This window comes from Tachypleus tridentatus, chromosome 10 (assembly GCF_004210375.1).
Source record: "Tachypleus tridentatus isolate NWPU-2018 chromosome 10, ASM421037v1, whole genome shotgun sequence".
In the NCBI taxonomy this organism is placed as follows: Eukaryota; Metazoa; Arthropoda; class Merostomata; order Xiphosura; family Limulidae; genus Tachypleus; species Tachypleus tridentatus.
Window position 1 is genome coordinate 17,801,066 of NC_134834.1, and position 144,179 is coordinate 17,945,244.

The 144,179-nt window shown below is 35.6% G+C and overlaps 2 protein-coding genes across 2 annotated transcripts in view; one reads left to right on the forward strand and one right to left on the reverse strand.

Annotated features, from left to right (window-relative positions):
* Positions 1-30,331: 30,331 nt before the first annotated feature.
* Positions 30,332-95,796, reverse strand: LOC143228817 (locomotion-related protein Hikaru genki-like). The gene is made up of 9 exons (XM_076460187.1): positions 95,386-95,796; positions 58,965-59,171; positions 52,189-52,446; positions 49,668-49,827; positions 46,511-46,659; positions 39,182-39,358; positions 36,342-36,518; positions 33,188-33,358; positions 30,332-31,183 (listed from the first exon to the last, which is right to left on the reverse strand). Exons 1-9 carry the CDS (start codon positions 95,480-95,482, stop codon positions 30,987-30,989), a joined length of 1,593 nt encoding a protein of 530 aa, XP_076316302.1. The 5' UTR covers positions 95,483-95,796; the 3' UTR covers positions 30,332-30,986.
* A 45,664-nt stretch (positions 95,797-141,460) lies between these two features.
* LOC143228818 (uncharacterized) overlaps positions 141,461-144,179 on the forward strand; it is a 3,106-nt gene continuing 387 nt past the window's right edge. Inside the window, exons 1-2 of the mRNA XM_076460188.1 lie at positions 141,461-141,617; positions 143,154-144,179. The exon at positions 143,154-144,179 is cut by the window's right edge and continues 387 nt beyond it. Coding sequence (XP_076316303.1) covers positions 143,382-144,179 — 798 coding nt within the window. The 5' untranslated portion in view covers positions 141,461-141,617; positions 143,154-143,381. The remainder of the gene's footprint in view (positions 141,618-143,153) is intronic.

A 144,179-nucleotide genomic window follows, 5' to 3' on the forward strand; every position in this document is an offset into this window, starting at 1 on the left:
ATCTGGTTACATGTATTGTGTATCCATGTGCTATCTTTATTCTAAGATAACTATCTGGTTACATGTATTGTGTACACATGTGCTATCTTTTGTCTAAGATAACTATCTGGTTACATGTATTGTGTATTGTGTACACATGTGCAATCTTTCTTCTAAGATAACTATCTGGTTACATGTATTGTGTACACATGTGCTATCTTTATTCTAAGATAACTATCTGGTTACATGTATTGTGTACACATGTGCTATCTTTATTCTAAGATAACTATCTGGTTACATGTATTGTGTACACATGTGCTATCTTTTGTCTAAGATAACTGTCTGGTTACATGTATTGTGTATTGTGTACACATGTGCAATCTTTATTCTAAGATAACTATCTGGTTACATGTATTGTGTACACATGTGCTATCTTTATTCTAAGATAACTATCTGGTTACATGTATTGTGTACACATGTATTATCTTTTGTCTAAGATAACTGTCTGGTAACATGTATTGTGTACACATGTGCTATCTTTTGTCTAAGATAACTGTCTGGTTACATGTATTGTGTATTGTGTACACATGTGCTATCTTTATTCTAAGATAACTATCTGGTTACATGTATTGTGTACACATGTGCTATCTTTATTCTAAGATAACTATCTGGTTACATGTATTGTGTACACATGTGCTATCTTTCTTCTAAGATAACTATCTGGTTACATGTATTGTGTACACATGTGCTATCTTTTATCTAAGATAACTGTCTGGTTACATGTATTGTGTATTGTGTACACATGTGCAATCTTTCTTCTAAGATAACTATCTGGTTACATGTATTGTGTACACATGTGCTATCTTTATTCTAAGATAACTATCTGGTTACATGTATTGTGTACACATGTGCTATCTTTTGTCTAAGATAACTATCTGGTTACATGTATTGTGTACACATGTGCTATCTTTCTTCTAAGATAACTATCTGGTTACATGTATTGTGTACACATGTGCTATCTTTCTTCTAAGATAACTATCTGGTTACATGTATTGTGTACACATGTGCTATCTTTATTCTAAGATAACTATCTGGTTACATGTATTGTGTACACATGTGCTATCTTTATTCTAAGATAACTATCTGGTTACATGTATTGTGTACACATGTGCTATCTTTATTCTAAGATAACTATCTGGTTACATGTATTGTGTACACATGTGCTATCTTTTGTCTAAGATAACTGTCTGGTTACATGTATTGTGTATTGTGTACACATGTGCAATCTTTATTCTAAGATAACTATCTGGTTACATGTATTGTGTACACATGTGCTATCTTTTCCCTAAGATAACTATCTGGTTACATGTATTGTGTACACATGTGCTATCTTTATTCTAAGATAACTATCTGGTTACATGTATTGTGTACACATGTGCTATCTTTCCCTAAGATAACTATCTGGTTACATGTATTGTGTACACATGTGCTATCTTTATTCTAAGATAACTATCTGGTTACATGTATTGTGTACACATGTGCTATCTTTATTCTAAGATAACTATCTGGTTACATGTATTGTGTACACATGTGCTATCTTTATTCTAAGATAACTATCTGGTTACATGTATTGTGTACACATGTGCTATCTTTTTCTAAGATAACTATCTGGTTACATGTATTGTGTACACATGTGCTATCTTTCTTCTAAGATAACTATCTGGTTACATGTATTGTGTACCCATGTGCTATCTTTATTCTAAGATAACTATCTGGTTACATGTATTGTGTACACATGTGCTATCTTTTGTCTAAGATAACTGTCTGGTTACATGTATTGTGTATTGTGTACACATGTGCTATCTTTATTCTAAGATAACTATCTGGTTACATGTATTGTGTACACATGTGCTATCTTTTTTCTAAGATAACTATCTGGTTACATGTATTGTGTACACATGTGCAATCTTTCTTCTAAGATAACTATCTGGTTACATGTATTGTGTACACATGTGCTATCTTTTGTCTAAGATAACTGTCTGGTTACATGTATTGTGTATTGTGTACACATGTGCAATCTTTATTCTAAGATAACTATCTGGTTACATGTATTGTGTACACATGTATTATCTTTTGTCTAAGATAACTGTCTGGTAACATGTATTGTGTACACATGTGCTATCTTTTGTCTAAGATAACTGTCTGGTTACATGTATTGTGTATTGTGTACACATGTGCTATCTTTATTCTAAGATAACTATCTGGTTACATGTATTGTGTACACATGTGCTATCTTTATTCTAAGATAACTATCTGGTTACATGTATTGTGTACACATGTGCTATCTTTCTTCTAAGATAACTATCTGGTTACATGTATTGTGTACACATGTGCTATCTTTTTGTCTAAGATAACTATCTGGTTACATGTATTGTGTACACATGTGCAATCTTTCTTCTAAGATAACTATCTGGTTACATGTATTGTGTACACATGTGCTATCTTTTTTCTAAGATAACTATCTGGTTACATGTATTGTGTATTGTGTACACATGTGCTATCTTTATTCTAAGATAACTATCTGGTTACATGTATTGTGTACACATGTGCTATCTTTATTCTAAGATAACTATCTGGTTACATGTATTGTGTACACATGTGCTATCTTTTGTCTAAGATAACTGTCTGGTTACATGTATTGTGTATTGTGTACACATGTGCTATCTTTATTCTAAGATAACTATCTGGTTACATGTATTGTGTACACATGTGCTATCTTTATTCTAAGATAACTATCTGGTTACATGTATTGTGTACACATGTGCTATCTTTCTTCTAAGATAACTATCTGGTTACATGTATTGTGTACACATGTGCTATCTTTCTTCTAAGATAACTATCTGGTTACATGTATTGTGTACACATGTGCTATCTTTATTCTAAGATAACTATCTGGTTACATGTATTGTGTACACATGTGCTATCTTTATTCTAAGATAACTATCTGGTTACATGTATTGTGTACACATGTGCTATCTTTATTCTAAGATAACTATCTGGTTACATGTATTGTGTACACATGTGCTATCTTTTTCCCTAAGATAACTATCTGGTTACATGTATTGTGTACACATGTGCTATCTTTATTCTAAGATAACTATCTGGTTACATGTATTGTGTACACATGTGCTATCTTTTCCCTAAGATAACTATCTGGTTACATGTATTGTGTACACATGTGCTATCTTTATTCTAAGATAACTATCTGGTTACATGTATTGTGTACACATGTGCTATCTTTATTCTAAGATAACTATCTGGTTACATGTATTGTGTACACATGTGCTATCTTTTGTCTAAGATAACTGTCTGGTTACATGTATTGTGTATTGTGTACACATGTGCAATCTTTCTTCTAAGATAACTATCTGGTTACATGTATTGTGTACACATGTGCTATCTTTATTCTAAGATAACTATCTGGTTACATGTATTGTGTACACATGTGCTATCTTTTTCCTAAGATAACTATCTGGTTACATGTATTGTGTACACATGTGCTATCTTTATTCTAAGATAACTATCTGGTTACATGTATTGTGTACACATGTGCTATCTTTATTCTAAGATAACTATCTGGTTACATGTATTGTGTACACATGTGCTATCTTTATTCTAAGATAACTATCTGGTTACATGTATTGTGTACACATGTGCTATCTTTTGTCTAAGATAACTGTCTGGTTACATGTATTGTGTACACATGTGCTATCTTTCTTCTAAGATAACTATCTGGTTACATGTATTGTGTACCCATGTGCTATCTTTATTCTAAGATAACTATCTGGTTACATGTATTGTGTACACATGTGCTATCTTTTGTCTAAGATAACTGTCTGGTTACATGTATTGTGTATTGTGTACACATGTGCTATCTTTATTCTAAGATAACTATCTGGTTACATGTATTGTGTACACATGTGCTATCTTTTGTCTAAGATAACTGTCTGGTTACATGTATTGTGTACACATGTGCAATCTTTCTTCTAAGATAACTATCTGGTTACATGTATTGTGTACACATGTGCTATCTTTTGTCTAAGATAACTGTCTGGTTACATGTATTGTGTATTGTGTACACATGTGCTATCTTTATTCTAAGATAACTATCTGGTTACATGTATTGTGTACACATGTGCTATCTTTATTCTAAGATAACTATCTGGTTACATGTATTGTGTACACATGTGCTATCTTTTGTCTAAGATAACTGTCTGGTTACATGTATTGTGTATTGTGTACACATGTGCTATCTTTATTCTAAGATAACTATCTGGTTACATGTATTGTGTACACATGTGCTATCTTTATTCTAAGATAACTATCTGGTTACATGTATTGTGTACACATGTGCTATCTTTCTTCTAAGATAACTATCTGGTTACATGTATTGTGTACACATGTGCTATCTTTATTCTAAGATAACTATCTGGTTACATGTATTGTGTACACATGTGCTATCTTTATTCTAAGATAACTATCTGGTTACATGTATTGTGTACACATGTGCTATCTTTATTCTAAGATAACTATCTGGTTACATGTATTGTGTACACATGTGCTATCTTTTCCCTAAGATAACTATCTGGTTACATGTATTGTGTACACATGTGCTATCTTTATTCTAAGATAACTATCTGGTTACATGTATTGTGTACACATGTGCTATCTTTTCCCTAAGATAACTATCTGGTTACATGTATTGTGTACACATGTGCTATCTTTATTCTAAGATAACTATCTGGTTACATGTATTGTGTACACATGTGCTATCTTTTGTCTAAGATAACTATCTGGTTACATGTATTGTGTATTGTGTACACATGTGCAATCTTTCTTCTAAGATAACTATCTGGTTACATGTATTGTGTACACATGTGCTATCTTTATTCTAAGATAACTATCTGGTTACATGTATTGTGTACACATGTGCTATCTTTTCCCTAAGATAACTATCTGGTTACATGTATTGTGTACACATGTGCTATCTTTATTCTAAGATAACTATCTGGTTACATGTATTGTGTACACATGTGCTATCTTTATTCTAAGATAACTATCTGGTTACATGTATTGTGTACACATGTGCTATCTTTATTCTAAGATAACTATCTGGTTACATGTATTGTGTACACATGTGCTATCTTTTGTCTAAGATAACTGTCTGGTTACATGTATTGTGTACACATGTGCTATCTTTCTTCTAAGATAACTATCTGGTTACATGTATTGTGTACCCATGTGCTATCTTTATTCTAAGATAACTATCTGGTTACATGTATTGTGTACACATGTACTATCTTTCTTCTAAGATAACTATCTGGTTACATGTATTGTGTACACATGTGCTATCTTTATTCTAAGATAACTATCTGGTTACATGTATTGTGTACACATGTGCTATCTTTATTCTAAGATAACTATCTGGTTACATGTATTGTGTACACATGTGCTATCTTTTCCCTAAGATAACTATCTGGTTACATGTATTGTGTACACATGTGCTATCTTTATTCTAAGATAACTATCTGGTTACATGTATTGTGTACACATGTGCTGTCTTTTCCCTAAGATAACTATCTGGTTACATGTATTGTGTACCCATGTGCTGTCTTTTCCCTAAGATAACTATCTGGTTACATGTATTGTGTACACATGTGCTATCTTTTCCCTAAGATAACTATCTGGTTACATGTATTGTGTACACATGTGCTATCTTTATTGTAAGATGCCTGAAATCTTCTACTGTTATGTTTGATTATCTTCACACAGTAACGTTATCGTAATAGAGCAGATTGATTATCTGTGTTGCTCCACTACACTGGCAATCTGAGAAGGCAAAACCGTCTCGTGACATTGGTTTTAAGATAACACGTTAGGACCTTTGTTAGGAAAAAGGTGACAACATTACATCTGTGTTCCCCAATAGAAGATCCTCAATTTGACGAGAGATTAAAAAGATCATAATATCATCTATTCGGAGAATGACTGTGCTACCTTAAACATTGGTTTCGAAAGTTTGTAGTTTTGATTTAAATTGGCGATTTTGAGCTTCATTAATATCTGTACATACTGATTTTACATTCACTTCGACTTGGTGTTCGGCTTTGATTTGAAATTTGGTAAAATACTTCCGAAATTATCCCATAAACAGTTTTTAAACAATGTGTTTGTGTTTTCTTAAAGCAAAGCCACATCGGGCTAACTGCTGAGCCCACCGAGGGGAATCGAACCCCTGATTTTAGCGTTGTAAATCCGTATACATATCGCTCTGCTAGCGGGAAGGGGGGTAAACAAATCACATACTTTTCTCAACTTGTACTCCGAACACCAGGGGTATCCGGACGACATGACGTTACTTCCTGTTCTTCTTCCATACTTCCGCTTAAAACACAAGTACACAAAACGATAACACGAGTTGAAAATTTGCTCAAGAATCTGCTCTGCGTAATCGTGAGCACATCACAAAACTAATAATTTCGTTCTGAATATTCTATAAATTTATTAACCCCTTGCATACGGTGCATGAATAAGGACTATACAGAGACATATGTGTTGAAACTGGAACTTAGCTCACTAGCAGATTACTTGTTATTTTGCTTTCCTTGTATTATACATAGTGGTTTCATTTAGCACTTGGTTTAAATTCTAACGTCTTACTTTAAAACAAACAGTAATGCAAATAGTTCACATCACCTTCGGAACGTTTTCATTAACACTAAGTATGAGGAATTCTTTTACTTTCGGCTTCTATGACATGTAGACTACACGACGAGGTCAGAGGTTATTAGATTCAAGCTGAGCTGTCCTTAACTCAGAAACTTCTGACGAGGACGAGGGCAAGTTGTCAACAACACCAATCGCCTACGCGACTATTCTTAATCATATAGCAGAATTATTTGTTATAGAATCGCACTCAAACCTTGGACCTTCCGATACGCATCCTGACATGTTAAGTGTTTTGTCATTCCCGGTTCACAATGCAGTGCAAATTGACCGACTTTTGTACATTTCTCGTGAGTGCTGTAAATGTAACAGTTATTCTTGGCATTATATTTTATACTGATGTTTTGATTAAATGGGAAAATAACCTGTTAGTGAAGAGAGACCTGTCAATACACTGTCGTTCGTGTATTAACGATTTTTGTACATTTCTCGTGAGTGCTGTAAATGTAACAGTTATTCTTGGCATTATATTTTATACTGATGTTTTGATTAAATGGGAAAAAACCTGTTAGTGAAGAGAGACCCGTTAATACACTGTAATTCGTTCTGTTGGTTGTGGGCTTTGGACATTTTAAACTGAATTGGTCTAGAAATGCCCCACGGAAATGTGGCTTTCTTTTCTGCCCCAAAATTAATTGGCTTTTTTTTTTATTGTTTTGAATTAAGCACCAAGCTACACAATGGGCTATCTGTCCTCTACACACCATGGGTATCGAAACCCGATTTCTAGTGGTATAAGCCCACAGACGTGCCGATGTGCCACTTGGGGGCATATATTGGCATATAAGTATAACACGGTAAGTTGCGCTGTATCATATATACATAGTCTATCTGTTTTACATTTAATGACGAAAGAAAAATGGTAGAACAGAACAGATGTTAATTTCTTTCCAACAAATCTGTTTTATTTAGATATTTATGAAACAACTGAAAAATAAGTGATTTTTGTTTTTCGTATGGTCGATTCCTATCTAAGTAAATACGTTCAGTAAACACGTCTTATTTGCCAAGCAGTAAGATAATCCTTTGTACCATGTCGTCATGAGCGTTATCGAAGCGTGGTTTAACAAATCGTTTACGAAAGGTCACTATTGCTTATTTGCAGTTTGATTCGAAAGATGCCAGTCTAACGTAATTCTACGTTCGAGAAATACTTAACGTGTTTCCCGGAAAGCAGCCATAATTTCTAAGCCTAAATTTCTATAAGTATACATACACATAGTCAGGTGTCGAGCTTAGTTTAATTAAGGGAAAAATTTAATTAACTTGCAAATTACAAACACGTACTAGAAATATCATGACATTAATGAAATTTATAATGATAACTTAAGCCTGCCGTCAGGGGGCTATTTTGACCTGTTTTATGCCCTTATTATTTTCCCGCTAATTTTGCATTCCCGCTTTAATAACTTTCTCTCAGTTAAGCCTAATTTTCTCTTTGTAAAATACAAGCCTTCTACGAAGTTAGTTTAATGAACATTACAAAAGCAGTTATTTAAATATATATTTTAATACAAGATAATGTATAGGTGGCTACTTAGAAGCTGGAAAACGTAATTGCGAAACTTCTCAAATAGTTTGCATAATTAATTAGTTGTTGCACATTTTTTTAACTAATGAACTATTTACACAGAAGTTGTGTAATGCGTATGTTGTTCTTGTATTGTTCTTGGAACGTAATTGTCTTGTAATTAGATCTAACGATAAGGTAGAAGATAAATCTAATGTCACTCAGGAACTACAGAAATTAATATATTTCCGTTTTAAAGAATTTGAACAATCGTGAAAGTACAAATTATTTAATTTGTTTGTTTTCAGTAGTTTTTGGGAAACAGTCATTGTGAAAAAGTGATTTTTAATGTAAATTTTAGATTAAATTACAGTCATTACAAAAATAATACAAAATGAAATTTAGTGAAAGACATCTAAAAACTATCAAATTGTTTATAGCGAAAAGTAAAGCAGCTAGTCAGCAGTACCCGCTGCCTATATTACTACACTTAACCCGTAAGCCTAAGTACGATTGACTGTCACATTTATAACGATCTTACAGCTGCAAGTGCAGAGAAAATTCAGTATCGTATCGCGGCTCTAACCTTGAATCTTTCTATACGTAGTCTATTGCGCTTCTATGAAATCACTTACAGTCATTTTACTTTAAAAATTCAAACAAATAATTTATTCGTTCAGAAAATGTATGCGTTTTATGCACAACTTGAAGAGTGAAAATTTATAGTAAATTTATAGGTTCACGAAAGTAATAGAAAAAGTTAATTGAAAAAACAAAAGACAAAAAAAAAAACAATAAATAACCGAATTAGTTTACGTGCACTTACCCAAACGTATCATTTGGCATATCATTGCACTGTGATATTCATGTGGTTTCAATGCACAAAGTATTGATATGAAATAATTTACCTTGTGTACTAAAATGTTGTCGTAAGGTTGTTTTTTATCTGGTGAAAATAATTCGACGTCCAGTTCATGTGACGATGACAAATTAACTTATTTTCTCCTTCAATGTTCCTTCAAGTTTGAACACTGTGGTAAGTTGTAGGCCAAAGTAACTACACAAATCATTCTCAAACAGAAATACCTCTAGTGGCGTAAGAAAACAAAAATAAACTTGTACGATTTCACGGGTGATTGATCAAGCAACTGAGAAAATAAAAATCAATCGATTAAATCTATCTTTACTTCACTGATTCACTGTGAACTGACTAACTCAACCGTATATATAATCTAATTATTCTTCTAGATATTTCGCAAAATCTCTCATTCATTAAAAATTAACGTGATCGTAACGTGGTGCAGCTTCCATCTAACATCTAAATTACCAAAAAAAATGTAATTAGTATTTTTTGTTTTGTTTTATTATAGAACAAAGCCAACATTCAGGTTCTGTTGTGTCCGTCTTGGGACATTAAACCTCGGGTTTTAGAGTTGTAAATCCCTAAACTTACCACTGCCTTACCGAGGAATACAGCTCATATCAAATGTTTCCAGTGAACCAGCGATAAGCTTAAGAATTACAATTTCTAAAATTTGAGGTACGAGTCTCCGCAGTAGAACAAATGCAAATATTCTATCGTGTAACTTTACACTAAATAAACAATCACAACAGCTTTTAGCAAATCTTAAAAAAAATTATTCGAATCTTACTTGCAGAAAAACAACTTTATACGACTAAAAAATATTAATATTGTACGTGATCGGCACGTCTTTACAGGAAGGTTTGGTTTGTTTTGAATTTCGCAAAGCTACACGAGGGCTATCTGTGCTAGCCGTCCCTAATTTAGCAGTGTAAGACTTAGAAGGAAGGCAGATAGTCATCACCACCCACCACCAACAAATAATGGGATTGATTGTGACATTATAACACCCGAAATGGCGAACATGTTTAGTGTGATGACTACCTCGGATTACGAGTCGAGTGCCTTAACCACCTGGCCATGCCGGGGCCTTTAATGGAAGGAAGGAAATACTAAGACCAAGAGGTTTAGTCTGACGCATGAGAAATAAGGCTTAGAACGTTTCTTCGATGTTATTTGACTTCGAACAATCATTTTTAAAATGGCCGCTTCTTCCTGTTCCTTTTGAAAACAAATCTAATTTTCTACGTTGTGACACTCCTTACTAACTGCAAATTTTTAAACGAAATTTGAAAATTAAGACAAATATATAATTACAAAATAATAAGAAAGTTTAGATTTATTTTATTCTTCATTTGTTGCTGGAACTCATTTCGCTTTTCCTCTGTAGTGTTTTTCGTACGTCGTTACAGGAGCTCGTTCGTTCTAAGTGAATTATTACGACTGAGATTTTGGTCCAAACCAAGAAAGTCGGACAGAGCGAAAACAAAAGTATCTAAATTATTCCACACCTCGATGCTGATGAAAGTTGATTAACCAACTATAATCTAATCTGGCATTAACTTACCTTTTATTTTCATTTATGGTATACAGTGTGTGTGTTTTCTTGTAGGAAAGCCACTGCGGGGTATCTGCTGAGTCCATCGAAGAGAATCGAACCCCTGATTCTAGCGTTGTAAATCCGTATATTTACCGCTGTACCAGCGTGAGGACATGGTATAGAGACTTGCGCATGAAGTATATACAACCAGAGGCGTAGGAAGTGCGTGAGGGAAGGGGTCCTCTTACTTTTCAGTCTGTCCCAAAAAATGTCTCTCTGGAAAGCGGCAGAAAAGTATACAAAATATAATTTAGAACACAAGAGTTTCCAGGATCCAAAGATCTCCGCCGTAATAAGTGCGCCTGTGGTCAAATAAATCTCCGGCTTCCTTCACTCTTGTTTTGTTTTCTTAAAATTACGAGTCGATTTACCATCAGATTACGAGTCGAGCACCCTAACCACATAGGTATCATTTGTTTGTCATTAATAACAAAGCTACACAAAAGGCTATCTGTGTTTACTCACCACAGGTATCAAAACCTGGCTTTTAGGGTTACAAGTTCTCAGATTTAGGGAAACAACGTAATAAGGATCAACTTGGACTGCAATTACTTTCCAGAAAGAGTTCTGTAAGACACTGTATCCCAGCTGTCGTAAGCAAAGATCAGTATCAAAAGTAGTCCATGTACCCATAGCTATAATATATATTGTAATCAACACGGATTACAATTTTACATGAAAAAAATCTCAACACAAACGAACCGTTTTTACATATATATTTCTCTACAAGTGGGTTTTCTCGACGTCACTGATTATTTACACAATTTGTTTCATTCAACCAGATATTTATCTTGCAAAAAAGATAGCACATGGATACACAATACATGTAACCAGATAGCTATCTTAGAAAAAAGATAGCACATGGATACACAATACATGTAACCAGATAGTTATCTTAGAAGAAAGATAGCACATGGGTACACAATACATGTAACCAGATAGTTATCTTAGAATAAAGATAGCACATGGGTACACAATACATGTAATCAGATAGTTATCTTAGAAGAAAGATAGCACATGGATACACAATACATGTAATCAGATAGTTATCTTAGAAGAAAGATAGCACATGGGTACACAATACATATAATCAGATAGTTATCTTAGAAGAAAGATAGCACATGGATACACAATACATGTAACTAGATAGTTATCTTAGAATAAAGATAGCACAGGGGTACACAATACATGTAACCAGATAGTTATCTTAGAATAAAGATAGCACATGGGTACACAATACATGTAACTAGATAGTTATCTTAGAATAAAGATAGCACATGGGTACACAATACATGTAACCAGATAGTTATCTCTGAATAAAGATAGCACATGGATACACAATACATGTAATCAGATAGTTATCTTAGAAGAAAGATAGCACATGGATACACAATACATGTAACCAGATAGTTATCTTAGAAGAAAGATAGCACATGTGTACACAATACATGTAACCAGATAGTTATCTTAGAATAAAGATAGCACATGGATACACAATACATGTAACCAGATAGTTATCTTAGAATAAAGATAGCACATGGATACACAATACATGTAATCAGATAGTTATCTTAGAATAAAGATAGCACATGTGTACACAATACATGTAACCAGATAGTTATCTTAAAATAAAGATAGCACATGGATACACAATACATGTAACCAGATAGTTATCTTAGAATAAAGATAGCACATGGATACACAATACATGTAACCAGATAGTTATCTTAGAAGAAAGATAGCACATGGATACACAATACATGTAATCAGATAGTTATCTTAGAAGAAAGATAGCACATGTGTACACAATACATGTAACCAGATAGTTATCTTAGAAGAAAGATAGCACATGGGTACACAACACATGTAACCAGATAGTTATCTTAGAAGAAAGATAGCACATGTGTACACAATACATGTAACCAGATAGTTATCTTAGAATAAAGATAGCACATGGGTACACAATACATGTAACCAGATAGTTATCTCAGAATAAAGATAGCACATGGGTACACAATGCATGTAATCAGATAGTTATCTTAGAAGAAAAATAGCACATGGATACACAATACATGTAACCAGATAGTTATCTTGGAAGAAAGATAGCACATGTGTACACAATACATGTAACCAGATAGTTATCTTAAAATAAAGATAGCACATGGATACACAATACATGTAACCAGATAGTTATCTTAGAATAAAGATAGCACATGGGTACACAATACATGTAACCAGATAGTTATCTTAGAATAAAGATAGCACATGGATACACAATACATGTAACCAGATAGTTATCTTAGAATAAAGATAGCACATGGGTACACAATACATGTAATCAGATAGTTATCTTAGAAGAAAGATAGCACATGGGTACACAATACATGTAACCAGATAGTTATCTTAGGGAAAAGATAGCACATGGATACACAATACATGTAACCAGATAGTTATCTTAGAATAAAGATAGCACATGGGTACACAATACATGTAACCAGATAGTTATCTTAGGGAAAAGATAGCACATGGATACACAATACATGTAACCAGATAGTTATCTTAGAATAAAGATAGCACATGGATACACAATAGATGTAACCAGATAGTTATCTTAGAAGAAAGATAGCACATGTGTACACAATACATGTAACCAGATAGTTATCTCAGAATAAAGATAGCACATGGATACACAATACATGTAATCAGATAGTTATCTTAGAAGAAAGATAGCACATGGATACACAATACATGTAACCAGATAGTTATCTTAGAAGAAAGATAGCACATGGATACACAATACATGTAACCAGATAGTTATCTTAGAAGAAAGATAGCACATGTGTACACAATACATGTAACCAGATAGTTATCTTAGAATAAAGATAGCACATGGGTACACAATACATGTAACCAGATAGTTATCTCAGAATAAAGATAGCACATGGATACACAATACATGTAATCAGATAGTTATCTTAGAAGAAAGACAGCACATGGGTACACAATACATGTAACCAGATAGTTATCTTAGAAGAAAGATAGCACATGGATACACAATACATGTAACCAGATAGTTATCTTAGAAGAAAGATAGCACATGTGTACACAATACATGTAACCAGATAGTTATCTTAGAATAAAGATAGCACATGGGTACACAATACATGTAACCAGATAGTTATCTCAGAATAAAGATAGCACATGGGTACACAATGCATGTAATCAGATAGTTATCTTAGAAGAAAAATAGCACATGGATACACAATACATGTAACCAGATAGTTATCTTGGAAGAAAGATAGCACATGGGTACACAATACATGTAACCAGATAGTTATCTCAGAATAAAGATAGCACATGGATACACAATACATGTAATCAGATAGTTATCTTAAAATAAAGATAGCACATGGATACACAATACATGTAACCAGATAGTTATCTTAGAAGAAAGATAGCACATGGATACACAATACATGTAACCAGATAGTTATCTTAGGGAAAAGATAGCACATGGATACACAATACATGTAACCAGATAGTTATCTTAGAATAAAGATAGCACATGGGTACACAATACATGTAACCAGATAGTTATCTTAAAATAAAGATAGCACATGGATACACAATACATGTAACCAGATAGTTATCTTAGAATAAAGATAGCACATGGATACACAATAGATGTAACCAGATAGTTATCTTAGAAGAAAGATAGCACATGTGTACACAATACATGTAACCAGATAGTTATCTCAGAATAAAGATAGCACATGGATACACAATACATGTAATCAGATAGTTATCTTAGAAGAAAGATAGCACATGGATACACAATACATGTAACCAGATAGTTATCTTAGAAGAAAGATAGCACATGTGTACACAATACATGTAACCAGATAGTTATCTTAGAATAAAGATAGCACATGGGTACACAATACATGTAACCAGATAGTTATCTCAGAATAAAGATAGCACATGGATACACAATGCATGTAATCAGATAGTTATCTTAGAAGAAAAATAGCACATGGATACACAATACATGTAACCAGATAGTTATCTTGGAAGAAAGATAGCACATGGGTACACAATACATGTAACCAGATAGTTATCTCAGAATAAAGATAGCACATGGATACACAATACATGTAATCAGATAGTTATCTTAGAAGAAAGATAGCACATGTGTACACAATACATGTAACCAGATAGTTATCTTAGAATAAAGATAGCACATGGGTACACAATACATGTAACCAGATAGTTATCTCAGAATAAAGATAGCACATGGATACACAATACATGTAATCAGATAGTTATCTTAGAAGAAAGATAGCACATGGTTACACAACACATGTAACCAGATAGTTATCTTAGAATAAAGATAGCACATGGGTACACAATACATGTAACCAGATAGTTATCTTAGAAGAAAGATAGCACATGTGTACACAATACATGTAACCAGATAGTTATCTTAGAAGAAAGATAGCACATGGGTACACAATACATGTAACCAGATAGTTATCTTAAAATAAAGATAGCACATGGATACACAATACATGTAACCAGATAGTTATCTTAGAATAAAGATAGCACATGGGTACACAATACATGTAACCAGATAGTTATCTTAGAATAAAGATAGCACATGGATACACAATACATGTAACCAGATAGTTATCTTAGAATAAAGATAGCACATAGGTACACAATACATGTAATCAGATAGTTATCTTAGAAGAAAGATAGCACATGGGTACACAATACATGTAACCAGATAGTTATCTTAGAATAAAGATAGCACATGGATACACAATACATGTAACCAGATAGTTATCTTAGAAGAAAGATAGCACGTGGATACACAATACATGTAACCAGATAGTTATCTTAGGGAAAAGATAGCACATGGATACACAATACATGTAACCAGATAGTTATCTTAGAATAAAGATAGCACATGGGTACACAATACATGTAACCAGATAGTTATCTTAGGGAAAAGATAGCACATGGATACACAATACATGTAACCAGATAGTTATCTTAGAATAAAGATAGCACATGGATACACAATAGATGTAACCAGATAGTTATCTTAGAAGAAAGATAGCACATGTGTACACAATACATGTAACCAGATAGTTATCTTAGAAGAAAGATAGCACATGGGTACACAATACATGTAACCAGATAGTTATCTTAAAATAAAGATAGCACATGGATACACAATACATGTAACCAGATAGTTATCTTAGAATAAAGATAGCACATGGGTACACAATACATGTAACCAGATAGTTATCTTAGAATAAAGATAGCACATGGATACACAATACATGTAACCAGATAGTTATCTTAGAATAAAGATAGCACATGGGTACACAATACATGTAATCAGATAGTTATCTTAGAAGAAAGATAGCACATGGGTACACAATACATGTAACCAGATAGTTATCTTAAAATAAAGATAGCACATGGATACACAATACATGTAACCAGATAGTTATCTTAGAAGAAAGATAGCACATGGATACACAATACATGTAACCAGATAGTTATCTTAGGGAAAAGATAGCACATGGATACACAATACATGTAACCAGATAGTTATCTTGGAATAAAGATAGCACATGGGTACACAATACATGTAACCAGATAGTTATCTTAGGGAAAAGATAGCACATGGATACACAATACATGTAACCAGATAGTTATCTTAGAATAAAGATAGCACATGGATACACAATAGATGTAACCAGATAGTTATCTTAGAAGAAAGATAGCACATGTGTACACAATACATGTAACCAGATAGTTATCTCAGAATAAAGATAGCACATGGATACACAATACATGTAATCAGATAGTTATCTTAGAAGAAAGATAGCACATGGATACACAATACATGTAACCAGATAGTTATCTTAGAAGAAAGATAGCACATGTGTACACAATACATGTAACCAGATAGTTATCTTAGAATAAAGATAGCACATGGGTACACAATACATGTAACCAGATAGTTATCTCAGAATAAAGATAGCACATGGATACACAATGCATGTAATCAGATAGTTATCTTAGAAGAAAAATAGCACATGGATACACAATGCATGTAACCAGATAGTTATCTTAGAATAAAGATAGCACATGGGTACACAATACATGTAACCAGATAGCTATCTTAGAAGAAAGATAGCACACGTGTACACAATACATGTAATCAGATAATTATCTTAGAATAAAGATAGCACATGGATACACAATACATGTAACCAGATATTATTTTAAGTTGAAGGAGAGGGTAGAAAAGAGGCGATCTGGTTGTAAGAGATGTAGAAAATGTGTGCAACTGAGGATGAATTGGTTCATTCTCCAAGGTTCTCAAGTCGTTTGGTTCTGGTTTGTTTGTTTTTCTGGGGGGTACCATTGTAAGAATCAACACTCGGCGTAGATTCCCATTTGGTACAAGGTATTTAAAACATGACAAAAATTATAAGTTATAGACTTCAGAAAATCAATTTAAAGTGTAGGTAGAGCAGGAAGCATATGGGATCTCATTTAACTTTATTACAGTTCCACATATTTAATTAAGGTACAAGAAGGCCAAGCGTCATGTTTGTTTAAATTAGTGACTTTATGACAGAGCAATACGTATCTTACAGCAGCTTAGCTTATTACTCGACTAGTTTGATGTATAGCTGAATGGTTATGAAATGTCGCTACACAATATTATTATTACAACCTAAGTTAAGACCTGATCTGAAGTGGTTAACTGGGCTGGTGTGTCTTTGTGAGATCAGATCATTTATGTGTCTAATTATGTTTGAATTATTTACGGTTTTCAATGTTCGCTGTTTACTTTCCAAAGAGATCGAGACATTGTATTTAGCTCCATTTTATACACTAACATGATATACGACACTTGAAAAAGAACACCATATTTATGACAACGAAGTTATCTGACGTCGTCTTGAATATTAATTATCCTTATTAATGGTCTATATCTCATTTTGAAATACCGCGCGAACGACCAATGACCTAAAGATGATTTACGAAACGTTTATCTAAACCATTTTAAAGCACATCAAGCCATTCCTTATTGGCACACTAATTCCACACGTAATGATTCGAATAGATCAGTAGCGAATAAATAGGCATTTATTTAATCGGTTTCTATGTTCCTTATAGTCCTAGATTTTGTTTGTTTGTTTTGGATTTCGCGCAAAGCTACTCGAGAGCTATCTGCGCTAGCCGTCCCTAATTTAGCAGTGTAAGACTAGAGGGAAGGCAGCTAGTCATCACCACCCACCGCCAACTCTTGGGATACTCTTTTACCAACGAATAGTGGGATTGATCGTCACATTAAAATTCCCCCGCGGCTGAAAGGGAGAACATGTTTGGTGCAACGGGGATTCGAACCCGCGACCCTCAGATTACGAGTCGAACGCCTTAACCCATCTGGCCATGTCCCCACCCGATTTTAATCGCAGCTTGTTTTCATGAAATAACAGAACTTGTGACATTAATACACAACGTCAATCAGTAACAAGTCATCCGCCCTTTCTCTCAGTAGCTTAGCAGTAAGCTATAACAGTAACATTGAAAGTTAAATCCCTGCTGTTGGCACAACACCAGAACTAACCCTTGTGTATCTTTGCTTTTAATAGGGTTACTAATAGTGTGAATTGGAGCTAAATATAGTCATTTTACAATCGTGACAACTTGAGTTACGTTTTCGCTATAAGTACACGAAACTCAGCTTCGTAGGTCATTACTACAAGTCTCTGTTCGCTGGCTAAGAGGGTTTAATGTCTTAACATTTACATTACTACAAGTCTCTGTTCGCTGGCTAAGAGGGTTTGAGGTACCTAACATTTACATTAACGACTTTCAAACAAACTGTTATAAAAGTTCCAACTCGGGCATGTTATCCCTCCTGTACCCCGGTGGTGCAGCGGTAAATCTACGGATTTATAATGCTAAAATCAGGGGTTCGATTACCCTCGGTGGACTCAGCAGATAACCCGATGTGGTTTTGTAATAATAAATCAAGCTAGCACTTACTCCTCTTACTATAAAATAAATATATTCAAGAAGTAACCTGTCAATCGTTTTATTTACACAACGGTAAAAATTAAATATAAAATCCTAATTTAAATCGTAAAACACCAATTTTCTTTGTACGAATCACGTATTAAATAGACTATTTCGTACAACAACTATGTCCTTTTTATCTGGGTTTAATATGTTATAGAGCGTTAGGTAGATATTTGAATATTACATTACTGACATAGTACGTTATGAGAAGGTTTGAATGTAACCATCCTGTCACAACACGTTGTATGAAGGTTTAGATATACCCATATTAACATAGCACGTTATGAGAGAAGGTTCGAATGTAACCATCCTATTACAACACTTTGCATGAAGGTTTAGATACACCCATATTAACATAGCACGTTATGAGAGAAGGTTCGAATGTAACCATCCTATTACAACACTTTGCATGAAGGTTTAGATACACCCAAGTTAACATAGCACGTTATGAGAGAAGGTTCGAATGTAACCATCCTATTACAACACTTTGCATGAAGGTTTAGATATACCGATGTTAACATAGCACGTTATGAGAGAAGGTTCGAATGTAACCATCCTATCACAACACGTTGTATGAAGGTTTAGATATACCCGTGTTAACATAGCACGTTATGAGAGAAGGTTCGAATGTAACCATCCTATCACAACACTTTCTTTGAAGGTTTAGATATACCCATGTTAACATAGCACGTTATGAGAGAATGTTCGAATGTAACCATCCTATCAGAACACGTTGTATGAAGGTTTAGATATACCCGTGTCAACATGGCACGTTATGAGAGAAGATTCAAATGTGACCATGTTACCATAGCACGTTATGAGAGACTGTTTGTATTTAACCCCACTGCCAACCTCCATTAAAGTGTATTTTTGTGGGCACCTTATTTTTAACTTTTCATAAAATGTTTTATTTATTTCTAAGCAAATATTGTGAGCCTTTGTTTTATGTTATAAAACTATACCTATTGTTCTCAGTTCCTTTTGATAACTATATTTGAGGTTAGAAATAAACAAAGATTTATCTGGGGTCGAGAAAAACTTCTATTGACGTTGTAATTATTATAAAGATTATGTATTTAAAAAACGCCTCATAGATGGACTTCTTTTTGTATGTTATCACTTGACCTCTTTAGTAAGCAATATGTAATGACAATCAGTGGCGGCGCCAAGGGGAGGGCTTGAGCCCCCCAAATGAGCCAAGCCCTCCTCAGCCCCCCAATATTGTTACCTACATATATTCATAAAATATGGAAAACACTTCCTCTTTGAGATATACGCATATTTTCATAAACAGATTATTTCTAATTTGTAATAATGAATTATTAATCACAGTATGAGTTTCCAATGAAAACTGCATTGAAAACGCAGTTCAAAATAGCACACCTTTCTGAAATGTACCTTGGTATTTACATTATTATAATTTACCCTCTATACTTCATATTGATGGCATTTTGGGAAGCCCCTCCACAGTTTACCTCAGTCCACCCTCCCCTCCCCCCAACAAATATATCCTGGCGCCGCCACTGATGACCATTGTAAAATTGACCATCCCTGGTCTTTAGAAAATGTTCTTATTCGCAGTACACGTTACTCTGGTTACATTAGCTTTATGAATGACGCACATGTTTTAAGATGACAAATGATTCCATATGATAGACTTAACTATCTCTTCTTCCCGTATAAACAGTGATCACAGAATTGTTTGTAGATATTAAGATAAAACTTTCGTGCAAGCAGCGCCTCCTAGCAAATGTTTCTCTGTGAAACATCTCGTGCTTTAAGGAAGGATTTCATTTTTAAATCGTTTTTCAACTTATGTAAAACCTAGCACATTTTCATTCACCGCAGGTCAAACAAAATGTATACACGCGATAATTATAGGCTGGTTGTCGTAGTTTGATTGGTTATCTGATTTCAACAACCTCACCTGTGTTTTATGAGTTAAATTAAAAACAGTAATCGAGTCGTAAAAGTGAACAAAGAGAGTCAGAATATTGGAAGATTTTGTCCTTTAAAATCGTTTTTTAGAACCAAAGTAGCGGACTTTCTATAGGGAAGTGTTCATTACACTGTCAAGAACTGACTAAGTAACACTCTCGATGCAAGTGTTTAATGTAATGTGATAAACCAATTAAAGCAAAAATATCGTTACTGTGAGGACCTGTTCTGAAAGTTTAAGTAAAGAAAAATGTGGCCCTCAGCGGGACAATGATAATCCTGGTTTCGATACACGTGGTAGGCAGAGCACGGATAGCTCTATGTGTTGCTTTGTGCTTAATTAAAACAAAAACAAGAACAATGCATATAAATACATTAATAAAACTATATGTACTGCCGGGGGACTGGCATTGCCAGGTGGGTTAAAGCATTCGACTTCTAATCCGAGGGTGGCGGGTTCGAATCCCCGTCACACCAAACATGCTCGCCATTTCAGCCGTGGGGGCGTTATAATGTCACGATCAATCCCACTATTCGTTGGTAAAAGAGTAGCCCAAGAGTTGGCGGTGGGTGGTGATGATTAGCTGCCTTCCTTCTAGTCCTACACCGCAAAATTAGGGTCGGCTAGCGCAGATAGCCCTCGTGTAGGTTTGCGCGAAATTCAAACACAACCAACATCCACTGCCGATGAGACTTTTCGTACAATACGAGCGTTAATCAAACCGGTTGAAATATGACAAAACGGACATTTAAATTATGAACAACAAGTGATATATTATGTACAAGATTGAGATGTTGAAATGTAATTATTATAATTTATTTATTATAATACAAAGGTTATTTACAATTCAGGTAAGGATAAATAACAGGAATTTATTTATGTATTTTAACATTTATTATCAACCATTTTTATTTCTTCTTGAATTAAATCTGTATTGTGAGGGGTCTGTTGAACCAAACAAAGTGCTATACTCTCGAGACCAATGTTTACTGTGCTGTGAAGGACTCTCTTCGAAATTGTAACGGTTAAAACTCGCAGGTGATTTATTTACTGTTAAGAATAGATAACAGTTTGATTATTATTATTTGTCTTGTAGTAGCAGCTTTGTCTAGAGAACACTGATAATAATTACAAGTTTAGTTGCGTATCTTGATAAGAGTTGTAAGTTGTGTGTGTAGTTCAGTTGTTGTAATATTGTTCACTCTAATTTACTGGAACCTTCGGTATATTTCTCGTTAGCTTAGAGCTTTGGTTCATTATAGCGTCGCGTATTTTATAGAGAGCTCGAGGCTTCAGCAAACAGGTTATAAACATAGGTGACCAAGCGAGCACAAGTCAATTAAAGTTCAGTCAGAAAAAGTTAGAAAACGTGAAGTTAGCTGACGTGTGAGTGATAAGTCATAATAGGCAATATTTTAAATGAGTTTTACAGTTTAATACAGATAAATACTACTGTGAAAACCAACAAAAGTAAAGTGAGGTTAGACTGCGTTATTGTTAGTTTAGCTATAACAGACGAATATTTTACAGTGCGTTTCATAGTTTAATTGAAACAAGAAGAATTATTTGTTCTGTCAAAGGGTTTTCTGAAGTAACTTAACCCCCCTGTGTGGACTCTGACAAAAAGTAGACGTTATTTAAAGCTCTGGATACAATTGCGGTAACCAATGAAAGCAAAATGAGCGAATTATTCACTGACACCACTGTGATAAGAGTACAGAAAAATATTTGGCTTTTTAAATTGTGTTTAAAGTAACTGAACCAGCCAATGTTGACGAGATATTATTAAAAATAAAGACCAGCATGACGAGACGTTATTGAAAATGAAGACCAGCATGACGAGACGTTATTAAAAATAACGACCAGCATGACGAGACGTTATTAAAAATTAAGACCAGCATGACGAGACGTTATTAAAAATGAAGACCAGCATGACGATACGTTATTAAAAATTATGACCAGCATGACGAGACGTTATTAAAAATAACGACCAGCATGACGAGACGTTATTAAAAATTAAGACCAGCATGACGAGACGTTATTAAAAATATGACTAGTATAAGGAGATATTAAGAACAATGACCAATGTTCCTTCAGAAACGATTTGTCAGTTCAGTTGTTGACTATTCTATTTAAATATACGTCATTGGAGTTTATTCAACTTCATTATTTTTGACCATGTATGTGGAAGTTGTCATCCAAAGTTTAATAATGTCCCTCTTTCACACAGACTTATGTAAACAGCTGTTTTTTTTTAAATCTCCTCTCATTTATACTCCAGTATATCTGTTGTTCTTAACATTCCTCTCATAATCTGAGGGTCGCAGGTTCGAATCACCGTCGCACCAACCATGCTCACCCTTTTAGCCGTGGGAGCATTATAATATGACGGTCAATCCCACTATTCGTGGCCCGGCATGACTAAGCGTGTTAAGGCGTGCGACTCGTAACCTGAGGGTCGCGGGTTCGCATCCCGGTCGCGCCAAACATGCTCGCTCTCCCAGCCGTGGGGGCGTTATAATGTGACGGTCAATCCCACTATTCGTTGGTAAAAGAGTAGCCCAAGAGGCGGTGGTGAGTGGTGATGACTAGCTGCCTTCCCTCTGGTCTTACACTGCTAAATTAATAACGGCTAGCGAAGATAGTCCTCGAGCAGCTTTGTGCGAAATTGAGAAACAAACCAATCAGTCAGGGGGTTTAGTATTAAGATAAAAATTATGCGAAATCCCAAAGAAACCACTGTAATAAAATGTGAGAACGTCCGGACTACAACAACAAGAAGGTGTTTGTTGAAACAAAAGTTTAGTCCTACAAGCCTGCTGCAGAATTACAATACTTGAAAGACTAAACTTAGTTCTCTTGCCACGAGATATTGTCTTGGGTTTTCTGTATTGGCACATTTATTCGTTAACTTTAATTGTATAACATAATTATTTTTAATCAACTAATGCAGTAACTTATCACAGAATTGCGTGAAGTTATTGATCGCTTAATTCCTTAAGTCAACACACAAGCAGAAATGAATCAGTTACCGTTCGCCACTCCTTTAGTAGCCACAAATTATATATTCTTTTAAAGTTTACACAGTAAAGAGCAAAACAATGCGGGGCTGTTGTTGGACTATTTTTTTTTTTTATGATCTATTCAACACACGTATACTAAAATTAATTAACTAAATCACGTAAAATAAATAAGACTTAAATTTTGTTTTTCTCTCAACCACGTAAATGGCCCAAGACACGTTCATAACAGAGATTAGGGATAAAAACAAACTGTTTTCTCATCTTTTTTACATATTTTACATATATATTTTTACATATTTTACATATATATTTTTACATATTTCATTAATTTTTCGTGTACTTCAATTCAATTTCCATAAATTATAAATATCTTAGAAAAATCTATGAATCTCTTGCCTCAAATTTATACTATTAAAAAAACTTACAGATCTTGAAAAGTTAGAGTTTTTTACTGTATTAATAGTGTAAAAGGAAACGAGAAAAAAAAAGCGCGAAATTTTACTGTATAATTTAATACTTAACTGTTATCTTATATACATACAGGATGGGAGCAGATAGCCTAGCTGCTTTGGGCCATAACGTGCCAAACAACCAACATATAGGATGTTTTTTTTTCCATCTGAAAATCATGACCAAGTGTTAAGGCAGGCGTTCCGAACCTCCGTCACACCAAACATGATCGCCCTTTCGGCCTTGGGGACGTTATAATGTGACAGTCAATCCCACCATTCGTTGATAAAAGAGTAGCTTTAGAGTTGTTGGTAGGTGGTGATGACTAGCTGCCTTCCCTCTAGTGTTACACTGCTAAATTAAGGACGAATAGAGCAGATATCCCTCGTGTAGCTTTGCGCGAAATTCAAAACAAACAAACAAGAGAATACAGATTGAAAGCTTCAGTAAAACCTTACAAGTTTCTTGTTGTTGTTTTTTTAAATACATAGTCTCCTTCAGGAACAAATTTAAGAAACTTTAAACAAACGTCATAATTAAAATAATATTATTAATATAAAGGACTCCACAAATTTCATGTCCTCTTCTTGCCTTTTTCGAATGTGTTTATTCGAGTTTAACAATGTCTTTATAAACTGTACAACAGCGCCCTCTAGAGCAACTTAGCGAGATTATCATAAAACCGCCATATTCTTATAAGAAAATACTTTTTTTTTTAACTTATTTATTTTTGCAATACGATTTAAACTTGCGAGGACAAGATGAACTTTTCAATAGCCACGGCACTTGAAATTCTTTTAGGCAAAATTAAAGTAACTTAGCCCAAGAGAGTTTTTCTTCCTTTTTATTAACTCTATTTTTGTGCGTTAATAAGCAGTAATACTAAGTGTGGGACGCGCGAAAACCCGATTCGATTTTATTATTCATCGGGATTTTTCTGTTTAACATAATTGAATTAAAACAAATTAAGCTGTGACAGAAAGGGTTTGACCTCCTGAGTCCAAGACTGTAATTAGATCTCAAATCGGTCAAGATATAACGAAGTTATGAGTTAAAAGTTTCTACCTGAAAAACAACTCGAAACTATTCTGTGAGCTGTTATGCCGCAGCTAAAACAAACTAAAACAGTTTTCTATGTTGTGGTGGAACTTGGTCCTCTGTCTAAATCTGTAATATATTTTTACTTTAATGTGTATATAGATTCACGAACATCTATGTTTATAGGTCTTGTTCGTACAATGATTTTAGCATTATTCCAGCTGATAATACGATTTTTTCCGGTTACATTTTTTTATTATTTGTCTTTTTTAAAGTATAACCCCATTGGACTATCTACTTTGTCCACCGCAGGGAATCGAACTTCGCATTTTAGCGTTGTAAGGCCACTGTCCCACCGGAAGACTTCCGTTACGTGGTAGGATGTGTGTGTGTGTGTTTTTCTTATAGCAAAGCCACATCAGACTATCTGTTGAGTCCACTGGAGGGAGTTAGGCTGTATGTCAGTTTCTCCCTTAGGGAGTTAGGCTGTATCTCACTTTCTTCCTTAGAGAGTTAGGCTGTATGTCACTTTCTCCCTTAGGGAGATAGGCTGTATGTTAGTTTCTACCTTAGGGAGTTAGGCTGTATGTCACATTCTCCCTTAGGGAGCTAGGCTGTATGTTAGTTTCTACCTTAGGGAGTTAGGCTGTATGTCAGTTTCTCCCTTAAGGAGCTAGGCTGTATGTCACTTTCTCCCTTAGGGATCTAGGCTGTATGTTAGTTTCTCCCTCAGGCAGTTAGGCTGTTTGTCAGTTTCTCCCTTAATGAGTTAGGCTGTATGTCAGTTTCTCCCTTAGGGAGCTAGGCTGTATGTTAGTTTCTCTTTTATGGAGTTAGGCTGTTTGTCAGTTTCTCCCTTAGGGAGTTAGGCTGTATGTCAGTTTCTCCCTTCTGACAATAGTTTTTGCTCTTCTGTTCTTCTTTCTAATGGACGTTTTGTTTGTCAGTTATATATTCACACGGTATATGATAAATTCCTTGTTTTCTCGTATTTTGAAAGCTACATTAACCCTCACTTCTTTATAATGGGTTTCAGATCTTAGCAGAAAGTTAGACATTAATATTTGTTGCTATTTTTGTTTAGCTATTTCTCTGTTTTTAAAATTTGAGGTATAGTTTGTGAATGATTCTAACTTCACATGTCCTCGAGCTAGAGGCAATATATTCTTCCTCCGAACAGACATTGAACAGTTTTCAAATCACATTTTTAGTAACTGTAGAGTATAAAGAAATTAGTACAATACATTTGTTGACAATAAATGACGTACAGTGTGGTAACATAATCCTGATTTTTGTTTTCGATACTGATAAAAAGTCATTTAATGAAGAACCATTGTGTTCATTACAATAAAATATCTGAATATAGTAAAGAATAGTTTGGGTGAAAAGTAGGAATTCAATATATATATATACATATATACATTGGCGAATGGTAGTTAAGACTGATAGATGGTGTATCCCCACCGCAATGTAGGTCCTACTTCTGCAGTCATCTCCAAAACCTAGGATATATATTATAATGCCACATTATAACTTGTACTCTGGGGTCTTTCAATTACAGTAGCGTTTTTTGTTTAAATTATTTTTGTTTCGACTTGTTTTTTTAAATTATAACAAACTAATATAATTTGTCAGAGGTTTGGATTTGCTGTTTTTAACGAACTCTTCTCTTATAATTCTGCTTATTTAACGTCATTAAAATGTATTTATTTTCACTAAAATATACACACACACATACATACAGGTTTTCCTTTATAAGAATATTTATCTTAATTACATGGGAAACATAGATATTTTGCACACGTTCTCTCACTTTAGAATTTCCAAAGGTCATTCTGTAACTTGGCTTCTTGCCAGACTGAGAATACTTGAAATCTATGCTAATAATTTCTGAAATTTGATATCAATATGACGAATATTCTGTCTTCCAAGATCAACGAAAGTTTTACCTCTTCTCTCTTGGTACCAGAGTCGTAGATAGCTGTCTTATAACGAGTTTATTGTGTGTTGTCATTATCATTAGCCTTATGGTGACATAAACTGTAAATGGGGTCCAATCACTCAACTTCTCGGGTTACATTAACTGTCCTATGAAACACCAGGCGATGCAAGACGAGTCGATACGTGGAAGATAAATTCCAAGAAAACAAACGAAACAGTTGTATTTTACTGGCAGTCTGAAATAGTAACATATGGGGTGTCCGTCTTTCAACCCTGGTGTTCGATAAAGCCAAATCCCATTACAACGTCTTTGAGAGCTAACGAAACGAAATTCCCAATAGAGTCCGTGTAATGTGTGTATTTGTCTCTTTTGCTATAAAGAGACAACCCAGAATCCTTTTCCTTAAAACGTCGTATTCCTTCTAAAAAATCGAAATACTTCTTGTATTTCTCTCTGAATCATCGCAATAATCCATAAATTGTTGTATTTTTAGCTGAAATGTACTCTTTCTTGAAAAAAAAACAACGTATTATTAATACTTGTCTACCCTCGAAATATCGTACCATTTCCAAAACGTCAGAGTTCTACCTGGAACCGTAGTAACTCTTCTTAAAACACTGAGCGCTGATCCACTCCTTGAATCAGTGACATCTGCTCCAAACTTTGAAATAATTACTTTTGTTCTACTACTCGAAATAATGACCTCTGTTCCATCTCCTTGACCACTACATCACTACTTAAAATAATGACCGCTTCTCCACTCCTTAAAACACTAACCACTGCACGACTTCTTGAAACAATGACTACTGCTCTACTCCTTATAACATCAAAGGTCATTTTCTCAAAACTCTCTTGTTTCCATTCTGCTTTCCTTTTACCTTTCCCTCAGGTTAAAGTGACGTCATCCTGCAGGACAGATTTATTTGTTGCGATTATTTTTTTTCTGTTCTGGTAAATTTTTCCTGAAAGTACTCAATACGTAATTACTGTTGTTGTTCGCTTTCTAATATTGACCAGAAACGTACAGATGAATAACAGTTCTGGATCTTTTATTTTACTAAATTATCGTTGCTTGCTGATGAGATGTAACAGTTACTTTCAATACGACCCTTTCTCCAGCAGCATATTTTAAACGTTTAGTGATAGAAATAAAATCGTAAAGCTTAACCTATTACGTACTGTAAATAAATAAATGCATTTATAACAGTTACGGATGATAGAATATATTTATTATGTAAATCTAATCAAGATTTCGGAAGATGAGATTAAATAAACAAAGCAAAACTCTACAAGTGAACCACAGTAAAGATGCATTTTAGTCATATAAAACTACTTATCTATTATTAAGGTGTATAATTTATTTAATACGTGGAAACGTTTTCAGAGCGGAAAAAGACCCGAAGTACAACAGCGCCATTTTGTTTCTAAGTGTCTCTAGGGTAATTTTTTAATTTAATATCCATAAACGTCATTCTTCCCTGTCTTGACAGCCGTGAATACAAGTTATGTTTTAACCCATTTCTATTCTACATCTCGAAAGTTCTTTAAACTTTAAAATCTGATTATGGTTTAAAGTGATATAACGAGAAAGCGAGAAAAAGACACACGTTTAACCATCATTAGTAAAGGTAGCAGCTTCTTGAATATTTTAATATATATTTTTTTTATCAGATGAGTTATTCTTGTAGTTTAAGCGCAAACCTACACAAATGGGCTCTCCGAATACGTGTCTATAGTAGGAGCCCGGCATGGCCAGGTGGTTAAGGCACTGAGGGTCGCGGGTTCGAATCCCCGTTGCACCAAACATGCTTGCCCTTTCAGCCATGGGGGCGTTATAATGTTACGGTCAATCCCACTATTCGAACAAAGCCACGAGAGGGCTATCTGCGCTAGCCGTCCCTAATTTAGCAGTGTAAGACCAGAGGGAAGGCAGCTAGTCATCACCACCCACCGCCAACTCTTTTACCAACGAATAGTGGAATTGATCGTAACATTATAACACCCCCACGGTTGAAAGGGCGAGCATGTTCGGTGCCGCCGGGATTCGAAGCCGCGACCCTCGGATTACGAGTCGAACGCCTTAACACGCTTGGCCGTGCTGGGCCTTCCAAATTCGTCAATAAGCATTAAATTAATCACGATTAGGGTTACAGTCGATGCTGTATCGCGTACGAGACATGAAATTCGCGTGAAAACAGAATGCATTACGTCTTGACGACGTAACAATACTTTGGCTAGGCAGTGACCTAGCTTTTATGCGTTAAGTTTTCCAATTTTTAGTTCTAATTACTTATACCTTCATATCTTGACGATGAATAAATAAAAATAGGTAAATGAGAAATAACTGAATAGATCGCCATTTGAAATATGCGATCTAACCCTTATGTCGAGAGATAAAGAGAGAAAAAACACGTTTAATAACACGTTACAGAATAATTTTTCCACATATTTTATTTTAAAGCAATAAATAAAATGCTACAAAGACACATATATACACTGTTTATAATTAATTCGTAGGCGCTGGACAAATTGAGTTTAAGACTTATTTGAACCGAAAACGAGGTTACATGCCGGACTTATTGATATGTAGTGTATAAATACATGATAACAAAGAAGCATCAGCAGTCACGATATTAGATTTTCAAAAACCCAATATTCTAGCACATAGAAAATAATATTAGTTTGTTTCAGATGCTAACAGCGCGTGCTTTATTATGAACATTAGAAAGAACTTTATGAACAATCGTATTTCGGATAAACACATCACACTTGAAAAATTAGGAGCTTGGTGGCGCTTGAGTAGTTGTTGATCATTTAAAAAAAAATTGTAATTCTGTTACTTTAAGGCAAAACTGACGTTTTGTTAATAATCGAAACGTTTTTGACTGAAGGCTATATATTATTTTATGTATCTTTATTTTGTTAATCTCCGAAATTATTTTGAGTGAAGTCTGAATGTTGTTTTACAAAATTGTATTTTGTTAATAATCGAAACGTTTATTAAGTGAAGCCTACATATTTTATTTTGTTAATAATCTTAACGTTTTTAAGTGAAGCCTACATATTTTATTTTGTTAATAATCGAAACGTTTTTTTTTAAAGTGAAGCCTACATATTTTATTTTGTTAATAATCGAAACGTTTTTAAGTGAAGCCTACATATTTTATTTGGTTAATAATCGAAACGGTTTTTAAGTGAAGCCTACATATTTGTGTCTTGTTAATAATCGAAACGTTTTTAAGTGAAGCCTACATATTTGTGTCTTGTTAATAATCGAAACGTTTTTTAAGTGAAGCCTACATATTTGTGTCTTGTTAATAATCAAATAATTCCGACATGGTTTTTATTTCCTTTTATAAACTGAGCTAATTTTGTATAATTCCAGTTTCATGAAAAAATAAGAAAATAGGTCGTCAGCCGTACCAAGGAAAGAATGCATGTTACCAAGTTATAGGTTTTATTAGATTTCTCTTTCAAAGCTCCATTTCTCAACTTTTTTTAATACAATGGAGCGGCTTCTTTGACTTGATCTATAAAACCATCAAATAATTGTTCGATCAGGAATAACTTTCGTGTTTTTTTTTTCGAAAATGTAACATACATTTGAATCTCGAATCATATCTAACGTTTATCACAAATTTATATGATCAATAACAAGCCTTTTCCACAACCCAACGAACCAACCAAGTTATTAGTAGTTTTTACTCATGTCATCTTCGGGAAGGCGGGAAAAATCCTTCACTCATCTATTGTAAGGGCGACAATGTGGCAATGGATTAGACCAATGGCCGGAGGGCATGCAGTGGAGCTCTTTGGATCCAAGAGTTCGGAACCCCTTGTTACACGACACGACAACAATTTCGCCAATGTCATAATGGAACTTTGTAGGGATTACGTATCCATTTGCTGGTTCACCTGGGAACTCACAAGCAGGTTTACCTGCAAGGACATAAAGAAAAGATGTCTGCCATCTTGGTGAAAGAAAACAAAAGCATTCCAATAAATTATAAAAGATTCAGACCAAGATAAACTTTGTCGTCTACGAACCGTTAATCCGATTTTAAGTAGCTAATCCTATTTCCTAACGCGTATTCTGGTTAGTTTATCAAAACAAATACGAAAAATATACATTCCACCCCCAAAAAACCAAAACAAAACCGAAATCACAAAGCACAAGTTTAAAGTCTATTTATTGTAAACCCTGTGAACAGACTCTGTGGTAAACTGGAACAACAAAATCACGCAATATCTACGTTTAATTAATTAAAAAACAGATATTGATATAGTTAATTAACTATATTCTGTAACAGGTTTTCATGTCTTAGTGATTCTGGAGCCCCAAGCAGATTTCAGTAAATGGGGCCGGCTCCATAATGGTAAATCAATAAGAACAACTCAGAAGTAGATTAAAATGTTTCATTTGTTTGTTTACTATTAAGCACAAAGCTACACAATGTGCTATCTGCACTGACCATCACGGGTATCGAAACCCGATTTCTAAAGGTGTGAGCCCGCAGACATACCGCTGTCCCACTGGGGGGAGTAATTAAAAGGCATAGTTGTTGTTGTTTAGTATTAAGCACAAAGCTACACAAAGGGTTTTCTGTGCTCTATCCACCACGGGTATCGAAACCCGGTTTATAGCAGTATAAGTCTGAAGACATACTACTGTGCCACAAGGAGTTAAAAGGTATAGTAAAGGAGGACCTTCCACGTATGAAGCCTCTAGCAATTGCCCAGTTTGCCCAATAGCTAAGACCGCCTATACATGTAAATGTAATTTAATTAGATTTCTTACACGTGTGATACGTTTGTATGTGAATCAGAGAGATAACTTATTCATATAAGTTAAGAGTTTCACGTGTTAGTGTAATATATTCAATCAATCAATCAATGGATCAAAAAAGGTAACTGTCTGACGTCTATTTGTAACCTGATCAGTCTATGAATGAATCAGATAACGTAACTGTTTGGTATATATTCAGTCTACGAACAGATCGGACAAGGTAACTGTCTGACGTCTATTTGTAACCTGATCAGTCTATGAATGAATCAGATAACGTAACTGTTTGGTATATATTCAGTCTACGAACAGATCGGACAAGGTAACGGTCTGACGTCTATTTGTAACCTGATCAGTCTATGAATGAATCAGATAACGTAACTGTTTGGTATATATTCAGTCTACGAACAGATCGGACAAGGTAACTGTCTGACGTCTATTTGTAACCTGATCAGTCTATGAATGAATCAGATAACGTAACTGTTTGGTATATATTTAGTCTACGAACAGATCGGACAAGGTAACTGTCTGACGTCTATTTGTGACCTGATTAGCCTATGAATGAATCAGATAACGTAACTGTTTGGTATATATTCAGTCTACGAACAGATCGGACAAGGTAACTGTCTGACGTCTATTTGTAACCTGATCAGTCTATGAATGAATCAGATAACGTAACTGTCTGACATGTTCAAAGCAGGCAGAGGGAAGTGTTGCTACAAAGCTATATTTTAATGTGTGGCTTAATTTACTGTATAAGCTATACACGAGAGCAGTTGAACTCATATATTTAACAACTTCCCCCATATCGTCTTTGCATTTAAAAAATAGACCCTTATTCGCCATCCAAAACTAAAACAGTTGATGCGACATCAGGTGTCATGTATTAGAAAGTGTATTGGATGCACACAAATTATTTAACGACTTAAAAAAAAGAAGGTGAAGAAAAATTATTTTTCGAATTTGGAAACAATCAGCTACTATACTGTTCGATCTCGATGGAGAACGTAATTTTGAGGAAAGCAAGTTCTTATTGGTTCATTTACCACATCTATTTTAGGACTACAGCTTTTTAACACTAGAGTCTAGCGAACGATCACGACTCTCCCAACAACCTAACCCCCTGGTAATCGATACACTGAGTAAGTAACTAAACTTACATATCGGTGGTTGTTGAGACCATTCTCCGACGTCATTACAAACCGCCATTGATTCGCCAACAAGGACAAATCCAGCATGACATGTATAGGTTACTGTGTCGCCCGTCAGGTAGCGTCCTGTGTCTAGAACTCGACCATTAGGAGGGGGTAGTGGAGGTGTACAAGTAATAGCTGAAACGATGGGAAAACACATTTAATTTACACAAACAGTTTTTGTTTTATTTTTTTTATTTCGTCTAAGCTATACGAGGGCTATCTGCGCTAGCCGTCCCTAATTTAGCAGTGTAAGACTAGAGGGAAGGCAGCTAGTCATCGCCATCCACCGCCAACTCTTGGGCTACTCTTTTACCATCGAACAGTGGGATTGACCGTCACATTAGAACGCCCCCACGGCTGAAAAAAAGGGCGAGCATGTTTGGTGTAACGGGGACTCGAACCAGCGACCTTCAAATTACGAGTCGAGTGCCTTAACTCCACCTGACCGTGCTGGGCCTTACACAAAGAAAAACAGAGAGGTAGGTTTACTTTCAATAATACTGTTTGAATCTGTTTAAGGCTTAAACAAAAAAGTATCTCGTGCGGTTAAAGCTGTGTTGTTTATTGTTTACCAAAGCAAATAATTACGTTAATAGCACAGTAGCAGTTGTATCGTTTCGTGTTTTTGATTTTATATTTGTGAAACGTTTTATAATCACGATAAAAAATAATTATATTAATTATTTGTATAAGTGATTTTTTATTTTATTCAACAGTACGTGTCTATAAAAAGTAATTTTATCCAATTTAACATTTATGATCTTACATAGTTTTATTGTATTCGTTATATCTCATTTGAGCTGTTTTAATTTTAAGTTTCTAAAATTTAAAATTAAAATGTTAGTCGTTCAGCCTAAATTATACGAAGTGTTTCATACAGTCGTGTCTTTGTCTGTTTATTCTTAAGCGTAAATCTGCACATTATGCTATTTTTGCTGTACCTATTACAGGTATCGAAAACCGATTATTATAAACCTGCTGAGTGTCTGTTGAGCCACTGGTGGGGGCTTTTTAAAGGTTTCGATACCCTGTGTTTACCTTGTTGAAGATACTTGTCCTTAGTTCTTTTTGTATTTTCTTTTTTGTGACAGAGAATTTATTTCTATTGAATTCTTAAAATATAATTACAAGCGGTCAGTTTATTTGAAAATATATTAATAAAAGTAGAAACTTGTTAGATAATATTTAGTTATTTGCGTTTACAATGACTTTTTTAACCAGGGCCCGGCATGGCCAAGCGTGTTAAGGCTTGCTACTCGTAATCTGAGGGTCACGGGTTCGCATCGTCGTCGCGCCAAACATGCTCACCCTTTCAGCCGTGGGGGCGTTATAATGTGACGGTCAATCCCACTATTCGTTGGTAAAAGAGTAGCCCAAGAGTTGGCGGTGGGTGGTGATGACTAGCTGCATTCTCTCTACTCTTACATTGCTAAATTAGGGACGGCTAGCACAGATAGCCCTCGAGTAGCTTTGTGCGAAATTCAAAAACAAACAAACTTTTTAACCAAGAGAGAAAATCATATTTAGAGATGGCGTACGGCTTGAAGAAATTGAGATTGAGAAATTAGTTCTCGTTGGTCACTCGCTGTTGTTTGTGGAAATTATGATAGGACATCCTATAATGATCCGCATAAATGGCTAATATTCTTTGTTATGAACGCGTTTTAAAATTTCTGTATCTCCTCTTCGATTATGTTGTCGCATGTGTGCTGCTATAAATTTATGAGCACTCATATGAAGGTTTCGTGGATAGTGCCAACACCCAACTTGTAAGCTGCATGTATCTTATCGTAGCGATTGTTTTATTTTGTGGTTTATTAACTTAAATTCATTAATACACTTAGTTGTAATGCATAAGTATTATTTGGAAATTAATATTTACTATAAAAATTCATTTTTACACTTACAAATATTATTTTGCATTTTGAGCTTCATTCATAGATTTAACGTCAATTTAAACCTCGCGTGATGCTATTAGGTTTACGACCGAAAACATGGAAAACAGCGAGGTTATCCAACTAATAATTCCAAGTGTTTTAATAATTACAGGATTCCAGTTTTTATGCTAATTTATAACATTATTTACGTGTTATCAGTTTACTATATAGCACTAGCTTCATTAACTAATATTTTACCTTTTAATTCCAATTCACAGGTTATGTCGTGAAACCCACAAAACACCATTAAGCTTCACTTTCATTTAATCGTAAAAAAACATAACTTTCAGACTTTATTTGCAAACATACGTTAATAATGATTGAAATAATAATTAATACATACTTGTTACTTTATAAATCTAATAAATATTTGTTGTTACTTTATTACCGTTTATACTGTGGGTTAAAAAAGGTTACTGCTACCGTGTTTCCTTGTTTATGAGGTCGCTGTTGTCGTATTTTAGGATTTTCTATTTGATAATTTCTTTAAAATGTTAGAAAAACAGAAATAAAGTGGGTCTGGACTGGCTTTCGACGCTCCTGTTATGGTCTGAAATAACTAAGAACAGAAACTTAATGATTTTATATAATTCTTTTATATTAGTTTTATTATATTCTAAATAGAGTACTGGTCCCCTGACGGACGTTATGTAAATTAATGATTAGTGACAGATTATTCCAAGACATGAAAAGTTGCTTCCCTTATATGTAATTTTTAAAACAAAACAACAACAAAAAAAGCCTTGAAACTACAAAGCACAAAATGTGAAACTGCAAACTTACATGTATCTCGTCATAGACCCAACAAAACTGTATGTCAAATTTGTTGAAGATCCATCAACAGGAAGCAAAGTAGTGGTAAATAAAAAACTGAAAAATGAAAAATTACACATCCAACTACAGGGGGCAAATTAGCAGTCAAACAAATAAAAAACGCGAAAACCTCCATAAAAACCCCAAAAGGGCAAAATGCAAAATCGAAGATTTTAATGTATCTCAGCATTGACATATTGAACCTCCGTATCACATTCGGCGAAGATCCATCTACACCTTGTGAGGTTAGTTGCATGGACATACAACAGACAATAGACTGTACTCTTATAAATATCTATTCTAGATTTATGCAGCGAAAACTGGATTCGAATATTTATCGTCAGTTTGTATAGTTTGTACACACTTACCCTCACACATGGGCGGATAGTCCGACCAGGATTCGTTCTTCAAACAGTGTAAGGACGCCGCCCCGACGAGTCTGTAGCTTGTTGGACAGGAGAAATTGACACGATCACCGTAAGTCCGGTTGTGAGTGCTCAGCTTAAGATGCGGGGAGTCCGGGGTCAAGAGTGGACACTGGATCACTAGAATCGACAGAAAGAAAGTCAAGGACTACGTAAGGTTAAAATTTAAATAAACGGACAAGTATAATTGTAAAACAATGACAGCAACCTAATTCAAAATATTGAATATCCAGGCATCTGATAAAACTCCAGAAAGAGAAGACCTAATGTACTCTTAAAGTTGGAAAAAAATCTCATTTTCCTAAAAGAAAACACAAAAGTATTTTAAATTTGTGGTTAGAGTTCTCTCTATCACGACACCATCCAAACACGACTCTACCGTTGGATTGTCATTTGCTATTATCTATTGCCGGTGTCGTCTAGACATCGTTAGATAGCTTCGATCAAAGCAGATGGCAGTAATAGATTATGAGGAAACGATTGTTTGTTTCTCTAATGTTAATCACAAAGTTAGATAATAGACTGTGCTGTGTCACCACGGGTACCTGAACCCTGTTTTTTAGCGTTATAAGCATACATATTTGCAACTGAGTCACCTGAATATTAGTTCGTTCTAAAGTGTCTAAATAAAACAAAAACAAATTGCATCTCTTTTATTATTCGATAGATTTTATAAAAACGCATATTTTATAAAACTAGCAAGAGTAATGAATTTATAATTTTGTTTTCAACTATAAAAATTATTTACCACACAAAGTAGTTCGTCATTAACTACGTAAGTTTGTTTTATGGTGCAAGGTTTCGATTTCGTAACCTGAAACTTCTATGAGCAATAGATGTCATTGTCCACAGTACAATTTAAACAAAAGTCACTACATCATCTTACGTTGAGATTGTTTAACCGAATGCAAAATTTAAGTATTTCTAGTGTTGTATGTCAGCAAACATTCCGTTGTATCACCAGGGGGGAGGGCTTTTAAAATTAATAAGATTTAGTGTAAATATGAATAAATACCAAAAATTTCAGTTAGAACAATAAAAGGAAGTTATGATCATAAAACGTGAAGGCCTGGCATGAACAGGTGGGTTAAGGCGTTCGAATCATAATCCCAGGGTTGCGGGTTCCCCCGTCGCACCAAACATGCTCGCCCTTTCAGCCGTGGTGACATTATAATGTGACGGTCAATCCTACTATTCGTCGGTAAAAGAGTTGGCGGTGGGTGGAGATGACTACCCTTTACTATTACACTGCTAAATTAAGGACGGCTAGCGCAGATAATCATCACCATCCACCGCCAACTATTGGACTACTCTTTTACTGACGAATAGTGCGATTGACCGTCACATTATAATGTACCCACGGCTGAAAGGGCAAACATATTTGTTGTGACGGGGATTTGAACCCGCAACCCTCAAATTTCGAGTCGAGTGCCTTAACCACCTGGTCATGCTGGGCTTTGTCTCTTTGGAATGAGGTAACTTCTAGTCACACAGATCACCAAGTTATCAGGACCAACAGTTTGTAATTAAATTATATCAGCGCAATTTAATCAATACTCGACCGTCTAGAGGATAGGCTGGATAGAAATATATTAATAATGGATGAGCAGATAAACATAAATTAAACTTTGCCCTAGATCAGTAATCTTACAACAGTTGAAGATAGAGAAAAACTACGTTCCTTACCTCTCGACCTAATGATGACAATTGGCCGAAATAATGGACAAGTGTGAATTGTAAATAAGTTACCTAATTATATGTTAATAATTCTCTACTTGTCTCCCCATTTTTTACCAGCTTTATCCACTCAATCATTTTAACGAAGTGAAACAAATTAGTAGCTATTATATGTTTAAAATTTTTATGTAATCGATAAATCATTTATACGATGTAATTCGAAATTACTTTTGTATACAGCGGTGTGCTGCAGCTGGAAGCTGTATGTATGCTTAATAAGTTGTGTTTACGTAGTTTTACCGATTTTAAGTTGCTACTACAACAATACTTGAAGCCAGAAAGAAATTAGTGTTAGTGTTCGGCAAGCTTGGTATACGGTTTTCTTTCTTTAGTGTTACTTCCACTTATAGTATTGGTTAGAATGTTTGATATATTTATTTTTATTACATATTGTTCATTATTATAAATTATTTCGCAATGTTAGCTTAAACTTTCTCAGAATAATCTAGAATTTTTCTCAGTTGACTGAACCTGAAGACATACCATTTGGTTTACCACCAAAAATATCGTTAACAACGAGGGTATCCGAGAGATAAAACAGTGCACTCTCATCTTTATGAGTAAAAACAGTACGCCTAATTATTATTTTACTTTAAGTTACAACTTTTACAGTAAAAGCTGTAACTTGTAATAAAATAATATATTTATAATCAGTAAGTAAACTTAGAACAAAAACAGTACGCCTAATTATTATTTTACTTTAAGTTACAACTTTTACAGTAAAAGCTGTAACTTGTAATAAAATAATATATTTATAATCAGTAAGTAAACTTAGAACAAAATTATTGGTATATTTAATAATCTATACTTATTACCGGATTAATTTGTATTTTTGTTCTGATTAGAGTTAATATTAGTCTTACCACAAGAGTTGTGGTTTGTTGGTTTTTCGTAGATCTGGTAAATATTTTGCATAAACAAAATAGCCAACATTTATAAAATAAATTTAATTAGTTATCGTTTACTTTAAATATTAACGATTAGTCAACAAACTATCTAAAAAGTTATATTTGTTTAAGCCTTTTTTCATTTCCTTTTTAACTTACATTGGCAGAGAGGTGGAGCGTCAGACCACTTGCCGGAGGCTGTGCACGTGATATCCTTGGAACCAACCAGCTTGAAACCTTCCATGCAAGCGAAATGAGCCTTGCTGTGCATTTTATTACCTTCCACAGCCATTACACGGTTATGGTCTATAGAATTTATCGGTGGACACTCCACGTCTATTGTAAAATGTTAAATAATAACGTAATTGTATCTTGAGCCACCAAACATTAAAAGTACAAACAATATGTTTGACTGAAAATTCACATCTTCAACCACGCTTATGTTAGTTTTAAAATACGCCAATTAATTCACTAATAAGGTATTAGAAGAAGAAAAACGTAAATTAAGATATATAATAATGTTTAAAAAAAGCAAAACAATTTTATTCACCAGATGTCACTAATAAACACTTGAAGTTAGAATGTATGAAAAAAATCACTGAAACACAATTCAGTGATGTCGAGAAACCCACTTGTTGAGAAATATATATGCAAAAACGGCTCGTTCTATGTAAAAGTGTTTTCTCGGCCCAAACGAGCCGTTTTTGCATATAAATTTCTCAACAAGTGGGTTTCTCGTCATCACTGAGTTGAGAAGACGTGGCATGGCCAAGCGCGTAAGGCGTGCGACTCGTAATCCGAGGGTCGCGGGTTCGCGCCCGCGTCGCGCTAAACATGCTCGCCCTCCCAGCCGTGGGGGCGTATAATGTGACGGTCAATCCCACTATTCGTTGGTGAAAGAGTAGCCCAAGACTTGGCGGTGGGTGGTGATGACTAGCTGCCTTTCCTCTAGTCTTACGCTGCAAAATTAGGGACGGCTAGCACAGATAGTCCTCGAGTAGCTTTGTGCGAAATTCCAAAACAAACAAACATGAGTTGAGAAAATATTTTACATAGAAGAGCGAACAACGTTTCGACCTTCTTCGGTCATCGTCAGGTTCACAAAGAAAGAGGTAACTGACCGGAAGCTGACCACATGTTTGAAAGGAGTTGTGTAACTGAGTGTCGGAATGTAGAGGGCGGTATTAGATGTTTGAATATATAATTTTATTTGTTTTATTATATTAATATAGGTATAAAGGCGTTCCTTTATATTGGTTTATTTTGGGTTTAAGTTTTGTATAAGTAAGGCTTCTTTAATTTTGCGTTTGTTTATGTTTGTTTCTTTATTTAGTATTTGAGTGTTTTCTATGGTTATGTTGTGTTTATTTGACTTGCAGTGTTCGAAAACGTGTGAAGGTGACTTTTTTATGTTCTTTGAATCTGGTTTCCATTTTTCTACTTGTTTCTCCAATATAGAAGTCGTGGCAGTTATCGCATTGTATTTTATAAATAATGTTGGTGTGGTGTTTGTCAGTGTAGTTTTTACATAGTATAGACCTCAGTTTTGTGCCTGATTTTTGAATGAATTTGGTATTAATTGGAATGTCATATTTTGTTATTAGTTTTTTACCAAATGTTGGTTATTTGTTTGCTGATGTCAGGAATATATGGTATACAGCAGTATATGGTTTCGTGATTTTTTGATTCGGGAGATATATTTACTTTAGTTGGTTGATTTTGCTTTATGTCTAGGTGTGTGCGTATAATGTTTTCCACGGTTTGTGGAGGAAACTTATTGATGTTGATGAAGTATTGTTTTATATTGTCTAATTCATCGTTAATTTTATCTGGTGAGCATAGTTTTATGGCTGTGTTTATTTGGTTTCTTAGTATGTTGAGTTTTTGTTTTGTTTCATGTGCTGAGTCCCAAGGAATGTATAGTCCAGTATGGGTGATTTTTCGGTGGATTTCTGTTTTGAATTGTGTGTCAGTTCTTGTAATTTTGAGGTTAAGAAATGATATTTGATTGCTTTCTTCCTGTTCACATGTGAAGTTAATGTTGGGATGTATAGAGTTAATGTGATTGAAAAAATTAAGTATGTGTTCTGTAGATTTGAATCCCGCAACCGTGTAATCTACATATCTGTACCAGTATAGTGGTGGATGTAATGCTGTGTTAATTGTTTGTGTTTCAACTTGTGTCATAAAAATATTGGCTAGAACTGGTGATACTGGGTTGCCCATGCTTAGGCCATTTGTTTGTATATAGTTTTGGTTGTTGAACATGAAGTTTGTCTTTATCGTGGTGAATTCTATGAGGGTTGCTAATTGGTTGCTGGGAATGTCTATAGTTGGGTTAGGGTCTCGGATATAGAGTTCTAAGGCTATCTTGCAGGCTTCAGTGGTTGGAACTTCTGTAAAGAGAGATATAACATCGAAACTGGCCATTAAGGCTTTATGATTAAGTTGATTTAGATTAGACTTGAAATTAAAAGAGTCTTTGATGAATGAGCTGGCTGATGTTACATATTTGGAGAATGCCCATGCTATGTATTTACCAAGATTGTAATTAAACGATTCATATGTGGACATTATTGGTCGTAATGGACAATCTGGTTTATGAGGTTTGGGGATGCCGTATATTTGCGGTGTCCGTGAGTCGGTTTTTCGTAGGTAGGAATAAAGTGTTTGTGAAATTGTGTTGGCTTTTTTCATTTGTAGTAGCAATTTGTTCAGTTGCGCCTCGTGTGTCTTTGTTGGATTTGTGTGTATTGGTTTAAATTTGTTCGTGTCTGATAGGATGTTATTCATTTTTTGGATGCATTCATTCGTGTTCATTATGACTATAGCGTTACCTTTATCTGCTTTTAGAATTTTTATGTTTTGTCTTGTTTTAGGTTTTAATGGAATTAATGTCTCTTATTGTAAGGTTGCTTTTTAGTTTTCTGTTTTAAGTGATTATGTTGATGGTTTTGTGAGAAAATTCTTTGAAAAAATCGTTTAAGATGTTGTTTTTAGGTGTTTCTGGAAAATATAAATTTGTAATTTTACCTGGGAAGTTTGGCTGTTGGATGTCAATAAAATTATCTAAGTTGTCTTCTTTCTGTTGGTTGTTTTTTGGTTGTTTCCTTGTTTTTGTTCTCTGTAGAAAGTATCACAAGTCTCCTGGCTAGGTCTTCTAAATATGTTTTGATTTCTATGGTTGGAATGTACCTAGGTGCTATTGCGAAGTTGAGTCCTTTGTTAAGTAGATGTATCTCGTCTGTGTTTAATTGACGGTCGGATCTGTTAATTATGAGGTTAGTCAACGGTTTGTCGTTTTGGTGTCTTTTTTGTTGTTTGCATCTTAGTTTTTCTAGTTTTTTGTTGTGGCAGATCTTTTTGTCTCTGTCGTTCTTAGTATTGATTTGGTATATGTTTCGTTGTGTAAGTCCGTAAATCTCTGGTTTAATGCAGCATGCCAGTTGATGGTCTAGGTTCATTTTTTGTTTTTGTAAGTCATGTAGTTCTTTGTATTTTGTGTTCAACATGGCTTTAAGTAGTTTTTTTCTGTAAATATTGGATAATGTTTGTGTATGTATTAAAATTTTTTGAAAGTTTTACCTTTACAAAATTCGGGGTTAGTTGTTCCTTTCTACATTGTTGAATAAAATAGATGTCATTTCTTCTATTAATAATTCGTTGGTTTAAATTTCTTAGTTTCTTAACGATCGTGTGAGCGTGTACTGTTAATAGTGGTGTACTGTATTCTAGTTCAGACATAATGGTAACAGGTAAGTACAAATACACTGAGAAAAACACAAAAACTTACACTGCAAGTCAAATAAACACAACATAACCATAGAAAACACTCAGATACTAAATAAAGAAACAAACATAAACAAACGCAAAATTAAAGAAGCCTTACTTATACAACAACTTAAACCCAAAATAAAACAATATAAAGGAACGCCTTTATACCTATATTGATACAATAAAATAAATAAAATTATATATTCAAACATCTAATACCGCCCTCTACATTCCGACACTCAGTTACACAACCCCTTTCAAACATGTGGTCAGCTTCCGGTCAGTTACCTCTTTCTTTGTGAACCTGACGATGACCGAAGAAGGTCGAAACGTTGTTTGCTCTTCTGTGTAAAATATTTTCTCAACCCAAACGAGCCGTTTTTGCATATAAATGAAAGACACTTCGTCTGTTACTTAAGACCAAACACTTAATTAATTATCAGTAACCATTTTGCATATCAATATTAATTAAAATAATAATATATAATGACGTTTCGATTCACAAGCACGTGACTACATGCCTAGAATAATACAGGCAAAATTGGATTCAAGAATAACCAATTATTCATTGAATATATTGTAGTATATATAACAATAAATATGAGGCTGGAGTAATATTATTATACATTATTCTATATTCTTTAAAATTCCTGTGGAGCGAGATTAAAAATGTGATATATTAAAATAAAATAGGCTTAACACTTATAACCTGTTAAGTACATAACTTATCATAATTTGTAAAAGACGTAATATAAACACCATAACAAATATTGGCTTATATGAATAGGTTTTTGATCAAAAATATTTTGACGTATTTCTATGGCATGAAAATATTATTTAATCAAAAATTTGTACGGTTTATTGAAAGGTGAAGTCTTACAATCTAAGTTTTTGATTACTTTAGCTAAATATTGTATTATGACTGTTAGAAAAATATGTATAGGTAAAAACGTTCATTTATATCTGTTGTCCTTTTATAAGGCACAGTTAAGAAAGAAAATAAGTTTTGATTATTCGAGATATGGAATTCATAATAATATCGATACTTTCTTTCATTGGCATTCTAAACTTGTTTGCCCTTGTTCATAACTCTGTACTATTGTATGCCCTTTGACATAAACTATAATAAATAATTTTATAAAGTGCATTTCATTTCCATAATAGTGTTTATTTGATTTTTGTGTTTGTCTTCTTTGTAATGTATGTGATTATGAGGCCCCCTATGGAAGATTATTTAAGTTAAGAAAAAAGGTTTTGAGTGAAACGTGCCATCGCTAAGGGATATAACAAGTATTTACGCATGGCATGAATACCAAAACTACACACCCTTACAATAGTTGAAAATCCCTAAAGGATTAGGTAAACAATATAATGTTTAAATATGAAATGGGCCTAATATTAACTAAAGTATTATAATAACTGAAATAATAAGTGCGCTTCTTAAACCATGCAGTAATAAAAAAGCAAACAAGCGGGAATAACAAACCAGGGATCTCTAGCAGACATTCCACACCTGATAAAGGATGCGAACAGATTAAAAATATTGAAATTCTTGTTAACCCACAAGCACTTATAACGAGGTTATACGACATTTTAGAAGATAGAAAATGAAGATTAAAAGCTATTTTTAAGCTCACTTCTGTCTGAGTGTTGAAAATGTCAAGTGACTTAACAAATATAAATAATAAATAAAAGTTTGTAAACATTTCTTATGGGCTTTCGACGTTATTAACTAGATAAACATAAATGTAATACACATATGATTGTTTGTTATCTACTCATTGTACGTATCAAACCTCGAATTTTAATGTTATAAGCTCCCAAATTTACCGCTGAGCCATCTAGGGATAGTAAATAAAAAGCCAGCTTGTTCTCTTATAAAATATTATCAGACGGGTCCCGCCCGATAACAAACGCAAAGAATATTATAAAATATTAGATTAAAAAAGTTCAATTATTCAATCAATGTTTTTGAGTGCCACACAAATTAAATTTTTCTTTTCTATCCAAGGTGTTAGGGAAAAGTTATGAAGGTTCCCCTCTATAAATAAAAAAATAAATAAATCAGTAAAACTTATTTGATCCTAGTCCCATGGTTATAGTTACGAAACATTCCCGTGAATTTCTAACTTCAAATTTTAGGAAAAACCTAAGAAACGGAGAATATAAAGTCGGCTGCAATAACAACGCAAATATTCGTCTGTTTAGCTGTATAAACAAATTGCTGGCGTTCGGCAGTTACATAAAGCACACTTCTTTATTTGCTTCGCTTTTCCTAGGAATACTAATGGACCGTGGATTCGTCGAAACTAGTCTGTTGCAGCGAGACTAGTGAATAAAAAAATATATTAGGCCTATATGCCATCATTTCTTCACTGAAATTCACTTATATATTGCAAGGAAAATAAATCAACAATAACAAACTCAGATATTTTCTTCTTGAGCAGAATGTGGCGAAAATGGTAGTCTGAATATTGATTTGAAATTGTGTTTGTGAAAATAATGATCATCTGTGTCTTACACCGACCGAATCTCCACGGTTTGGAATAATCCCTGAAAATCTCAATCTCCAATAAATGTGAGCTCTTCGCTATGAAACATTTGTTAGAGAAGAAATCGATGTTTCAGGCTTAGGAATGGTTACTACTCTCTCTTCTCCTTCCTATTAGTAATAAAACTATGAGTGGCAGTTAGCTTGTGTGCATTCGAATTACGAAGTTGAATCCATGCTTAGAAAGGTGTATGCAAAGTAGTATATTATTTATCACGGAAAAGAAAAATGTTTAGGCTGTATCGTCAACAGCATTTTGCGTTAAGATATATTTTTACCAGATCAATTAAGAATTATAAACAATCAAAATGCGAAGCAGTAAGTGAGCTGCAAAAACATTCAATATTCTACCAAAACAAAAATAATTTTCGAATACTATTATGCTATGTTATTCTTCAGTAAGTTTAAAATAATTAATCGTTCATCTAGCTCTACAGATGTAGATTATGATTCTAGAGCAATTGTAAAAATATGTCGAACGTATCAAATCACCTTAAGGTGTTCTAAAATATATTTAGAACTAGTAAGTAGCCAATCAAATCACCTTAAGGTGTTCTAAAATATATTTAGAACTAGTAAGTAGCCAATCAAATCACCTTAAGGTGTTCTAAAATATATTTAGAACTAGTAAGTAGCCAATCAAATCACCTTAAGGTGTTCTAAAATATATTTAGAACTAGTAAGTAGCCGAGAATTGGATACCTATATACTTTTATAAAACTGTTACGAAAGATTTCTTTTATTCATCAAGTCAGTTTTGAAGATATTTTGAAATATATTTAAGATAACAAAAGCACTGATAACCCCTTTTACTATATATTAAAAAATGTTACTTATTCTAGTCATTTTATAGCTTAACACAATAAGTGCTGTATAAAAACCCGAATTGTAGGGTTATAATTCTTCAAATTTAATTTCTTATGCATCAGTTTATCTTAAGACCTTTCAAAGTCTAAGTCGTCAATGCGTTAGGTGCAGTGTACTTTAAATACAATGTTCTCATATAATATTGACCATTACTAAGAAAACACGTTTGCTATGTATGGCTGTGTCCACTTGCAATATATTTCTTGTCAGCACAACGATGTTACACATCATACTTTAAAAAAGCGAATAAAATATACCAACGCAACCCACGAGACTGGTGGTCACACATAGCTTACCTTTGACAATAACATAAATCTTGTTACTTTCACCTCTAGGTGTGGTGCAGCTATAGAAACCAGAGTCTTCCTCTTTGGCATAATAAATGGACAATCGGTATTTCCAACTCCTTTCGTCAGTCGACAATGACCACCCGCAAGGATACTGCCTAAAAATTGAGAATAAAAGTCTTGATTTCGTCCAATATTTCTTAAAGGAATAATTTATAGAAATACTCTTTCATTCACGTGTCAATAGATAACTCGAAACTACGTTTATTACGTAGGCTCTTAAGAATTCTAGTCACCAGATATGTCTCTTAAACATTCACAAATGATAAATAAAGGGTAAGCTTATGGGTGCTCGTGGTAAACAAATTATGCTCTGGAAGGTTAGAGATTTTGACAAGGAGAAAGAATGAGTAATCCTGGACAGTTTTTAGTTAGCCCTAACATCCTGTTTCCCTTTAGGGGTTTCGACCAATCAGATACATCACATTCACAACGTTCTCATTATATGCTACATCGATTTTTCTTCTTTCTTGTCGGCTTAACAAAGCACATCTCGGTTGTCATGGTTTTGGTTTTGTTGCTCAAAGAGAGAACTGATGGGTTGTACATCTGATAACTACGGTGCTGTTTCGGTTTGATTTAATTTCAAGAAAAGGTCTTTATAGGATTAAAATGAATCTCAGCCCAAAACAAGATCACAGCAGAGATCGTGGCTGGATTTGAAAATTCAGGTCAGTTAGACCATAGATTACCGAACTAAAACAAACTAAGAGAAGTAACGGAAATCATTATTACTGTACAACATGTAGAATGGATTCTCAGGCAGGCGCCAATATTTTTGGCCTAACCAGTAAAACAGTTTATTTCTTACTCTTATAAAACAAATTTCACACGACTATGTTCAAATATGAATTCCATCCCGAATAATTGGTAAACACATTTTGTAAGTTTAACTCTTTGATTCGGCCGGGTATAACCAGGTGGTTAAGGCGTTCGACTCGTAATCCGACGGTCGCGGGTTCGAATCCCGGTCGCACCAAATATGTTCGCCCTTTCAGCCGTAGGGGCGTTATAATGTTACGGTCAATCCCACTATTCGTTTGTAAAAGAGTAACCCACTGCTAAATTAGGGACGGCTAGTGCAAATAGCCCTCGTGTAGTTTTGCGCCAAATTCAAAGCAGTAACAAACAAACAAATTGTTAATCAAAGGTTAATGAGTGACACTATGCTACTGTCGATTGTACTTCAATATTTATAGATTTGTTTGTTCGTTAACTAGTTTCATTATTTTTTAATACCTGTTTCTCTAAATTATTAATTACGCCAGTTACGCATAGCTTGTTTGTTTGTTTTGAATTTCGCGCAAAGCTACTTAAGGGCTATCTGCACTAGCCGTCCATAATTTAGCAGTGTAAGACTAGAGGGAAGGCAGCTAGTCATCACCACCCACCGCCAACTCTTGGACTACTCTTTTACCAACGAATAGTGGAACAGTGGGATTGACCGTCACGTTATAACGCTCCCACGGATGAAAGGGCGAGCATGTTTGATTACGCATAGCCAATATTTTAATGTGTACTTACTGATTTCCAGCAGGTTATAGGATACAACTAAAATACGTCGAATATTGAAAACATGAATATGTTTTTCATACCCCCCATAAAATATGGAAAACAATTACATTAAATTATTGTTACAACACTAAAACCAAGGGTTCGATTCCCCTTGGTTGACTCAGCAGATAGCCCGATGTGGCTTTGCTATAAGAAAAACACACATACATACACACACTTAAAAAAAACACTTAAAACTGAATGCTATGAATGAAATAATGACACGAGCGACATCTTCAGTAAATTATTGATACACGTAAAATACCGCAACTGTAATTAGGTTTCTGATCCACAGAATGTTTTTTTTTTAATTCTGATAATTCTCTGAACAATTTAGTACACACAAAATTCAAATAAATTCTTGGTGCATGTAAAACACTAAAACTGTAAGTTCCTGATATATTTGTAGGATATAATAAGTCCGAGAAGCTTATGATACATGTACAGGGTGACCCGTAAGTCCCTACCCATCCTTATGTTATATTCAATTACGCATGTATTATAAATTGGTTTCTTTTTTTTGAGAAATATGGCCGATGTAAGCCATGAAGAACATGACGTCACATAATATTATGCAGCGAGAATGAGGGACAGCACACAGATACACTGGATACATAAGATATATGGATGGGTATGGACTTACGGGCCACCCTGTAGAATAATAAAAAAAAAAACCTATAACGTTCGTGGTACACATAGAATCATCAGTTTGGTTTGAATTTCGCGCAAAGCTACACGAGGGCTATCTGCACTAGCCGTCCCTAATTTAGCAGTGTAAGACAGTGGGAAGGCAGCTAGTTATCACCACCCACCACCAACTCTTGGGGTACTATTTTACCAACGAATAGTGAGATTGACCGTCACATTATAACGCCCTCACGGCTGATAAGGCGAGCATGTTTGGTGCGACGGGGATTCGAACCCGCGACCCTCGGATCACGAATCGAGCGCCTTAACCACCTGACCATGTCAGGGCATGTTGAGAGATGCGCAGTGTGTGTTTGGAAACACATTTATCAAATTTATTTTAAAAAAAAAGTACTAATATAATTTCTGGAAGCCATACTTTACAATTATACATTAAGAGAAAGCGAAACGCTTTTATATAAGAGAAAGCGAAACGCTTTTATATTATATAACGTTCAACACACACACAATGAAGATAAGTAACGCATTACCTCACACTCTAACATGCTTTTTTCTTTAGTTAAAGCGAAACGCTTCTTTATTACAATGTTTACAACAGACACGATGACACTGTTTAGCACCAGAACACGTTTTCTCAGTTGCTAGGAAACAAAGCCCCTATTCGTTGTAATATTTTAATGTGCCAATGTTTTCTTAGTACTGTTACACAGCACCAACGTTATGATATCCCCATTAAAATTAATCGAATTTTTGAACAACTTATAAAGACTGAATTATATTGGCATTTGAATTATAGAATATTTATTTTTAAAACAAAATTACAGCTGTACAGTTGTATTTCTAAACAATATACCTTCGGGTTAAATTCAAACACGAATTACATAAAAACCAACCTAGGACCCACCTTTGGCCGGCTGACCATGCCCATTCAGGGTTTCCATGTTCTCTCTGAAACAAACAATCCAAGTGGACGATGCTGTTTGGTAGGATGACCACTTCTCCGGCCTCGGTGACGTCAGCGTCCCCGGACATCACGTTATAGATGATTGTAGGTGGCGCTTGTGCTGGTCACAAAGGTGCAATAAATATTCTTATTATAACAGTCAGTAATTAGTTAATTAGTACATTTATCCACTTCTGGGTTTAATAATGTACTTTACCCTGCAGAATTTTAAAATTGCCTATATCTTTTTACTCTTTTAGAATCGTTACTCTCATTTCAGTGTAATTTTATTACACTTGTATAAATATATAAAAATTACATTTGTTTTGTCACGTGTGTAAGTGTAATTTTAGGTTTTATGAAATAATTGTGGTCACTGTTAAGAAAACCGGACTTATCGAACTACCCTGTTAACGTGTTTTTGTTTCTGTATTGTGTTTAATTTGATCTGATCCAGAGCACAGTAATCCATCATAAATCCATCATATTGATATTACTCCAATAAAGCTCTCACTCCCTTGCCCACTGAAAAATTCTGACTGACATTATCGGTTCTAACATTCGAGATCACATTACTCAACAAAAATCATTTTCGCGATGACGTGTTTACTGGCGATTGTTTCGTCACTCTTGCGTCTTCTTCGTTTGTACTTCGAATTTTTTATCATTTTTGGGCCAACCACTATAGCATCACAGGCACTGGCAGAGCTGTATTCTATGTCACAATATACGACACGAAATTTTCCAAGTAATCTGTGCGTACAAATATTAACAGCACAAACGTTCATCATGTAGTCTTCTGAGACGGATATATGGGGTTGTAAGGTTACAAATGTCATCACCTTTGTAAGAACTAGCGTGTACATTTAGCATTGCTTTTGACTTTACAATTTTACAGCAAAAAGGGTTATAGAGAACCCACGAGGCTGTCAAAAAAGGCCCGGCATAGCCACGTGGGTTAAGGCGTTCGATTCGTAATTTTAGGATCGCGGATTCGAATTCCCGTCGCACTAAATATGCTCGCCCTTTCAGCCGTGGGGACGTTATAATGTTACGGTCAATCCCACTAATCGTTAGTAAAAGAGTAGCCCAAGAGTTGACGGTGGGTGGTGATGACTAGCTGCCTTTTCTTTAGTCTTACACTGCTAAATTAGGGATGGCTAGCGCAGATAGCCCTCGTGTAGCTTTGCGCGAAATTAAAAAAAAACAAACTGTCAAAAACAAAACAAAACTAACTACTTTTCCAATGGAGACCCGCGAGGAATTTTTTTTTCCTGGTGTCTCGTTTGGCCAGTCTGCTATTGTGTACATTAGAAAATTGGCAGAAGCCACATAATGGGTTATTGTGTAATAGTTATATATATATAGTCATAACAAAACGCTTTCTATAACGTAACAAATTATATCTCACGCAATCCGTTTCGTATTGCATTCCGAATTACTTTTTTAACAAAGTAAATGCATAAAAATAATATACAAATCTTTACAATGTTTTTTTCTTCCAATCTTTGTTTACTCTGCTGATGGATAACGTATTCGGTAAAGTTTGTTCGTGAATCCTTCTGGAAATGCAATAAGTTAAATTCATAACCACTGGGGTGAAAGTCTCGTGTTTTAGACCCTGCAATAAGTTAAATTCATAACCACTGGGGTGAAAGTCTCGTGTTTTAGACCCTGCAATAAGTTAAATTCATAACCACTGGGGTGAAAGTCTCGTGTTTTAGACCCTGCAATAAGTTAAATTCATAACCACTGGGGTGAAAGTCTCGTGTTTTAGACCCTGCAATAAGTTAAATTCATAACCACTGGGGTGAAAGTCTCGTGTTTTAGACCCTGCAATAAGTTAAATTCATAACCACTGGGGTGAAAGTCTCGTGTTTTAGACCCTGCAATAAGTTAAATTCATAACCACTGGGGTGAAAGTCTCGTGTTGTAGACCCTAATGATACAGAGACAAGTTGTTGTTTTTTCTATTGGGGTATAAATAGAAACATTTAATTCACAGAAGTTGTTGCATTTTTCAGCCAAAACAAAAGTAATCTTTATGATAAATCATGTGATTCACGATATGTTGGCTGAGGGTGCAGAAATATATACGAATTTAACTCATTTTTCATATTTTCACTCAGGTTTCTGGTTACGTCGGTTTCAGAAATTTAATATAATAGCATGCAGTAGCGTACCTGTGTGTGTTTTTTTCCTTATAGCAAAGCCACATCCGATTATCTGCTGAGCTCACCGAGGGGAATCGATCCCCTGATTTTATCTTTATAAGTCCATCGACTTTCCGCTGTACTACCGGGGGTCTTAATGGTGTACCACTTACAAGGTTAATCATGAAACTAATAACCAACAAACAAACATTTACAATGAGATGATCTTATAGCTTATCACAAATTAGAGAAATACCAAACTGTTTTTTTCCTCGATTCAGATGATAGCTGTGTATTATTTAATTGGTATGAAAAAAAAACAACCCTACCTGAGAAATTTCGCTGCAGAGTTGTGGCCACACAGTGAGGAAAAGTGGAACTCCATTTGCCATTCGAACACTTCAGATGTTGCTGGCCTACAAACTTGTACATGCCTACTTCAGAACATCTGAAGTCCAGCTTACTTCCATGAGGAAGAGCCATCTCTTTGTCAGCGGTCAACCTTTTCCCCTCGTAACTGACAATGACTTCAGCGTCAGTCATTTGCAAAGAGCACTGACGTAACATGGGTTGGAAACGATCTCCATCTGGATAAATATAAAACAACAATCACTATTATTTAAAAAAAACAAAACATTTTGCATTCAGAATTTATGACACTGAAATATGATAAAATAATATTTGAAAAACAAGTCATTTATTACGTAGAGACGATTAATTAAGAGCAATATAACAGCGCCCCCAGTAGCTCAGTTGTAAAACCTCACAGTTTACAAAGCTAAAGTTCACGCTTCCGATTTGTTTGTTTGTTTTGAATTTCGAGCAAAGCTACTCGAGGGTTATCTGTGCTAGCCGTCCCTAATTTAACAGTGTAAGACTAGAGGGAAGGCAGCTAGTCATCACCACCCACCGCCAACTCTTGGGCTACTCTTTTACCAACGAATAGTGGGATTGACTGCTCCATTATAACGCCCCCACGGCTGAAAGGGCGAGCATGTTTGGCGCGACGGGGATGCGAACCCGCGACCCTCAGATTACGAGTCGCACGCCTTAACACGCTTGGCCATGCCGGGCCACACAGTTTACAAAGCTAAAGTTCACGTTCCGATTTGTTCGTTTGTTTTGAATTTCGCGCAAAGCTACTCAACAAAACAAGTGATAACTGAGCAATAAACGACAGAATCAGAGTTTTTTGGATATACGATTTTTTTTCTTATTTTCAACTTATCTATGCAAGATTACAAAGATTATGGAATTATATTTTACTTCATGTTATGCATATATATTTTAATAATTTAGTACACATTTAACTGGAAATAATATTACCACAGTTCATCTTTAATATATCTACTGATGACTCAATAGAATGCGTGTTTTTAATTATAATTGCACGTGGTAGTCCTATTCTGATCTAACACACATTGATCGCACATTGTAACAGTTTTTATTTTTGCTAACTGGGCTCCATAATCAATTGCCCCCCGCTAGTACAGCAGTATGTCTCCGGATTTACAACCCTAAAATCAGGGGTTCGATTCCCCTCAGTGGGCTGAGCAGATAACCCTTTGTGGCTTTGCTATACGAAAAACACACACACACCATAATCAATTAATAACTCCAACTCTACCCTTCAAACCCAAAAGTTTATATTTTAGTTCATTTTAAAAGTGTTATGAAGTGAAGAATCGAACCATGAACCTTTGATTAATTCATATTATTCTACTATTATCAACCCCAAGTTCTTGATATCATAATTTTATGTAGTAATAAACACATTTCTCGTATGCTTTCTCTTTAAAAAATAATAGTTTTTTTCGTTAGTATATTTCCAGTTCCAGATAGCCTAGTTGCTTTGCGCCATATAACGCCAAACCCACCCAACAACCCACTATCCTTGAGTGATTATATTGAACGATATATCAATATTTCTATTGATATAAAAAAAATGTGCATATCTCAGAATATTTCAAAAATATCATTGAGTTTAAATATTATTACCAGATTTATTGTTATTAGTTATTTATTTTAGTAGCTTTGGTTTCTCTTTTTTAATAATTCTTAGACCCAGCGCTCTCTGGTGGCTATTAGCATAACTTTAGTTTAGCATTCTGTGGTGGCTGTTATTATTATACTTCTTTAAGTCAGCATCTCCTGGTATCTACTATTCGTAAACTTCTTTAGGTCAGCATCCCCTGGTGGCTACTATCCATATACTTCTTCAGGTCAGTATGCCCTGGTGGCTATCGTTCATATACTTTATTAAGAATACAGTTTCAAGTGATTAATATTACCAGATTTCTTCGTGTTAGTATTTTCTAACACAAAACATTGCCAGGTTTCTTTTATTCAGTTAATATATTCTTTTATCTATTAGTCACTACTCATTGGAGTTTTTAAGACTAATATACTGTGGTAGCTCTTAATATTATTGGTAGAGTTCTAAAGTCATTGTCCTTTCATGGACAGTGTTATTAAACTTTATTAGGGTAATATCTCTTAGCAACTGTGGGCCCGGCATGGCCAAGCGTGTTAAAGCGTGCGAATCGTAATCTGAGGGTCGCGAGTTCGCATCCCGGTCGCGCCAAACATGCTTGCCCTTTCAGCCGTGAGGGCGTTATAATGGAACGGTCAATCTCATTATTCGTTGGTAAAAGAGTAGCCCAAGAGTTGGCGGTGGGTGGTGATGACTAGCTGCCTTCCCTCTAGTCTTACACTGCTAAATTAGGGACGGCTAGCACAGATAGCCCTCGAGTACCTTTGTGCGAAATCCCAAACCCTTGGCAACTAGTTTTGCAGAGACATATTTAGGCCTACATCCTCCTGATGATTGATATTATAGAACTATTTATGCCTACATCCCCCTGGTGGTTGATTTTGAAAGACCTTTTTAGGTAAACATTCCCTGGTGGGTAATATTGATAGAAATATTTATGTAGTATTTTCTGGTGTGTTATAAAGTTAAAATTATTAGTACTACTACAATCAGTTCTTTTTAAGCCAGAATTCTCTGATGGCTATTACTGTTTTTAGACTTTTTTTGGTGGCTCGAATTCTGTGGTTAAAAGTTAAAACCTTGACAAAGTTACAGACTGATCATTTCTCGAATGACTCGAAAGAATTTTATAAATGTTTTTTGGTAATTTTTAGATAGCAACTTTAGTTGTGTATGGTTCTGAAAACAGTCTCTGCTAAGCCTACAATAAATGCATCTAAACTTTAGTGTTATACACACTGAAAACAAATAAACATGTTTTAAAATTGTTGGTTAAACCCGTGATTATTTGTAAGTTACGAGCGTTTTGAATTATAAGGACTAAATTATTGTTGAAATAAGTTGACAGAAAAACGAAGATTTGCAAATACATAAGAAACACCAGTTAAGAAACTTTGTAAGTACAACAAATACACCAATTACGAAACGCCTGCAAATACACCAGCGTACACAAATTAGAAAAGTTTTGCAAATAAACCAACATACAGCAGTTAAGAAACTGTGTAAGTACAACAAATACACCAGTTACGAAACGCCTGCAAATACACCAGCGTACACAAATTAGAAAAGTTTGCAAATACACCAGCTACGAAACGCCTGCAAATACACCAACATACAGCAGTTAAGAAACTGTGTAAGTACATCAAATACACCAGTTACGAAACGTCTGCAAATACACCAGCGTACACAAATTAGAAATGTTTTGCAAATAAACCAACATACAGCAGTTAAGAAACTGTGTAAGTACAACAAATACACCAGTTAAGAAACGCCTGCAAATACACCAGCGTACACAAATTAGAAAAGTTTGCAAATACACCAAATACACCAGCCACGAAACGCCTGCAAATACACCAACATACAGCAGTTAAGAAACTGTGTAAGTACATCAAATACACCAGCCACGAAACGCCTGCAAATACACCAACATACAGCAGTTAAGAAACTGTGTAAGTACATCAAATACACCAGTTACGAAACGCCTGCAAATACACCAACATACACCAGTTTCACAGATTATCTTAAAATTAAGTTTGAAACACAAAACGGTGATTATTTTTATACGAAATGGTCTATTATTATAATTTATTAACGGATAATGATAAATACAAGTTAATATATCGATGAAAATGTCTATTTAAAATGTTAATAACAAACGTTATGTTTGAGTGCACAAATAAATAGACTTAATCATACACACTTAGTAAGCAGAAACAAGGAAAGCATGTTTCAACATGAGAAAAACTTAACTTTCAAAACGTTTGTAAATACGGTGTTTAACTGTCACAAAACGCTTATGCATTTCTCGAATATACCCGAAAGTGACAAGAAACGTAAAACAAATTATGTAAACTGAGATGTTTTCCAGAATTTCCTAGAGAGTAAAACTGACAAACTGTTTTGCTTGAGCACTAAACACTTTAAATGCAACTTTTGGAAACGACGTATGTGAGCATGTTTCAAATAGTTTCCTGTCATGAAGCACGTTCTGGAACACTTTATGTGTGAACATACTAATACTAATCAAATGAGTGTTGTTGGTTGTTTGGAAAAATTGCAAATTTCTCTAGTTACATGAGTATGTTATGAAGACTTGCTGAGCAACAGGAGGGACACGAGCTTCAGTTCTCTTTCTGATAATATAGAAGTTGTGGTATTTATAAAGGATACACTAAATATCCAGTAACCAACTGGTTTTCACCTCAATATTCTATTGCGACGTTTACAAACGATATATTAAAACAAATATTAAATAAATCAAATGAGGAAAGTTAAGCTTTTCGTCGTGAATACAGAAGTTATGTAGTTTACGAGTGGTTTTACTAAACAAATTAACAAACGTGTTCTTCAAAATTAAAAGAATTTGTAAAACCGTTTTCTGTAACAATCTGTCTGGTGAATGCACGAAATCAAAGTTATGCCCGGAAGCGAAACTAAGTAAATACAGTGGAAGTGTTTTCTCAGCGGATGGCTCAAACTGTAGACAAGAATTGTTCGTTAATTGTAATTTAAATGGTTATTGCACGATTGCAAATATTACTAGTGCTTTCTTCCGTTATGACTTAAGATTATTGAATTAGATAACTATAGACAATTGTTTAACAAAAGTATGTGTGTCTGTTAGCTTATAATCAAAGAATCGCTGGACTGATTGTCACCAAATTAGGAATGTACGTGAGAGTCCTCGAAAAGTGAAACTGGAAGGTCAGTGTTTGGGTAGGATCCCCCTTATGTCACTCCTCTGGACCTCGATGTCATCCCGTGAGTTGAAGACCTAAATCAGCTAGTTATGCTAATAATGTATGATAGTATTAAAATTAACAAGTGATTTAATTGACTGACATCAAAAATTCTTTTTTTTCTTCTTGTAAAATCTCGAGACGAAAGAAATTCCATGATTTATTGCAAACGAAATTTTCTAAATTGTAGATTATTTTATTTCCGGTTTCCTAACCCTAACTTGGATTTATTGCAAACAAAGTTTTCTAAATTGCAGATTATTTTATTTCCGGTTTCCTAACGCTAACTTGGATTTGTTGCAAACGAAATTTTCTAAATTGTAGATTACTTTATTTCTGGTTTCCTAACCCTAACTTGGATTTATTGCAAACGAATTTTTTTAAATTGTAGATTACTTTATTTCTGGTTTCCTAACCCTAACTTAGATTTATTGCAAACGAAGTTTTCTAAATTGCAGATTATTTTATTTCCGGTTTCCTAACCCTAACTTGGATTTATTGCAAAAGAAGTTTTTTAAATTACAAATTATTTTTTCCGGTTTCCTAACCCTAACTTGGATTTATTGCAAACGAAGTTCCTCCTTCTTACTTCTGGAGGAAGAAAGGAAATTCAAGTAGTCCTTGATTAAGGAAGTTCAATTAACCCTTCATAAAATATAGTTTATTTATAAAAGCACCCAACTTATAAAGTCATTGTTTTTTTAACTCCACCTTCTAGTTTATAGATTTCGGTTCATTGGTATCAAGTGTGTGTTTTAAACTCTACTTGTCTAATTTATAGATTTCGGTTCCTTGAAATCTACACTTATCTTAACTCACACGTGGTATAACGTGTTATGTTCCCTGATGTATCATACAGAGAAGTGACAGAATAGCCACAACAAGGCCACACACCTCACTTGACGTTATCTCTAACAATGACTTTCAATTAACCAAATCCGCCTCTGATTGGCTAACGGAAAGTAACTCTCAGTATATCGTCATCAGGACCTCTTGTAAGATGGAGAACGAACCAAAAATTAGCATAGTTAGGTTCTCAGTAGACTATAACTTTAAAGTATATGTATACTAAAGACAGATATGTTGGACACTGTATCAGGTAAGAAGGGAACGAATGTTTTAGACAATATATAAAAATGCTTTTTTATTGTTACTAGAGTTTCTAGTATGGACTGAAGGATAAAAACAATTTTCAATTAATACAACAAACAACTCCAGGTAAATGTTGTTTTAATTGAACTGTGTTATTTTAAATCAGTTTGAAAACCTGTGACGTTCATGGACCCTTGAAAAATGCGTAAGCCGAAACGGACTGAAATAATAATACTAATCGAAATTGTTTAAGGCACTCGACTCGTAATCTGAGGGTCGCGGGTTCGAATCCTCGTCACCCCATTTCAGCCGTGGGGGCATTACAATGTAACGGTCAATCCCGCTATTCGTTGGTAGCCCAAGAGTTGGCGGTGGGTGGTGATGACTAGCTGCTTCCCTCTAGTCTTACACTGCTAAATTAGGGACAACTAGCACAGATAGCCCTCATGTAGCTTTGCGCAAAATTCAAACCAAACCAAACCACGCAAATAAATCCACAGTCTGTAACTATATGATAATTATGTCACCAAAGGTTGATGTCTGATAAATGTTTTACTATCTTGACGTGGTCATAAGTTATAGCAATACATCTCTAATAAACGACATACATCTCAAACAATTTATTTGGTCGTTTTTCAGTTACTTAGTACTTCGCCCCCCAGTGGCACAACGGCATATCTGCGGATTCACACATTGTGTAGCTTTGTGCTTAATTTCAAGCCAAAGAAACAAACAGCAGACGTATCACTTCTCGAAGTAATATATAAAAAATAGTCCTCACCCACGTCTATTGTGCAGAGAGGTCCTATCCAAGTTCCATTGAAACACTTAATCTTACACACACGCTTCTGTTCCAATGGACCGATAATACCTAAAAACTGGACCTCGTGAACACCTGTAAACGTTGTTCCTCCTCCAGGTATAACAGAGCCGTTCACAGTGACCTCTGGTGGCACGCAATCTCTGCGGTGCTCTTTCATTTGAAGATCTGAAACAATTGAAAAATATAATTATAGTTAAACCACGAGACCAGGAGTCGTTCGAGATTGTCTTGTTAATTTGTGTTAATTGAAATAAAGGTTTTAAGTGACAGATGAATAAGTAAAGTGATAGATATATAAAATGATAGATCGTGGCAACTTTTTCAGTAGAATAAATCACACCTTTATTACTTTTACGTGTGTATCGTTAGAAAAGATGAATACGGTTTAATGTCTAGTAATTTTAGAATGATAAAAACAGCATTGATACTTTATACAAACAAATATCTTAAAACATGTGGAAAAATTTCACTACATAGAAAATATTTCATTATATAATTTTATAATCATTACGAAACTGACTTACCAACCTTTAATCACGATAAACAAGCCGTTTATTTGTGAAACATGTAGTCACAGTTGTGGATTTCTCATCAGAGTAGTCGATACAATTCGTCTCTAGATACAAAGGTTTTAGCAACGGTTTGTCACAAAGTTTGACAGTCCTGTCTGTAATTTATTCTCTATATTACTAACATTGTCTTATTTAAGTGCTTCATAATTTACGGTCATTTTTATTTCAAATTATCAGGTTGGGTCAAATAAATGGTAGCTGGACAAAAATATTTTAAAACTAACATTTGTGTATCTATCTTGTTGTTAATTTAAGTTATTTTGTAAAGTTTTTGATAAAATAAGTTAAGATAACGTGTTGTAATCAATATTAATTTTTATTTATTGATTAATTCATTTTTAGTAAAAATACTTTATTGGAAATTGTGATTTCTTATGTACGTAAGACTTACAATGTTTACTGAAAACTTGCCAAATTATGTGATGATACGTAAATAGTATTAAGATACGATACTCATATAGTGTTGTTGTATAGCCACAATTTCAGTTCTGAAAAGATTTGGTCGTCAATGAAGACGATTAGTAGATGATTTACATCACAGTGAATAGTCAAATACGACACATGGACAATATAATGAAGGAATGGCCGTGCCATTAAGAGTGAAACCTATTGGCGTATAAGTAACGGTAAGATAGTGTTGGGCGTGGCCCAGTAGTTAACGTGTAGGGCTGCTGAAAGAGAGAATGAAGAATGGATATGTCTTCTGCTGACCGTTATCCGCCCTTTCAACTGTGACACGTTGAAAAAATGTGATAGCCAATCCCACCATTTAGTTAAGAGTAAAAGGGTAAACGGCGGGTACTGTTAAGTGGTTGCCTTGGTTCTGGCAAACAGTTCTAAGTTATGCTCTGTTATGATTAAGCCTTGAAAATGTCAAACGTGTTTAATTAAATATTAAAATTATACATTTGCCTCATTTTTCACTCCTATATTCATTTTTGAATACTAAACAAAACAATTTATACGTTGAAGAAAAGGCTTAAAGGATCAGTGATGTTGAGAAACCCACTTGTTGAGAAATTTATATGCAAAAACGGCTCGTTTGGGTTGAGAAAATATTTTACATAGAAGAGCGAACAACGTTTCGACCTTCTTCGGTCATCGTCAGGTTCACAAAGAAAGAGGTAACTGACCGGAAGCTGACCACATGTTACACAACCACTTTCAAACATGTGGTCAGCTTCCGGTCAGTTACCTCTTTCTTTGTGAACCTGACGATGACCGAAGAAGGTCGAAACGTTGTTCGCTCTTTTATGTAAAATATTTTAAAAAAGGCCTAAAGGATATTCTGTGTTAAGCTGTGAAAAGATATTATTTGAACATAACAATGTTTGTGACATTTTGTATGAGAATTTATTTCTCTTACAACGTTACATTTATCTCTTGAAGCGTATCCAAGGCGTGTTTGTTTCTATGTTTTTTTTAATTTCACGCAAAGCTACACGAGGACCATCTGCGCTAATCGCCCCTAAATTAGCAGTGTAAGACTAAGGCGAAGGCAGCTAGTCGTCACCACCCACCGCTAACACTTAGACTACTCTTTTACTAATGAATAAGGATATTAATCTTAATGTACTCTCTCAATAAAAATAATAAGAATATTAATCTTAATGTACTCTCTCAATAAAGATAATAAGGATATTAATCTTAATGTACTCTCTCAATAAAGATAATGAGGATATTAATCTTAATGTACTCTCTCAATAAATATAATAAGGATATTAACCTTAATGTGCTCTCTCAATAAAGATAATAAGAATATTAATCTTAATGTACTCTCTCAATAAAGATAATAAGAATATTAACCTTAATGTCCTCTCTCAATACAGATAGTAAGGATATTAACCTTAATGTACTCTCTCAATAAACATAATAAAAATATTAACCTCAATGTCCTCTCTCAATAAAGATAATAAAAATATTAATCTTAATGTCCTCTCTCAATAAAAATAATGAGGATATTAATATTAATGTACTCTCTCAATAAAGATAATGAGGATATTAACTTTAATGTACTCTCTCAATAAAGATAATAAGGATATTAATCTCAATGTACTCTCTCAATAAAAATAATAAGGATATTAATCTTAATGTACTCTCTCAATAAAGATAATAAGAATATTAATCTTAATGTACTCTCTCAATAAACATAATAAAAATATTAACCTCAATGTCCTCTCTCAATAAAGATAATAAAAATATTAATCTTAATGTCCTCTCTCAATAAAGATAATGAGGATATTAATATTAATGTACTCTCTCAATAAAGATAATGAGGATATTAATATTAATGTACTCTCTCAATAAAGATAATGAGGATATTAATCTTAATGTACTCTCTCAATAAAGATAATAAGGATATTAACCTTAATGTCCTCTCTCAATAAAGATAATAAAAATATTAACCTGAATGTCCTCTCTTAATAAAGATAATAAGGATATTAATCTTAATGTCCTCTCTCAATAAAGATAATGAGGATATTAATCTTAATGTACTCTCTCAATAAAGATAATAATGATATTAACCTTAATGTCCTCTCTCAATAAAGATAATAAGGATATTAATCTTAATGTACTCTCTCAATAAAGATAATAAGGATATTAACCTTAATGTCCTCTCTCAATAAAGATAATAAGGATATTAATCTCAATGTACTCTCTCAATAAGGATAATAAGGATATTAACCTTAATGTCCTCTCTCAATGAAGATAATAAGGATATTAACCTTAATGTGTTCTCTCAATAAACATAATAAGGATATTAATCTTAATGTACTCTCTCAATAAAGATAATGAGGATATTAATCTTAATGTACTCTCTCAATAAAGATAATAAGGATATTAACCTTGATGTCCTCTCTCAATAAAGATAATAAAAATATTAATCTTAATGTCCTCTCTCAATAAGGATAATAAGGATATTAATCTTAATGTACTCTCTCAATAAATATAATAAGGATATTAACCTTAATGTGCTCTCTCAATAAAGATAATAAGGATATTAATCTTAATGTACTCTCTCAGTAAAGATAATAAGGATATTAATTTTAATGTACTCTCTCAATAAAGATAATAAGGATATTAATCTTAATGTCCTCTCCCAATAAAGATAATAAGAATATTAACCTTAATGTGCTCTTTGAATAAAGATAATAAGGATATTAATCTTAATGTGCTCCCTGAATAAAGATAATAAGGATATTAATCTTAACGTCCTCTCTCAATAAAGATAATAAGGATATTAATCTTAATGTACTCTCTCAATAACGATAATAAGGATATTAACCTTAATGTCCTCTCTCAATAAAGATAATAAGGATATTAATCTTAATGTACTCTCTCAATAAAGATAATAAGGATATTAATCTTAATGTACTCTCTCAATAAGGATATTAACCTTAATGTCTTCTCTCAATAAAGATAATAAGGATATTAACCTTAATGTACTCTCTCAATAAACATAATAAGGATATTAATCTTAATGTACTCTCTCAATAAAGATAATGAGAATATTAATCTTAATGTACTCTCTCAATAAAGATAATCAGGATATTAATCTCAATGTCCTCTCTCAATAAGGATAATAAGGATATTAATCTTAATGTCCTCTCTCAATAAAGATAATAAAAATATTAATCTTAATGTCCTCTCTGAATAAAGATAATAAGGATGTTAATCTCAATGTCCTCTCTCAATAAAGATAACAAGGAAAAATAATCTTAATGTCCTCTCTCAATAAAGATAATAAGGATATTAATCTTAATGTGCTCTCTCAATAAAGATAATAAGGATATTAATCTTAATGTCCTCTCTCAATAAAGATAATGAGGATATTAATCTTAATGTACTCTCTCAATAAAGATAATAAGAATATTAATCTTAATGTACTCTCTCAATAAAGATAATAAGGATATTAATCTTAATGTACTCTCTCAATAAAGATAATGAGGATATTAATCTTAATATACTCTCTCAATAAAGATAATAAGGATATTAATCTTAATGTACTCTCTCAATAAAGATAATAAGAATATTAATCTTAATGTACTCTCTCAATAAAGATAATAAGGATATTAATCTTAATGTTTTCTCTCAATAAAGATAATAAGGATATTAATCTTAACGTACTCTCTCAATAAAGATAATAAGAATATTAATCTTAATGTACTCTCTCAATAAAGATAATAAGGATATTAATCTTAATGTCCTCTCTCAATAAAGATAATAGGAATATTAATCTTAACGTACTCTCTCAATAAAGATAATAAGGATATTAATCTTAATGTACTCTCTCAATAACGATAATAAGGATATTAATCTTAATGTACTCTCTCAATAAATATAATAAGGATATTAATCTTAATGTCCTCTCTCAATAAAGATAATAAGAATATTAATCTTAATGTACTCTCTCAATAAAGATAATAAGGATATTAACCTTAATGTACTCTCTCAATAAAGATAATAAGGATATTAATCTTAATGTCCTCTCTCAATAAAGATAATAAGAATATTAATCTGAATGTCCTCTCTCAATAAAGATAATAAGAATATTAATCTTAATGTACTCTCTCAATAAATATAATAAGGATATTAACCTTAATGTACTCTCTCAATAAAGATAATAAGGATATTAATCTTAATGTCCTCTCTCAATAAAGATAATAAGGATATTAATCTTAATGTACTCTCTCAATAAAGATAATAAGGATATTAATCTTAATGTACTCTCTCAATAAAGATAATAAGGATATTAATCTTAATGTCCTCTCTCAATAAAGATAATAAGGATATTAATCTTAATGTACTCTCTCAATAAAGATAATAAGAATATTAATCTTAATATACTCTCTCAATAAAGATAATAAGGATATTAACCTTAATGTTCTATCTCAATAAAGGTACTGAGGATATAAATCCTGATAATATTGGTGTTCCTATACAATAAAGATATGGAGGATATCAACCCTGAAATCACCCTCAAAATAGATACCAATGACATTAATACTGATATCCTTCCCAGTGAAGGCCCCGGCATGACCAGGTGGTTAAAACATTGGACTTGGAATCCGTCTGTCGTGGGTTCGAATCCCCGTCGCATCAAACATGCTCACCGTTTCAGCCGTGGGGGCGTTATAATGTTACGGTCAATCCCACTATTCATTAGTAAAAGTTGGCGGTGGGTGGTGATGACTAGCTGCTTTCCCTTCTAGTGTTACACTGCTAAATGAGAGACAGCTAGCGCAGATAGTCCTCGTTTATTTGTTTGTTTTGCAAATTGAGCTGCAAATATCAATTCGAATCCAGTCACAGAACGTGCTTGCTCTTTCAGCCCTGAGGGAATTATAATGTGACAATCAATCCCATTTCTCACTGGTGAAAGAGTAACCGGAAAGTTGGTGTTGTGTGGTGTTGACTAGCTTGCCTTCCCTCTAGTCTATCACTTCTAAACCAGGGATGGATAGCTCAGCTCTTCACGAAACTGAAGAAACAGTTGAAGCAAGCTATATGTTCATAAGGAGTTATGTTTTGTTTTTCTATATGCTTGTCGCTGGTAGAACAGCGTAAGTTTACAGACTTATAATGCTAAAATCCGAGATTCGATTCCCCGCGGCGGTCACAGTAGATAGTCCAGTGTATCTTTGCTCTGAAAACCAACCAACAAGACAAACAAATGTATATGTTTTTCTGTAATTAGATTTTCGGAAATTAAAATAAAATATCTTATGACACTTAAGAACTGGCCAATCTGTATTAAAAGTTGCTAAGTTAAATAAAGTTTTAATAATTTTAAAACACGCAATAATTTCTCCCTACTCTGAAAACTGAAGTCCTGCCATTGAATCCGAGTTTAAGTTACATCTGCTGTGCCGCCAAAGTGAAATATTTCCACAAATATAGACCCCCAGTGGTTCAGCGGTATGTCTGCGGACTTACAACGCTAAAAACCGGGTTTCGATATCCGTGGTGGGCAGAGCACTGATAGCCCATTGTGTAGCTTTGTGCTTAATTCAAAACAAGAACAACAACATCCACAAATATATGTATTTCATCACGAAGTACAATTATCCCAATCAATACCAGTGAACGTGTTTCGGTTATTTGTGGACTTAATAATATGACGTTTTTGATACTTGCTACAATATATCGTTATTTCAAAGAACGCATTATGTTCAAGTGCTTTTCAAGTGTAACATGACACCTTAACTGAATAGACTAAAGAATATAACTTATTTATTTAATGTAACTTTTTTTGTTTTTGTATTGGATATTCGTGTAAAGCTGTCTGCATTGATAAACCAGTCGATAATGTTATTATCAGCAAGTTGGTTATTCTTATTGAACTGAAAGTTTTGGCTGTCACTCTTATAACGCACCTTCGGTCCAAAGGATTGTTTGTTTTTTGAATATCGCGCAAAGCTACACGAGAGCTATCTGCACTAGCCGTCCGTAATTTAGCAGTATAAGACTAGAGGGAAGGCAGCTAGTCATCACTACCCATCGCCAACTCTTGGGTTCCTCTTTTACCAACAAGTAATGGGATTGACTGTAACATTACAACGCCCCCATGGCTGAAAGGGCGAGCATGTTTGGTGCGACTGTGATTCAAACCCGCGACCCTCGGATTACAGGTCCAACGCCTTAACCCCCCTGGATCCGCCGGACCTCGGTCCAAAGCAATTAAACGCAGCTGTTTTTTTGTTTTGTTTATTTCGGCAACAGAACACGAATAATGGCTCATGGGTACACAGTCCAACACGCTAACCACTATGCTTCGCCCGAACCTTATATTCTTGTGATCTAAGAATATAAAAGAAAAAACATTATTTGGGGCTGTTTATTTTGAGCTCTTATTGCAATTCATCTCGTAATTTTCATATATGATTTAACCAAATTACAATAATATCTATTTGAGTTATGGCTGCATAATTTTTTCTGTGTATTTGTCTTGTTGTTAAGCGCAGCCCTACACATTGACCAGCAATGTCGTTTATTTCTTGCAATATAACTCAAGAATGAGCCATCTGCAGTATGTAAGTCACTGGGGATCGAACCCCGGACTACTGCTGTAATTCATGCTTCTTTGTTTTTATATACAATTCAACAAAACTAATAATAATAACCGCATAATCTTAGAAACGTACACGAAAAATTTCTTCGGAACAAGCCCGGCACGGCTAGGTGGTTAGGGCACTTGACTCATAATCTGAAGGTCGCGGGTTCGAATCCCCATCACACCAAACGTGCTCGCCCTTTCAGTCGTGGAGTCATTATAATGTGTCGATCAATCCCACTATTCGCTGGTAAAATAGTAGCCCAATAGTTGGCGGTAGGTGGTGATGACTAGCTGTCTTGCCTCTAGTTTTACACTGCTAAATTAGGGACGGCTAGCGCAGATAACCCTCGTGCAGCTTTGCGCGAAATTATAGAAACAAAACAAACAAAACATTATCAGAATTAAAGTAACAATTCACCTTTCAGTTGTTTCTGTTGAACTGTATTATTTAGTTCCAGATATAACATTAACGTCTACAGTATCGACGAGTTAGGAGATGACCATGTTGTATGTCACTCATTACTTCATTCATGTAAATGTTTCATATGATACCATACGGAGATTTCCTTTGTTACCTTCAATATACATACCACTGTGCTGTCAGTAACACGAATTGTGGTCATTACCAGTGGTTCTCAACTGGGCAAATAGTTCATCCAGGGGTCAATGAGACCAGAATCAGGGTGAATTGTCATCGTCAATAACACAATAAATTAAAGAACAAAAACGTCGTTAGTTATTGTTACTTATTCTAGCGCAGATAGTCCTCGTGAAACTTTGCGCGAAAATCAAAAACAATATTGTTACTTATTCTTGTCGTAGTTTGAAAAATACGTTTATTTTTTGTTGTATTCATTCTTGTCGTAGTTTGGAAAATACGTTTATTTTTTGTTGTATTCATTCTTGTCGTAGTTTGGAAAATACGTTTATTTTTTGTTGTATTCATTCTGGTTGTAGTTTGAAAAATACGTTTATTTTTGTTGTATTCATTCTGGTTGTAGTTTGAAAAATGCGTTTATTTTTTGTTGTATTCATTCTGGTTGTAGTTTGAAAAATGCTTTTTTTGTTGTATTCATTCTGGTTGTAGTTTGGAAAATGCGTTTATTTTTTGTTGTATTCATTCTGGTTGTAGTTTGAAAAATACGTTTATTTTTTTTTGTATTCATTCTTGTCGTAGTTTGGAAAATACGTTTATTTTTTGTTGTATTCATTCTGGTTGTAGTTTGGAAAATGCGTTTATTTTTTGTTGTATTCATTCTAGTCGTAGTTTGAAAAATACGTTTATTTTTTGTTATATTCATTCTGGTTGTAGTTTGGAAAATGCGTTTATTTTTTGTTGTATTCATTCTGGTTGTAGTTTGAAAAATGCTTTTATTTTTTGTTGTATTCATTCTGGTTGTATTTTGGTGTATCTATTTATGTCATAACCAATAATTTTATATTTGAATTCAGTTAGCCATGTGTAGTGAAACACTTTACGGTGGTGAATAATATTGGAAAATGTTTTGAAATACTAGTCTAGACGATAATATAAAAGTAATTGTTAATTAGGTTTGTTGTCAATTAGGCAGTAATTGTTAATTATGTTTGGCTATTTCATAGTTGTTCTATAGTTCAACCAATAAGGCTAATTCATTAGTTAATGTTTTTATTGTAGAAAATGTAACAGATTGCGAAGTAAAATCAAATAATTATAAAGAAACGTAACTTATTGCGTGAATTTAGATCAAATTTTCAACCGAGTATTTTGTTCTTTGCAAAATCATCCAGTCTTCGTTAAAATGCAGTTATTTGGACCTAATTCCTGGTACAGTACTGTCTGTTGTATTTCCATATACATAATACGCAGGGTGTGGAAGGAACTTGGTGTAAGGGGTTTGTTAGATGCGTTCGGGGTTACATATAAACCTTGTCTTGTTTTTTGCGTTTTGTGGTTTTTAGGGGTGTGTTCGCGTTCTTTAGCACTACTACGCCCCCTATAAAAGGATCTTCACCAAATTCGGTATTGAGGTTCAATTGGTCCACGAAAAGATACATAAAAATTTTCAGGTTTGAATTTTTTGTTTTGCCATTTTTATGTGCGTTCTTGGTTGTTGTTGTTTTTTTACAATTATATAACAGGAAAACAACTTTTGCATGTCCTAATACAGTGGTTTCCAACATTTTTATGCCCCGCACCCCTAAAAAAATTCTACTATGTTCTCGCACCCCTCACAGTAATTATTTATTTAAGAATAAAGGTGAAGGTGGCCAAAACCATTGTTATCTAGCACCCCCTGGAACGCTATCTCGTACCCTCAAGAGGTGCGAGCGCCCCTGGTTGGGAACCACTGCCCTAATATAACCTTTTATTAATCATTAATTTACGTAATTTTCATCCAGAGGACGGGTACTCCAGCTTGTTTAACAATATGTTGTTTTTAATGTAAAAATTCGTATTCGAACACTCCGCATACATACTGCACAACTGGAAATCACGTGATGGTAGGTAATAGCTGTTCCAGATGTGACATACTGACGCCATAGTTATGAAGTGGTAGGCGTGGCACAACTATCGAAATGAAAGTGTGGGCGTAATAAAGTTGAAAAAGTACGATAATTCTAGTCATTAAGTGTATTAATCACTTAGTAGCACATTTGTCAACAAAGGTAAAGCATGAGAGATGTGGACTGATAATACTAGGTTCTCGCTGAAAACGCTACTTTGTCTGTGGATGTGTTGTAAGACTCACAAGCAACTGTTCACTCGGTTCAACTCCGAAAATAGCCCTTTTGGCGGGGGTCATTTGTGACCATTTGTATTCCCATTGGTCAGTGCTTCAAAATGACGGGCTGCTAAACATGAGGTATAGAGGTCTCTAACTAGTCTTTTACTTCAGGTTAAAAGCACCAATACCAGTTTTGGTGAAGGGTAACCACGTGATTTAGACACACTAGACTCCTGTTTCATGACCTGGGATAACAACGATTTTGTTTTTAATATTTGCAAGAGTGGAAAGGAAAACTGTGAAGGAGAAATAATAAAAGAATTGGTTTGAATTTCGCGTAAAGCTATCCGCAATATCCGTCCCTAATTCAGCAGTGTAAGGCTAGAGGGAAGGCAACTAGTCACCAACACCCAACATTAACTCTTGGGCTACTCTTTAACCAACGAATAGTGGGATTGGCCGTCACATTATAACGCCCCCAAGGCTGAAAGGGCGAGCATATTTGGTGGGACGGATATTCGAACCCCTGATCTTCACATTACGGATCGAGTGCTTTAACCACTTGGCCATCCAGAGCCGCAATAAAAGGAAGAAAAAAACATACGTATTGAATACTTCCTAACGGTTAAGTGTTGCTTGGAATAAAATTATAAAATATAATTATTGAGTCTGGCACTTTCACATTCCAGATCCTGTTCGCATTAGCATTAGGATTGAAGGATTTTTTTTTACCGAGTTAAAAGTGGATCCTTCATTAATTTGTAAGTATTCACATGTGCCGCATAGTTTGTTACCAAGAATGTTCACAGACAAATATTCCGGATCGTCTGTTACCAGAAACGTTACCAGTCGTATCTTTCGACTTAAACTCTGAACGCGCTAAAAGTTTGTAAGTTGTGTCTCTGCTTCAGACTGATTTTGATTTGGTTATAATACTACGATATTTTGTGCTGAACGCATAGAATATTTTGACATGATATGGGTTGTTTGTTTGTTTGTTGTGAATTTCGCGCAAAGCTACACGAGGGCTATCTGCACTAGCCGTCCCTAATTTAGCAGTGTAAGACTAGAGGGAAGGCAGCTAGTCTCACCACCCACCGCCAACTCTTGAGCTACTCTTTTACCAACGAATAGTGGGATTGGCCGTCACATTATAATGCCCCCACGGCTGAAAGGGCGAGCATGGTTATAATACTACGATATTTTGTGCGGAACGCATAGAATATTTTGACATGATATGGTTTGTTTGTTTGTTTGTTGTGAATTTCGCGCAAAGCTACACGAGGGCTATCTGCACTAGCCGTCCCTAATTTAGCAGTGTAAGACTAGAGGGAAGGCAGCTAGTCTCACCACCCACCGCCAACTCTTGGGCTACTCTTTTACGAATGAATAGTGGGATTGGCCGTCACATTATAATGCCCCCACGGCTGAAAGGGCGAGCATGTTTCGGTGCGACCAGGATTCGAACCCGCGACCCTCGAATTACGAGTCGAACGCCTTAACACGCTTGGCCATGCCAGGCCCGACATGATATGGATTGTATGAAATAACAATAACGATTTTTGTTTGTTCATTTCCTTATATCTTTGTATGAGTTTCTTTATTTCTGACGTGAAATTTAATTATTTTGATAACAACACCATTTCTTAGCTAGTGGTGATTCACTGAAAATCTTCTGTTGTCTTTATCTTTTGATTTCGTTATCAGATACAGTCTCTCTCTATATATATATATTTCTTTTTGAGGCGACACGACATAAAGTTGAACTACTAAAGACCATCAGTGGCTAAGCAACAGACATCTGTAGAAATATTTTGACTTACTTATTAGTACATCCATAATTAACAACTCACTATCATTCATTCCGAAGCCCAGCCCGGCATGGCTAGGTAGTTAAAGCACTCGACTCGTAATCCGAGGGTCACGGGTTCGAACTCCAGTCTCACCACACATGTTCGCCCTTTCAGCCGCGGGGTTGTTATAATGTGACGGTCAATTCGTTGGTAAAAGAGTAGCTCAAGAGTAGCTAAATTAGGGACGGCTAGCACAAATAGCCCTCGAGTAGCTTTGCGCGAAATTCAAAAACAAACAAAAGTTTTCATCCTCTCCAGAGGTTACTGATGTTATTATACTCTAAGCCTTTGAACAGCACCTTAGACGCCTGAATTGACAATGCCATTAACACTGTTTTTGTTATAACAATCTTCCAGTTTGTAAAATATATAACCACACCCCTTTGGTGCGTTTATATAATTGCATTTGCTGATTCGGTGTTGGTTTATTTGCTTCGAATTTCGTGTAAATCTACTCTAGGGCTATGTACGCTAGCCGACCTTAATGATAGATTAAGGGAGGCTACTAGTCACCAACACCCATCGACAACTTACTCGGCTTCCTTTTCACCGACAAATAGTGGGATTGGCCGTCACCTTATAACGCCCCAATAGAGGAAAGTGAGAACATGTTCAATGAAGGGATTCGAACCCAGACCCTCAGATTGTGAATTTCGCGCCCTAACCGCCAGGACATGTCAAACCTAACCATCAAATCGCACTGATTCGGAGACACAGAAACGAATTTGACCAAACGTTCCAGCTATAAATAAGTTCTGTTAAAAAAAAAAAAAGTACTCATAATTATAACATAAAACAACCTTACAAAAATGTCTTATGACGGATATTTAATAAGATATCCGCTTTCGGAAGATCACGCAGCAATGCGTCGAAATCCACGTTAAATATTAGTATAACTCAATTTCGAAATAAAGTTTTCCAATACTGCCGTTGTCATATTAGGCTTGTTGTCTTTATTTGTGTATATGTGGTTGATTGTAAGGCGCTATGTATTTCTAAACATCTGGATCAAGGTTTGAAAATATAAAAAAGAAATTCTAGTGTTATTGTTATCTACTTCTTAGATGTAACGTGTGTTTCTGTGTCTGTATTATACAAAAGCGTGAAACCGGAATTGCATTCTTCCATATGAATGGTATTTTATGCGCACATAGGATAAACCTCAGGTCGAAGACCACTATCGTACAGGTATAACTATCCATAATTTTGAGCTAATGACCAAAAGAAAAGAAACCAGTCAGAAGCATTCACTGTCCAAGGGCTTTGTAGAGCGATTTGAATTGAATAACGGGACTAACTGTCACTTTTATAATGCACTCACAGCTAGAAGTACGGAGCGTGCTCAGTTGCATCACGTCTCGAACCCTGAACCCTTCGATATTCAGACCAGCACGTTAACCACTGTACCATGCCTAGCCCTACAATACAATAATTGAGCAGTAACATATGAACTTATTGTCACCTCTTCTGTGATTGATGTCAAATTCTACTAATTGATTAGAGTAGCCCAAACATTGGCAATGGATGATGTTGACTAGTTGCTTCCCCTTTAGTCTATCGGTTCAGAATTAGAACGGCCAGACTTAGACTGCCACCAATATCCAAAAACAAATAAACATTCTGAACGAGCTGAAAAAAAAACCAGTTTGTGAAAGTGTTAAGTACGAATGATTCTTTACTTGCCAGTTGTTTGAGGTTAGTATATAACACAAATTATAATCTTAAAAAAACATCGCATTTGCTTTCGTGTTATTCAAAACTAAATCGAGCTTTATTAAAACGAATAGTGATTGTTTGATGTAAGCCTGCAGACCTACGATGCTAAGAAATCTGGGTTCAATACCCATGGCGGGCAGAGCACAATAGCCCATTACGAAGATTTGTTCTTAATAACAAATCCCCCGTTGGAACAGCGGTAAGCCTACGGATTTACAACGCTAAATAGTCAGGGGCTGAATTCCCCTCGGTAGGCTCGGCCCGATGTGGCTTTGCTGTAAGAAAACACACACACACTCTTAACAACAAATTAAGAAATGAAACCCCTCTAGACAACTGAGCTTGGAAATTCATGGAGTATTTTACGAACACTATAACCGACAACAACCAAACCAATAACTTATTTTAAAAACTGAGTCAGATACCAGTATCTTATTAATACGTTATTAGATCGAACAGGATTACACCGTATTCCCAACCTTAGATACAGAAACTTTGTAAGCGCTCATTTCGGTCGGTTTTAAGGGCTAATTTGCTGTGAAATCCAACAGATATTGCATTACATTGGAGCTGGGCTTTGAAGTGACGAGTTTTTCTCGCTTGAGACAGAACAGCGTTTCGTTATATGCTAATCTCACTGTTTCTGATATGAATAAAAAAAAACACGTGGATATTTGTATCTCAAGACGGCTGGTATGGGTATTAAAACTTTTATTAAAATACAGAACAACGTTTCGACCTTCTTAGGTTATTTTCAGGTTAACAAAGAACCTGAGAAACGTTGTTCTCTACTCTATTTTAATACAAGTTTTAATACCCATACCAGCTGTCTTGAGATACATTGTTACTTCAGATGGGTTTCTCGTCATCACGAGTGGATATTACCTAACTGGTCGTGGACCCGGCATGGCCAAGCGTGTTAAGGCGTTCGACTCGTAATCCGAGGGTCGCCGGACCAAACATGGTCGCCCTTTCAGCCGCGGGGGCGTTACAAAGTTACGGTCAATCCCACTATTCATTGGTAAAAGAGTAGCCCAAGAGTTGGCGGTGGGTGGTGATGACTAGCTGCCTTCCCTCTAGTCTTACACTGCTAAATTTGGGACGGCTAGCGCAGATAGCCCTCGAGTAGCTTTGCACGAAATTAAAAAAACAAAAAAACCAACAAACAAACTTACTGGTCGAATTAACTTTAAAACATGAACGAAACCACTCGATGTGACTGCTCACTGTACATGAATTTTTATACACCAAATGATATGATTAACAACGAAAAAGAATTTGGTGAGTAGATTTGACCAAGAAATGACCAATGAGATAAAACAAGGATTGAAAAACGTTTTCATTTCATAGAGTTTTAAAAATGCAAGTTTTTTGTTGAATTCCGCGCAAAGCTACTCAAGAGTCGTCTGCGTTAACCGTCCCTAATTTTGAAGTGATAAACTAGATGGAAGACAAGTAATCAATACCACCCACCGCTAACTCGTGTGCTACTGTAATCGAGAGGTGTTTGACGGTTACTCTTATAACTGTGGAATGCTTTTGTTTTGTTTTGGTGATAACAGGACGCGAAATATGTGGTCTCACATTCTCGTCTCCTGAGTGGGACAACAGTTAATCTCTGGATTTACAAAGCTAAAAACCAAAGTTTGGATTCTCCTCGGTGGACATCGCAGATAGCCCGATTTGGCTTTGCTATAAGAAACACGCAGACACTCAGTTCCTATCTCCGTTGGCTTACGAACCACTGGGTTGCGATGGACCCGAATCTATTATAGAGATAAAGTGGATTTCCTAAGCAAAAAGATTTGTTCCAACAAAATTTGTGTCTTGTTAACTTGAATACCTCACAGTTTCATTTAATATTCGTTTAATTTATTGAGTTTATGTACATGTATAATTAGGGTATACACTTCACATCTAAATCTAATGATTCATTAGTTATTCAATGTTCCTAGCCCCCAGTGGCACAGCGGAATGTCTGCAGACTTACAGTGCCAGAAACCTGGTTTCGATACCAGTGGTGGGCAGAGCACAGATATCCCACTGCGTAGCCTTGTGCTTGACTTCAAATAAACAATGTTCCTAAACAATTGTCCCTCGCTGGTACAGCGGTAAGTCTACGGATTTACAACGCTAAAATCAGGGGTTCGATTCCTTTCTATGGACTCATCAGATATCCCGACGTGGCTTTACTATAAGAAAACACACACATCCTAAAGAATGAGCCCCTTGTGGATCGTTGTTAAATTTACGAAATTGCAAATCTAAACTCCAGGGCTAAACTCCACCCTGCGCAGAGTGCTCATTTTGTAGCACTGTGCTAAAAACATACAAAAGAACATCAATATCCTCACCGATTGTTTTGAAACTTTTCAAAAAAATCACGAACACACGAAGAAAATACAATATGTTAAAAATATCCAATCAGCAGAAGAGACGTCACTAAAGTAACCTCAAAATAATTGAACATGCATTTTAAAATTATTATCACTGGTGTCCACCTAGTTTTTATTATGTTAACTTACTTTTGTAATTAAAAAAAATTAAAGTAAAACGTAATTTTCTGGTCAGCCCTGAATGATTTATGTGTAATTCCCAGAATTCTAAGGAGAACCATTTACCCAAAACGGATAAAAGCCTTATAACTACACAGACTGGAAACATATATTAATATATTTATTTTGTATTCATGAAAAAGCTACATAAACGTTAATAAACATTTTTGACAAGAAAAAAAATTTACGAGACCATTATGTTCTAGATTAAACGAACCCATGTTTTAGTGTACTCTTACATTTAACATGGCTCAGGCTAGAAAATGACTTTATTAAATGTCGTCGTGTCTGAACAGAAAGCTGTACGTGGTTATCCTTGGTGAGATATGCGAATTTTTTTACACCTGCATTAGTCGTATTTTATCTTACACCTGTTTCGTCTTTATGATAACTGACTATAATTTTTAATTGTTACTGTTATGTTACATATTGCTCTATCGACGCCCTACCCACATCAGGGAATCGAACCCCGAATTTGAGCATTGTACATTCATAAACTTATGGGTAAATCGCCGGGAGTTTTTCTTTGTTGAAAACAAAGATAGGCAACAAGCTATCAGTGTTCTGCCCACAACGGGTATCGTTTATTTGTTTTTTTGAATTTCGCGCAAAGCTACACGAGGGCTATCTGCGCTAGCCGTCCCTAATTTAGCAGTATAAGACTAGAGGGAAGGCAGCTAGTCATCACCACCCACCGCCAACTCTTGGGCTACTCTTTTACCAACTAATAGTGGGATTGGCCGTCACATTATAACGCCCCCACGGCTAAAAGAGCGAGCATGTTTGGTATGATGAGGATTCGAACCTGCGACCCTCAGATTACGAGTCGAACGCCTTAACCCACCTGACCATGCCGGGCCAACGGGTGTCAAAACTCAGTTTTTTAGTATTATAAGCCTAGTATTATAAACACTGTGGCACTAAGGTGCCCTAGAGGAAGAAATTCTCAGTAATTCTGGTTTAGAATAAACGTTTAGTCGCGATACATTTAGGCTTAGCTATTCATCTTAAACACGAGAAGCTCTGGACCAGGAAGGATCTTCATTCACAAGAGGTTCGATCGTTTCGCTGCACATAGGTTAGAACAAGAAACGATCGTTCCACCTCTGAAGGGTAGACAAAATACAAGCATTCGAATCAATTTATTCATAGAACCAGAAATCGTGCTGTCATGAAATCGAAACATTTTCTGGTGTATGCTAAATAATAAATTACTTTTCAATATCAGAAAACCAAAGATAAAATCTTAGTTTTAACAAAATATAGAAGAGATTAAAACTTTGACAGAAGTGAACTGGCCATCACATAAGTTTCTATGTGAAACTTATGCCCCTCGAGATGGGCACTGAAAAGCTGGCTAGTTCTTTTAGCGCAATTAAAACATGAGAGAATCTCTTAAAATATACAACGCGGCAGAAACGAAGCATTCATTTTAAAGACAGCTGATGTCTTAATTAACCTTTCAGTTAAAGCAGAGGACAGTATACGAGTAGAACCGGTTGTCAAAAAAACTAGTTCTTGTTAAGACAGTGCGTGGCTGTTGAACATATATTAAACAAATCACTTTATGAGAAAGTCGATAGAAACAGTCTTCGTACGCTGTATAAAGTAGCTAGGAAATTGAGTTTTCAAGAGAGTCATCATTGCCTAGTCAGCTTAGAAATGAAGCTTGCGTGTAATAAGAGTTCATAATTAACTACTACAGACTTCCTTCAAAAACCGTGCATTTTGAACGTTGGCCTGCGGAGTTTGAAAAGGATCAAACTGAAAGAAGGCCTTTGTATATTAAATGAAACATAAAACACGTAGAATCACGAAGGAAAAGAAAGAAAACTACTGTGTATTTGATGAGAAATAGCTGAATGTCTGGATGTTTGATAAAACTGAAACAGTTTTAGACGAAAGGGCTTAGTGTTTTACTTGTAGATGACTTATATTCCTGGATATCACTTCTATAAGCTTTCCTTGTTGAGTCCTAGTCCAAAATTTGAGTGTTTTTTTGTTTGTTTGTTTAGGAATTTCGCACAAAGCTACTCGAGGGCTATCTGTGCTAGCCGTCCCTAATTTAGCAGTGTAAGACTAGAGGGAAGGCAGCTAGTCATCACCACCCACCGCCAACTCTTGGGCTACTCTTTTACCAACGAAAAGTGGGATTGAGCGTCACATTATAACGCCCCCACGGCTGGGAGGGCGAGCATGTTTGGCGCGACTCGGGCGCGAACCCGCGACCCTCAGATTACGAAGTACACGCCTTAACGCGCTAGGCCATGCCGGGCCCCATGTTTTTTTTGTTGTTTTTTTTTTCATCAAACGTTTCAACCTTAGTTGTAACGTAATTATTTTGTTTTAGAATTTTGGCGCAAATTTACACTAAGACCTATCAGCGCTGGCTATCCCTAATTTTGAGTTGATACAGAAAAGGGAAGGCAGCTAGTAGACAGCACAGTACCCACCGCCAACCCTTAGACTACTCTCGTCTGGTCGACTAGTGGGTTTTGATCACAACTCTTATAACGCACCTACAGCTGTAAAATGCAAGACGCATTTTGTATGGTAACTGGAAGCGAATATTAGGCCCGTTGATCTATAGTCCTACACGCTAACAATTGGGCCACACCCAGCCCTTGAAGGTAATATTTTGTTAATATTTGCCTTTTTCCACTAACTTTTTTTTTCGTTCAGAAAACTTGTATAGGGCTATTTTTGTTCCCAACAAAAAATTCGACTCCAGCTAGCCAAAAGTTTTGAGAAGTGGGCAAAATTATACAATAAAGTACAACGAAGGCTTCGAATATTTTTGTCTCTTTAAATCTACTTTCACTACAACGTTACTACTTTACACACGGACTTATTAAAAAAAACTTACTATATTAATTGACAAATAATTATTTTAGTTTATTGAACACACTTCACTAAAAATACGATTTTTTGTTTGTAAAAAACTTATAATGTTAACTAAAATACTGACAAATTTTCTAAAGATAAACACACTATACTGATAGTTAGAAGCATTATATCTATAAAATATTTAAACGAATATAAAGCGGTTACGAGGTCATTCAAATTGACCGAGCTTGTGTTGAGAGAGGTAATTGCTTAAAATATAATAACAGGAAAAAAAATCAATAAATCACGTTACAGTTACAAAACCTGCAGTACTGAATAACAGGAAATATGTACATGACAAAAAAAAATAGGTGACTATAGCAACCAAAAGTCAAATAACCATTCCAAACAGAAAAGCGTGAAATTCATGTTAAACTATTGAGATATAAAGGACTCAAGAGCTATAAGCACTTAAGCCTTGAATAAATTTAATTAAAATTCAGTGTTACCCAATAAAAAAACAACAAGCAAACTGAAATTAATAACTAAGCTTCGACAACTAAATCATTCTTTTACATAAAAAAAACAACAAAAACATGGTGCAAAGAAGTTTTAGGGAAATCGATACGCAAATAAAACTTTAAATTAAATTATAAAATCTTTACACATGTTCAGACACCTGTGAATTGAAAATCATTTTAAAAGTTTTTTTTAATATAATTTTTCCATAGCCTTCGAAACGACTTAACTATTATTCTTGTTAACAAAGCAGGCTTATAACAATACTTATAACAATATTGAGCGAACAAACGAAGTGAGTAAAATATTAATACCTGCAAACATGTTAACTGTTCGAACTAATAACACTTATAACAATGCTAACTAATTAAACTAATAATATATGCAACAATATGGACTAATCAAACTACTCCTTTGACAGCTAAATATAAACTCTATATCTACATTTTGTAATGACAGATGAGCTAAGCACCTAGCCTAACAAAAATATAATTTACGTACAGTTAAAATCTAATAATCAAATACAGTCGTTAAGCCTTAAATAGATTTTGTGTTTTTTTCAGGCTTCCCTCACAGTACCATACAGGAGTTATTTGTGCTGGATATAAAAGCAGCTTGGGCTTTTCTTATTTGAGAAGGAATTTGATCGTAGAGTTTTGTCGCCTCACGTTTCTAATATGCAGAGCGAGAATTTTTGCGGTAACGGAACTCGAACACTAAATCATCTGATTCACAGTCCGATTTAAGTCAAATGATGATATTAACAAGTATTATCTGTTGCTTTTGAAACGCAACCTCTTTTTTTTTAAACTATTAAATAAAACATTTATTATTATTTCTAAACGATAAATACATCAAGTTTCTTTTGTTCTTATAATAAAGCCACGTCGGGCTCTCTGCTGTGCCAACCGAGGGGAACGAACCTCTTATTTTAGCGTTGTAAATCCGTAGACTTACCGCTGTGCCAGCAGAGGACTCTTTTTTTATTTTATAAAATATGCTGTAAACTTTGTTTGTTTGTTTAGAATTAAGCACAAAGCTACACAAAAGGTTATCTGTTCTCTGCTCACCACATGTATCGAAATCCGGTTTCTAGCAGTGTGAGTTCGCTGTGCCAATAGAGGGTTAAATACTTCGAAGTTAACTATAGTAGAAAACTAAGATTTCTTGTGAAGAATATTATTTCCACAACGCTAAAAGCGAGAGGCGTCGCTGTGCGCTGACAGACAGGGACCTTCTCCACATTTTATTTAATATTATCCCGAATCCAAATTTGGTGTCTTGAAAAATCAAAATAGAAAAACGTGATGGATATCACATTGAAACGCCAAAAAATTCCAGTCTTTATGCGTCTGGGCCTCAAATCTGTTAAGTACCTAACAGCATAAATATTTGAAACTACTAAACGAAACAAAAGAAACTTTTCTGAAACGACTAGTTTTCTGATCATAAAAAAAACTGCACGAGACTTTTTAACGTGAAAGAATAGAAAGCGTAAATACTTTTAAACAATGATTTATATCACAAAGAAAACAGTTTTGGGCTTCAGAAGACGTGCTTTTAGGCCTAACATTTCGTACACAAATTCCGTAAGCTGCAGAGGTTTATTTTCCCAATTCCCCTGAGTTTGTTTCATTTGGATTCGAAATTACAAATATGTAAAAATAGAATTTGAAAAATATGTATTTTGTCCACCACAAGCTGCTGCCAAAGAGGCCTTTCTCAGTTCCAGAACTCGTCGGTTTGTCTGTAGGATGAGAGATAAAAGTTTACATCACAAGCATTAGGTGTACTGATCTCAAAGTTTGGCCCATTAAACTGTGACTTTTCAAGTCGTACTCTTAGCAATACCTAATAGCAACGCAATAGAAACATTTTCACAGGGTTTATTATGTTTACGTCACGTTACCACGGCAACGCCAATATGCGACTCAAGGCATAATGGACAGAAATTGACTATTTGTTTTACAATTCTGATGAGCTGGTTCTACTAGTGAGCAATAAGTCACAGTTGGTTCTACTAGTGAGCAACTGTAATGAACACGTGCCAAGATAATAAGTCACAGTTGGTTCTACCAGTGAGCAACTGTAACAAACACGTGCCAAGATAATAAGTCACAGTTATTTCTACAAGTGAGCAACTGTAATGAACACGTGCCAAGATAATAAATCACAGTTGGTTCTACCAGTGAGCAACTGTAATGAACACGTGCCAAGATAATAAGTCACAGTTGGTTCTACCAGTGAGTAACTGTAATGAACACGTGCCAAGATAATAAGTAACAGTTGGTTCTACTTGTGAGCAACTGTAATGAACACGTGCCAAGATAATAAGTCACAGTTGGTTCTACCAGTGAGTAACTGTAATGAACACGTGCCAAGATAATAAGTCACAGTTGGTTCTACTTGTGAGCAACTGTAATGAACACGTGCCAAGATAATAAGTCACAGTTGGTTCTACTTGTGAGTAACTGTAATGAACACGTGCCAAGATAATAAGTCACAGTTGGTTATACTTGTGAGCAACTGTAATGAACACGTGCCAAGATAATAAGTCACAGTTGGTTCAACTTGTGAGTAACTGTAATGAACACGTGCCAAGATAATAAGTCACAGTTGGTTCTACTTGTGAGTAACTGTAATGAACACGTGCCAAGATAATAAGTCACAGTTGGTTCTACTTGTGAGTAACTGTAATGAACACGTGCCAAGATAATAAGTCACAGTTGGTTCTACTTGTGAGCAACTGTAATGAACACGTGCCAAGATAATAAGTCACAGTTGGTTCTACCAGTGAGCAACTGTAATGAACACGTGCCAAGATAATAAGTCACAGTTGGTTCTACTTGTGAGCAACTGTAATGAACACGTGCCAAGATAATAAGTCACAGTTGGTTCTACCAGTGAGCAACTGTAATGAACACGTGCCAAGATAATAAGTCACAGTTGGTTCTACTTGTGAGCAACTGTAATGAACACGTGCCAAGATAATAAGTCACAGTTGGTTCTACTTGTGAGCAACTGTAACAAACACGTGCCAAGATAATAAGTCACAGTTGGTTCTACCAGTGAGCAACTGTAATGAACACGTCCCAAGATAATAAGTCATAGTTGGTTCTACTTGTGAGCAACTGTAACAAACACGTGCCAAGATAATAAGTCACAGTTGGTTCTACCAGTGAGCAACTGTAATGAACACGTGCCAAGATAATAAGTCACAGTTGGTTCTACTTGTGAGCAACTGTAACAAACACGTGCCAAGATAATAAGTCACAGTTGGTTCTACCAGTGAGCAACTGTAATGAACACGTGCCAAGATAATAAGTCACAGTTGGTTCTACCAGTGAGCAACTGTAATGAACACGTGCCAAGATAATAAGTCACAGTTGGTTCTACCAGTGAGCAACTGTAACAAACACGTGCCAAGATAATAAGTCACAGTTGGTTCTACTTGTGAGTAACTGTAATGAACACGTGCCAAGATAATAAGTCACAGTTGGTTCTACTTGTGAGTAACTGTAATGAACACGTGCCAAGATAATAAGTCACAGTTGGTTCTACTTGTGAGCAACTGTAATGAACACGTGCCAAGAATTTAAGTCACAGTTGGTTCTACTTGTGAGCAACTGTAACAAACACGTGCCAAGATAATAAGTCACAGTTGGTTCTACCAGTGAGCAACTGTAATGAACACGTGCCAAGATAATAAGTCATAGTTGGTTCTACTTGTGAGCAACTGTAACAAACACGTGCCAAGATAATAAGTCACAGTTGGTTCTACCAGTGAGCAACTGTAATGAACACGTGCCAAGATAATAAGTCACAGTTGGTTCTACTTGTGAGCAACTGTAACAAACACGTGCCAAGATAATAAGTCACAGTTGGTTCTACCAGTGAGCAACTGTAATGAACACGTGCCAAGATAATAAGTCACAGTTGGTTCTACCAGTGAGCAACTGTAATGAACACGTGCCAAGATAATAAGTCACAGTTGGTTCTACCAGTGAGCAACTGTAACAAACACGTGCCAAGATAATAAGTCACAGTTGGTTCTACTTGTGAGTAACTGTAATGAACACGTGCCAAGATAATAAGTCACAGTTGGTTCTACTTGTGAGTAACTGTAATGAACACGTGCCAAGATAATAAGTCACAGTTGGTTCTACTTGTGAGCAACTGTAACAAACACGTGCCAAGATAATAAGTCACAGTTGGTTCTACCAGTGAGCAACTGTAATGAACACGTGCCAAGATAATAAGTCACAGTTGGTTCTACCAGTGAGTAACTGTAATGAACACGTGCCAAGATAATAAGTCACAGTTGGTTCAACTTGTGAGCAACTGTAATGAACACGTGCCAAGATAATAAGTCACAGTTGGTTCAACTTGTGAGCAACTGTAACAAACACGTGCCAAGATAATAAGTCACAGTTGGTTCTACCAGTGAGCAACTGTAATGAACACGTGCCAAGATAATAAGTCACAGTTGGTTCTACCAGTGAGCAACTGTAATGAACACGTGCCAAGATAATAAGTCACAGTTGGTTCAACTTGTGAGCAACTGTAATGAACACGTGCCAAGATAATAAGTCACAGTTGGTTCAACTTGTGAGCAACTGTAACAAACACGTGCCAAGATAATATATAGGTCATACAGCAGTTCAAAAGGTAAAGATATTAATATTTATGCAAGGGACTTTTTTACGTATTTAACAACCAAGTTGTAGTCTGTAAATTGTAAATAATGTCTTACTATTTTTTTATGTTGGACTTTTGTTTATTTTATTTTAATTTTTTTTTGGCGCAAACCTGTGTAAAGTGTAGTTTTACCTGCGCATAACTGTCCCTAATTTTGTACCGATAGAATAGAGAAAGGGCGGTTAGTCAAAAACACTCACCGCCAAGTCTTGGGCCACTCTTTTCTGCTGTTATAATGGAACTTGATTGTTTCTCACATATCGCATCTCTCGCCCCAAAGTGCGAAACTCTTACTTGTGGCCAATAGTCGCGAAATTTGAAACCTTGGATTCATATTCTGGGCACGCTCACTACTTGACCCCGTCTAGCCCTTGATTTATTGCAGTTACGTAAATAAAAGAAAATGTCGAACTACATATAAGTTTTTTATCGGTTGTACACAGTAACAGTTATGTTTGTTTCACTCACAACGTTCCGACAGGCTTACTTGGCATCACCAAAGGTTTAGGTTAGCATCAGTTCTTGCATATCTGTGCAACTGAAAAACTTGTGGATTTAAAAACGGAAACACAAGTCTTTCTAATACGTCCACCAGAGGCACAGCGGCATGTCTGCGGACTCACATCTCTAGAAACCGGGTTTCGATATCCTTGGTGAGCACAGATAGCTCATTGTGTAGCTTTGTGCTTAATTCCAAACAAACTTTCTAATATCTATCACAATGTCCAATTATTTTTATAACAGTTCACAGTAACACTAAAAATACACGATTTTGTAACACCAGAATGCTGTTTTTAATTAATTAGACACCAAACGTTTTGATTTACAGCTTCATCAAGAAGGGGTTTACTAAAATACAAACCAAAACTGGTAGTACAAAACTTCCAAGCCTGTGAAGTCTGAAATCATTCATGTAACGACACAACAAAGCTTTTGTTTTGTTTTTGTTTTGAATTTCACCATATGCCGTCCCTAATTTAGCAGTGTAAGACTAGAGGGAAGGCAGCTAGTCATCACCACCCATCGCCAACTCTTGGGCTACTCTTTTCCCAACGAATAGTGGGATTGACCATACATAATAACGCCCCCAGGACCGAAAGAGCGACTATATTTGGTGTGACGGGGATTTGAACCCGCGATCCTCGGAGAATACGGAGTCGAGTGCCTTAACCACCTGGCCATGCCGAGCCCACAAGGCTAAGAGAATGCGATATGGAAATATTGACTGTTGAAAATCTCATAAACTACCAACAATGTGATAACAATAACTGAGCACAACTAACGCGGAAAGAAATTAGGTCCTCGAGTCAAACCTGGTTGGTTTCATAGTTCTTCTGTTAATTTTAACAACATATAAACGATAATTTTCATTTCCATATTCACTCGTTTACAAAAAGCACTAACGCATTTTCTAAATACCTGCATCTAGTTACACCAATTAACTATCAAATAGTTTAAAAAGGCCCGGCAAGGCCAAGCGTGTTAAGGCGTGCGACTCGTAATCTGACGGTCGCGGGTTCGCATCCCCATCGCGCCAAACATGCTCGCCCTTTCAGACGTGGGAGCGTTATAATGCGACGGTCAATCCCACTATTCGTTGGTAAAAGAGTAGCCCAAGAGTTGGCTGTGGGTGGTGATGACTAGCTGCCTTCCCTCTAGTCTTACACTGCTAAATTAGGGACGGCTAGCACAAATAGCCCTCGAGTAGCTTTGTGCGAAATTCCAAAAACAAACAAACTAGTTTAAAAATAAAAATATATACAGAAAAGGTAATTACATTTTGGCGAATGATTACTTGACCATTTAGAAAGCTGATACTAAATTAAGATTTCATATGTGTATATGTGTTCTTTATTTGGTCAGGTTACAATGGCCATGAATCAAAGAAAAAAAAAATTATCTATGCTGTTTCAGTTTATCCCACTATAGTTTGCATTAAGACATGTGGAACTTTCTGGAAAGCTAAGTAGGAGGTATTACAGTTCGTTGTTCAGTATATCGGCGGTAATTAGTTTCAACATTGATAACAAAGACAGTAGTTTGAAGAGACAACTATTCGTTACGTTATCTATTTTGAAACGAGTGACATCTAATCACTGTGCGAGATTTAGCGAGATATTAGCGCTTAAGTGACACGTAAGTCATCAGTGTAGTTGACTCCACTTAACTCGTAAAGTACAGGGTATCCGGAAATTATGTTAACTACGTCATGAATATTCATCACGGAATTTCTTGAAGTATCAAGGTACACACTGTACCTCAGAACGACTGGTATGGGTATTAACACTTTCATTGATAAGGAGAGAACAACGTTTCGACCTTCCTAGGTCATCTTCAGGTTAAGAAAGAGAGAATTTGAAAGTGAACGTTGTCGGACACATGTCTTAGGAACGAGAGTATAAACGGGTACGGTACTGTAGGGGGCGTCGCAGGTTGATGTTAGGTTATTTATTAGTATAGGTATAAAGCTGTTCCTTTATATTGGTTTAATTTTGGATTTAGTTGCTGTATAAGTAGGGCTTCTTTGATTTTGCGTTTATGTTGCAACGCCCTCTACAATCCGATACCCGTTTATACTCTCGTCCCTAAGACACGTGTCCTTCAACGGTCACATTCAAACTCTCTCTTTCTTAACCTGAAGATGACCTAGGAAGGTCAAAACGTTGTTCTCTCCTTATCAATAAAAGTGTTAACACCCATACCAGCCGTTCTGAGATAAATTTTTATTTCAAGCGGGTTTCCCGTCATCAAAAAGAACAAGGTGCATACTGTTTGAAGTGTAAATTATATATCTGGCAATAGCAAATCATCTCAGGAAGATGCTGAAGATTCATCCAATCTTTGAATCAAAAGTAACAATGTTATCATAATAATTTCGTTACACTTTACATTTGAAGACTTATACTTGAAAATTAAATCTTACCATAATCTTATTTCTTTATATGTTACTATTCAATGCTATTGTAATACAAAAAATAAAATGTGACATTTTCTCATCTCCAGAAGGTTATACGGCTTACTTAAAATCGAAGTTTTTCTATTAAGCCTTTTAAAAGTGTGTGAAAATCATTAAAAAATCTTATTTATATTAATATTTTCATATTAAAATTGTCTCATTACTGGTTGACGTCAGCTTTCCAAAAAGGGTATTTAAATTGAATTAGGGGTGGGTTTCTTATCTGGAAGCTTCTGAAAGTTATTGGATTTTTCTCGGATGAAGATGTAATTGTATGTCACATTTTACTTTCATTTTTACAGTAGCTTCACAGCACAGACAATAAAACTGGTAGCTTGTGGTCGCGTCCTCCCCTTCACACAATTGGCGCCCCAAAGTTTTTGTTGTTTGAAATACTTTTTTTTTATTTCCATAAACAAATATTATATCATGTTGAAGTTACAGAATATTGGTCTAATTTCGATCTTCCTTAAAACAAGAAGATAAATCAATGGTTTTTGTTTTTGAATATAAAACTTGTATATACAAAAAGGAGACTATTCATGTACCAGCGCCCTCTTCCTTCCAATTTAGAGGAAGCAAGTTCTGGAAAAGAGCCAAGTAGGTTCGACCACATCTTTTGTTCTTATTTCTGGTCCGAGAAAGGAGATTGAAGTACTTTTTCACTCCACCTCCCCGTATTTCCTCCATCTCCCGTTTTCTTTCGATCATAAAATCGCCGGGAGTCGTTTGGTGACGAGCGAACAAAGGTTCCTACATAACCATGACAGTTTTTTCTTGGATAAGCGATTTTACTTTTATGTTCGCGGTCAGAAAAAAAAAAAAAAATGTTCTCGTGACAGAATATTTCTAAGGAAAATGAGGTTATGGTGAAACTGACACAATCCCAGCGTGTCGTGTACAGAGGCAAGTGAATCATAAACAATTACTTAACCAGATCACACGAGTGGTTTACGGTATTATACTTACTGGCACGTGTACAAAATGTGATAGCTACTCTAGGGCTACAAATAATTTTTTTTTTTGTTTTGAATTTCGCGCAAAGCTACACGAAGGCTACCTGCGCTAGACGTCCCTAATTTAGCAGTGTAAGACTAGAGGGAAGGCAGCTAGCCATCACCACCCACCGCCAACTCTTGGGCTACTCTTTCTACCAACGAATAGTGGGATTGATCGTCACATTATAACGCCCCCACTGCTGAAAGGGCGAGCATGTTTGGTTTGATGGGGATTCGAACTCACGACCCTCCGATTACGAGTCGAGTGTCTTAACCATCTGGCCACGCCGGGCCCTGCTAAATTAGGGATGGCAAGCGCAAATAGCTGTCGAATAGCTTTACGCGACTTCAAAAACAGACAAACAGACAAATCCTAAAATCAACTTCAGTGAAGCGGAAATAGCATATTGTTGTTTTACTTCTTTCCTTTAACAAAAACTAGTAATTTCTTGTTTTGTATAAAAAGATGAGATAGGACATCTGGTTGAAAAACACATCAAAGAAAAGTGCACATCGTGAACCAGACAACAGAGCAGTTTTTCTTTTTTAATTACCACCTAATTTGCTGTTGTCTTAGTCATCCTATGTTTCGTAGTGGATGCTTTTTCCGACCAATAAGATTTTTTTTGCTAGTACTTAAAACTGGTATACGTGTTTTAATGTCGTAAGGTCAGATACCACTACTCTCTTCAAATTAAATTCTAGTGTCCACTTTAGTGACGGGTTTCAGTTTCGTTTCTGTTTGGTGTTTTAACACGTTTTTAACCTTATCATTACTCGTGGACTTTCGGACGAGGGCTATCTGTGCTAGCCGTCCTGGCCTGGCATGGCCTAGCGCGTTAAGGCATGCGCTTCGTAATCTGAGGGTCGCGGGTTCGCGCCCGAGTCGCGCCAAACATGCTCGCCCTCCCAGCCGTGGGGGCGTTATAATGTGACGGTCAATCCCACTATTCGTTGGTAAAAGAGTAGCCCAAGAGTTGGCGGTGGGTGGTGATGACTAGCTGCCTTCCCTCTAGTCTTACACTGCTAAATTAGGGACGGCTAACACAGATAGCCCTCGAGTTGCTTTGTGCGATATTCCAAAACAAACAAACAAAGCTAGCCGTCCCTAATTTAGCAGTGTAAGACTAGAGGGAAGGCAACTAGTCGTCATCACCACCCACTCTTAGGATACTCTTTTACCAACGAATAGTGGGATTGACCGTAACATTATAACGCCCCCACGACTGTAAGGACGAGTATGTTTGGTGTGACGGGGATTCGAACCCGCCACCCTCGGATTACGAGTCGAGTGCTTTAACCATCGGGCCCTTGGACTTTTAATCGTTTGATTTAAAAAAAACAAATCAACACCTTAAAACGCCCTCAGCTAGTACAGCGGTATGTCTCTGGATTTACAATGCTAAAATCAGGGGTTCGACTCCACTCGCTGGGCTCAGCAGATAGCCCCATGAGGCTTTGCTATAAGAAAAACACATATACACAACACCTTAAAACCACCGAATCGATTTTTTTTTTATTAATCGAAAAAATTTCCAATAAATTTTGCACATAGTTAAGCTACGAGTGAAACGGTAGATTTAAAGTGTTATAATGCTAAAAATGTGGCTTCGAAATTCGTGATGAGCAAAACACAGATAGCCTGTTGTGCAGCTTTGGGCTTAAATCAAATAACTGAGCAAAATACTTTGATACGTCATAACATTTTCAGCCAATGAAAGCAATAAGAAAATTTACGTCGACACAGTGACTTCGCTTATCTGGGCGTTGGGTGCAACAATGGAAACAGACAAGAAAAGAATGGTTGTCATGGAGTCTCTAAACCTGCACAAAATGTTTCCAAATTAATCTGTCACTCGAGTGGCGCTAAGAAGGATATCGCGTGGTTTAAGATTGTATCTCATGCAGTGCGCGTGAATATGTAATTCCTTGCTGATAGAATCCATCATCCGGATTCTGCTTTAAATAAACGGAGAGATATTTATGATATAGATCAGAGGAATGATCAGGTTAAACGTTCTAATAATTCATATCGATAATTTATTCGAAAACCAAGAGTTGTCTCATCGCTAAGAGAAAGAGATGTCACTTGTGCATGTCTTGAGAATTGAAACAATGGCCTAGATTTAGAAATATATCGTAAAGTACAATTTACTATATCGTCCTTATAGTAGTGTGGGAACTTCAAATACCAGTGTGTCTAAGTCGTTATGCATTTTCCAACAGTCTTCGTAAGCGAGTCTTTGTTTGTTTTAAAATTTTACCCAAAGCTACAAGAGAGATATCTACGCTAGCCGTCTATAATTTAGCAGTGAAAAACTAAAGGGAAGGCAGCAAATCATCACTGCCCACCGCCAACTCATGAGCTACACTTTTACCAACGAATAGTAGAATTGACTGTGAAATTATAACTCCCCCCCGGGTGAAAGGACAAATTTGTTTCATGGTACGGGACCCTCAGAGTGTGAGCCAATCATCCTAACCACCGGGCCAAGGTTGCCAGGTGATTTCCTTGGATTCCACCAAGTCAAATAAAACAACATATAATTAATATTATTTTATTAAAAACTTTGTTTCTTTTTTCTTCAGTGGTACACAATTTGGTTTCATTCATTTTTTGTACAATTTTTTCAGACGGTCGTCATTCTTTACATATCGTGTTTTCTAAAAGATTTTCGCCATTTAATAAGACATTTAGTGTTTCCGTACTCAGCCGGGAACGATTTTTTACTTTTCATATTGTTTACCAAAGAGAACAGCCTTTCTGTTGCAGCTGAAGAATGATACAATGATAGTAAGTTTATCATTAATTTGGAGCTAATTAGTAAACGAAATTTATCTCCACATTTTTATTGAAATATAATACCAGTATTTCTCTGGTTCTGAAATTTCATTCTCATGTAAGGTTAACTGTCACCATTATCTGTTGAAGTCTTCGTACTGTTTTTTCCTCAATAATATTAGGAAATTTCATAGTTAATGGGATAATTGAATAATGAATAATGGGATAATATTCTCCTTGAGAAACACTTTCTGGATCTAAAGCTTCAAATAGTTGTAAAAAGGTGAACATACCAGATGATCCAAACCGTTTGTACATTTCCTTGCTTAGTCTGACATAGAAATTCAAGGTTTTAAGCTGAAATTCTTCGATTTCTTTAGTTTGTATTTTGGAAGAATATTCTAGAATGATACTTTCAGTTCTTGCTACACGATATATTTCACATAAGGGAAGATAAATTGAAGGATCATTGATGTTAACCTTCGATATATCTTAACTTTTCAGTACTTCGTTTTTAATAAAATTACCAAGAATACTTTTCATACTACTGTTGATGGAGGCCCGTAGCCACCAAGAATACTTTTCATACTACTGTTGATGGAGGCCCGTAGCCACCAAGAATACTTTTCATACAACTGTTGATGGAGGCCCGTAGCCACCAAGAATACTTTTCATACAACTGTTGATGGAGGCCCGTAGCCACCAAGAATACTTTTCATACAACTGTTGATGGAGGCCCGTAGCCACCAAGAATACTTTTCATACTACTGTTGATGGAGGCCCGTAGCCACCAAGAATACTTTTCACACTACTGTTGATGGAGGCCCGTAGCCACCAAGAATACTTTTCATACTACTGTTGATGGAGGCCCGTAGCCACCAAGAATACTTTTCATACTACTGTTGATGGAGGCCCGTAGCCACCAAGAATACTTTTCATACAACTGTTGATGGAGGCCCGTAGCCACCAAGAATACTTTTCATACAACTGTTGTTGGAGGCCCGTAGCCACCAAGAATACTTTTCATACTACTGTTGATGGAGGCCCGTAGCCTATGAATTCTGAAGCTCTCATATTATTTACATATGGCAGAATAAAGGTTAGAAATGCAAAGCACATTTTTACAGTTGGATTCTGTAAACCTTCTAGTATTGTAGCTGCTAAAGTCATTCCATCTTCTAATGCCGTCCTTCTAGTATTGTAGCTGCTAAAGTCATTCCATCTTCTAATGCCGCTGAAGTAAAAAAATAAGACAAGTGCTGACCATTGATTCAGTAGTCCTTCTATCACTTGCTGAAGTGATGACCATCGAGTACAGGTATGATGTAAAATCATGTTAGGATCAGTCTGGGTAAATTCCTGAAATCCTACATAGTCAGATAATATCTTTGGGCTGTTTGACAAATATGAATAAATATTTCTAGTCAGCTCCACTAAGGAAGTTGGAAGTTCAGAACATGCATAGGATGGACATAAATACACTGAATGACATACACAACCTTGTAGAAAGAGATATGTTACTTTCTGCTTTAGAAGACTTTGAACACCACTTGTTGACCCCATCATTACACTTGTCTAGCCTATTACACTTTTAAATGGAATTCCATGTTTTTAAAAAAAAATTACTATAGAATTGTAAATGCCTTGGGCAGTACAGCAGTTGATTTCCAAAAGAGTTAAAAACTTGTCAACTGTTTTTTTATATGGCTATGATAAAATCTAGCTGTTAGAATAAGTTGTTTTTTGTAGATACATCTGTACTTTTATTAATAATTAATAAACATTTAATATTCTTTAATTGTGCTGTAAGAATTTCCAAGTATTCCACATTACGAAAAATTGCTGTTTCTTTGTTCTTACACGTTTACTTCCCTTAGCAATTTTAGAATCAGGTTATGCATTAGATAGAAAGCCTGGAAGATGATCTGGTATTGAAATGGGGAGATTGTGTTCTGCTAAAACCGCACACATTTTTAGTTCAGTGGAAGCCGCTTGAGACATGCTGTATAAAGAAGGCCGTAAGTAATCAGTTAGTTCAGAAGTCTGGGCACTTGCTTTAATATTTTATGAATGTTTTTCACTGTCAAGATGTTTCTCAAGTGTGGTAACACTCCAAGATAAGTCACAACTGCACATTTTACAAAATGGCTTAGTTAAGTTTTTCGAACTTCGACTAGAACAACTAAACTTAGGATCATTAAGCCAGACGTTTCTGTTCGTAACTAGGCCTATGTAGGCTTACTTTCTTGTATGGACTTTCTACTAAACCACTAACCTTATCACTGTTTTTCTCAGCCATTATGACCTGTGGGTTAGGTTAAATGTAAATTATACAAAATTATAAAAATTAAGCAAAACACAAATTTAAAATTAAACAATGCATTACACTGTAAACGAATACTGATACTTACGAGTCAAAACTCACGAAATCATACCAATAGTTACAGTATATGAAAACAAGACTAACAGAGCCACCGGTAGATTATCATTCTCTGAAATTATCTTGCGCCTGCGTAATGAACCCTTATAAAGCATATTCAAACATTTAGACATAAAACTCGCCTATTATCACAAGGTCAAATTTCACTTAAAGGAGACAATAAATTTGAAAATCTTTTATTGCCCATGCAATAGGTAAATTAGCAACGTTTACCAAACAGAACCAAATATACCAAATTTGGTAAAATTAACAAATTTGGCAACCTTGCACTTACTTGGCCATGACGATGTTTGTTATGTATATTTTCACCGAATATATCCGTAAGCCTATCGAGGCTAAAGTTGCTTAACATCTAACGCACAACTGTAGTGTTATACCAAAGTGTTATATCCCAATGATGCACCTATTCTAACAGGTAATGGGCTATGACTTATTCATTGCTGTTATTTCAAAGTCAATAGCTCGTAAAACCACTCAGTGGGGACAATAAAGCGAGGCTTAACTCTTTCTCGCAAGCAGAAAGTTGCCGTCGGAGTATCAGTTAACGACCGAATACATTTTTTATTGCACACAACCAGGCAGAATTTGATCGAAGCTCTACCTGTCTTTAACTCTTGTTTTTAATTAAGCCGTGACTGAAACCTCTTTGTAAATTCAAAGGTGTTTTTTTTCTTCAAATGATCGGTAATATTAAGTGATATTTTCTCGATGTTTAAGTGAGAAAGCTTATGTGTGTGTGTGTGTATATATATATATATATGACTTTCCATTAGAGCGTTTTAAACCGAGAGTTTGTGTGAAAAATCCAAGTGAGAAACATTACGAACACTAATTCTTAAACATTGTCTTAAACTGGGTTTAAATTTGCTTTCTCGCCAACCTTCCTTGTTCATATATATAAATTGATAGAAAAATTTTCTGTTAGCTATACCTTTATGATAGTTTACAAGACAAAGAGTTGTTGACATCAATTGTGTGTAGGGTTTGGACTGGGGGACCGTTATAAATAATCGAATTTACGTGCCACATAAAGACGTTGTTAATGGTATTTTAAGCACAAAACAATTAACTATCTAGAACAAACGAATAACCAGTGCTTAATGTATTTAATTCAACCGGCTCTTAGCATATAGAAACGATGTTCACCTATAGTCTTACTTGGTAACTAACTAGGCAGAATGTGACGTCTTCGCTGTTATTTACAGACATGATTTCTTCTTCATAATTACCCACACTTTTCCTGAGTTGTGCTACCATATTTAAATCTTAGATTATTTAAGATAACTTGGGTCATAAGATAAGAAATATTCGTCAGCGATAAACCAGGAAAATAATTTTACGTTAATATTAATTATGAAACGCAAATAAAAGTATTTTTGTATTTCATTATAACATTTCACTTTCTAAGTGGCACTGTACAGGTATTGGTGTAACGTATTCTTGTCAGGGGAAGGAAAGTAATTAAAGGTGGTGTTTTTAGAATATCTGCATTTATGAACACTCTCTTTCAGCACAAACTGCCAACCCCGACAACAGAAAAAACTAACAGAAATCCAACATTATCGTGTCAACAAGCATGAAAACTAACAGAAATCTAACATTATCGTGTCAACAAGCTTGAAAACTAACAGAAATCTAACATTATCGTGTCAACAAGCTTGAAAACTAACAGAAATCCAACAGTAAATAAACCGTTATCGTGTTAATTAGAGAGCTTCAGTTATGTAACTCAGAGATACCACAAAATGCTCACTAATTTTGGTTAGTGTGGTATTAAAGCTATAATGTGGTATTATATCTAGCATCCAAATAACTTCAAGATCATCAAATAATTGAAACGTGAATACATTATTAGATAATTTAAAATATTTGAATTTAGTTTGGGGTGGCTCTAAGGCAATTGACATGATCTGCCATGTTGACATGATCTTTGTTAATAGTAAAGCAAATTACTGTTTGTTGTTTTCCGATGAAAACATTTAATTTAAATTTATCTATCACTCGTTCTCCAGTGTATTTGCCCGAGAAGAAAGCTTACTTTTTGTTTCTCTTATATTTACCAATTTTTTGAGATATTCTAAAAAAAAAAAAAAAAAAAAAAAAACACAAAACAAAACGCTAGTGCATTCCCGGGAACGTATCGCCTTAACGTTAACCTCGGTATTACGAAAACTAGGCTTATTTGAAAGGACGTGAAACATAATAAGTTCTACTCCCACGTAGGCCTGGCATGGCCAGGTGGTTAGGACGTTCGATTCAAAATCTGAAGGTCGTAGATTCGAATCCCCATTAAACCAAACATACTCGCCCTCAGAGCCATGGGGGCATTATTATGTAACAGTGAATCTCACTATTCGTTGGTAACACAGTAGCCAAGCGTTAGCGATGACTGACTCCCTTCCTTCTAGACTTACACTGCTAAAATGGAGACAACCATAGAGATAGCCCTCGTGTAGCTTTGCTCGAAATTAAAAAAAAAAGAAACAAACAAACCACGCACACTCTACTTAAGAAGACCATAAGTATAACAACAGCTGCTGTATAACATGGGACTTCTTTACGTTATAAACACTGAACATGTTGAGATTCGTTAGATGAAATAACGTACACAAATTTTACATGAAGGCACTTCATCAGAATATCTCAGACCGTACAAGAGAAAAATAGTACCACAGGAAATAATAACAATTGTTGCTTACCCTCTGGTTTCGTCTTCTCGAAACGTCCTGCTTTGAAAAATACTATGATCAGAACGGCACAGGTCACGAATAAAAATTTATTACAACTGGGGCACATGACTGGTGGGACAGTAACTTGGAATTTTAACAGAAAATATTAATTTTTTTTTCCAATTCGCTATTTTTAAGTAATCCACGCAGTTCGATTGTTGTTTTGCACTCGAAAACGAAAACTTTGATTTTTACGTCTTAACGAAACTTTAAATAATATATATTATGATTTGAGGCCGTTAATATATATATATTCCCCTGGTACTTCGCAATGTCGTATCAAACGTAAATTCGTTCAGCACGTTCTTACTTCCTTATCTCTACGGCTGTTTCTAGACCTGTGTCGTACCAACCGCGGAATTTTGCAGTGCACTCGTTGTTTCTGGTTGCTAGAGCAATCAATACGTCACGTCTGAATTGACCAATGATTAAAAGAGGCAGCTTACAATGAGGACGCCACTCAAAGGACAGCAAACTTTAGGGCTATGTTCATTGGGATTTTACTGGTAATGTATTGTTTGTCTGGCATGGCCAAGCGTGTTAAGGCGTGCGACTCGTAATCTGAGCGTTGTGTCTTCGCATCCCCATCGCGCCAAACACGCTCGCTCTTTCAGCCATGGGGGCGTTATAATGTGGCGGTCAATCCAATTAATCGTTGGTAAAAAAGTAGCCCAAGAGTTGGCGGTGGGTGGTGATGTCTATCTGCCTTCCTTCTAGTTTACACTGCTAAATTAGGGACGGCTAGCGCAGATAGCCCTCGTGTAGCTTTGTGCGAAATTCAAATACAAACAACATTCATATTTATTTCAGAATATTTTGATAAAAGAATGCTCGTCATATTAAGCTAAAAATAAATATAAGTTCCGACACTGAATAATATCTTAAAACATCGCGATTTAAAACAACTCTAAGCAATCCAAACGTGTCCCACCCAGAAATATTATCTTCTGTTTCACAAATGAGTCATTGCCAAAGTTTTTACCCTGGTGGAAAGTTTTTCAAACAACTAAACCAAGTTAAGCTTTCTGCTTTCTTTGCCTTCAAGTTCTTTAAACTTCCCTATCTGGAGTGTTATAAACACTACACTAGAAAGATTCTCAACACCGATTTACCCCTGCTGTTGAGACCCAGAATAAGTTTACATTTTATAACTTTCAATTTCATAACTCAGTCAGTCATACACGATTTGATATATTTCTTATTACAAAATAATTACCTTTTAATGTACCCGTAATTTTGTTTAAGAGCTTATTGCTATTATATTATTAATTTATTTAACATAAATAAATAAAAAAGGAATTATTTGTTTAATACTGCTGCCGGATGGTTACACTGGAAGGAAGTAATATGATGCGTTTAGGCGTAATGCCAAATGTATTAAACATTTCTTTTGGAAAGATAAAGTGGTTTTAGTTTTCGAGCCACTTACCATCAGAAGCACTACATGTTGTGGTTTTTTTGTTTCTACATTTAATTCAATATTTTATCGACTCCGAAAAAAAATTCGTATATGCCAAAATTCATTACTTTGTTTATTTTTATATATTTTCTATCTGTAGTCACTACTGTAAGAGTTTAATAAGTTTTATTTAAAAAAAAAAACTTTACCGCTTGTGTTTTTTTTCTTATAGCAAAGCTACACCTAGCTATCTGCTGAGCCCACCGAGGGAAATCGAACCCCTGATTTTAGCGTTGTAAATCCATAAACATTCCGCTGTACTAGCGGGATGCAACTTCACAGCTAAACTGTGTTTAATTGGCGGAATATAATGGTGCCATTTTCATTTTAAGACAAGGCTGCACAATTGACTATTTACGTTCTATCCACAACGAAGTCCATCAAGTTATCGCTGACTTATCAGTGGACAGAAATTTAATGAGTGATGGATGTTTATTGATATTAAAACTATTCACCTAAAGAAGTAAACATTTTCATTATTCCAGAGGTTCTTAAAGGGTAATGTTTTTAACAGACCGAATACGATCTATTTTACTTCAGAGTGAGAAGAACAGTAAACGTATCTTCCATGGTTTTCTTAAAATGTTCCTAAAGGATACCTGTGTGACCTTGGTACACCAAGTGGTTAGTATCTAGAGCTGCAAAACGAAAGGTCCTAGGTTTGAAACGCCACTCTGCTGCTTACAGTCCAAATATAAGCTGTGGAAGTAGCATTAATGTTACAGTAAATTGTATCATTCAGTATAAAGACTCGAACATAGTCCCTCTGAAGATAGGTATCCCTGTCAGAAGTTTAAAATTAAGGACGATTATATTTTAAACCTGTGGATTTTTGATAGTTCAGCCCATGTGGGCAAGAGGTGCTGTTTAGATTACAATTACAAATGGTAGTTGTAAAAAAATATAGAGTTATCAAAGGCATTTTAGTAAACAAATATATTCGTGTCTCAACTTATTTCTATACTGCTAGCTAAACTGCTTTACAACAGTATGTTAAAAGTCATTTCAGTGACAAACAACAAGTTAGACAAAAAATACTTTGGTTAAGTAACAACATCAGACAGATTCTCGATAATTACAGAATTTAGAACGTGAACTCAGAAACTACCATGTATTGTTTATTAGATATATCTACACATACATTTATGTGATGATAGCACGCTAAAAAGACAGATCTTACCTTTATTGTATCTACTCCTTAAGAATTTGGAAAACAGTTCCGAAGGTTTGAAAAACCCAATATCTCTGGATAACAGAACATTTAGTCCCATCTTATTCCCTTATCAGATATGGCTGAAACGAAATGAAATAAATCACTTTGTCTCTTGAAGAGGGAGAGGCTGTCACTTTAACCTGCTGCTTATTGACGTGTCTCTTGAGGAGGGAGTAGCTGTCACTTTAACCTGCTGCTTATTGACGTGTCACTTGAGGAGGGAGTGGCTGTCACTTTAACCTGCTGCTTATTGACGTGTCACTTGAGGAGGGAGTGGCTGTCACTTTAACCTGCTGCTTATTGACGTGTCACTTGAGGAGGGAGTGGCTGTCACTTTAACCTGCTGCTTATTGACGTGTCTCTTGAGGAGGGAGTAGCTGTCACTTTAACCTGCTGCTTATTGACGTGTCACTTGAGGAGGGAGCGGCTGTCACTTTAACCTGCTGCTTATTGACGTGTCACTTGACGAGGGAGAGGCTGTCACTTTAACCTGCTGCTTATTGACGTGTCTCTTGAGGAGGGAGTAGCTGTCACTTTAACCTGCTGCTTATTGACGTGTCTCTTGAGGAGGGAGCGGCTGTCACTTTAACCTGCTGTTTATTGGCGATTCCTTCACTAAATGTAAAGGAAGTAGTGGATACAGAAATAAGGTGACTATTCTGTAGTTTATTATTTGAATGTTTTAAATTAAAATTGGCGTTCTGTGAAAACGATTTTTGTATTATTCAGCATGCAACCACAAATCATTTGAAAACTCACGTCTGCACTTTTATCACGAACACATTTGTTTATTCGGTCAGCACCACATCAGTTTGTTTGTAGAATAAGTTTTGAGTGAGATCACTTATTTTATAACATTCGAGAGCTAATGTATTCTCTTGTGAACGTGGTATCAAACATCGACTTATCGTTCATTATATATCCTAGCAAAATAGATTCATGTGAATGAAAATTTCTATATTTAAGGAACTCGTTTACTGTCTATATGTTTCTTCTGTCATAATTTAGGTCTATTTAATCCTAACCAGTTGAGTGCGCATGTTCAAGAAGAACTAGTTACCAACGAACTGCCGATGTCAAATTTATCCACTGTAAAATGGAGTCTGACCGTCAGTCATTACGGGACCTTAATGGTGTGTTACAAAACTGAACTCGTTGTTTCATCTACGAAACAACAGAGATACTCGAACACGTGATATAAATACATACGTAAATTATGTACGGTAAGTTTCACTCATTTATATATAAATCATACAACATAGCACAAAGGTGCTGTACAAAAGATGCTTACTGAGCAATATTAGTTAGCCAATCAGATCTAACAATATCTTATTAAGATAACACGCTTTCATGGTGACGGCAGTTTGTATAATTAACTTAGTAACAAAGCGATAAGACAATAAGTAAGAAGCGCATAGGCATACACAATATTTATCATACCGGTATGAGAGACATATCCCCCCTATGTTTACCAGCTGAATTACATATGAAATAAAAATAGCTAAGAGGTGCCGGTCTGATAGGCGGTCAGGCTACTTAAACGTCACAGCTGCTTATCGGACTAATAAAAGTGAAATGTCAGAGCACGTGGGTTTCAGGGGCTATTATGCTGAAGAGAGCTAGGAGACAAGAAGTCGAGCCCTATTTGCTTCACTCTATAAAAATGGGAAGGAATTTGTATAGTTTCACGTGGATCGTGACAATGAATAATTCTCGAAACATGCCAGAAATAAATCTAGTGTAATAAAATATCATGGCTTGTTTGCTTGTTTTTCAATTTCGCGCAAACCTACACGAGGGTTATCTGCTCTAGCTGTCCCTAAATGAGCAGTGTAAGGCTAGAGAGAAGGCAGCAGGTCATCACCATCCATCGCCAACTCTTGGGCTACTCGTTTTAGCAACGAATAGTGAGATTGACAGTCACATTATAACGCCCCCATGGATGAAATGGCGAGCATGTTTGGTGTGACGAGGATTAAGAACCGGTGACTCTCAAATTGCGAGTCAAGTGCCTTAACCACCTGGCCATGCCGTGCCTAAATATCATGGCTCTGGTATTAGCGACGAAAGTGAATAAAACTCAAAGACTTCGATGGTTAAATGAGTTTAACCGTTGTTTAACTTGTTGTGATGTTATTGGCTTAAATGTCCCACAGAATGTTGTTGTTTTTAATTTAAATTATTCATTTCGTATTTTTTTGCACTTACCAACACAAGTAGATGGATTACTATTTAATTGTTAGAGCAGTGAGATTTGACCGTCATAATCTGCCCAACACTGCAGATGGCGTATTTCTGAACATGGACTACGAGCCAGGAAACTTCGGGTTTACAGTCTGTGCACACTGACCATTAGACCACTGCCCGGTCCATTTTTATTTTGTAGAAAACCTCGATGGAATTGGGTTCTCAGGCTTTTAAATTATTAAAAAATAAATCTTTGTTTACTGACACACTTTTAAATTGTAACCTTTAACATATAAACCTCTTTAACATCATTGCAAAAATGCTAAGTAGTGATCGAAATGTAATGGCTCCCTGAAGGCTCAACAGTAAAGCTGAGAATTCTTTATGCTAAAAATTGGTTTTTGATACTAAATAGTCCATTCTATAGTTTTGCGCTTGACAACAAACAATTACTAGAACAAACAGCTAAAAAAAAAACAAGGTCTCCCAGTGGTTCAGCGGTATGTCTGTGGATTTACAACGCTAAAAACCGGGTTTCGACGCCCATGGGGGCAGAGTACAGATAGCCCATTGAGTAGCTTTGTGCTTAATTCAAAACAACTATCAAAAAACAAACAGTTAATAGAACCAACGTCTCTATAAATCCCACAAAAAGGATTCGTTGATATTAAAGAAGTAGATACGTTAAGCAAACTCCACTGAATGGGATTTATCAAACTGAAGAGACACCACTGTTTATCTTCACGCACACAGAAGATATTGTTAACTCCTAAATGACTTACATATACGACGAGCATAGCCAGAGTTTATGATTTATGAAAGGAATATTCCCATGTACATATTTCAGTTGAACGATTTATTTGTTGCTAAGCACAAATACGATATCAGTGACGAGACACCGGATGGGTTTGGATTGAACTAAACGCACAAACAAGTCTACTTTAGACAAAATATCGGCAGAAGATTCAGAGCTCTAAATCTCACTGATAGCCCACAAGGCTGCCTTTAGTAAATCATCATTACTGTTATGACAGGTTGGCGGCTTGTAAGACAACTATTCACAGCATGGATCTCGTGGTGGAAACGGCACAGGTAATCCGTTACGCTCAAAGAATGAAACGTCTCTTCTTTCTCCAGAGCTGTAAAAATTTAAACATTGTGTTTCCAACGTGTATTAAATTATTCACCAAGTGTTTATGTGTATTTTCAATTCGAATAAACACTGCAAAAACACTTTGTACTGCAAACACTAACTACATACGACGGGGCTGTTAGATATTAACACAACGTAAAGCTGTAACATAAATGGTGATATAATTCGAGTGATAAATATTGTATCATATGGTCGTATAATGTATTGTTTTTGAATTTCGCGCAAAGCTACTCGAGGGCTATCTGCGCTAGCCGTCCCTAATTTAGCAGTGTAAGACTAGAAGGAAGGCAGCGAGTCATCACCACCCACCGCTAATTCTTGGGCTACTCTTTTACGAATGAATAGTGGGATTGACCGTCACATTATAATGCCCTCACGGCTGAAAGGGCGAGCATGTTTGGTGCGACAGGGATTCGAACCCGCGACCCTCAGATTACGAGTCGCACGCCTTAACCCACCTGGCCATGCCAGGATTTCGGTAGTAATAATTGAACACACACATATACCTTGTCAAGTAATATTTTAGAAAACGATATATGTACAACAGAATCACAATGGCGAAGAGACGTTTAGTACTTATTAATATTGTCACAGAGGTATTCCTACACAACAAAGAGAAACATTGGTAAAAACCATCACATTACCTCAGAATATTTAATTAAACAATACACACTATAATTAACCTTTTATAAATATTACACAACAAGCTCTGTTTCTTCATTTTGTTGTCAAGGGTAAATAAGGTTGCACAATGGATCAACAGAATCGTGCTCACAACAGGCATCGAACTCTGGATTTAGCATATTAAGCCTTCAAGTATACCACTGTACCTATGATAATAAAACATAAACGTCCTAGAAAATGAAACAAATCCTGGTTAAACAAACTATTTTATTCTTTCAAATAAACACAGATTTTGATGTATAGTTCCTGTAAGACAAACAAATCTTGGTAAGTAGTTTTATTTTTCGGTTATAAAAAAAAAATAAACCCTTGTGTTTACTAAGAAAACGACGCGAGTTGCGTCCTGATTGTATACAAAGCTGGCTTCACTTCTCGAGCATGCGCAGTGTTCCTTTGCTCGTTGATGGTACTGAGAAGCAATTGGCGCTTTACTGTGTGATGTTCCATACGTAACAATCGACTTTAAAAACAACCACTGTGTTTCGACGTATTGTTAGGAAACTCCAAATAACACGAAAGCACGTAAAATAAAAATTATTTTCTGCAGAAGCTGTAATAAGTCTCTTCTAACTGTAAATACATAAGAAAACGTATTATTACTCTTAACAGTGGTAAATAACGGTCTTCCATTCGGCTCATCTGTAATGCTACAAATCTAGTTTCGATACTATTGTCGGATAACGTACAAATAGCCCATTGTTTAACTTAATAACAAACATCCAAGTAAAGCCAAAACAAAAAAGGCTTAGCATATATATAAATTAACATAAAAAGCCCTCTATAACACAATTAAGATTCCTGTCGTACTTAAACATGCTCTTAGTGTCTCTGTCTGATATTTAGGTTTAGTGAATTTGATCTGATAGAGAAAGGATGAGCGAATCTAACGAACCTCGTCACGCGTCTACAGACGCATTGTTCACCGTTAGACAATATGTGTTTGTTTGTTTTTTGTCAGCAACAATATTGTTGTTGTCAAATATCTGTATCCTTCTGTATGTCTTCTGCAATTTCTCGTTTAAAGAATTTTATTGGTCTGTTAAGAAGAGAGCAGTGCTTACTGGCTAGAATGAATGGCATATTAATCCCATCGTTCGAGGTTTGAGACCTGTTGCCGCTAAAACGACCCACGCGCTATGGGACTGCGCGTGCGCTTTATGTGTGACGATTAATTCATGCTATTCGATTAGATCAGTCAAACAGTTAGCGGTGGGTAATGCTGAATAACGTCCTTCATTCCAGTCTATCAGTTTAAAATTTAAGTGATGTCTCGTTTGGAGTGGTCTGCCTTGTAGGTTTGCGCCGTAAAGCCCTAAATAAAACTAGAGACGGCTACGCGCAGATAGCAAAATTCTCAAAAATAGAAAATTAAACTAATTTTTTTAAAGTGAAAACTGAAGACTATGTGTTATTATTAACACCGCTAAATAAATAATTTCTTAAATACAACTGATTAACTTACAATTAATATTTATTTAATTAAAAATATATTAAAATTAACAAGCTTTAAATGTGTAGAAATTATTTGTTTACTTATTTCTCTTTCCGCATATTCTTATGTTTATGTATCCATATGCTTATCTGTTTATCTATCAATACACTTATATGTTCATGTGTCCATCCATATGCTTATATGTTTATCTACGCCCTGCGCTAGTACAGCGGTAAGTGTACGGATTTGCAACGCTAAAATCAGAGGTTCGATTCCCCTCGGCGGGCTTAGCAGATAACTTTGCTATAAGAAAACACAAACACAATGTTTATCTATCAATCTACTTTATATGTTTATGTGTCCATATATTTATATGCTTATGTATCCATATACTTATGTGTTTAATATATTCATATGTTTATATATCCGTTTAGTTATCTATTTACCTACTTATTTCTGTTTCTGTATACGAATATATATTTCAACAACTTTTTCGTAAATAAAAGCTGTGCACATAAATAGAGAAACCAAAGCGCGTGTCATTCAGTTTCGCTACCACGTGGCTTACAAACTGGCGAGAAAAACAAACAAAGATATATATATATTTACTTATATCTAGCATCTCTCAGCAGGCAGCTGACACTATAACCATAAAGCCTACAAGTATTCGACTGAGTAAGACGGCACTTTAAGGTTGAGAAACAAACCAATCCAGTCCATCACGAACACTACGGACGCTGGTATACGAATTCCAGTAATAGGAAATTACCTTGTATTTCACATGTTGTAACTTACCGCCTCATTTTTCTGCATGGCGTGTTCTATTGATTCGAGTATTCGTATTAACGGATATTCCGTCTCTACTGATAATTTATCTTCTTTCCGTCCATGAGCAAAGCTGACATTTTTTGTTGCTGCTTTCCTGATTTATTGGCGGTCTTCGCTTAACAGGTTTTTTTTGTTAATTCAATAAAATGACGTACGTGGTTTGTTGATTTATTCGATCACACCACTTCCTTTTTAGAAAATGGTTTTCTTCTCAGACCGATGGTTTATTTTTGAATAAAGAAATACAGCTGACATATACATGAAAATATCATATTGATTATATTGCTGTTTTCTACAGTAAGACGTACTTTCTACAGCGAGACGGATAATACGTCAGTTACGATATATTCCATCTATCCGTTCATTTGTTTCTCTATGTCCATCCATCCTTCCGTCTGCGTGTCTTTTTTTAATAGCCAAACCACATTGAGCTATCTGCTGAGTTCACCGAGGGGAATCGAACCTCTCATTTTAGCGTTGTAAATCCGTAGACTTACCGCTGTACCAGAGGGGGGGGACCCTTTCGTCTTCCTACCTGTTCTTTTGTTTACTGTATCCTGGTTTCTTTTCGTTTTTTCTTTCAATAAGAGGTAGCTATATCCATACCAGTTTCTGTTAAATAACCGTCAGTTCTTCGACGAAACTCGAACAACAAATATAACTCATTCAACAACCGAATGCGTAACAACAACAACAATAACTAAATCAATGAAAAAAAATGCACACGTTATGAATATTTGTTTCTGATTCTTGTACAAGGTGTTTTTCTCCTTTAATAGAATTAAAATTTTGATAAGCAATTCTTTATTTTTCATACGTTCGTCTTACCATAAGCTGTTTATGTTTTTCGTAGTCGTGAACGACAACCTGTAGAATCAGCGAACTACAAGTGTTTGATGTACTTCAACAGGTTAAATAAAAACAAATTAACGCTAAAGAAAAGTTTTTATTTCTTGTTTTTGAAGTTCACACGTCATGCTCTGTTGTAGCATAAAGAGTGCATAATTTATCTCGTGATTCGTGGGATGCGTACGTTTTAACGACGTCATGACAGTACGTAACGCAACATTAATTGCTCCTTGTGTGACGTCATTTAGTGTTAACTGACTGACTGACGGACAACACGCTACTGTATACTGGTGCGAGTGGTTAGACAAGAAGACTCCTCTAGGCAGCCTACGGTCTCCTTTCAGTGATATTATGATAGTACCTATGACAACGAGTTTCGTTTTATCACTCCACCATTTTAGTAAATATTTAGTTTAAGTTTTGGTTTAAATGTACCTATGCATAGTTTATTATGTAATCTAAATTAATCGTACGTTATAAAACAACTTTTTCTAATTACTGAATTTAACCTAATGTTTTAAAAACCCATAGGGTTTATACTTCTTTCCTTATGGAGAGGTTTGAAACATATTTTTTGTCTGATTTACTGTACCTTGTTTATGGTTTGAACAATCTTTTGTTTCTGAACTTGTCTGTCGTATAAATAACAATGTTTTCGTTTCATGTTGTTGGTCGTCTCTTTAAATCATGAGAGGACGTTTAACACAAAAAATTATATCAAACTAACAGAACATCGGTTCAAGAAAGTAACTCCAACAAAACATGGGTTTTAAATGTTACGCTAACAGAACATCGGTTTAAGAAAGTAACTCTGTGTTTAGCAGAGCGTCGGTTTAAGAAAGGTGTTAAAGCGCTACAGACAGTGAAACGAGAATTGTTTTTACATGACTTGAAGTAATATTTTCCGATAATGTAATTTTTGTTACTGCGATATTCAGGTTGAACAGTAATATCAGACTCTCCTGCTTATTAATATGCAGATTTTGTGCGCGTATCATTTTTATTTGTCACATTCACTCCGGTTGATTTTTCCCTTCGCGACTTTCGTACATTTAACGGTAATAATACACGAATAGTTTAGCCGTGCATTTTCCACTTGCTTCCAATTTAAATTCATGAGCGACATGTTTCTCATGTTCCGCTTCGCAGCTCACCAAGTACAGGAACGGAAGAAACCGGGGATGGACGGGGGGAGTTAACACGAGTCGCAAGAAACCTTCAACGAATACTTTCAATGAAAACGAGAAAGTGTTTGGGTATACGTGGGTTTCGAGCTGTATTTATTGCTCAGTTAAGGGTTCGCGAGTCAGCGTTATGAATCGAACTGGAAATCAACAGAAAAATTCAGCTTGGTAAATGTCGCGTTGCAATTCGTGGATTCGTATTCAAAGTTCAACATTTAGTCTCGTACATACTTAAAGATATGATATTCGTTTTTCTGTGTGTGTGTTTTTTGTGGGCTATTTTTTCTTCGTAAACGACGTCACAATTATGTATGATTGTGTCGAAAAGGTTGTATAAGAATCGGAGGGAGGAAGCACGTGCTCGTTCGAGTGTTATGATTGGTCGAAAAAGGATCCTGATTAAATGCAAACAACAGTGCTTTTCGATGTACTCACTTTGTAGGTCTTTAGAATATCAAATTAAACATTTCACAACCGACAGCACGTCTAAAGTTTTAGTTGGATTCGAATAGTGGATTTGAGCTATCAGTACATGTTCTGCGATGAACTATAAGATATTTTATAGTAATTTTCAGTTCTCAGACTTCAAAAATATAAATAAAATATGGCGAAGTTCCTGTGTCGTCTGCCTTCTTCCAAACTCACTATCTTCGATGTCTCTTCCTGAACTCAAATATTAACAATTACAGGCTTACAATAAAAGTGACCGGCATGTCCGGGTGGTTGGGGCATTAAAATGTGACGGTCAATCCCATTATTTGTTGGTGAAAGAGTAGCCTAAGATTTAGCGCTGGGTGGTGATGACTAGTTGCCTTTCCACTAGTCTTACACCGGTAAATTAGGGTTTGTTTTGTTTTGAATTGCGCGCAAAACTACACGAGGGCTATCTGCGCTATCCATCCCTAATTTAGCAGTGTAAGACTAGAGAGAAGGCAGCTAGTCATCACCATCCACCACCAACTCTTGGGCTACTATTTTACCAATAAATAGTGAAATTGACCGTTACATTATAACGCTCTCACGGTTGAATGGTCGAGCATGTTTAGTGTGACGGGGATTCGAACCCGCAACCCTCGGATTACGAGTCGTGCCTTATCCACCTGGCCATACCGGACCTGGTAAATTAAAGACGGCTAGCGCAGATAGCCCTCGTGGAGCTTTGCGCAAAATTCAAGACAAACAAATTTACAAGAAAAATGGTCTTGGACAGTAACGTCTCGTGGTTAATATTGGCATATGAATATTCATTCTTCCCGCTGATGAATAATAAAAATAAAAAGGTTAGAGATCTATCAGTTTTAGTTTTTCCTCTGGAATTTTCAATCACTATTTCTCAATAACGTAATGAAAAATATAACTTAACCACTAATATCTCTTGCTTGTCTTTGATTGGTTGTTATTACATTGGTTAAATGTAAATCGTTGTTTGTCTGTAATAACACTCGTATATTCTTTCCCCTTTCGTTATTTTGTGCTATATTTCTTATATTCGACAGATGGCGCTGCGATTTCATTTTTTTTTATGGATGTTTTTGGTTTTATTGCCCCGTTATCACTTTGTTATTATAAAGAATGCCTGTTTTGAACAGATGGCTGTCCACTTTCATTTGTTTTTTTTTTCTTTTGTAAAGCCAAGCAGCTGTGCTCGGTTGCCCATACGTTGTGTATACAGTTGTATACACTGCGATCAATATAGGCATATAATTCAGGATGTTAGTTTTCATAAAACTCCGAGATAACTACTGATCCATCAGGATGGAGAACTGAAGTGTTATAAACTTCAAATTGTTAGCCTCGGCTCGTAGAATAGCTCTGAGTCTTTTTTTTTTATTTTCAAGTGTAAACGTTTAGCTCACATCTCCACCTCTTTAACCCTTTGAGAACTAATTACAGCCGCGGCTATTGAGAATTCTCTCCTGTTTTCATAATCGCTTTTTATTTTTCTGATAATCTCTGTTGTTTCATTAGTTTGTACAGGTTTGTCATGAGCGTTGTTTGTTGTTTTATTAGTTTGTCCTAGGTTGGAGTGTACAGGTTTGTCATGAGCATTGTTTGTTGTTTTATTAGTTTGTCCTAGGTTGGAGTGTACAGGTTTGTCATGGGCGTTGTTTGTTGTTTTGTTAGTTTGTCCAAGGTTGAAGTGTACAGGTTTGTCATGAGCGTTGTGTAAAAACAAAGCATATCACCCAGGTGATACGAGTTACCAGCTGATATTAGTTACCAGGTAATATGAGTTACCAGCTGATACGAGTTACCTTAATGTTCTTTAAAATGTTTTGTGTTCCAGACTATTTCTGATAAATCTTATCCCATTTTTATTTACACCTCAGATGAATCGTATTTTGTTTTTCATTATAACATTGATGAATGTTATTTTCTTATCCCATATCTGATGAATATTATTATTTTTTTATCCCACTTCTGATGAATATTATTATTTTTTTATCCCACTTCTGATAAATATTATAATTTTTATGATCCAACTTCTGATGAACATTATTATTTTTTATGATCCCACTTCTGATGAATATTATTTTTTTTTATCCCACTTCTGATAAATATTATAATTTTTATGATCCAACTTCTGATGAACATTATTATTTTTTATGATCCCACTTCTGATGAATATTATTATTTTTTGATCCCACTTCTGATGAATATTATTATTTTTTGATCCCACTTCTGATGAATATTATTATTTTTTTATCCCACTTCTGATAAATATTATAATTTTTATGATCCAACTTCTGATGAACATTATTATTTTTATGATCCCACTTCTGATGAACATTATTATTTTTTATGATCCCACTTCTGATGAATATTATTATTTTTGATCCCACTTCTGATGAACATTATTATTTTTATGATCCCACTTCTGATGAATATTATTATTTTTTTATGATCCCACTTCTGATGAATATTATTATTTTTTATCATCCCACTTCTGATGAATAGTATTATTTTTGATCCACTTCTGATGAATATTATTATTTTTTCATCCCACTTCTGATAAATATTATAATTTTTATGATCCAACTTCTGATGAACATTATTATTTTTTATGATCCCACTTCTGATGAACATTATTATTTTTTATGATCCCACTTCTCATGAATATTATTATTTTTTGATCCCACTTCTGATGAACATTATTATTTTTTATGATCCCACTTCTGATGAATATTATTATTTTTTATGATCCCACTTCTGATGAACATTATTATTTTTTATGATCCCACTTCTGATGAATATTATTATTTTTTCATCCCACTTCTGATAAATATTATAATTTTTATGATCCAACTTCTGATGAACATTATTATTTTTTATGATCCCACTTCTGATGAATATTATTATTTTTTGATCCCACTTCTGATGAACATTATTATTTTTTATGATCCCACTTCTGATGAATATTATTATTTTTTTATGATCCCACTTCTGATGAACATTATTATTTTTTATCATCCCACTTCTGATGAATAGTATTATTTTTTGATCCCACTTCTGATGAATATTATTATTTTTTCATCCCACTTCTGATGAATATTATTATTTTTTCATCCCACTTCTGATAAATATTATAATTTTTATGATCCAACTTCTGATGAACATTATTATTTTTATGATCCCACTTCTGATGAACATTATTATTTTTTATGATCCCACTTCTCATGAATATTATTATTTTTTGATCCCACTTCTGATGAACATTATTATTTTTTATGATCCCACTTCTGATGAACATTATTATTTTTTATGATCCCACTTCTGATGAACATTATTATTTTTTATGATCCCACTTCTGATGAATATTATTATTTTTTGATCCCACTTCTGATGAACATTATTATTTTTTATGATCCCACTTCTGATGAACATTATTATTTTTTATGATCCCACTTCTCATGAATATTATTATTTTTTGATCCCACTTCTGATGAACATTATTATTTTTTATGATCCCACTTCTGATGAACATTATTATTTTTTATGATCCCACTTCTGATGAATATTATTATTTTTTATGATCCCACTTCTGATGAACATTATTATTTTTTATGATCCCACTTCTGATGAACATTATTATTTTTATGATCCCACTTCTCATGAATATTATTATTTTTTGATCCCACTTCTGATGAACATTATTATTTTTTATGATCCCACTTCTGATGAACATTATTATTTTTATGATCCCACTTCTGATGAATATTATTCCTCTAATGATTACATTTCCGAAGAAGTTCTGCTTGCGGTAAGCTGAGCTTTAAACTGTTTTCATGGCACGTGGAAATTTTGCTGAACATTCGTTGTCAAGTTCATAGCTACTTCCATCACAGAGCAGAGGGAGTATTTGTGATTTGTTAACCGCTTAGCAGTCGGCTGCAAAGATTACTCATTGTATAAAACCATTAAAAAACGCAATATCTGCGATCTTATGATCCGGTTTTCAGGTGTTAAAGTGATTGAAAAACGCACACTTCGTCTTACACATGAACACGTGTTACTACTTCATGCCTAAGAATTTGTTATACCTCACCTCTACTCTTATAGTATTTTTTATCATGACGACATGTTGCATGTTTGTTAGTCTATACTTGAGAAAAGGTTGTACGAATCTCTAAACCCCTCCCAAAAAAATCTAAAACAAAGATATTAAAATACTTTGTCATTTGAAAGTAGGTTTGGAGAGAAAATGAGTACAAAAAAGAAAAAATAATGTACACTGCAGCTCAATATATAGGGTCAGGAGATGGCCAGGTGGTTAGGGAACTCGACTCGTAATCTGAGGGTCACTGGTTCGAATCTCCGTCACACCAAATATGCTTACCCTTTCAGCCGTGGGGTCATTACACCGTAACGCTCAATCTTACTATTCGTTGGTAAAAGAGTATCCTAAGAGTTGGTTGTGAGAACTGATGACAAGTTGCCTTCCTTCTAGTCTTACAGTGCAATATTACTGACAGCTAACGCAGGTAACCCTTGTGTAGCTTTGCGCGAGATTCTAAGACAAACCATGGCCAAGCGTGTTAAGGCGTGCGACTCGTAAGCTGAGGGTCGCGAGTTCGCATCCCCGTCGCGCCAAACATGCTCGCCCTTTCAGCCGTGGGGGCGTTATAATGTTCGGTCAATCCCACTATTCGTTAGTAAAAGAGTAGCCCAAGAGTTGGCGGTGGGTGGTGATGACTAGTTGCTTTCCCTCTAGTCTTACACTGCTAAATTAGGGACGGCTAGCGCAGATAGCCCTCGAGTAGCTATGTGCGAAATTCAAAAAAAACAAACAAACAAACAATCCAAGACAAACAACTCAATATATACATATATATAGGTACAGACGTTTCAAAATTAACACCATAGTTAGGGCTGGAATATCACTTGTAAGGACTAAAGGAATAATTCGTTTGGTTTCAACATACGAAAGCTGAGAATATTAGATGACGAATCTTGTTTCTTACAACTTTCTTCAATAAATGTTTGTCAAGGCAGAAGAGACTCGTGCAGTTTTGTTTTATGGTTATTTGTTAAAGTAGAAACCTGAGTAGTCAGATTTCTTCAACAATTATTAGAGCACAGATTTGTTTAATAAATTTTTATTTGATGATAAGAGTTTCTTAAGGCTGGTGTTTTTGTATAAATGTTTCCTTCTTGCACACAATGACTCCTGTAAAGTGTGATGTGGAATTAGTTTCACGTGTTTACACTTCTGCTCAGAAAGTCTTCAAGATTGGGTTTCTTGCAAAACTCCCTCTCTTCTGCCCCCACACGGTGCCTCGTTGTTAAAATTTGGGGCTTGTAACGATAAAATCCAGGATCTGATCTCTCCAGTGAGACGGCGCGGATAGCTTATTGTGTATCTTCGTGAGCAACATTCGATAAACAAACCTTCTCTCATACATTTAGCTGGTAATCAGTGACGTCACATGTTAGAGTTAAATTACCTAACCAATACTGAGGTCCTGTGGCTTTGAAACAATTCTTTTATTACGACGGAAGTAGCATTACACATCATCAGAAAATATCATAGAAATACTCCATGTTATTTGATTAGTATTTGTCATCCTCGGATAAGATATACAGTAATACACTAGTACATGATAAAATATACAATAATACACAACTACATTATAATACATATAGTAATACACTATCACAGGATAACATATACAATAATACACTAGTACAGGATAACATATACAATAATACACTAGTACAGGATAACATATACAATAATACACTAGTACAGGATAACATATACAATAATAAAGTACCACATAATAATATATACAATAAAACACTACCACATAATAATATATATAATAATGCACTGTCACATGATAATATATACAATAATACACTTACCACATGATATGATATACAATAATACTCTGATACATCTCACAGTTTATAAACATGTATGTGGACTAATTGTTATGGCTAAAACCATAGTTAGTACACGTACATGTGTGGACTAATTGTTATGGCTATAACCATAGTTAATACACGTATATGTGTGGACTAATTCTTATGGCTATAACCATAGTTAATACACGTATATGTGTGGACTAATTCTTATGGCTATAACCATAGTTAATACACTTACATGTGTGGACTAATTCTTATGGCTATAACCATAGTTAATACACTTACATGTGTGGACTAATTCTTATGGCTATAACCATAGTTAATACACGTATATGTGTGGACTAATTCTTATGGCTATAACCATAGTTAATACACGTATATGTGTGGACTAATTCTTATGGCTATAACCATAGTTAATACACGTACATGTGTGGACTAATTCTTATGGCTATAACCATAGTTAATACACGTATATGTGTGGACTAATTCTTATGGCTATAACCATAGTTAATACACGTATATGTGTGGACTAATTCTTATGGCTATACCCATAGTTAATACACGTATATGTGGACTAATTCTTATGGCTATAACCATAGTTAATACACGTATATGTGGACTAATTCTTATGGCTATAACCATAGTTAATACACGTATATGTGTGGACTAATTCTTGTGGCTATAACCATAGTTAATACACGTATATGTGGGGACTAATTCTTATGGCTATAACCATAGTTAATACACGTATATGTGTGGACTAATTCTTATGGCTATAACCAAAGTTTATAAACGTTTATATTAATACTTCACGGATATTTACTGTTTCGTTTTCTTTTGAAGAAATTATTTTCGAAACCAATTTTAGTTGCTAAAAATAGATCGTGAATAGCATTTTAACACTTATGTACGAGTTATAGTTTGAACGCTTTTCAACGCAAGAGATGTGGAAGCTTTACTGTTTGTTTGTCGTAATGCTATACAGTAAGCTGTCTGCGCTGTGCCCTCTATAGATATGGAAACTTGGTTTTTAGTGTTATAATTTGTTTTGTTTGTTTGTTTTTTTGAATTTCGCACAAAGCTACTCGAGGGCTATCTGTGCTAGTCGTCCCTAATTTAGCACTGTAAGACTAGAGAGAAGGCAGCTGGTCATCACCACCCACCGCCAACTCTTGGGCTACCCTTTTACCACCGAATAGCGGGATTGACCGTCACATTATAACGCCCCCACGGCTGAAAGGGCGAGCATGTTTAGCGCGATGCGGGCGCGAATCCGCGACCCTCGGATTACGAGTCGCACGCCTTACGCGTTTGGCCATGCCAGGCCACTCTCCAGAAGTAATCTAGACTTTTTAATCAAGGACGACCTAGACTTCCTCCATTAGGGGTTATATTATCTTTCTTACTCGTGGGGCGTGTTAGTTTTCCTACATTAGGGGTTATAGAGTTATAAGTCCAGACAAGTACTGAAGGGGTGGGCAAGTGTGATGCTGAAGTTATGGCTATTCCTTAAACCTAATCTTAATATTATTCGTCACAATAAACAATGATGAAACCACAGTTCCCTCAAGAACAACATGTGCCTTTTTTGTTGTATTGTGTTGTACCAGAAGTATTCATTAAAACAATGAATGTCCTGGAATTTCTCAAACAACATGATGTACTTGTGACCAGAAGTCGATAAACCAACAAACAAAGAGTCACTGGGTAATTTTTTTCGGGTCTCGTTTGGAAATTCCAAGGAAATCACGAAAGGATAAAATCTCTCGGTGATCAGTTTTATTTATGAAAAACGGAAAATTATGTTTATCTGGAGCAGTGATTATTCTACGGATAAAGTCAGCACGAGCTTTGATGGCTGCCATAAAAGATAAAGTAAACACGTGTCAGATCCTTTGATATGGAGAATTTGTTCTGTCGTACGTAGGCTATTAAGTTCCTTTTCTTAGACAGAGACAGGGAATTAATATAGCCGAAGGTCGCTTCGTTAAGATGGATGAGCTCGGTTCGGATTCCCGGAATTTACCGATATTGTTTAAATATTATTAAATACACGACAAGAAGTCGAAAACATTTCTTTATCCGCCTTACTGGTGCAGTGAGTATTGTAGGCTCTGGGCTGTCCAGGGAAACGCGATACTGAAGAAATGTCATTTAGTCTTTTGATGGCAACACTAATAGATGATATTTGTATGTAAATATACACAAGGGAACGTCATATCAGGATTATTAGTCTTCTCTTACAAGATCAGACAACAGCTGGAAGAGTTCGGATGACCGGATTCGTTCGTTTCTATATTTTCATTAAGTGTCACATTAAATATAGTAAGTTGATGATTTTAACTAGAGTTAAAGAGACGTAATTTTTCCGTCGCATGAAGACGATGGAAACAGTTTCCCAATAATATTGTTCCCTCTTTTTAAGTAGGGCCCCGGCATGGCCAGGTGTGTTAAGGCGTTCGATTCGAAATCTGAGAGTCGCAGGTTCGAATCCCCCGTCGCACCAAACAAGCTCGCCCTTTCAGCCATGGGGGCGTTATAATGTGACGGTCAATCCCACTATTCATTGGTAAAAAAGTAGCCCAAAAGATGGCGGAGGGTCGTGATGACTAGCTGTCTTCCCTCTTGTCTTGCACTGCTAAATTAGGGACGGCTAGCGCAGATAGCTCTCGAGTAGCTTTGTGCGAAATTCAAAACAAACAAACAAGCTTTTTAAGTGTTTCTCACTAAGATGTTCTGATTTATATAAAAATACATAAATATGCTCCCAGTGGCTCAGCGATATGTCTGCGGACTTACAACGCTAAAAACCGGGTTTCGATACCCGTGGTGGGCAGAGCACAGATAGCCCATTGTGTAGCTTTGTGCTTAATTCAAAACAACCTCTCCCAGAAGAGCAGATGTTGAGAATCAACCTCGACAATTCGATCTCGCCAGGTAATATAACAACCAGGCAAGACTGCTTCCGAAACACAGCTGTATACCTTTTTTTTTTTTTGGAAAGCTATGATTTGAGCTATATTTGGTGATATATATTGGTAATATATTGGGTAAAATAGATAAAACTCGTTGGAAATGCTTGTCAAACAGAACAATCGAACAGTTAAATTACTTCATCGGAATAGCTGTTGTTTTTTTTTGCGTGATAATCGCGCTCGAAATAACGTTAATTTATGTGTTGATTGTATTATGATGAAACGGATGTCAATCTTTTGCTTCCACATCTTGAAAAAGAACCTTCTTATTTTATATCAGCATATTCATCATTTTCCATCGAAATTTCGTTTGAATTGTTATATAAAATAATAATGGAGTCGAAGGTAAGGCTCGTGGCGAGTTAGCAATGTTTTGCTGAATTCTTGGAATTATTATGTGTACACGGAATTACAAGATCCTTTGTAGAACCTGGAGTGTCGCGGGCTCGAATCCCGGTCGCACCAAACATGCTCGCCCTTTCAGCCGTGGGGGCGTTATAATGTGACGGTCATTCCCACTATTCTTTGGTAAAAGAGTAGCCCAAGAGGTGGCAGTGGGTGGTGATGGCTAGCTGCCTTCCATTCTGGTCTTACACTGCTAAATTAAGGACGACTAGCGCAGATAGCTCCTGTGTAGCTTTGTGCGAAATTCAAAACAAGCAAACAAAAGCTTTCAAATGGTCTAGATGTTAAAACATCCAATTCTTATTAGAAATTGGAGCTGTTAAGCCTGGCTAGAGAAAAACATCTACTTTGAAATACAGTTAATGAGAGAACTTCTTCAGGCTAAGACCAATAGTACTTAAATGTGGTTAGTAGTAGATATGCTTTGTTAGTATTTGATTGGTAAAAAGTCCTAACTTGCATATAAATTTCTGTATTTTGAAACTGTCCATTGTTTTTCATATTTTTATGAAACTTCTTTGGACATGTTAAGCTATTTGTTAAATTTGCCTGTTGTTATATATATTTATCCGACTAAAGCGCATAACATTTGATTATAGAAATGTCTTCATGGTCGTCGTCCTGATGAGATGCTGTACCACTTTATTCAGAAAATCTGCTGACATGCGGTTATAGAAATGTCTTCATGGTCATAGTCCTGATGAGATGTTGTACCACTTTATTCCAAAGAGCTGCTGACATGCGGTTGTAGAAATGTCTTCATGGTCGTTGTCCTTATGAGATATAGTACTACTTTATTCCAAATAGCTGCTGACATGTGGTTATAGAAATGTCTTCACGGTCCTTGTCCTGATGCGGTATAGTACTACTTTATTCCAAATAGCTGCTGACATGTGGTTATAGAAATGTCTTCACGGTCCTTGTCCTGATGAGGTATAGTACTACTTTATTCCAGAGTTGCTGACATGTGGTTATAGAAATGTCTTCACGGTCCTTGTCCTGATGAGGTATAGTACTACTTTATTCCAGAGTTGCTGACATGTGGTTATAGAAATGTCTTCACGGTCCTTGTCCTGATGAGGTATAGTACTACTTTATTCCAAATAGCTGCTGACATGTGGTTATAGAAATGTCTTCACGGTCCTTGTCCTGATGAGGTATAGTACTACTTTATTCCAAATAGCTGTTGACATGTGGTTATAGAAATGTCTTCACGGTCCTTGTCCTGATGAGGTATAGTACTACTTTATTCCAGAGTTGCTGACATGTGGTTATAGAAATGTCTTCACGGTCCTTGTCCTGATGAGGTAGAGTACCACTTTATTCCAAAAAGCTGCTGACATGTGGTTATAGAAATGTCTTCACGGTCCTTGTCCTGATGAGGTATAGTACTACTTTATTCCAAATAGCTGTTGACATGTGGTTATAGAAATGTCTTCACGGTCCTTGTCCTGATGAGGTATAGTACTACTTTATTCCAGAGTTGCTGACATGTGGTTATAGAAATGTCTTCACGGTCCTTGTCCTGATGAGGTAGAGTACCACTTTATTCCAAAAGCTGCTGACATATGGTTATAGAAATGTCTTCATGGTCCTTGTCCTGATGAGGTATAGTACCACTTTATTAAGAAGATTTGCTGTTGTTGTGCTAAGCATATTCTCGACTAAGGTTCAACAAGTGTATGACGTAACTAGTTTTCATTGTTGTGTTTAAAGCTCGGTCTGTTGCTGACGAGCGGAAACCTTTGGTCCAAACAATGTTCTAGAAAGATAAGTTATATGATATGAGAATGATCTACATAACATTGATATCGTTATTTCGAAATCAAATAAGAGTCGTAGGTACATTGTAACAGAAAACACTATCTTTAGAACGCCACTTTAGCCAATTTACCAAACAGAGTATATCGTTGCTTCTTCAGCATGATTCCTGTTAAAAATTTATTTAATATTTACTTCTATTTTAATCATAAAGCGTATTTTGACTCTAAATGTGTTAAATATTCTATGGAAATCTTTTAAAACGAACGGGTACAAGTACTGAAACATTCTGTTGACTTCAACCATTGCAAGCAATTTCCTGTATTTTGATGACTTCTTTTCTTCTCTGATAAACCTCGCTGTGCTGAGAAGTTGCCTATGCTACCATTTTAAACGTTAGAACAGGAGGAAAAGTTTCACCTTTGGGGTGGTGGATATACTTCGGGGGGTTAAGTCCCCCCATTCGATCAAACAGAAGTAGGCTAACAACTGAGAGCGAGTGGTGTTGACTAGCTGTCTTCCCTTTTGTTCTATTATGTCAAAATCAGAGACTTCTGAAATAAACAAACAGTATGGCTTAATTCTCAGATTGGTGCTGACGCTACATTATCCTTTGTTGTAACAGCTTATCACGGAACGGTTAAGCACAATCACATAAGCTGTGTAAATCTTAAAAGCTAACGACTGTTTATTTATGACTATCGCAAGTAAACCATGCATGATGTTTTTTAAATATAGCTTGGTAATATTATTTATTATAATGTTTTATGTATTATTATTATTTTTTACTTGTATGCCAATTACTTTGCATTGTTAGCTTAATACGCACTCTTAGAACTAAATCGGACCACTTGATACGCAGACTTGAACTAGCTTATGTCTAAATCCGACCACAATTCACGATCTTCTGATAAGAAAAGATTACATATGTTGTAATTCTATTTCGCCGATTTTCCCAGTAATAAAATTACCTAGGGTAACCCTCCGCTAGTACAGCGGTATATCTCCAGATTTACAACGCTAAAATCAGGGGTTCGATCCCCTTCGGTGGGCTCAGCAGATAGCCCTATGTGGCTTTGCTATAAGAAAGCACACACACATACTTAGGCTAGATACGTACAAGAAATAGGCGAAGTAAAAAAAAAGGATTCTTTTGTGTTTGATTTTCGCGCAACACTACAAGAGGACTATCTGCGCTAGCCGGTCCTAATTTAGCAGTGTAAGATTAGAGAGAGGGAAAGCAGATAGCCATCACCACCCACTGACAACTCTTGGGATAGCGGGATTGACCATCACGCTATAACGCCTCCATGGCTGAAAGGGAGAGCATGTTTGGTGTGACGGAGATTCGAACCCACGATCTTCAACTTAGGAGTCACGCGTTGTAACCACCTGGCCATGCCGCGCCAGGGAGTTTGTTAAAAACTCCATACGTTTAGATTGTCGGTATATGCTGCCCAGTGTGAAATGATTCCAACAAATATTGATCCACGACGAGAAGGGAATGACATTAGGAAATTATGTTTTAAACTATAGAAAATAAACCCCAGTGTGATATTATTTTACTAACAGTTAATACGTTTATATGTTTTTAAAGTGCAGAAAAATAAATCAGCCAGAAACGCGCTAGTTGTGACGTCAGCTACTTAAACAACGAAGCTGAAGTGGATTTCATGTTTGGACTCACTGTTGTATATCAGAATATGTAGACGTAGGAACACTGCGGGTACTTTAGATGTAAACGGTTCAGGTCCTACAGCTTTCTACGTTCTACAAGTAAAAGAAGAGAACCGTTCTCCCAGTTCAAGCTTCGCAACTTCTTAGTTTCGAAAAATAAAAGCAGCAGTTTTTGTTATTATTATCTTCTTCCACATCGATCGTGCCTCTGTATAATTAGCTCGACGGTGGTTTTGAAAGTATTCACTCACGAGAACGATACAGCCTATTCAAGGGTACTCTTTGATGAAAAATCTTAATGCATGCTGTGTCTACAAAGAGATTTGAAGACCCGAGTGACCCGAATATCTAGCTAAAGGAATTAGAAAAGTTCTTTCTATTCATCTCTCTCTATCTTGGTCTATCTGAATGTTTATATATGGCTAGCTATTTGATAAGGTTGATCAGGAAATGCTTTAAAGAATATGAAATACATACGAATTTACATAGAAAGGTAAACTACCTGTAATTTATGAGACCTTAGCCAACACAGGAACGCTGAATTACAAGGTTAAGCCCCCCGCTAGTACAGTGGTAAGTCTACGGATTTACAACGCTAAAATTAGGGGTTCGATTCCCCTCGGTGGGCTCAACAGATAGCCCGATGTGTTTTTGCTATAAGAAAACGCCCTTACAACGTTAAAATATGATTTATTCGCTTTTATGCTAACCTATGTGAACTATTTGTTTTACGAAGTTTACCGTAACGTGTGTGTTTCTTATGGCAAACCCATATCGGGCTATCTGCTGAGCCCACCGAGGGAAATCGAACCCCTGATTTTACCGTTGTAAATCCGTAGATTTACGCTGTACTACCGGGGCTTGCTGGAATAAGGTTACATGATGTTGTTTTGGTTTTCTATGCATTTTGATTTTGGTTGCAAGACTGTATTTATTTTTATTATTTGTAAGTGGAAAAAATCAAAATAATTCTTTTACTGTTTTACGTTTCTCTTAAATCAATGTTGATCTTGTAATTATACATCCATCAGGTTTGTTGATTAATTTTTCGTCATTGCAGTAATTAACTGAATGTAACACCTGACTGTCGGGGTGTGAAACTTAATTATCAAGTGTGATATTCATCTGTCGAGTGTAACATTTATGGTGGAAACATCGGCTACGAAGATCTGTGAAACTACCCCGAGTCAGAAGAACGTTATTAGGAGAAGTCTGAATGTAGGGGTCGTGATGACAAACTTAACTAAAGACAAAAACAATTAATGAAATCTAAGCGAGAAAAGATTTTCTCGAGTTTAAAGTTTAGAGTCCAGATACTGAAACACTGAAAGATAGCAGCTGTGATTGATCCATGTCAGGAGCTTCTTCTGGAGTTTAGAGTCCAGATACTGAAACACTGAAAGATAGCAGCTGTGATTGATCCAAGTCAGGAGTTTCTCCTAGAGTTTAGAGTCCAGATACTGAAACACTGAAAAATAACAGCTGTGATTGATCCAAGTCAGGAGTTTCTCCTAGAGTTTAGAGTCCAGATACTGAAACACTGAAAGATAACAGCTGTGACTGATCCAAGTCAGGAGTTTCTCCTGGGGTTTAAGAGTCCAGATACTGAAACACTGAAAGATAGCAGCTGTGATTGATCCAAGTCAGGAGTTTCTTCTGGAGTTTAGAGTCCAGATACTGAAACACTGAAAGATAACAGCTGTGATTGATCCAAGTCAGGAGTTTCTTCTGGAGTTTAAGAGTCCAAAAACTGAAACACTGAAAGATAACAGCTGTGACTGTTCTAAGTCAGGAGTTTTTCCTGGGGTTTAAGAGTCCAGATACTGAAACACTGAAAGATAACAGCTGTGACTGATTCAAGTCAGGAGTTTCTCCTGGGATTTAAGAGTCCAAAATCTGAAACACTGAAAGATAACAGCTGTGACTGCTCTAATTCAGGAGTTTCTCATAGAGTTTAGAGTCCAGATACTGAAACACTGAAATATAACAGCTGTGACTGATCCAAGTCAGGAGTTTCTCTTAAAGTTTAGAGTCCAGATACTGAAACACTGAAAGATAACAGCTGTGACTGCTCTAAGTCAGGAGTTTCTCTTAGAGTTTAGAGTCCAGATACTAAAACACTGAAAGATAACAGCTGTGACTGATCCAAGTCAGGAGTTTATCTTAGAGTTTAGAGTCCAGATACTGAAACACTGAAAGATAACAGCTGTGACTGATCCAAGTCAGGAGTTTATCTTAGAGTTTATTGTCCAGATACTAAAACACTGAAAGATAACAGCTGTGACTGATCCAAGTCAGGAGTTTATCTTAGAGTTTAGAGTCCAGATACTAAAACACTGAAAGATAACAGCTGTGACTGCTCTAAGTCAAGAATTTCTGTTAGAGATTAAGAGTCCAGATACTGAAGTTCTTAAAGATAACAGCTGTGACTGATCCAAGTCGTTTGTTAGCAGTAGCTCTGAGAGTTTCTGTAACTGTATACATTTCTATTTAACATAATTATTTATAACACACTTAAGTTATAAGCGAATTGACATTGGAAATTAAAACTTAGATACGAGACCACGTGCTATCGTTCTCATGTGGCTACCATATCAAACTTTCCTTCTGAGAGACTCAATTCCACGCTCTCTGGGTCTCTTTTGCGTAGCTGATTGCTATATTAATCAACTTCAAAAGTTGCTGAACTTTGCCATTTCTATAAGCTTCTTTAAAATGTTTATAGAAAGCGCTAAATACCACGTGACTGGACCGTAATATTTGAACTGTTTAGTATGCAACTACCACGAATTGTACTCGTCTATAAATTCTATCTATACTTTATCGTTCAAATAGTTTTTCTGTTATACTCTATTTACTATTAGTGGAATAGTTCTTCAATTATATTAATATATAGTAAAACCCCTGAATTCCTTAAGGAACAGAGGGCCTCAAACGCAAACTAACGTGGCAGGGGTTTAGTTTAGAGAGAGAGAAATCGTAAGAATTCTCTCTCCAACTGGGGTGTTCAGGAACGTTGTGGTTCCTCTTCGTCCCCTTTCGTGAAAGGTTATTAGGTTTAGTTTTATTTATTAAATAATTTTTTACTCTTTTTTGGGTGAAGGAGGTCATTCTTAATGTTATCCTAGACCGAGGCAAAGGCAGTACCGGAGAGAACGGCCAGGTCCCGTCCCGAAAGACAGTAATAAAAGTAAATATGAACATGAACTCAAACGACCCGACTCATGGTCTGGCAATAAAGTTGCCTGGGCTGGGATCTAAAAATTAGATAACACTTAAGTGATATTTCCGTTATTCTATCTCTTAGTGTTGGTAAATTACTAATTTGATGTATACAATTTACTGGCGTGAATGACGGTAGACTGAATGCAGATCTTAGTATTCTGTTCTGTTGAACTTGGATTTTCTGGAGTGTGTTGTTTGACATATTGTATGCTCCTTGACATCCATACTCTATTAGTGGACGGATGTAAGCCTTGTATATTTGGATAATGGTGTTTGATGAACATTTCGATTGTCTACTGGTTAGAGTGATTAGGTGTGAAATCCGTTTTCTAATTGATGAGTGTATATTGTTAACATGTTTTTTCCATGTTAGTTTTGTGTCGAAAGTGATGCCAAGGAATGTGATGTTTTTGCTCATGTTAATGGTCGTATTTCCGAGTGATAATTTTATTTTTTCTAGATTTTTCCTTTGTTTTTTTAATTTCCTGTAGAAGGTGATTGCTTGTGTTTTGGTTGGATTTAAAACTACTCTCCACTTGTTACTCCAGGTCGAGACGTTGTTCAGTGATTTTTGTACGCGAGACATGGCCATCACTGGGTTTCTGGAGGTGCTCCAGATAGCAATGTCGTCTGCGTATTGTGAATTATGAGTGTATGTTAGATTTGGGAAAAGACCTCAAAGGGCCTCAAACACTGCGTTTTCCGTAACAGGCTGGTTTTTAAGTGAGCAGGTTGTTAGCCTACTGCACAACCCCCAATTCGGAGGACAATTTCTCAGCCCACAGAGGGGAATCGAACCCCTGATTTTAGCGTTGTAAATCCGCAGGGGGGCTCTTCAATTATACTATATATATATATTATTAATGAAATGTTTCTTTAGTTTTTACTTTATATATTATTGGTTAAATGGTTCTTCAACTATATTTACTATTCGTAAAATTATTTTTCCACTACATTCTATAATACTAGTTGAAAATCAGTGTTCGGACCATTAATGTGCTCCAACCTGCTTATTTTGGGCAGACTAGGCATGGAGAAGTTTATTCGTTAGCGAGACTTTTCAAGCCACGAAACCGAAAACTCTTAGCTCGTGTCCGCCATCTGGAACAATGGATGATAAAATGACGTAAAAATATGGTTGTTCGTCCAGGAAAAAGATAGGCCAGGCAAGTGGCTTTGACTTATTACTCTCTGGTCTATCGGTTGTAAGTGCAACTTATGCAGATTTGTGCAATAATGCAAAAAACAATAGCCACTAAGAGCAAACAAGATTTTTTTTAAACGATTGCACATTAACCTCTTCAGAATCTTCCACTAACTCCAGATGGAAGTGATAATGTTCTAGCGAAACCACAGCCAAGGGAACTGGCTTGGAGAAATCAGTGGGAAAAGAAGACTCTGTTGACTATTTAGGTCGTTGCATATTTTGTACATACAAACGCTGAGGATTGTTCATATATAATGTTTGTTTCGGATATTTGCTCATAGGTAGAGAAAAAATATAAAACTATTTCATAAATCAATTCATCTTTGGTTAACAGGTTTTTCAGACTGTTGGAAACCGGATTTAATCGGTTATAGAAAACCGGTATGAAAAACAAATCATCTTTGGTTAAAACCTTTTAGACTGTTGATTACTGTAGCAATCGGTTACAGAAAACCAGGTTTGGTTAATAAGATTTAAATATCTTCGAACACCAGAATAAACGTGTTAGAAGGAGCTAATACAAAATAAATAACTGGTTAACAAAAAACTGTTTATCAAAAACTGGTCAAAAGAGTTCAGTTACTCTGTTGTGGAGGACAATTCATGAACCAGGGTTTTATTGGTTTTTGGGGCTCGGCATGGCCTGGTGGTTAGGGCGATCGACTTGCAATTTGAGGGACGCGGGTTTGAATCTCTGTCACACCAAACATGCTCGCTCTTTCAGCCGTGATAGAGTTACAATATGACGGTCAATCCCTCTATTCGTTAGGAAAAAGAGTAGCCCAAGAGTTGGCGATGGGTGGTGATGACTAGCTGCCTATCCTCTAGTCTTACACTGCTAAATTAGGAATGTATAGAGCAGATAGTTCTTGCGTAGTTTTGCGCGAAATTGAAAAACAAACGACTAGAAATTTACTGATTTTCGAATAACACTTGAAGCTGGGTAAATTTAAGGTCACGTAAGATCATCTAATGAAAACCTAACTAAATGGAAATGCAGTTATTTGTTAATTAATATATACCACAGGATAGTAATATAAAATTCATTGCTCTTAGACGTGCTCGAAAACTGAATCATTAAAGTCAAAATACAATCAGACAGTAATCTGAGTTCATGTGTGGCTAACTACAAGAATCCGATTCATTCTGCCCAACACGAAACGTATTTGATCATATTGATTTTTTTGGATTAGTTGCTCCTAATCGTGAAAAGACGAATAACACTTATTATAGCACCATTGTCGATCTGGCTGAGCTCATCAGATCTGATGTAGCTTCTAGATGCAATTATCAGCTGATCAGAAATATCCACAGTAAGCAAATATGTTTCATATTTGGTAAGAAGAGTTCATGTGCTTTCGGGCTACTGTTTGACTTATCTCCATAAGTTTAAGCTGTGATAAGAGGTGGTACTTGTGCATAAGTAACTAAATTAAGAGTACCAGAATATTAAACAGTGCACAATACCTTTTGGTACTTGTTTTTGTTATTTTACACGAACTGAGCCGGTCCTGAATTAGTGGTTAATGTGTCCAAGGTTTCATGGTTCGCTACCGGATGCCACGTACACTCGCACTGGCTTTTGGAGCCGTGGGTGCATTGCAAGAGTGATGGTCAACTTCCACTATTCAGTTAAACAAGAATAACTTAAGAGTTGGAAGACGATGTTATTGTCTTTCCTCTTGTCTGTCAGATCAAAATCAGTAACGTCTATATACTAATATCCCGGAAGTTTACGGATTTACAATGCTAAAATCAGGGGTTCGATTTCCCTCGGTGGTCTCGGCAGGTAGCCTGATGTGGCTTTGCTATAAGAAAAACACATTTCTTGCGTAAGTTTGCGCGAAAACCTGAAAAAATAACTGGTTCGAAACTGTACCATTAGAAATTGGTAACTGCGCTATAACTAAGCTTCATATTTAAACGAGGACGGCGATAATAGTGATTTCTTAAGAATCAGCCGTTTCTCTGACGGGTTCTCCGTTGGTACAGCGGTAATTTAATGAACTTACAACGCTAAAATCAGGGGTTCGATTCCCATCGGTGGACTCAACAGATAGCCCGATGTGGCTTTGCTATATGAAAAAACACAAATACAATATATTTCTCTGACGGAAGTGACGTCGTTAGCGATATTCGTTTTCACTAAGTTCTGTAATCTGAGTTTATTAAATGAAAGAGGAGTCATAAAACTGTAATAAACGAACACGTTCTACTAAATACGAAACGCATGTTGGTATTTTTTATCAGCTGCCACCCAATGCTATCTCAAATAAACACCAACAATTTCTATTACATGTGATTCAGTAAATATCCCAAATAACTACAGAATATTTATGGAAAACCACGTGTTATTAGGACTGACGTTATTGGTTTGTTTATATTCTTAAGTGAATTGTATTGGTTTATTTATATTCTCAAATGGATATTATTGGTTTGTTTATATTCTTAAGACGGACATTATTGGTTTGTTTATATTCTTAAGATGGGCATTATTGGTTTGTTTATATTCTTAAATGTATATTATTGGTTTGTTTAGATTCCTAAGACGGACGTTATTGGTTTGTTTATACTATTTTGACGAACTTTGTTCGTTTTTTATATTATTAAGACGGTCGTTATTGCTTTGTTTATATCTTTAAGATGGATATTATTGGTTTGTTTATATTCTTAAGATTGACAACATTAGTTTGTTTATATTCTTAAGGCGGACGTTACTGGTTTGTTTGTACTATTAAAACGGACTTTATTGGTTTCTTTATATTACTAAGATGGACGTTATTGGTTTGTTTATAATCGTCTTTAAAAAGGAGATACAGGCTGAAACTTGTGTGCTTGATGTATGTTTAATTTGTTTGTTTGAAGTTAAGCACAAAGCTATACCTCACCACAGGTATCGAAACCCAGTTTTTACCATCGTAAGTCGGCAGACATACTATGGTGCCACTAAAGATACGCATATCTTTAATATTTCCGAAATAAACGTTCAAATATCCATTTTCTTTGTATCAATCAGAATTTAATAAAAAATAAATAAATAAATAATAGATAATTAAATAAATAATAAAAATAAATAAATAACAGATAATTAAATAAATAATAAAAATAAATAAAAAATAGATAAATAAATAAAAATACATAAATAAATAAATAAAAATACATAAATAAATAAATAATAAATAAATAAATAAAAAATACATAAATAAATAAATAATAAATAAATAAAAAGAGATAAATAAAAATTTATTTTATCCAACGTTTCGCTTTGTCAGCTTTCCCACACAAAGCTGATTGAAATAGCGCCTTAACTTAAAAATTAACTTTTGATAGCCTATCTCTCTCAGTTTTATGTCAACCCTGAAGAATTTGTAAAGGCAAAACGTTGAATAGAATAAATTTTTATTTATCAGAAATAAATGTTCATTTCTCTCTATCTTTATTTTTATTTAATTAATAGCAAATATATTACATTTAGCATTAAAAACAATAACATCAGAAAATATATTTTCAGTACTGTCGTATCTTACGCTGATGTCGTCGGAAGGTTACGAATTGGTAAGTACTATTTTAGAGAATATTTACATAGAAAAATTTGTACTGAATGAAATGTTTTTATGGAGAGTAGCAACGGACGACGTTTCAGTGTCCTCGCTGAGGCAGATGCAGTCTATCGACTATTTAGACTCCAATAGATACAGTAATGTTCACTGGAATATAGAAACGGATGACTCTTGATGACGCGAAACCCAATTTCTTCACCTGAAGATGACCTAGGAAGGTCGAAACGTTGTTCTCTCCTTATCAATAAAAGTATTAATACTCATACCAACCGTTCTAAGATACAAAAATGGATGACGTTTCGGTTTCAATGCTGAGGAAAGTATAGTAGATAACTGTTGAATTTCTAATAAATACAATACTGTTGACTGGCTTGTAGGAATGAACGACGTTTCGGTTTCCCTGCCAAGGTAGATATAATCTGTAAACATTGATATTGTAATAATACACAATATTGTTAACTGGCGTGTAGGAACGGTCGACGTGTTGAGTTTGGTACAATATATAAACGCTAAAATTCCGTTAAATATGAGTAAAAATCGAGTAAACTCAGTAAATACAATATTGTTGATAAAATATTAAGAAAAAAAAACACTACAATATTCTAGCGTCTTTGTTAAAAACGTAACCTGTTAAGTTTATAGTTTGCTGTTTGGTAGAGATACGAAAAAACTAGAAAAGAATTTAGGACTAACATGAACAAGAAACGTTTGTTATTATTTCATTTAGAGAATCGGTTTTCGTGAGTTATTGGCAGGGATTATAACTCTATGACATATCCTTACGTCCTTAATAGAATTATTTGAAATTACGAACGTGAATTTTAATAGGCTTAAAGAACTAGAATCAGATGATCACGTGATTATGGCTTCTAAACATTTAAGAATGTTGACTTTACTTTCAGCTAACGCGTTAAATTAGATTCAGTCTAGTTGTTTATTTGTTTCTGTCGACCTTCTGAAAATTTGAGAACATTCTACTAATGGAAGCATTAGTTCTTTAGAAGTTTCTGTAATCCTTTTGTCGAGCTGCTTTGAAGGAAAGCCGAAATTCTTACGAAGCGGTAAAGGCTGAAGAAAGAGTTTTATTTGATAATTCTTTTACATCTCGCTAGGGCACTCTTATATATATATAACAAAAAGAAAGGGACCATTCGTAAAATTACAATTTATGACGAATTAAGTTGAAATAGGATATTTCAGTGAAGCCTAATTACAGATATTATTTCTGTCCAATTACAGGTTGTACGAACAATGAAGGATCTGAGGCGTTTACAAAATACAGTGACGTCATGGATTCACACTTTTCGTAGCAAGAGAACACTTTGTGACCTACCAAGTTATTTTAACAAAACCTACGTAACAGGTAGGCATAAATTATGTGTAGAAAAAAATCCTATTATGTTTTTAAATTTATTTTTTCTAAACTTTTCGAAAGTTCAGTCTTTCTAGTTAAATTTCTGTCTCTTGGTTCGGTTTGTTTTGAATTTAGCGCAAAGATACACTAGGGCTATCTACGCTAGCCGTCATAATTTAGCGGTGTAAGACTAGAGGAAAGACAGCTAGTCATCACCACCCACCGCCAATTCTTGGGCTACTCTTTTATCAACGAATAGTGAGATTGATCGTCACTTTATAACGCCCCAACGGCTGAAAGGGCGAGCATGTTTGGTGCGACCGGGATTCGAACCCGCGACCATCGAATTACGTTCTGTCTCTTATATCGGGGTCAGGTGTGGTCTAGTGGTTAACGCGGTGGTCTGTGAATCTGATAATCCATGAATCGCGTCCCGTTGCCACAAAATTTCTTTTCGAATTTTGGGACCATAGGTGTGTAATAAGAGTGACGGTACAATCTTACTATTCGAATAACGGAGACTTTATTCTGCAACATTATTGAGACTAGTTTAGATATTCCTTGCATGAATCTTCCAGGAAAAATCTCATTATTTATATAATATATCAGATTACAGGTTGGAAGGTCCAAGGTTCGCGTCCTGAATGTTTGACATGCCTATTATCAATTATAGCATTCAAATCTTTATTCGATTGATAACAGAAAGGGGGTCGGTTGGTATCATTTACCTGGAGTAGTTCTAAATTAAAGATACCTGAACTTTGGCCTCTCTTATTTAACTATTTAATCCATAAGTCGCATAAGTTGTTGTCGCTCATGTTTAAAATATTACGTGTAAAATACTTTCCTATCTTATGATCAGTCCTTTTACCTATTAACTCGTCATATGTTAATATGTCTTTCTCCACCTGGTCTGGCATGGCCAAGCGTGTAAGGCGTGCGACTCGTAATCCGAGGGTCGCAGGTTCGTGCCCGCGTCGCGCTAAACATGCTCGCCCTCCCAGCCGTGGGGGCGTATAATGTGACGGTCAATCCCACTATTCGTCGGTAAAAGAGTAGCCCAAGAGTTGGCGGTGGGTGGTGATGACTAGCTACCTTCCCTCTAGTCTTACACTACTAAATTAGGGACGGCTAGCACAGATAGCTCTCGAGTAGCTTTGTGCGAAATTCCAAAACAAACAAACAAACAAACTTTCTCCCCCTAATTTCTAATCTAGTCACCCTTATATAATTTCATTAGATATTAATTTGTTTGAAACATAATTAATTTAACAACAATATTAGTATAGCTAAACCGATGACGAACCTTGCTGTACAATATGCAACTAATTACTTACACAGTTTTTCATTCATCCATTTATCACGTGCCACGTGCATTGAAACCTTAGGGACAAATGGATGGATAAGTGTTTTACTGTACTGAAATACACATGTACGAGTTACACCTGTGTGCGTTACTAACTTGCTCTGTTCATCTTACGATCTAGAGAACCAATATGTATGTACGTAAGGTGCCGAAATTGATAGGGCCAATTTGCACCGGTCATTTATCATATGGCTAAATTACACAGTTGTTGTGTTGTTGTTTTTCAATCTGTTTCCACGTATGATTCCTGCGTTTAACTTAGCGATACGCCAGTAACGAAGACTGCCATTTGAAAATCTGTGAAATACGTTCATTGAACAATATTTGAAACAGATTATACATGAGAAGTAATTTTGCTATATAAGTAATATAATTATATGCAAACTAACTTTCGTTAATCGAGAGAAAGAAAAAAACAATTTTGAATTTCGCGCAAAGCTACTCGAGGGCTACCTGCGCTAGCCGTCCCTCATTTAGCAGTGTAAGACTAGGGCTAAGGCAGCTAGTCATCACCACCCTCCGCTAACTCTCAGGCTACTCTTTGACTTATGAAAAGTGGGAATGACCGTCACATTATAACGCCCCCACGACTGAAAGGGCGAGCATGTTTGGTGTGACGGGGATTCGAGCCTGCGACCCTCGGATTAGAAATCGAGTGTCTTATCCACCTGACCGTGCCGGCCCAACGTTTACTGCCCGACAAAGTAAAACTTGTAGCTGATAAATGAGATATAAAAACGTCTTCAGGCACTGACGCTTTCACCTTGTTGACAGTTGAATATTTCTATGACTTTTATACACTACGGTTGTTCACAGGATTTAAACCAATATTTATATTAAACTGAATTATTCACATTTCCATATCACCACGCAAGTTTCATTAACAAAAAAGGGAGAATCTAAAAATTTCGACTATATCTTTTTCCGTATACATTTAACATTACAGAAAACACATTCAAACTAGCTCAGTGCATCGTCTAGCAGTCCCCCGCTAGCACAGCGGTATGTCTGCGGATTTACAACGCTAAAATTAGGGGTTCAATTCCCCTCGGTGGGCTGAGCAGGTAGCCCGATGTGGCTTTACTATAAGAAAACACACAAACACAAATTGTCTAGTAAGTTGGATACCCACGAAAAAGGTTAAGACCTCCGCCTGCACGTGTGACAGTTTTTAATGACTTGCTTAATGCGTTACGAAAGTGGGTTTATTGTGTTCACCTAAAACTCTTGGTTTGTAGAATAATACAAACAAAAAATGGTTTCTTGGGTAACTATGAATTTTTATCTATATAAATAATATCTTATGTCTGGAAAAATATAATTATTATTATTATTAAAATTATTTATATCTTTATGTATGGATCCCCTCCGGTCGGGCTGCACTGAGGGTACAGGCTAAAATATGGGGTTCGATTCCTCCCGACGAAAAGAGTGGAAATAGCCTATTGTGTAGCTTTAGGGCTAAGACAATAACAACAACTTATACATATTTATAAAACATTAAACGGCCGGCATGGCCAGGTAGTTAAGGTAATCGACTCGTAAACCTAGGGTCACGTGTTCGAATCCCCTTCACACCAAACATGTTCACCATTTCAGCTGTGGGGGCGTTATGATGTAACGCTCAAGCACACTATTCGTTGGTAAAAAAAAAGTAGTCCAAGAGTTGGCGGTGGGTGGCGGTGAGGAATAGCTGCCTTCCCTCTAGTCTTACACTGCTAAATTAGGGACGGCTAGCGCAGATAGTCCTCGTGCAGCTTTGCGCGAAATTGAAAAAAAACAAAACAAACAAAGCACAAATTGAAATGCAGTTCTAAATATAGGTTTAATATCTACCATTTCTTACCTGTACTACAATATTTACATTTTCCCTCTGTGATTAACTTATCATATCGACTATTCATCTTGCTGTGCTAATAACTGAACGTGTTTTTGAAAGGAAAGGACTAGTATGTGTTCAACGCGAAAGGAAAAATCTGTGAAACAAAATAAAATAAAGAAAAGCGAGTGTCACGTGATCAATATCAATGTCTTTATAAAGACAGAATCTTTGCTGCGAATGAGGCGTCAACATTACGTGAAACAACAGACAAAATTACACGTAGTCAGCCGGTCTACTGCTTTGTCAAGCTTCGAATACCTAACTAACACGCTTTCACCCACTAGCGTGGCCCGAAATTACTCGCTTCGGTTGGCGCCCTAATGAGATTCGTGATTAGGACATGTTGTTTGGTCTTCAACAGAGATAATTCTGTTTCACCTTATAATTTTTTTCTCATTTCTTCATCTCTTCTCTCTCTCATCAAGCTGAATCACATCTTTATTTAACACTTTTTTGTTGAGAAATGCTTTTAGTTAATCAACACGTTTTCTCGTATTTTGTTTCTTGTTACGTCATTATTTTCATTATTTAACGAAGAAAAAAACATGGTGGTCATTTTCTTCGTTTTTTTTCTTATTACTGCCGAGTTCTTACTCGGCCCGGCTTGGCCAGATACTTAGGGCTCTCGACTCCTAATCTGAGGGTCACGGGTTCGAATTCCCGTCACAACAAACGTGCTCGCCCTTTCAGCCGTAGGAGCGTTACATTTTACGGTCGTTGATAAAAGAGTAGCCCAAGAGTTGACGGTGAGGACTAGCTGCCTTCCCTCTAGTCTAACACTGCTAAATTAGGGACGGCTAGCGCAGATAGCCCTCAAGTAGCTTTGCGCGAAGTTCAAAAAACAAAAAACATCACTTCTATTGGCTCATAATCAATCATTCACCTATGCGTGTTTTTCTTATAGAAAAGCCACAATGGGCTATCTTCTGAGCCCACCGAGAGGAATCGAATCCCTCATTTTAGCGTTGTAAATCCGTAAACTTACTGCTGTACTAACGGGGGACGACCTTATCTCTAATATTAGCTTATTTTTTAGTTAATTTCAGAAATATGGTTATTTTCTCAAGATGTTTTTCTTTAATTTCGCACAAAGCTACTCGAGGGCTATCTGTGCTAGCCGTCCCTAATTTAGTAGTATAAGACCAGAGGGAAGGCAGCTAGTCATCACCACCCACCTCCAACTCTTGGGCTACTCTTTTACCAAAAAAACACCTCAGGCATAGATTGCTTTGTTTGTTTGTTTTGGAATTTCGCACAAAGCTACTCGAGGGCTATCTGTGCTAGCCGTCCCTAATTTAGCAGTGTAAGACTAGAGGGAAGGCAGCTAGTCATCACCACCCATCGCCAACTATTGGGCTACTCTTTTACCAACGAACAGTGGGATTGACCGTCACATTATAACGCCCCCAAGGCTGAAAGGACGAGCATGTTTGGTGCGACCGGGATTCAAGGTGAAGAATTATTCAGAGAAAAAGAATGAGAGAAAGATAAAGATGATAAGATACAGCTACTGGCTGAAATTGACGAGAAGCTTTAGACTTAAAATGAAATTGACACACGCACACAAAAAAAAGTCCAGCCATCACTGAACCGTAATAAATTTATATGATCGATTTATTTCATAACGTTTCCTGAGCTTTGTGCCGAGTTCGGTACAGTTAAAACCAATATTTTCTGGGATTTGAAATTAACATATAAGCAGGCACGTCTGTTTTGTTTTTTTTTTTTTGATTAAGGATTTGGGAAAGTAATTACCAAAGGAAATGAATTCTAGGTAAAGTAACAAAACAAATGTGGTATTGACTTAGTAAATCAAACTTCTAATAATAACTCATGTTAGAACACGTGATTGATCTGTCCTGTAAACGACTACTCTGTCAATGCATGTTACAAAAAATGTTAAAAATGATAAAGATACGTTTCCATTAACAATAATAAAAAAAATTTCAAGCTTAGCTGGAACTAAAAGACTGTTATTAAATGGTTTGGTTTATTTTGAATTTGGCACAAAGCTACTCGAGAGCTATCTGCGCCAGCCGTCTCTAATTTAGCAGTGTAAGACTAGAGGGGAAGCAGCTAGTCATCACCACCCACAGCCAACTCTTGGGCCACTCTTTTACCAATGAATAGTGGGATTGACCGTCATATTATAACGCCATCACGGCTGAAAGGGCAAGCACGTTTGGTGTGACAGGGATTTGAACCTGCGACCCTCGGATTAAATGTAACATCCCAAACGTTTTATAAACCTTTCGGGATGTTATATTTAAAAGGTAAAATTAATTTGTTAATAAGAAACTCAGCTGATTGTAAGACACGGCTCGGCATGGCCAAGTGGGTTGAGGCATTCTACAAGATCCTTTGTAGAATCTGCGGGTCGCGGGTTCGAATCCCCGTCGCACCAAACATGTTCGCCTTTTCAACCGTGGAGGCGTTATAATGTTACGGTCAATCCCACTGTTCGTTGGTAAAAGAGTAGCCCAAGAGTTGGCGGTGGGTGGTGATGACTAGCTGCCTTCCCTCTAGTCTTACACTGCTAAATTAGGGACATCTAGCGCAGATAGCTCTCGAGTAGCTTTGCGCGAAATTCAAAAAACAAACAAACAAACTCTGTAAGACACCTGAAATTTAGTTATGATCTAACCTTCCTGAGAAATTGAAGAGAAAAATCGAAGAAAGCGACAAGTGTATTCTGTACTTATTAAGAATTTTTATTCTTAGTATTAGTAAAGGTCGCTTTTAGATATGTCTTAATATTATATACGAACTCTGTCTTCAACTTGCGTGGATACAGAAATTCCCGCTGGTATTAGGTTGTCCAGAAATAAATGTTGTTTTTGAAATGCGATATTTGGAAAAGTTTTAACCAGTGTTGTAAAACATGATTTAATCAAAGTAAAAACCATTTGCTTCAACACACTTTTGCCAACGTGTAACGATGCTATTTATGTCCCTGCTGTAAAAATCAGAGTTTTGTACGGTCAATGAACTCCCTGAAAGCTTCTTCTGCAGCTGTCTGGTTTTGAAAGCGTTTATTGTTCAAAAAAGTTCTCAAAATTCTTGAGAAAATGAAAATCTGTATGGGAAAGGTCTGGGGAGATAAGGTGGATGAAGCAGAACCTCGATTTCCAATTCGTTCAATTTTTGAAGCGTCATCCTTGACAGGTCTTATGACGCCGATTTTGTTGATCTTCAGTCAGCTCATGTGGAACCCACTTATCCAACTTTTTTGTCTTTTCAATCGCACTCAGGTGGTTAGTAATGCTTGATTTGCTTGTGCCTAGCTTTTCTGCAAGCTCACGTACTGTTGTGCGATGATCTCTCTCAACTGCTTCCCTTAATGTGTTTTCACCTAAGGATGGCTTCCTTCCACGACCTTCACGGTCTTGAAGACTTTCATTTCCATGTCGAAACCTTTGAAACCAACGCTGAACTGTACTTTCAGTAACAGATCTATGGTAGAATGTCTGGTTGATGTCCCGTTTAGTTTCGGTAGCTTTTCATCCAAGTTTGAAGTCGTAGAGGGAAGTCAGATGAAAGTCCTTCTTGTCCACGCTGCCTTAGGGATTGTGAAACGTATTGTGACTAGAGTTGAAACAGCAGACAATTAAGACACCTTGTAAGCGACAAACGTTATATTAAACCAACCAACGATAAGCTTCTAAATGTCATCCTGAGAATTCCGACATTTGTTTCTGGACAACCCAATAATTGTCTTCCCTCTTGTGTTTGCTGATCTTTTCGTTCCAGAGTTTCGCGTAAAGTTACTAAGGGGGTTTCGTTATCTGTGCATAGCTGCTCCTAACCTTGAACTTACAGAACAGAGAATAATGAAGGCTGCTGGTCAAAGGTATCAATCACCAGCTCTAGAGTTAGCCTTGCTTGACCGAATAGTGGGATATGACCGTCACATGTTTAGCGTACCAAAGTGCAGAGCAAGCAATGAATCATCAGACCCACTGTTCCGGTACGCTAATCATTGGCCTAGACCTGGTTCGTTACTAATCTTGCCACTACGATAGTTAGCGTTCCTAATAATACCGTCTAGTTTAAAGATAAATAGTGGTAAATATTTCCAATTTTGTCTTTTACTTCCATTGCAGGGTATTTACAACCAGAGCGACACCTTGAGTGAAGCAACAAAATTAGAAACTTGTAAGGGGAAAGAAAAAAACACCAAATCTAAAAAGCAATTATTAATTATCGAAAATAAACGGATGTCATTACCACAAGCACATCATATTTTATTCCCACACTTTCCACAGGTAGATTATATTATATTCTAACACTTTCCACAGGTAGATTCTATTATATTCTAACACTTATCACAGGTAGATTATATTATATTCTAACACTTATCACAGGTAGATTATATTATATTCTAACACTTATCACATGTACATCTTGTTTTATTCACACACTTACCACAGATTCATCATATTTTTGCTAAAACTTACCATAGGTATATCCTTTTTTATTTTAACACTTACCATCGATACACCATATTTAATTTTAACACTTACCACAGATACATCATATTTTATTCTAAAACTTACCACAGGTACATCGAGTTTTATTCACACACTTACCACAGATACATCATATTTTATTCTAAAACTTACCACAGGTACATCGAGTTTTATTCACACACTTACCACAGATACATCATATTTTATTCTAAAACTTACCACAGGTACATCGAGTTTTATTCACACACTTACCACAGATACATCATATTTTATTCTAAAACTTACCACAGGTACATCGAGTTTTATTCACACACTTACCACAGATACATCATATTTTATTCTAAAACTTACCACAGGTACATCGTGTTTTATTCACACACTTACCACAGGTACATCATATTTTATTCACACACTTACCACAGGTACATCGTGTTTTGTTCACACACTTACCACAGGTACATCATATTTTATTCTCACACTTACCACAGGTACATCATATTTTATTCTCACACTTACCACAGGTACATCATATTTTATTCTAACACTTACCACGTCTAACACTATTCTAACGCTTATCAAACTCGATGTTAGGATTTACTACGTTTGCTCTTATGCGTAAAGCTTTTACGTGTCTGTTATCCATACACGCAGTAACAAATGAAAAAAACAAACAGAGAGGCAGAACAGGCACACTTCGTGACTTCTCCATTTCAATATTTACTCACTTAAATCATTCATAAAGAAGCACGAATTTCTAGTTAGAAACTCACGAAATATTTTTTGAGAAAATCAAAATATTTCTTATATGGCAGAAAACAGACATTAAGAGTTTAGCTTTCAGTAGCGCCATAGATGCAAACATAAAAATTACGTGAAGCATAATTGGTGTTTCTGAGTCAGGATAAATGAGAAGGAAAAAACTTGATATTTTATGTATGATACGTATTTGGAGTTTTATGCATGTTACATGTACGTAGCTTGAATGATGTATGGGTCGTAGTTTGTGTGTGAAACGTAGGCTGATGTTTTATGGCCGATTCGTAGTTTGATGGTTTTAAGTTTTGTACATAGACTAACGCTTTATAATGTTCATGCGTCACCACCATAGTATTATGTCGTTCAGGGACTAGATACTCAGTCCATAGTGGCTCAGTGGTATGTCTGTGGACTTACAACGCTAAAAACCGGGTTTCGATACCCGTGGTGGGCAGAGCACAGATAGCCCATTGTGTAGCTTTGTGCTTAATTCAAAACAACAACAACACTCGATAAAAAGTCATGGTTGAATGTTAAAACCATAGGGTTATTTTCACCCTTGTTAGGCTAAAGGAATGAAGGTTTTCTAAGTGCTTGTTCCGTCTAATGCCTATTATAAAAATTCTAACTGGTAGCCAATGAATTTAGTTGAAGAATGAATGTAAATCGTGGTTATATCAAACTTTTGAGACAGTTAAGCGCAAAGCTACATGATGGGCTATATGTGCTCTGCCCACCACGGGCATTGAAACCCGGTTTTTAGCGCTGTATGTTCGCAGACGTACCGCCGTGACACTGGTGGTTAAAGTCTGCTACCTAAGAAAAAAAATCACATGAGGTTAACGTAATCAAATGTGCTTTAATAATGGCAGAAAAAATATTGTTTATATAAATGTATTGTGTTTATGTACACGCTAATTTGTAAATATAAATAATTAAGAGTTTACTATACAACATTTTTAGAGAAAAGAAAACACGGTAAATTATAAAGTTAAATTAACAAAACGCCCCCCCCGGTTGAAAGGGTGAACATGTTTGATGTGACGAGGATTCGAACCCGCGACTCTCAGATTGGGAGTCGAACGCCTTAACCACCTGGCCCAGCATGGCCAGGTTGTTTAACGCGTTCGACTCGTAATCCGAGGGTAGCAGGTTTGAATCCCTGTCACACCAAACATGCTCGCCCTTTCAGCCATGGGGACGTAATAAGTGACGGTCAATCCCACTATTCGTTGGTAAAAGAGTAGGCCAAGAGTTGGCGGTGGGTGGTGATGACTAGCTGCCTTCCCTCTAGTCTTACACTACCAAATTAGGGACGGTTAGCGCAGATAGCCCTCGAGTAGCTTTTCGCGAAATAAAAACAAAAACAAAACCTAAACCATCTAGCCATAAAAACGGAATGCAAGGTATGATCACAGAATTTTAATGTTTATTGTTGTTTTTCACAATGATAATTGCTTAAAAAAAAAGTGTAATGACGTGTATTTTAGAAAACAAGTCTTAAGTGTTATAACATAATAAAAATTTTACCCTTTCCGCTTGCTTATGTACTTAATTCCACAACTTAAAATATATTTCACTTTTTTATTTAAAGTAAATTAAAATCAAAACTATTTTTCATTATTGATTTTGGCTTATTTTTTTCTTTTTCCCAGCAGTTCCATTTCAGGTTTTCGAAACTAGGAGCGATATCAGGGTTAGTTTGATTTGGTTTATGTGCAAAGCTATACGAGAACTATCTTCGCTAGCAGTCCCTAAGTTCGCAGTGTAAGGCCAAGGAGAAGGGAGCAAGTCATCACCCCCTACCTCCAACGTTTGGGCTACTTAGGAATAGTGGGATTGACCGTCACTTTATAACGCCTCCAGGGCTGAAAGGGCGAGCATGTTTGGTGCAAGAAGGATTCGAACACGCGAACCTCAGATTACGAGTCGAGCGCCTTAACCATCTGGCTATGCAAAGTCACATTCGGCTATCTACTGTATAGACCTAGAGGAATCAAACTTCGGATTTTACCATATCAAATCCTTAGAGATGCAGCTATCCCACTTAGGGACATTTGCTGTGTCCACCGAGTGGAATCGAACCTCTGATTCTAACGTTGTAAATCCGAAGACTGGTTGTCGTCCCAGCTTGGGAATAAATATGGAAACATGACAACTGGTGATTTAAGATAAATGAAACTTTCACAAAAACGCTACTTTTGCGTTACAATTTTTATGAGGTCTTATTTTTTTATTACACTGTATTAACGTAGAATAATTCATGAATCTCATTCACTGCCTTTTCCACATAATTCATCTTATTACTATTGTTAAAACCCTTCTAACACGCATTTTTAACAACTTCATGACAAATTAACCGAGTTTCAGTTAAAAAAAACGATAATAAATGTCTTCAAGTTTCTTAACACAGATAGATATGACAAAAAAAAATTAATAAAAACTATTTTCAGCAGCAATAAGTTATTGCGATGGGCTGACCTCGCTCTAGGATGCGTTTTTAGTACGGTGTTTGACAGTGAAATTTTATTATAAATATATTTTGCATACTGTTAAAAAAAACGTCTACATATGAAACTCATCCATTTAAGTAATATTGAACTACAGAATTATAATGTAGAACAAGTTTATCTTAATTATTTAATAAAACCTATTTATATATATGCATGTTTTCGTTTCTTATGCGTTGCTTCAATCAAAACTCGGTCCGGCATGGCCAAGCGTGTTAAGGCGTGCGACTCGTAATCCGGGGGTCGCGGGTTCGAATCCCGGTCGCACTAAACATGCTCACCCTCCCAGTCGTGTGGGCGTTATAATATGACGGTCAATTATTCGTCGGTGTAAGACTAGAGGGAAGGCAGTTAGTCATTACCACCCACCCCCAACACTTGGCCTACTCTTTTACCAACGAATAGTTGGATTGATCGTACATTATAACGCCCCCACGGCTGAAAGGGCGAACATGTTTGGTGTGGCAGGGATTCGAACCCGCGACCCTCGGATTACGAGTCGAGTGCCTTAACTACGTAGCCATGCCGGGCCTAACCTGTTGGTAAGTTTTTGTGTATCGATACAATACGAATAATGGTTAATATGAAATATTCATATTAGTTACATGGTTGACAGTTATGTATTATACAGCAACCACATTAATTTGTATTTGTGTTTACAAAACAGTATTTGTTGTGTTGAATTGTTAAATAATATTTTAAAGGATTTGTATGTATTGTCAGATTTATTTTTATTCATTTACTTTGTTTGTTTGTTTGTTTGTTTTTGAATTTCGCACAAAGCTACTCGAAGGCTATCTGTGCTAGCCGTCCCTAATTTAGCAGTGTAAGACTAGAGGGAAGGCAGCTAGTCATCACCACCCACCGCCAACTCTTGGGCTACTCTTTTACCAACGAATAGTGGGATTGACCGTCACATTATACGCCCCCACGGCTGGGAGGGCGAGCATGTTTAGCGCGACGCGGGCGCGAACCCGCGACCCTCGGATTACGAGTCGCACGCCTTACGCGCTTGGCCATGCCAGGCTATTCATTTACTATAGCTACCTTCTCTCCCACACGTAGGTTTAATGCAGTCCGACGTACCTGCCCGCCGTTTGATGAATTTTAAGATACATATCGAATTATGACTTAAATGAAGCAATCAGATAACAAAAGTGTACACTTCTCGAGTTAGTAATAAACAAAATATGTTATTTGCTTAATCAAGTGAAGTAATACTATCAGTCTTAACATATGAATTATGTTTACCTAAGATCAGTATTTAAATATTATTGTTTAACAGTACAATGATATTAAACATGCTTATATTTTCAAACATTACTAAACACCAAAGTATCGTTTTACGAACGCTTTACGCTTTCGTATGACGTTTTATTTTTCGTCGCGAAAGGGCGTTAATTTGATCGAATAGTAGTATCTATTTTATGTTAAGTCTATACATGTTAAAATAAATAATATCAAAAGTTTTATTTGTGACCCACATGGTTGCTGTATTTTTTTCTGATTAATAAAAATTAGGTTTTTTTATTGTGATAAAATGTAATTTTTATATATTATAATTCATCAGTTTAACCAAATATTTCGTTAACAGTAAATACACGCATATATCGGGTTTTCTGTTCAGCTGATTGTTGTGTAACTTTTAGATAAGATCGTACACCATAACAAAGTGAAAAACTTTTGGGGTAGTATGGGTAAGTTTGAAAATTAAAGTAACTTAATAATATATTGTAGTAATTACTACATATTTTTAAGAATATTGTATTATAGGTGATTAGTTAGCACTCTTAATTTATAAGAATGTTGTTCTTGTTATTAAAGCTTTTATGTTCATATCAAGTTTGTTATATTAAAGCCTACATGGCCTCAGTAAAAACCGGTTTTTTCCATGTTCCCTCCAAATCTCACGCGCATATTATTTTACTTTACTTTGTTAGGAGCGGTTTTATATGTATATAATTATTATTATCCACATTTCCAGGCACTTATTAAATATTAACTGTTTCATTTTTCAGATGCCAGTCTAGTTTGTATTACTTTAATTAAGTTTCCAAGATGTACAAAAACTTTTTTTATTATTATTTATAGCTAAAGATAACAATCCGAAATTTATTATATTTGAGATTAAAAAACAAAATTCTAGCTAAAATTGCGCGTAAAAAGAACAACATAAAGGTTTTCGTAAATTGAATATGAAAAATTCATTCATTATATTTTACAGATGGCAAACGTATTTTGCATAAAACTATAACCCATGTTATTTTAAATAATATCGGTAAATTTGTTTCAGTTTCTAATTATAAAAGTAAAAGGTACAGTAAACTTTGATCACTCTGGTGTTAGCAGTTCTTTATAGTTCTGTAAGAGAGACATAGTTTATAATATATTGTCGTAACTATCGTTACAAGTTCAAGTTGCTTATTAGCACAAGTACAACGGTATAGTACACATATTACTTTTACTAACAGATAATAGAGGGAGTGATCATCAAATAATTTTAGTCGTTTGTTCTAAAATTAAAACTACACGATGGGCTAACTGTACTCTGCCCACCACGGGTATCGAAACCCAGTGTGTGTCCGCAGAAACATATTGAAGTGCCACTTAGGTATTTGATATTAAGTAAATGTTGGATATTAAAACCTATAAGTTCTATTTCATTAGGCCCGCCATGGCCAGGTGGTTAAGTCACTCGACTCGTAATCCGAGGATTGCAGATTCGAGTCCCCGTTATTCCAAACATGCTTGCGGTCAAACCCACTGTTCGTTGGTAAGAGTAGCTCACGAGCTAGCGGTGGGCGGTAATGATTAATTGCCTTCCTTCTTGTCTTACACAACAAAATTAAGGACGGCTAGCGCAGATAGCCCTCGTGTAGCTTTGCGCGAAATTAAAAACAAACAAACAATCTTTTCGATTACATCATCTGCTGTATATTATTTTGCTTCGTTTGTGTAAGCTATTTATGATACCATAGTTTCGTCTCAACAGATTTACAAAAATAAGGTATGATTAAATAATTCATAGTGATATTAATTAAAGACATAAAAACATTGAAAGATAAATAATTACACTTGGTGTTGTAGTAACCTATTTAAACGTTATAATTTACAATATTGCACAGACTTAAAAATGAGGCTTATTTCTATCTGCCGCTTTGTATGACAATGTAAAAAACAAACCAGGACATGATAAGTCAGGTGCATATAACAATTTTATTTTTTTATTACAGGTGGCGTCAGTCGTTCTTGAGAAAAAAAAAAACAACAGTTTACGTTCTGTATAAAACCACATCTTTCGTTTAGTCTTAGAAACTTTGCCAAAGTTTTATGTTGAACATTGTTCTTTCTTCAGAAAACTATTACTTATATAGATGTCTTGGTTTCTGTTTATATTGCATTTTAGAAGCTAGTATATTCAGACACATTGACTTGAATTGTGAAAATTCTGAACTGTTCTGATGTTTATTTATAGACGTTTTAATGCGTGTCGTTATTTCTATGTCCTCGTATTTATTTTAACGTGTTCCTTATTTATTTCATTATGGTCTCCATTGTCTGTTCAATTGGCAATCGTTCGCAATTTTTTAGCTGGTGAAATAGTGGATTTCGCTGGTGCCGATAATGAAACTGGATTTAGCACCTTTATTATCCCAAATGTGGTTCATTTCGTGAGGCTGGAAAATCATCAGATGAACTTTGTCGACGTGGTCACTCTAAAAGCTGCCTTTCTTCACCAAAGTCCAGAAAAAATTGTGATACACTGTGATTGTCATACTCTTCGAGGTAAATACTGGGAAATGGTTAAAGACTTACCAGGTTTAGAGGTAAAATTCATTGACAAACCTACTCACGTTTTTGGCCAAAAATTGAGTTCTGTTCGCCACGCCTCGGATATCGCTCGCCTAAAAATTTTGATGTCAGAGGGAGGAATATTTCTTGAAAACGATGTTTATATCGTAAAACCTTTGGATTCGTTCCTAAAATTTGAAATGGTAATTGGATGGCCACCGGATAAACACCTGGGAACCCAAATGATACTGGCTCATAAGAATGCTCGATTCTTAAAGTTGTGGTATCAATCTTACAAATATTATAAACCCGACAGATTGTACTACAATGCAGGGGAACTCCCGACAGAAATGATACTTGAGAGGCAACCAAACTTGGTTCATCGAGTACCGTATGAATTTGGTCTTCGTAACTTATCTTATTTTTTATACGGCGTTCACCGTACTGATTGGAAAAATTTTCACGTA

Bases quoted from the DNA above. Each gene is read 5' to 3' on its own strand.
- LOC143228817 (XM_076460187.1), bottom strand. From the start codon at position 95,482: ATGTGCCCCAGTTGTAATAAATTTTTATTCGTGACCTGTGCCGTTCTG. The intron at 59,172-95,385 runs GTAAGCAACAAT...CAATTGTTTCAG, and splicing joins CGAGAAGACGAAACCAGAGG to ATCTTCAAATGAAAGAGCAC. The intron at 46,660-49,667 runs GTGGGTCCTAGG...CTCAATTTTTAG, and splicing joins GCATGGTCAGCCGGCCAAAG to GCAGTATCCTTGCGGGTGGT.